The sequence below is a fragment of the Corylus avellana genome, chromosome 11, assembly GCF_965113065.1.
Source record: "Corylus avellana chromosome 11, dhCorAvel1.hap1.2, whole genome shotgun sequence".
In the NCBI taxonomy this organism is placed as follows: Eukaryota; Viridiplantae; Streptophyta; class Magnoliopsida; order Fagales; family Betulaceae; genus Corylus; species Corylus avellana.
Window position 1 is genome coordinate 17703074 of NC_142500.1, and position 119459 is coordinate 17822532.

Sequence of the window (119459 nt, forward strand, 5' to 3'; positions counted from 1 at the left end):
TGCTACACAAGTAGGTCTTGGACCACCCTATACGTAAGATAATTGTTTACTAAATATGCTCATTTCAGTTAATTTCCCATTTTATTTCTTTCCACTTTTGTAGCTTAGTGCAATGTTCAATCCATTATTTAATCATTTTTAATTATAATTAAACATAGTGAATGTCTTTACATGCACCATTAAAAACTAATAAATCCTTTCAAACAGCTACTCATGAACTAGGAATTTAACTTTCGGGGGGTGGGTTAGATTGTATTACAATTTCTTTTGAGGGGTCAAACTAAAAAAAGAAATATATATATATATATATATATATATATATATATATATATATATATATATTTGTTTTAAAGCAATTGTGAAAATTTTAAAACAAATATATATATATATATATTTGCCTCCAGCCCATATTAAAATATATATATTTCCAAAGCAATTGCGTGAAATTATTGTACTCTTTCTGCCCATATCTTGACATTGAGATGACTATATTTATTAATAGTTTTTGGATGGTGTTATTTTTTTTTTAAAACAAAAAACGTTTTGATGTGACATACTGTAAAAACAGTTTTTAGTGTTCTGTATTTGTTAAAATTTTTGTTTAAAAAAGATAAAATTAAGTGAGAAAGAAGAAAATGAAAAAAAAAAATTGCTTTCACATAACAAATATTTGATATATATATATATATATATATATATATATATTAATATGTTTTACCAAACGCCTTTGCAATTTTAAAAACAAAATTTTTAAAATCGCACTTATTAAAACAATAACACCAAATAGACCTAAATCTATGAATGTTTTCCATATATAGTGAGAAAGTCCATTTCTTCCTTGTATTTAGTTGTTTCTTTTTCGTTGTACTTACATATACAAAAAAAAAAAAAAAAAGGATAAATGCAAAGTTGGTTTTTTGTGGTTGGCCTAAATGACAAATCACTCCATGTGGTATACAAAATAATTTATAGGTCCTTATAGTTGGCCTAAATTACAAATCATTTCTTGTGGTATAAAAAATAATTTACAGGTCCTCAGTGTAGGCCAAAATAGCAATTTACTCCATAAAATCAATTTTCGTTAAGTAACTTAACATAATCCGTTATTTTGTCACATTATATTGCTACTATAAATTAACATAATTTTTTCTATCCCCAAAATTTTACTCTGTGCGTAACCCTTCCTCGTTTTCGTATTCCTCGTCACGATTTATGAGAATTTTGCAAGAATTTGATGGACACATTTTGTGAAGTGGTAGAGGAAAATGAAGATAAGGGAGAGTTATGCACGGGGTAAAATTTTGGAGAAATAAGAGATTATGTTAATTTAATGTAGCAATATGACGTTAAGTGAAGGCTGATATGTAATCTTAGATGGCAAAATGACAAATTTTGTTAAGTTCCTTAACGGAAATTGATTTCATGGAGTAAACTGTTATTTTGGCATACCTTGAGAACCTATAAATGATTTTTTTATACCACGTGGAGTAATTTATAATTTATGCCAACTACATGGACTTATAAATTATTTTTTATACTACATGGAGTGATTTCTCATTTACGCCAACCGCAATGACCAATTTTGTATTTATCAAAAAAAAAAAAAAAATTATGAATGTTTTAAAAGAATAAAAAAATGAATATTTAAATGGATATATGTAATTAATATATAATATTATTAGCTTCAAACTAATAAATTCAAGTTCTTAACAGAAACTTCCATTCCACAACCAAGTTTAGATATATTCAGCATCGTTCGGTAATGCTTTTTAGGGTAATTTTTTTTTTCTTAGGACAAAAATAAAAGCATTAACAAATAATTCTTAACATAGAAAGCTAATAAAATATTCAAAATTATTTATACTTTTATATTACATCACAACTAAAAATTGAAAGAAAAAAAAAATACCCTCTAAAAAATTTAGTCCAAAAAAAAATTGAAAGCACAAAATTACGCCGTTGAGTTTTAGAGTGTGAAAGCTTGATGCATCAACATCAAATGTGAAGTCTAGGGCTTGTTTTCCACTCGAGGGATGATAGAAACCCAATTATTTTGTCCGACTTGTGTTCAACTTTTGTCTTTCTTTTTAATATTTTTTTTTTTAAAAAAAAAAATTGAAAATAAAAAATGTCTGTAGTAATAATATTCGTTTTCAGTCATTTTTTTATTTGATATTTTTAAAAAATAAAAAATAAAAAATAGTATTTTTCTTTATAATAATATCAATTTTTTTAAAGCAATTAAAGCCCAATCCTTGTCAGTCTATCGGCAAAGCTACGTACCACGAGGAGGATGGGTTTGACAAGGAAACAAGGAAACAAAAGATAATGGATGAGGTCTAACGTGAGTTACTGGCTAATTCATCATGTGTCCACTTCTTGCCTCCAAACTGTACCGTGTTTATGGCACCCTCTCAAATTAGGACCCTTTTTGTTTTGTTTTTTAATTTAGCAAAGTTTAGTTATTAGTTTTTAATAGATTTTAGAAAGAAAATCAACTCAAATCTTCGTATAGATTGAGATTTTTTTTGCGCAATTTTTCAATAATTTGTAATAATCTTTTAATATGCACGTGCCAATAAGATATTTAAAGACAGATAAATGAATGTGCTATACAATGTGTGTAAGAGTACTTGTATGATTGAAATTCAATTTAGACATTGTAGAAATTAATGGCAAGTGGTGTCCTGAATTGCCACCAACTGCTCTCTCAAGTCTAGTTAAATTATAGTTTGATTCGGACCGTCAGAACATTAATGAAATCTAAAAAAATTTACACTAATCAATATATATATTAAAAATAAAATCCATCACATTTTTGTCTATACCTAATAGGTTTAATGTAATAAAATGCATAAATTAGACAGTAAATTTCGTTATCATGTCGTCATGACGAGTTGACGAGAAAATTGCACCATCGACCCGGCTAGCTCCACCTTCTTTATTTATTATTATTATTATTCTTTTCTAGGAATCTATATCTAATCTGCTATTCTAAATCTCTTCTTTGTATTTTTTTGTCAATATATGTTATTTTCCATAAAGAGTACCACCCTAACTAAGACTTATTGAAACAGAAACTTTGAAGTCAAACCCCAAAATTAACATGAAAAAAAAATTGGAAAATTATTAAATTGGTTCATGAAGTTTAACCTTTTTAACACGTTTATTTGTGATTTCAAAATGAACTTCTCAGTAACTAAACGATTTATTCGTACAAATTCCAACAATTTTGCTTACATAATTCTTATGAAATTATGTTCTATTTCAAATAAAAAGTTATATAAACAAAAAAAACTAAAGAAAAAATAATTTGAGGGTGATCAACTACCTGGTCTATCTTTGAAGGCCTTTTAAGGATTGTCCTACTATCTTGGAGGCCAGTTTTGAGGTGACCGAACCACCCCCTATAAACCTATCCTATAGGTGGTCAGCAACCTACAAAATCAAAGAGTGGTCGACCACCACCCCCACTTCTGAACTATTTTTTTTAATTATTGTGACTTTAGAGTAAGCTTTTAATTTGATAGGGGCTTTATTAAAAACAAAAACGGAATAAAATTTTTATAAACGGATTATTTTGTTACATAAACATACAACATAAATTTATAGTTTCATTTGAAAAAAAAAAAAGAAGAAAAAAAAAGAGTTTATTTTGAAACCACAATTATTTATTTGGTATAAGGTCAAATCACATGACCCAATTGAATAATTTTCTTAAAAATTAATAAAGATGTGATTAGTAGAAACTAGAAATCAAATCAAGTAGAGGGGTGGGAGTAGAGAAGGTATAATTAGGGATAATATATAGGAGAGCTTGTGTGTGTGTATTGCATGTTTTGGGAAGATTATAAGTGGTTCCAAAATGAAACAAAATAAGGCAATAATTTAAGTGATTAAAAAAATGTGGAGATTCATTAGGCTTTCCCTTTCAACTTTATGAAAATTGAATTTGGTACACGTCCTATATCCCTAGTGGGGTCATGGCATTGAAAAGCTATACAAACAAAATGCTAAATTAATCAACCTACATTGGAAATTTAATTATACTGATTTCTAAAGGATTAAACAAAGAATCACTAAGGTCTCCATCCAAGCTGTCATACATCAACCTAGCCACCTCCCTAATTACAACCCGGCTTACCGGCTCATTAAGCTAAGCTTTTGTTTTGTTTTTTTTTTTTTGAGCTGATATGATACATGTCATTTTTGTCCTTACGGGATAGTTCAATCGATTATAGATCATGTCTCATGAAGTAAAGGTCATTAGTTCAAATTATTCTTTCCCACATATCAAAAAGAAAAAAAAAAGAAAAAAAAAAAGAAGCCTGTGTTTGGTTTAATGGTTTCAAAACGCACAAATTGAAAAAACAATATATCGGTTTTGTTTGTTAATGCTTTTTAGACCGTGCTTTCTATTCTGTTTTTTGAAGTAAAATTTTTGTTTTTGATTGTTTGTTAATTTTTTTTTTAAAAAAAAAAAAAATTTTAAAAGCAAAAGATGAAAGAAAAAACATTTACAAACAAAGCCAACAATTTCAAAATACAGGTAATGAAAACGCGATTTTAAAAACGTAGTTAAATATTTAATAAAATTACAATCCGGCCCGAAATGTGAACTTTTCTACATTTTAAAACATTATTTTTTTACATTAATCTAAAAATATATGTCAATTTAATAGAATGAATTAAAATATATATATATATATATATATATATATATATATATATATATATATATATATATATAAAATTCAATCTATCTAGAGGGAAAAACCTTAATTTGTCAAATTCAATCTATCTAGAGGGAAAAACCTTAATTTGTCAAATTCAATCTCTCTAGAGGGAAAAACCTTAATTTGTCGGGTCTAAATAGACGAATCGCTATTAGCTCGTTAGTTAATTTCCCCTTTTAGTCGGGTGCCCCCCATCACACGACGGTAAATTCGAAGCCAATCTATTTTTGCCGGTCAGGCTAAATTTGTACAATTGCCTAATTAAACATATATCACATTGTACTATTTTATTTATTTATTTATTTCTGCAAGTCCACATCCAGCCTTTTTTATTTTTATTTTTTGAAATAATCTGATTTAATTTGTAAAAATAAGATGTCTTTGTATATCTATTTATTATTAAATTATTTTGTTTAACAATTGGATATGGTTACGGGGTCAAATTGTTACTTGTGTGAACATATTAATTATCACCAAGATTAATAATCAATTAGCTAGGTCATTTATTTTGTCACATATTGCAAGGTTGACATCAATCACATTCGCGACTATTATGCTACTCTATCTTCACGGGTCTTCTTCCACTTCCTACGTAGGGTTTTTTTTTGTACTTTTATTGGTTTCTTGTTGAGACTCCATGTGATGATGCAATTTCTCAAAGTAAAATGTTACACATTCTCATTTTACTCCTTAATATTTATGCTTTTTCCACGATAGCAGTGCGAAGTGGCTTGTCATGTCCGTTCAAAAAAAATTGGCGACCTCTTTTTTCGGTGGCCAACTATTCCCCGAACCTTCGAAGGTGGTACAAGAAGAAGGGGAGAATTTTTTACCTTTTTTTCTTACTGTGCAAAATGGAATAAATACTAGCCTCACTAGTGGACTGATTACTAATGGGTCGACCGGCCCTCGGTCCAAGTCCAACCAACTCGAACCCCTAGTTGGTCAGTGGGCTGTTGTTGGCCCATTTGGCCCTTAGACCATGACCCGAAGCCAATGACCCCTCGGACACTCCTAACAAGTATGTCATAAGAGATTTACGCTCTCCACCACTTTTACGCAGGGAAGTTCAAAAGAGGACCCCTATGAAAAATGTGGTCAGAAATTCATAATAAAGTCAGATTATAAGGATCAAATTGATTATCTTCATGGGTTGACCAGCCCTCGGTCCAAGTCCAACCAACTCGAACGCCTTGTTGGTCAGTGGGTTGTTGTTGGCCCATTTGGCCCTTAGACCATGACTCGAAGCCCAATGACCCCTCGGACACTCCTAACGAGTATGTCACAGGAGATTTACGCTCTCTACCACTTTTACGCAGGGAAGTCCAAAAGAGGGCCCCTATGAAAAATGTGGTCATAAATTCATAATAAATTCAGATTATAAGGATCAAATTGATTATCTTCATGCATAAAGATACTAGATTACCTAGCATAAAATATTTAAAAATCATCACAAACCTCTCTTTTCCTTTTCTATTGACCAAGAGGCTAACCAATCGACCAATGCCACGTGTTTTATGAGCTATTCTACAAAAGGCCTTGGTGGGCTAAGGCACCTCCAAAGCTTTTCAAACAAATGGTGAATGAACTTCTATCATCGGATTCTAGCCACTCCAATTCAAGAGATTAATTGAACGGAGAGATTTTCATGAAACTACACTTATAACTCCCGTTCATCTTCTTTTAGCTTAGTTTCATAGCAGGCCATTGAGAGGTAACATCTATATATGATCAGTAGCGTTAACTGGGGTTCGTTATCCCGCATATAATTTGATCACATTGAGCAGTGACATCTATGATTAGTAACGTTAATTAGGGTTCATTAACCCCAATCGAGTGCCTTCAGATACTATCTCTTCTGTTACATAACATTATTTACACCGTTATATACAACATCGTAACACAAATCTTTGGCCCGCATCAATTTATTTAAGAATGTTTGGTTACCTTTATGAGTTTTGTTTATATAAATTCAATATGTGCTAGGACACAAGTGGCAAAATATAGCTCATTGGTTAACGCACCGGATCCTAGGTTAATTGTTTTTTCTCTTTTTCCACGCACTTGCTATGAATTCAAAGATTAAGACACTAAATAATGAACCACTTTTTTTGGGGTAATTATAAAATGCACCCACTTGTGAATAATTAATGCTTCATATTTTGTCTGATTAGTGTCAAAATATTCTGAATTTGGCTTGATTTTCGGTACAAGAGACTTTAGGATCGTTTAAATATTAATAATGCCCCCATTCTCTTACCTTTTTCTCCTTGGAATTGTGTTAATTTCTTTTTGCTCCCCTAGCCGGGAACAACCCCAGATCCGATCATTTTTGTTCTTTTCTGATGACCAATTACAAAGAAAATGAACCCCTAGTGCTGCTCTCAGAATCCACTACCGTCATCATCCCCATATATTATGATTTTTTTTTTTTATTATATTTTTTTTTTTAACTTGATAAGCTAAAATATTGTACTAAGTCATCTGATCTGGGGATTATATGATTGTAGAATAAAGGGGAGTTGTATACAAAAGTATATATCAATCAAACACCTCTTTTTCTTTCTTTCTTTCATTTTTCTCTTTCTCTCTTGATTAATCTTTAGGGAAAAGTTCACATACCCCTCAAACTATCACTTAATTGACAATATTTCTCAAACTTTCAATTATAATAATATTTTTCCTCAATTATCAATGTTCTCCTAATAACAAAACTGCCCTTAGTTATTGTAGATTGCATTAATAATCCGACTCTCTAGGATTTCTCTTTGAGGAAGCTCAGGGTGACGGCACTAGTCTTCCACTGGTGAGCGGTGGAGGAGGTATATTACGTAGAAGGAAGGAGAGGGATCGTGATGGCGGAAGCCGGAAGAGCCAGAGGCTTTGTGTGAAAGAATTTCTCACTTAGGGTAGTTTTTTCTTATTTATTAAGTTTGTAAATAACTTATAGGAAAATTTATAGTACCCCTATCAACACTATTATTTTAAAACACTTCAACTTTATGCCGGCCATGTCATTTTTATTAGTATACGGCATGTCCCATATAATTAATTTTCATTTGTTTGAATTAGATTACTTGTCAACTCAACGGTCTCCTTATCACTTGAATATGTCCATTTACCAAAATATAAGATTGTCAATTTTTACACACCCATACCCAAAACAAATCCAACATGAAATTAACGTAACAGGTTTAAGTTAATGAGTTTGGTCCGTTGAATTAAATAAGTCGGGTTATGCTTAAACCTATATAATCTTATACTCATACCTCAATACGCCTCGAACCCGACACGCGACATAAAGTCTAACAATTTTGATTAAAAAATTTGATATAATTAACTTAAATTGTCTTATAATCATGTCTCACATAATTTTAACCCAACATGACACACCTACCAAAAACATGTGAACCACCTCTAAACTGTCCGTGAAATTTCAGACATTTTTTTATATTATAGGTTGGACATTAAAAAACTTGGTGAAATGGTTTTAATATTATTAAGATAAAAAAAATAGTGTTGCCCACGAAAAAAACATCACACCTGATAATTTTTATAATATTTATTGTTTAGTAGTACACGCATATTATGCGGCACAAAATCTATTTGGGAAGAATAAGATCATGTGTTTTGTATTAATCTCAATATATTAAAGTCATAATTAAACAGATTAATTTTTTTCTTCTCCTTTCCCAATATAATAGATTTATTAATTAATATTCTCAGACAAACACATCTCGATGTTTCGTAGCAGGCAGTTCTAGGTTTATTCTCTAACAAATATACCATGTGAACTCCAAATTTGAAACACACAATTTCATTCTAATAAACAGCTCAGTGCTAATATAAAAACCTTATTGGATTCGTTAATGTGAGGACATAAATTGATTCTGTTTGCACAAGAGTCAAGGATAATATGATAATACTAAAGTTTAGTTTAGTGCTTTATCTTTTTTCTTCATCTTCTATTTATGTAATTTTAATTTTTTTGCGGATTTGGTAACCCGTTCAAAGCAGCACGGGTTTAACCGATTGCACTAAGAGCATTATTAGTAGCCTCACTAAAAATATTTTTTGGTCATTTTGGTGAGCCAATTTGATGAAAAAGCTTTAAATCCCTCCCCAGCAGCCTCATTATTCTGCTAAAGAAAAAATATATATATATAGTGAGTGAATTGTTCCCTCTCCTCCTCTTCTTTTCCTTTGCCCACCCATGCCTCTCTTTACCATTTTCTTTGCCTTTTCTCACCCATTTTGCTTAGCACCATTTTCTCTCCACAAGGGCATCTATTTATTTCGAGTCTTGCCATCACCGTCCATTGGGTTCCATGTCGTCAAAAAATTCAAAAATATGACTGTTATGAAAAATACAAATTTTAAAAAATATTGCCATTAGAAAAAAAAAATTAAAAAATATGGCCGTTGAAAATATATTAATATTCAAAAATATAAAAGTTAGAGAAAGAATAAAGAAATCTTTAAAAAATAATATTAAAATAAAATAATTATTAAAATAATGAAACGACCGGATGCGCTTTAAAAAATAAATAATTAAAATAGAAAAAATTGTTCGATAAAACTACTTATAATGCTTTTACCTATTATTTTTAGGCATTGAAAAGTATTTTATAGTCTAGATTAAATTAACCCATAAAAAAAAAAGTAATGTTGGAGACAGAAAAAGAGGTGAGATGACAGCAATCCTGTCAAAAGGAGATCCTATTGAAAAGAGTTATGGAGAAAATAAGTGACGTTAAAAGGGGGGAGACAAAAAATGACTTCCAATAGTAAAGTCATGGCTTATTTTCCACCACAATTGAGCATATCACAACTTTTTCATACTGTTTCCACCATAAAGTAATTGCCATGGCAATATGTAAAAGTTGTAAGAGAGTATCTATCATGAAGAAAAAAAAACAGCACTTTCTGAAGAATCAGGCAGCCCTATATAAATATCAGCCTTCTTGTTGGTGTTTGTAGTTTGTGTTATGACCCAAGTCTAGAATAAGGCCAAATGAGAAAAGAGACATGGGATCATCTCCTAAGTGATCACAGATCTAGTGGAGACGCAGTGGGGCATGTAGGTTAGAGGATTAGGGCATGAGGCTATGAACTACGTTGTCACAGGTTCGAATCCCTCCTCGCCCACAACCGACCAAAAAGAGAAGGGCATTTTCATGTGGGGGTAGGAAAATCATGATCGGGAGGATCCAAGAATTTTTTGATACATACAAAATGACATGACAAATGAAGACTTGGATACTTCATCATGATGAAAAAGAGTAATGCTATATACTTACACCTCCTGTCTCACTAGATTGAACTAGTCTTTGTTAAACAAAAAGAAAATTTAAAGGCTGATAAATACTGACACATCAATCCAATAGGATGAGATTAAGATAATGACGAAAATTTTCTACAAATGGAATTGTAGGAGTTTGTTTCATTTTCTCACGTGCCATATGAAATGACGTTTTTATCTTGCTACCTATTTCACTCTGCTAATGCGACAGTGTCAACTAACTTTTGGCTCGTAGTAGTTAAAAAAAAAAAAAAAATTTTTTTTTTTTTGGGGTGTGGGTCAACGAGAGTTGAAGGTGTAATAAGATGGCAGCCAGTAGACGTGTGGTTGGGACGACAAGAGACGCTGCAATTCCACGGGTTGGGCCAGGTCTGGGCTCACAGCAAAAACCCAGCACAAAATGAGGACCGAAGAGGGGCCTACGAAGAAAGCACTTTCAATAGGTGGAGCCATGATATGGGCCCCACGCGCCCTAGGAACCCCACCAGGACAAATGGGCCCACTGAATGGAACTGGTTGCAAGTCTTCTTGGGCCACGAGAGATGCTACGAGTCTACGGCTACCTGCTTGCTTTATGAGGAGCGCGTACGGCTACGCTCCCGCTCACAGTTTTTTTTTTAAAAATATTATTTATGTATTTATTTAGATATCACTTTAGATAAGAAGAAGAGATAAATAAGGTGTGTAATGCCCACATAGAGCCATGTGAAACAAGCACGAAAGTATTATTTATAATTTTTTTTTTTTTAATAGCAGAATTTCAGAAGAATAAGTAAGTAGTATTTTAAGGTTTCTATGACTTTTGATTATGAAATTTCAATTAGAGTAAATATAAAAATTACTAATGAATAAAATATTAAAAAAATTTGCATTTATAAATTGCTAATTTAGTGGTGTTAAAGAAAACATATTGCTATTACAAATTGCCCATTCTCATATTTTGCCAAACAGGAAAAAAAGAAAAAGGTGAACATACAACCTCCTCTATGAACATTCATATGTGATAATCCATAGTTGTAGACCACAAGGTCACATGAGAGAAGCAATAGAAATGGTAAATATAAGGCAAATGCAAAAAAGCAAATTTTTGGATGACCGAACGCCTTCGGTCACCTGCAAGACAAGAAAAAAATAAAAATAAAAATAAAAAAAGTGTGGGGGTGCCAACGTCGGAAAACCCGCAATGCTTAGTCGGTAAATTTTTTGAGAAAACAAAATAAAAAGAGTTTTAAAGTAAAAGAAACTCTTAAATCTTATTTGAGAATGGTAACTCTCTTTTATATTAGACTTTTTATATGATATGATGAACAAATAAATTGTAACACTAAATATTATATATAGAGAGAGAGAGAGAGAGAGAGAGAGAGAGCATAGAGCTAGAGAAGTTGGGTGTCTTGGCTCGCCGGCTCAAGCCAAGTCCCAAATCCTCCAAATGGGCTAAATGCAACTTGCTGAAGCCTATCAATCCAAATAACTATTTTGGACCAACAAAATCCAAAAAATGCACAGAACTTTAGGACAATCTCATATGCTTCTAGGGATCTGTGCAAAGAAAAAAAGAAAGAAAGAAAATAGGGTCATAGGGTGTGTGCGTGACAGATCTTAGCCATAGGGGAGTGGCGAGAGAGTCAAACGTGGGTGACGGGAGAAAAAAATTTCAAAAAAAGGAGATGAGAGAGAGAGAGAGAGAGAGAGTTGAAAGGGGTCCCACACATTCTGAAAGTAGAAAAAAGAAGGGTCTCTCCATATATGTACACACGGCTCTCTGTCAAATCTGTCCTCACTTTTCCTCTTGTTTACGTATGAAGGTCGCTTACTTTCCAAGGAGAAAAGCGTCAGGTTTTGTTTTTGTGTGTGCGTATGTGTGGGTGGGAAAGAGAAAAGAGAAAGAGAAAGAGAGAAAATGGGTGGAGGCCCATTTGTTGTTTGTATTGATGTGACCTGATACGTGGGGAGGGGTCTTGGGTCTACTTCCCACCAACCACTCTCGCAGTCGCTGACACGGCTACTAGGCCTCTAGGGCCCCCCCCCCCTCCTACCCTCCTATTTATTCCACGGATTCAGATTATATAAACATGCAATTTGGCCTACTTGTTCCATTTACTGCATGCCTCTCAAATATTTTCAATCATTTTTCTAACAAATATATATATATATATATATATATATATAGGGGGTGTTTGTTAAACCCCTTGCATTTCCCCACATCTACCACACTATTCACTTTTATATATATATATATATATATATATATATATATATAAAATCATTCACTTTTTATATTACATTATTTACTTTTTATTATCATTTAAATAAAAAAATCACTATAAAATAAAATTTTTTACTTTTCAATACCACATTTTCATTTTCTCATACCAATCATTTTTTTTTATTTATTCTTTTTATTCATGAACAGTGTGGTGTGGTCCATAAACAAGTGCTGTGTGGTTTAACAAACACCCCCCTAATAACTTCACTTTTGACTCTTCAACTATTACGTATTTTGAAAAAAATTTCATAAATTTTGAAAATTCTCAATTTCATCTCCTTGAACTTTCAATTTAATGCAATTGACTCAATTTGTCAATTTTTATTGTTAAACCCTAATGAAAAAAATACCAAATTACCCTTCAATTTATGTTTTGTTTTGTTTTTTCAATTTGAAAATTTTATAAAAGTTTCAAGGGTATATGCCATTCCATCACTTTTTACGTCAAAAAACTAAAGGGGGAGGTAGATTGCATCAAATTGAAAGTTCAGGAGTAAAATTCAAAGATTTTGAAATTTGAATGGTATTTTCAAATCGCGTGCATGGTAATCCAGGACTTTTTTATGAAGTTTCAAAAAATAAAAATAATAATTTTCTTGTACTTTTTTTTACAAAAAAATAAAAATAAAAAAAATTCAAAACTTATTAATACGTTATAACACACCAATCAATTTTTTCGAGTTCAAACACACTCCAACACTCATTGTCACAATATTTTTAGAACGCATTATCTTTTTATTTTTTTATGTTAAAGGAATTTGACAAAATGGTTCACATAGTACACAATGAAAGACCAAATGTACCTCTAGACTCGATTGGTTGATTGAGCTTCTCATAAGCCTTCTATCAATCGTTTTAAGTATTTTTCATGGAGCAATGATGCATCAAGCTCGAATTAAGGCTTGGTTGATTAAGACTAGTCTTAGTCAATTTTAATATTTATATAGCATTGCTCATTTAGATTATTGGGGTCTTGAAGGAATTAGATCGGGATAATCAATTCGGGCAAGAAATGAGAAAAGTGTTCAAGCAATCTAAAGTGCATCATGGACAATCTCGAACAAATAAGCCCTACACTTGCCCTTTTTATCGTCGCTTTCTGGATGGACAATAATTTGACCAGTGAATTGTAGCACATTCCCATCCTAGAGGAGTGGCACGGACATTGTTAAATTGAAGGAGTAGCTAAATATTGAGATCAATTTACGTTGATCTAAGTAAACGAGTTTAAATTAGCATCTAAAAATATGGCCCGTGTGTATATATATATATATCCATTCTATGTAATATTCAAATGAAATGGATAGTGTTAATTTTATAGTCCGACTTTAAAGTTAGTACATCTAATATTGTATAAAACTATATACATTATTAAATGCACAAAATCATGAACATTATTAATTTCAAATAAAATGAAAAAGATTATAGGTTTTTTCGGGGCCAATAACGAGTGTTTGGCGGAGAAGGGCATCTATCGCTATATAAGATCGTTATCCATCATTTCGTAATCTAAAAAATTAAAGCTTAACGGCATATAACATCATCTGCATTATTAAATACTAACCCTCCATTAGATGCTTGTGGTGAAAAGACACAATAGATCTTTTTTACTACGAGTAAATGTCAAAAAATAAAAAAATAAAAAAATAAAGAATAAGAAAAGGAATAAGAAATACAAGTTTGTAGCAGGAAGACCGGCATACAGAGCTCACCGAGTGGGTAAAGTCAGGCCATATGGCTAGGACCATAGGACCTAGCCAGTAGCATCTCATATCATATTGTTTTCTGTGCAATATGTAGACTGTAGGGTGAGGTACAACCCACTGTTCAACTCTGTAGCTACTGCATGCATGGCTGAAGAAGAAGTTGAACTACCTGTACTACCATAGCAATCAAAGTTGCCACCCTCCTTAAATTTCTGACACTACCTTCAGACGCCATTGCAAACCCGTGACAAACACACACACACAAAACTTTTTGCTTTCATTATTGGAATACAGTAAGATAAACATAGTGAATAATTCAATGGAGAAAGAAAAAGGGTGTCGCCGCAAAACAGAGCATGACTTTGATGTACATGGTAAGTCTAGTGAAGAAACTCTGTTCACAGACAAAAAAATGAATGGCTAAGAAAAAACAGAGCTTCGCTTCTGATAGTCGTTTTCCTTGGTGTCGTAAGCAGCGGATTGACGAAACTTATCCACTTCCTTAAGATGGAAAGCTCCGTGGGCGGAAAATTAGGAGATTAGAGGGAGTAAGTCGTCAGCACAACTTGGTTTTGGTTGCTTTCTTGATTGGACAATCCATCTAACTCATCAATGCTTGCCTCATAAACACACCAAGTACTAACCCTTTCTCCATTGGGCCTTGTTTGGTAGAATATGGGGGGGTGTTTGTTAAGCCCCACTGTACTGTTTATTATCCCCATTCAACTGTTTACGAATAAACAGAATAAAAAAAAAGTAATAATTGGTATAAAAAAATGAAAAAAGTGGTATTGAAAAGTAAAAAATTTTGTTTTGTAGTAATTTTTTTATTTAAATAGTAATAAAAAGTGAATAATTTAATATAAAAGTAAGAATGTTTTTTTTTTTTTTAAAATGAAGTAAATAGTGTGGTAGGTAATGAACAGTGCAATAGGATTTAACAAACACCCCATGATTCTTTTTGGTAGGGGTGAAATAGCGGTTGCGGTTAGCGGTTAGTGGCTAAAACCGCTAACCGCAACCGCCTAGGCGGTTAGTAAATTTTACTAACCGCTTCCGCTAACCGGGTAGCGGTTAACCGCCCGGTTAGCGGTTAACCGCTTTGGAATAACCGCTTTTTTTCTAACCGCTTTTTTGGGCTTTTTTCTTTGGACCGATTTTGGGCCGGGTTTGGGCTCACTTTAAACATTTTTTTTTTTCTCATTTTAAACATTTGTTTTTTCCCTTTTCATAGCCATTTTAGCATTAAAAATTGATATATACCAAAATCTTGTTGGCCACCTTCTACAAATCTACACATCATATAATATACAAATAAAATTACAACAAAATCATCACTTCACTTGTAGTCTTATACATAAACTCACAAGCAAGTTCATAAACTCACACATAGAAATAAAATAAAACACAAACAAATTCATAAACTCACAAGCAACAAAAAAACCAACATATATGGTTAAACTTGAAGCTTGAGGCCCATTTTAATCAATCAAAAAAAAGTCATAAACTCACAACTTATTGTTATTATATATATATATATATATATATATATATAATATTTAAAAAAAAGCGGTTAGCGGGTAGCGGTTAGCGGATTTTCAAAACCCACTAACCGCTAACCGCTAACCGCAACCGCCTAGGCGGTTAGCGGTTTTTACTAACCGCTTTCAAAGCGGTTAGGCGGTTAGCGGTTAACGGTTATAGCGGTTAGCGGTTAGCGATTGCGGTTAGGCAGTTTTAAATTTCACCCCTACTTTTTGGTTCAAATGAATTGGATAATATTCCGTTAATTATAGTGTAAGGATAATTTTGTCTTTTTACTTTTTGAAGAGACAAAAATACATTTCCACTATAATTAAGTGAATATTTTTCAGTTCAAATGAAATGAAGAGGAGCCTAATTCTTGTTTGGTAGTAGCTATGAATATCAGAGTTTTTGTTTGGAGGTGATTGATGTGATATCAAATAGATTAACGTTTTCAAAAAAAAAAAAAAAAAGATTAACGTTTTGATTTTTTTTTAATAAAAAAATGAATTTTTTTTGTTTAAATAATAATAAAAAGTGATTGATGTGATATAAAAAATAAGAACGTAGAAAAGTGAATTGGGATTTGTGAAGTCTTTTGCCAAACAATTCTTTGCCACACATTTAACCAAAATTTAGTTAAATTCTACAAAAAGCAAGCTCCATCAAACTCTATTTTCATCTCCATTTTAGGGCTTGTCGGACCTCTACCCATATTTGGAGAACAAAATCATTTCTCTACTCTTTTATGTTTTTATATTTTTCCTCACACTTTTTCTCTCCCTCACATTTATGGGTTTGTAATTTTGTAGGGTGATTTTGAGAATAAAAAATATATTTAAATAATAAATAGAATAGAGCAAAATTTAGAGAATTTATTATTTAGTACTTTTGCATAGCTGCTAGCTAAACCAGAAAAAACAGTGATTTTTTAAGCAAAATTTTAGTTAAATAATAGAGAGTTCATTGGGAATGCTCTACAAAAAAGAGAGCAAGGTTAATTAAATGTTCAACTCTAATCCTATTTTTATAAAAAAATGATTGATTTTTATTTTTTGTCAATCTCCGTGCAATAGAAGGGCAAATCCATTAGATCCTACAGATTCAATAGTAAATTTGCAAAAAAGATTGATAAGAGATGGATGTGTAACACTTATCTATTTTTAAACAATTGAATTGATGTGTCAGTGTCCATCAGCCTTTATATATATATATATATATATATATATATATATATATAAAGGCTTATGAGTACCACCACATTAGCCAAGGTATATGAGAGTCGAATATAAATTGAATATGCAGCATTACTCTTAATGAAATCATTAACCACAAAATCATAGTTTTAACACAAACTATCATAATGAAGCCCATCACTCTCTCTCCACTTCTGCACTTTCTCTTTCATATTATTTTCCAACCATATATTTCTACATGCATAATCAAATGGAGGTGTTTTTGGTCTTTTCAGTAGCCATCTTAGCTAAAAATACAAAAAAAAAAAAATGTATAAGCTATTGGAGATGCACATAGGGTTTGGTTTGGTAACCTAAAAGTCTCAGAAACACAAAGGTCGTACACATGATACAAAGACCATTAACTAGAACATTAAACACATGGGTTTAAAGTGTCTTTATTAATCATGAATTCGGAAACGTAAAAGTCTTAAATAGAATATTATAGTATAAATGAGTCCAGCAATATTCTTGAAACTACCTTAACATGTCTCATGTCCCTTGTGGGATTTTGTAATTTTAAACATCCTTGTTATAACTCCTTATATTCTCTCTAACAACGACGTTTCTCCTCAACCCGCTAGCCAGGAATATTCTTGTAAACTTTTGCGGTTTGAAAGTACTCTGTTCAAACAAAAATATTCATTCATCCGAAAAAACATGAAGATTTTCCATTATAATTTCATTTTATATGTGATATCGATGCAAATAAGAAAGCTGGAAAATAAAAATAAAAATACAGGGTAAGCAAGTGGCCTGGAGAGAATAATGTTTCCAACTAAAATGGTAGAGAATCATTGATTACCCAGAAAAGGAAAAAAAGGAAGATGATAATTGATATCTAGATAAATCAGAATATTCTTGAACAAGATGGCTCAAATTTTGGTATAAACAAATCCAATCAAGAAGATTTTTAACATGTGTACCCTACTCATAAAAATGGGGTGTTAGTTTTGGAATTGAAGGCTCGTATTGTACATTAAACTCACAGGCAAGTAATTGTACAGTTGACTAACTAATTGCGTCATTTGGAATAGAATTGCCAAAAAATGGCGATCCCAGCCACTATTACCACTTTAAGTATAAGTTTTGAACTGCTGAAAGAAGATGAAGCTGAGGACGACTGGGGAGATTCACATTCTTTTCCCCTAAGCTTGGCAGACAACTTGGATAGCAGCTGAGGAAGCTGACCGGCTTTTCTGGCAGCTGCAAGCAAAATAATGAAAAGCAAACATTAGAAGCTGGGAAGCAACAAGCCAGTTACATTGTAGAATAAATAACAAGGGTAATGTACATCTTCTCAAGAGCAAAAAAGGAAGTAGAATTTTCACATCATTTTCAGGTTAGCTTTTCTTAAAAGAAAAAGAAAAACCACCAAATGGGATTCTATTTGGGATTTCAGAAATGCATGGTTGCATTTATGGAAAATCGAAGGTAGATATGCCTTAAATAAATAGTTAAAATGACAAGCATATATTCCCCCATAGCCAGCCCACAGGAAATTAATTGCATAACAAAAATCTTAGATGCTTCCCAAAGAAAATGAATTTTCGGAATACTTATTCTTTATCAACTCGCACAGGAAAAAAAAACCCCACACAAGATTTCATTGCATAAAGTTCTTCAAAGAATTGACGGAGTGACTGAAGAAAAAGAGAAGCATTTCTTGCTATATTAATGTTATGAGGAATGCTACACTTACTCCCATTTTGTTACACAATTTTTCCACACCCAATGGTGGCTTTTAAAACCACCATTCGATATGAGATGGATCTTTATTAGATTTTGATCCCAATATTAATAATGTGGTTTTGGACAATTTATTGATTACTGGACTGCTCAAATTCAACTGAGGTTTTTTTTTCTTCTATCTTTTGAATTTTTATTTTTTTTGTCTTTGCCAACATTAGTGGGACTAATAATGGAGCGAAGCTTCCTTTGAATATGCTGAAAGATTTAATCTTGAGTAGTGTGGTAATGGATGACTATCTTGAGCACTCTTCCATCTTCTCTTTTGGATTATGTTGATTAGTGTATACACTTGGAGGTCCTCTCATATACCCTTTTTTTTGGTTGGCTTACTGCTGTTTGTTGAGATTAAGGCTTCAATGAATTGAGTCGAGTTTATTGACAACTGTTGCTATGATTATTACTATGACCAGCTCAAACAAAGACAAGCACACAGAGATATAAATATACATACAAAAACTCAGAAGTTCTGACATAATAGTTTTTTTCTTTTTGATAAGTAGAAGTTCTGACATAATAGTGCTAATTAATCTAAGTGTAAAAATTCTTCAATAATTGCATCTAACCTAACAAAATGGAGTTGTGTGGTTTTCACCAACACCAAATGATGACTGTTATTATGACCAGCACTCTGATCTAAAACCATGAAAAATGGTTGCTTACTCATTGTTCTACACACTAGTATTATAATGAATGAGTCAAAATGACCTAAATCAAGAGAAAGAGTTACCTCTGTTTTTTAAAAGTCTTTCCTCCTCACCAACACGTCTTCGAAGTACATTGACCAAAGATCCAAAATATAATGCAAATACCGTGCATGTAATTGTGATGACATTGTAAGGCATGCTAAAATCAGGAGTTGTCAATGGTACAAGTAATACTTCAGTGTAAGATAGAACAAGACTCTTTTCCTGCACCATAAATTCAGACAGTCGATCAGATGAGTCATGGAAATCCAAAGCATTTATTACCAATGACATACAGGGAGTACATAATTACCTGAAATTTAGACAACATGGGTGTCTTGGTCAAAGAGTTCTCTTCAAGATAATGTGTGCTTGCAAGGAAGTTAGGAAAGCTTATTACAGCTGATGGAATGTCAAACCCTTGATTAGCATCTGGAGGATATTCATCGATGTGCAAAAATCCCTATGGAGACAGCATAGACATTACAACGCAGTACCAAGAATATCAACAATTTATAATAGAGAAACCAAATGAACATTCAACTTTTGGCCCAGAGAAGTCTCAAAGTAAGAAACATAATTAGGTAAATCCCAGAAAGATGCACTGGCAATGGTTAGGATTCCTAATAATCTTAAATAACTCTCCCATACTGACATCTAGACTCAAAGTGAAATTGAGGCACTAAAGTTGGGAGTGGGGTTTAGTTGAGCCGGTTTAGTTTGAGCATCGAGGAAAGAATGTCTATGATGTCCACAAGTTATCCTAGAGAACATTTAAATTACTTTTTTCCCTTTTTTTTCTATTGGTGGGGGTGGGGGAGTTGGGGTTTGAGTAAAGTTCAAACTACTGAATTTTACAACCTATATGTATACCTAATATTATTAGCTGTGTCTGTGTTCAAGTTATGAAGTGATTTCAATGAACCAGCAAGATTCACTATCATTAGGTATTCAAGTTACTTTATTGATGCCCTATGTAAAACATGACATTTAGTGTTATTTATGTACAAGACTTAGAAAATATTATTATGTGCTGACCAAAGAAAATATATGTGATTCAATCATACAACACGTATGAAAATGCTTATCAAAGAATGACTCAATTTGAAGAAAAAAAAGTTGAAGAATTGCCAGATCATGCAATTCATACCTTATCAAACTCTAAAGTTAAAGTGGCTGATTTCACACCACAAGGAAATTTTAGAACCAGCTCCATTACCCCAGGCGATACCTTGTCTTCAGAAGGTGAAACATGCATCTTCTCTACAACATCTGTGAGTCCCTGAGGTTGTCCATCAACAAAAACTTGTAGAGTATGAAAATACACCTTAATATACCAAGGCACAACTTGGAAAATGTCAACTTGCAACTTACACCTATCTTCAACAGTATTAGCACCAAGGAAACCCTCATTTAATTCTGTGGACGTTAAGGATATTGCAATGGCACCTCTTTCATTCCCACTACCCATTAAGAACCTGCTAGCATGTAATGGTGCTTGTTGACATGACCAAACTACAGGAAGCTTCCATGTAAGGCCTAAATCAAACGGCTCAGAGTCACTGTACTTCACAATTGAATATTCACAAAGAACAGATGAGCTCTTGCTATAAATGCTATTCACTTCTTTAAACACCCTGTCAGGCTTAACAGACAACTCAAAGCCAGGGTTACTCCTTAACCCTTCAGAGCCCATATTATCAGCCCTGGATATCACATTTTCCATCTGTAGATTCTCCAATTCAGTGACCAGACCTCTCTCAAGTTGAAGGTAAACATTACTAGACTTGGCAAGAACACATCTTCCAGTAACTTTCCTTCCAAAAATCGAACTCAAAGACCAGCTTGGTTGTAATTTTGTTTCAATGGAATAAGTTTTACTAGTGCTCTGACTATTAGGCTGAAGAACGACTGTAAGTGTTTGTTCTAGTACAATTCCTGATTCCAACCCGCCTGAATCAAATTGAGATGACTTAAAGTGCAACCGTTGAGAATGATAAAATCCTCTATATATAGAAGGTCTGTGCATTAATACAGAAAGCCCAGCTTTGTCACGGCATGGAAGGAGCTTCAACCAGGGAGTTAGGTTCTCGGTGCAAACAGCTTCACGGGGCAATGTGCCATACCTCAGACTGCCAGAAGATGGTTGAAAGCTCCATTCAGGAGCAGAATAAGTGGTAGAAGACTCTAGGAAGTTGATTGAAGCACAGAAGAGACCTGAAAGAGTATGGGTTAGATTCTTCCAGTAAGCATCAACCTGATCCTGGGGGACATCAAAGACAGCCCATAACTCCACCCCAGGAGGCTTTGCATTGCTGCTTGGGATGGGGTCAAATCCACCCCACTGATCATAGTTCCATCGACCTTGTGTAAAAGATAATTCCATTTCCATAACTCGGAATTTCTGAACCTGTCCAAGTAATAGAATTTGATGAGTTATTTAGTATACTCAAAACATTAAAAAGGATTCACCTTAATTTTAGGTTATGTACAACGGTCATATTGTTGATTCCATTAAGAAAAAAAGAAAAGAAGAGCGTCATTAGTATTGCCATGTCCTGGCTAGCCAATCCAAGGTGCCTGTAAGGGAGGGGTGTATTTTCATAAAAATGAATTTAACAAAGAAGCAAATTATGAATGCAGCCTCATTCCTCATTGCAATTAACTTGAATTTCAAAACAGCATATGATCACATTTCCTACGAGATAAAATAACATAAGGCTTGAAGTTCAGTGGAGGACTTTAGTCACATAGCATAAAAACTAAGTTGTTTCCACCTATCCAAAGGTTCTCAAATCTTACTTATCTAATTCAACACATACAAGGGCAGATTATTGTCACTATGGTAAACCCCAATAAACACAGATACCCATTCTTCTTCTCGTATAAATAAATACCTTTCCTTTTTAGTGCAATATCAAATCTTTGATTGAATTTGTTACTTAGTCGGGCTTTTACAAACCAAAAGCAAAAGACCAAGAACTACAAGATCCAAGAAATTTACTTTGCGTTTCTTCTTATATCCCACTATCCAAAATTTTCTCAGAAACCAAACAGAGGTCTATAACTTACCAGCTGAGCAATTGCTTTGGGGAAGAGGTGGTGGTGGCGGCCATAGGAGTCGGAAAGAGAAGACGGAGCTCTGGTTTCGAAATGGAAATGCGCCAATACTTTCCGATCAGGCAAGGGTCTCAGCAGCAACTCCTCCGAGAACTCTTCTTCACCTGCTTCTCGGAGAACCGATCCAAAGGCGATTGCGGAGAAGAGAATTTGGAAGAGAAGTAAGAGAAAGGGATAGACAGTCCGCCTAGGAAGATGGGTCATTGGGAAGGGTTCGGATTGCGGACTCTGTGTGAGTGAGCTTGAGCTACGGAGGGTCCGGCAAGAGCACCGAAGGAGCTCTGGGATTGGGTCAAAGAAGAAGAAGAAAGAGTGAGATGGTGAGCTTTGCAGAGGCTCAGGCGATGGTGTTCAGGGCTTGGGCTCTTGGAGAAGTGAGATTCGGCTTTATGGGTAGCCCACAAAATTGAGTTACGATTCAAAACTATAACCAGCCCACAAAATTGCCTTAATTTTTTATTTTATTATTGTTTTATTTTTTTAAAAAAGGCAAATTACACTAACAAAATTGCCACAAAATTATTAGTTTTTTTTTTTAGCAAGATAAATCCATAAAATTAAATTAAAATAAAAATACAGTAGGAGGGGGTGTAAAATTTCAACAAACACCCCAAAATAGTCATTACGTGAATTAAATTAAAACAGGAAATGGTTCCAAACCGATCAAATTCCAAAATTCTTTGATCAAAAGGCTTAGGAGAGGGCCGCCTTGACGGAGGCTTGTGTTGTAGTATTTAGACCATTAAAAATAAGGGTGCACTAAATGATATGGTCAACAAAAATTATGTTTCTCACATTTTCAAACAAATGAACATATTTCGCGACAACTTCAATCAAAAGAGAGAACCGTTCACACTTTATTGAGAAAAGAAGTGAGGATGCGCTAGTGAAGGGGAGTGTGCACAATGGAGATAGATGGACGTTAATAGATCTAGCTTGCAACTTCCCACAAATAAAGAGGTGAGAAAGAGCGCCAAAAAAAAAAAAAAAAAAAATCAACCTTAGTCTCAAATATATCTTATATCGGTTTTCGACATCAAATAAGGAATATTTTTATAGCTAAAAAATGTAAAATGAGTATGCTTATCAAGGACATGCATATGCATTTTCATCCAACTTAATTGGGTGGAGAGAACAAACTGAAACTAAACATTAAAATATGGTCTAAATTGCATCGAGTTAAAGTTGAGTAAATGATACACAAATGGTAGTTTATGTTGATATGGGATCAGAATTTTTTAGGCCGCTCGATCCACACACGTAAGTCCTACAGCCCCTTCTACTTGGGGTTATTTGAATTACATGCAATTCGACCAACCAATTGTAAGAGTCTGTATTTTTAAACGAAAAGTTAATATAGATGCTATTTATTTGTTTTCTTCATTAAAAATACAACTTTATTGTCTTATAGTTGAGGGTCTTCATTGATCATCAAGGCACTCTGGGGGAGGGATCGGGTATCTGTGCCTATCAGAACAATAATCATAGTTAATGTACTTGTTCCTCACATTCTCGTACTCACTTTGTTGTCCGGGATCCAGTTTCCAGTACTTTTCCGTATTCCACCAATAGTTGGGAGAATAACACTGTTGAATGCTTGAGTTGTCAAGTGCTGCGCAGCCACCGATCTCAAATCCTTGAAAATGTGCTTGAAATGGTGCATAAGTCCAGTTAGTTTTTGTTTGGCCTCCATCGGTTGCCCAGCTATCTCCATCCCACAAGCTGCCTTCTATTTGCATTGGTTGTAGTGATGGGTACTCAACTCCAACGTTCCTCTTGTTCTTGAATACTCTAATGGGAATATTGTCCACATAAAATCTGCAACAAATTAAGCATCATATTAGGTTATATATATATATAGTGTTAATTAAGAGCATATTCAAGATTGCGTTTAAGAAATAGAGTTTTTAAGTCAAAAAAACACTTTTTGGCAAAACTTTATTTTTAAGCTTTTGCTAAAAATGCGTTTTGGCTATTTTTTAGCTTTTTGAATCTTTAAAAATACTTTCAATTTTTTTTACCAAATGGGATTTTTTTTTTCTTCTTCAAATTGACTTTTTAAGTTTTAAACGCATTTTTAAGCATCTCAAACGCACACCCAAACAACCCATAAGTAATTAAATTTACATCTTTCTATCCGCTTAAACTTTTGGAAAAAAGGGTTTTTAATTCCTACACAATTTGATGTTGGTTCCAAAGAATCCCATAAGTATGAAAATTTGCTGTGGGATCAAACCAAAGAAGCATTCTTTCCTCTCTATTTCCTTGACCATTTGCAAACACATTTGTTTGTAATGTGTATGGCTTCCCTTCTCTATTGCCCATGAACTCGAAATCCAGCTCATCATGATTATTGCTATGAGAAGTTAGCTGCATGTATATTGATCATCAGCCACCTCCATTTTGTCCGCATTAAGAAAAAAGATGGCAATATATATATATACACATAAAAGGATAAACTTTGATAAATAGAACATGTTTTGCTTGGGTGATCAACGGATCTATTTTATCTACTGAGACTCAAATTGATGCAGCATGGGTGTGGTGGGGGTCGCAAAACCAAACATTATAGGATTAACAATTTTCCCCAAAACCAAAAACAAAAGAGAAATGCTAAAGATACTAAATTTTTTACCAAGAGATGTGTACCAAGGTGATGTAGAGCATATTCATTGGAAATGATCAAAACAATTAATAAATAAAAATGCTACAGGTACCAATGAATATGCTTCACATCATCTTGGTATTAATCTCATTGGTAAAAGATTTGATACCCCTGGTATTTCTCAAAACAAAATTAAAGAATTGAGGAAAAATAAAAGAAAACTTAACCTTCGAGTATTTCTTAGTGAAAACTGATAAAAATGCCACATAATTAAACTACGACCTAGCTAAGCTGTTCTTATTAGGCTTAAATAGATAAAAGAGCCATAACCCTACTAAAAAATGAAATAAAAAACGATTAGCCGCAATCTTCATAGATGCGGGAAATACTTAAATCTAGCGCGAGGGAGGCGGGAACAAAACTTATATAAGGAAAGGAAGTTTTAGGTATATATATAACATATATAATTTTCTTTGCTTACTCCTTCTATCCAATTTTTCTCCCTCAAAGTGAACCTTAATTACTAACTTGGACGTCGGAGTGCCTCAAGTCTTCCGAGACGGATAGTTTTCTAACGACTCCTCCCTTATTTTGTAAAAACTCCATTGTTGATCCGACCGTCCGAAAAAAAAAAAAAAAAAAAAAAACAAAACAAAAACAAAATAAAAACAAAAGCTTTAACATATAACAAAACCAATAATAATAAAAGAAAGGGCATGGAACTCACATAGAAAGTAGAAACAACTCCAGCCGAATCCTTGTCTGGTAGCTTCATACTCATATTAAAGAATCCAGAACCATAGCTTAGCTTGGATGCGAAGCCAGCCCCTATACAAGAAGCAAAAATATATTATTATCATGTTTTAATATCTATATATATATGATAGTTGTGATATATATATGATTGATATATACCTGTTCATAAAATAATAATAATAGTGATTAATACATTAATATATTGGTGAGAGAAGGCATGCATGCATTATAATAATTGAGAAGGGATGATCCTTGAACCATAATTTTGAGAAAAAAAAAAAAGAATAAAAAAAAAATAGGTAGAGAGATATAATTAATAACCCGAAGAAATATCCATTGAGAGCTGAATTTCTCTTCCTTGATTTAGAGACAAGACATGATCAAAACCCCATGTGACTTTATAGTTTTGATCAAAGCTAATGTCACTGCCTTCACTTGCAATCACCCAATTTGCTAGTAGAAGGGACACAAGTACTATTGATAAACCCATTAATTTTAAAGCCACCTTCTTAATTTTGTTCTTTTGGCGAAGCCTATTTATATACATAAAGAGAGAGAATAAGGCAAAAAGGGTGTGAGTCATCATTTCCTCTTCAACGTTACCCAGACGCTATTCACTTCTCCATTAATTATATCCTGCATAACTAGTCACATCATTTTAGTACGTAGTGTTTGGAAGCAACTCTTCAAATCTTAATTAAATTATTAATTTTCTTCTTCTTCTTCTTCTTCTTATTTTTATTAAATTAAGCTTTTGGTGAAAATGGTTAGTGATTTAACAACTTTACTCCAAGAAAATGCATACCAAATAAATGCACCGAGCTATTCAGGCTATGAGAAATAACTCATTACACCTAATTATTCATTCTCGCTCATGAAGGCAAATCAAGAGAGAAAAAACATCTTATTCAAAACAAACAACCAGCAAGTAGCGACCGGGGAGGAAATGAACGGCACAACACGGTGAAAATTTTTGATGTGGCATGTTCACAACGTCAATAATTTTTTTTACGTGGTGAAATTTATAACGTCAAAATTTTTTTTGACATGGTGAAATTTACCACGTCATGTAAAAAAAAAATTGACATGGTAAATTTCACCACGTCAAAAAAATTATTGACGTGTCACACAGTTTGACACGTCAAAAATCTTCTCTTTTTTTCATTTATATATTTTATGAATTATTCGGGTTTATACCCAAATTTACGTATTAACCTAATATTCAATATAATACATTCAATCCAATACATTCAATATCCAATATCCAATACATTCAATTCAATTTAATCCAATATCTACATTTACATTATCCAATACATTCAATTCAATCCAATATCTACATTTACATCCAATATCCAATTAATCCAATACATCAAACATATCCAATACATCAAATATCTCCAATACATCCAATTAATCCAATGCATCAAACATATTCAATACATCCAATTAATCCAATACATCAAACATATCTAATACATCCAATTAATCAAATACATCTAATTAATTCAATACATCAAACATATCCAATACATCAAACATCTACAATACAAGATGATGCAAACCAATCTGATTCCATAATTCTTTGATCAAAACAGACATTACGTGAATTAAATTAAAACAGGAAATGGTTCCAAACCGATCCGATTCCATAATTCTTTGATCAAAAGGCTTAGGAGAGAGCCACCTTGACGGAGGCGTGTGTTGTAGGATGATGATTAGACCATTAAAAATAACGGTGCACTGAATGATATAGTTAATAAAAATTATGTTTCTCACATTTTCAAACAAAGGAACATACTTCGCGACAGCTTCAGTCAAAAGAGAGAATTATTCCCGCTTTATTGAGAAAAGAAGTGAGGATGGGCTAGTGAAGGGGTGTGTGCATGATGAAGATAGACGGACGTTAATAGATCTAGCTTGCAACTTCCGACAAATAAAGAGGTGAGAGAGAGCAAAAAGAAAAGAAAAAAAATCAGCCTTAGTCTCAAATATATCTTATATCGGTTTTCGACATCAGATAAGGAATATTTTTATAGCTAAAAAATGTAAAATGAGTATGCTTGTCAAGGACATGCATATGCATTTTCATCCAACTTAATTGGGTGGAGAGAACAAATTGACACTAAACTTTAAAATATGGTCTAAATTGCATTGAGTTAAAGTTGAGTAAATGATACACAAATGGTATAGTTTATGTTGATATGGGATCAGAATTCTTTAGGCCGCTCGATCCGCACACGTAAGTCCGAAAGCCCCGTCTATGTAGAATTATTTAAATTACATGCAATTCGGCCAACCAATTGTAAGAGTCTGTATTTTTAAATGAAAAGTTAATATCCGAATAAGATGCTATTTATTTATTTTCTTTATTAAAAGTACAACTTTATTGACTTATAGTTGAGGGTCTTCATTGATCATCAAGGCACTCTGGGGGAGGGATTGGGTATCTGTGCCTATCAGAACAATAATCATAGTTAATGTACTTGTTCCTAACATTCTCGTACTCTCTTTGTTGTTTGGAATCCAGTTTCCAGTACTTTTCCGTATTCCACCAATAGTTGGGAGAATAACACTGTTGAATGCTTGAGTTGTCAAGTGCTGCGCAGCCACCGATCTCAAATCCTTGAAAATGTGCTTGAAATGGTGCATAAGTCCAGTTAATTTTTGTTTGGCCTCCATCGGTTGCCCAGCTATCTCCATCCCACAAGCTGCCTTCTATTTGCATTGGCTGTGATGGGTACTCAACTCCAATGTTCCTCTTGTTCTTGAATACTCTAATGGGAATATTGTCCACATAAAATCTGCAACAAATTAAGCATCATATTAGGTTATATATATATATATATATATATATATTAAAGTGTTGATTTATAACATATTTGTGATTACGTTTGAGAAATAGAGTTTTTAAGTTAAAAAACACTTTTTGACAAAAACTTTATTTTTAAACTTTTGCTAAAAATACGTTTTGACTATTTTTGAGCTTTTTGAATTCTTAAAAGTACTTTCAATTTCTTTTTATCAAACATGCATTTTTTTTCTTCTTCAAATTGACTTTTTGAGTATTAAACGCACTTTTAGGCTTCTTAAATGCATACCCAAAGAAAAAAAGGTTAATTTATATCTTTCTATCCGGTTAAACTTTTGGAAAAAAAGGTTTTTAATTCCTACACAATTTGATGTTGGTTCCAGAGAATCCCGTAAGTATGAAAATTTGCTGTGGGATCAAACCAAAGATGCATTCTTTGCTCTCTATTCCCTCGACCATTTGCAAACACATTTGTTTGTAATGTGTATGGCTTCCCTTCCCTATTGCCCAAGAACTCGAAATCCAGCTCATCATGATTATTGCTATGAGAAGTTAGCTGCATATATATTGATCATCACCTTGAATCAATTACCTCCTCCATTTCATATGCATAAAAGACATAAACTTGGATAAATAGAACATGTTTTCCTTGGTTGATCAAAGGATATATTTTAACTACTGAGAATCAAATTGATGCAACATGGGTGTGGTGGGTCCCAAAACCAAACAATATAGAATTAACAATTCTCCCCAAAAATCAAAAACAAAAGAAAAATGCTAAAGGTACCAAATCTTTTATTAAGAGGTGGGTAACAAGATGATGCAAAACTTTTTCATTGAAAATTATCAAAATAATTAATAAAGAGAAACGTTATGGCCTATGGATACCAATGAATAAACTCCACATCATCTTTGTAAAAGATTTGGTACCCTCAACATTTCTCAAAACAAAATTAATGAATTGAGGCAAAATAAAAGAAAACTCAACCTTCAAGTATTTCTTAGTGAAAACTGATGAAAATACCACATAAACTGCGACCTAAGCCGTCCTTATTAGGCTTAAATAGATAAAAGAGTTGTAACCTTACTAAAAAATGAAATAAAAAAACGATTAGCCGTAATCTTCATAGATGCGGAAAAATACTAAAATCTAGTCCGAGGGAGGCGGGAACAAAAACTTATATAAGGAAAGGAGGTTTCAGGTATATAACATATATAATTTTCTCTGGTTACTACTCCTCCTATCCAATTTTTCTCCCTCAAAGAGAACCTTAATTACTAACTTGGACGTTGGAGTGCCTCAACTCTTCCGAGACAACTAGTTTTCTAACGACTCCTCCCTTATTTTGTAAAAACTCCATCGTTGATCCGACCGTCAAAAAAAGAATGCTTTAACATATAACAAAACCAATTATAATAAAAGAAAGGGCATGGAACTCACATAGAAAGTAGTAACAACTCCAGCCGAATCCTTGTCTGGTAGCTTCATACTCATATGAAAGAATCCAGAACCATAGCTTAGCTTGGATGCGAGGCCAGCCCCTATACAAAAAGCAAAAATATATTATTATCATGTTTTAATATATATATATATATATATATATATATATATATATGATTGATATATACCTGTTCAGAAAATAATAATAATAATAATGATTAATACATTAATATATTGGTGAGAGAAGGCATGCATGCATTATAATAATTGAGAAGGGATGATCCTTGAACCATAATTTTGAGAAGAAAAAAAAAAAGGGGGTAGAGAGATATAATTAATAACCCGAAGAAATATCCATTGAGAGCTGAATTTCTCTTCCTTGATTTAGAGACAAGACATGATCAAAACCCCATGTGACTTTATAGTTTTGATCAAAGCTAATGTCACTGCCTTCACTTGCAATCACCCAATTTGCTAGCAGAAGGGACACAAGTACTATTGAAAAACCCATTAATTTTAAAGCCACCTTCTTACTTTAGTTCTATTGGTGAAGCCTACTTATATATATAAAGAGAGAGAATAAGGCAAAAAGGGTGTGAGCCATCATTTCCTCTTCGACGTTACCCGCACGCTATTCACTTCTCCATTATATCCTCCATAACTAGCCACATCATTTTAGTACGTAGTGTTTGGAAGCAACTCTTCAAATCTTTATTAAATTATTAATTTTATTCTTCTTCTTCTTCTTACTATTATTAAATTAAGCTTTTGGTGAAAATTGTTAGTGATTTAACAACTTTACTCCAAGAAAATGCCTACCAAATAAATGCACCAAACTATTCTGGCTGTAAGAAATAACCTATCACACTTAATTATTCTTCCTTGCTCATATGGGCAGATCAAGAGAGAAAAAACATCTTATTCAAAACAAAAAACTAGCAAGCAGCAGCAACAAAGGAAGAAATGAACGGTACAACACGGTGGAAGGTGGATGGACGCATTACGGAGAAATCGAAGTTGCTGATCTAGTCAGAGAATACCTACAAACATAAAGAAAAAAAACAGAATGAGAGGGAGAAGGTATGAGCGAGGAGTACAAGGAGAAGGAGAGAGGAGGAGGGAGCATATCTCAAAACTGTTGTATTATTTTCCACGCTAGAACAAAACCATTATCATTATTGAAGAAGAACCATATGAGGATTCTCCTTTAACAATGTATTTGTGCAGACGATTTTGGCCTAAGTAATACTTCCGTTTGTTAATGTTTTAAGATAATATTTTTTATTTATAAAGGTGTTTTAAGTATTTTGTATTGTTTGTGATGTTTTTTCTTTTGAAAATTACAAAAGAAAAACAGAAAAACAAAAAAAACTGCAAAGCCCTTTTAAAAAAATAATATTATAAAAAAACAAATCTCAGCAATGAAGTGCAAAAAAGAAACTCCTCTTCATTGTTGTCAAGTTGTTCGTCTGAAAATACAAAAGTTTATTTATTATTATTATTTTAAAAAATAAATAAATAAGTAGAAAAGTTATCTGAAGGAGATATATACAACATAGAAGGCACGAAACTGTTCCTACGTGTACTGCAGATCTTTTGGTGATCTGTTTTTGACAAATCATCAACGGTGAGGCCGGGATAGGATGGGCTTGACATCACTAACCTTCGGGCTTGGGCTGTCTTACGCGTCTTATTAGGCTAAAAAGTCTTGGGTCCTACATCACCCAAAATAGGGCCCCTTGTTTATTATTTGATTTTTACTTGTAGATTTGATCAACCCATTTTATGCCAATGATTCAAACCTAACATGATCTACATTTAATGCGAAAAGGAATTAGCTACAATTGGTTGACTGAATTGTAATGTGTACAACTCGTGCATGACATAGGGTTTTGATGAGATTTATTTGTCCAGATAGGTGTTCTGTGCTCAAAATTGCACTATATGAACAAATTACGACATTTCACTCTCAGATTGATGGATTGTTGAAAAAGATAATCCAGATTTTGGAGGATATATTAAGAGCATATGTTTTGGACTTTAAGGGCAGTTGGGTGCAATATATTGTATTGATAGAGTCCACCAAAAATAATAGTTATTAGACAAGTATGGTACTATATGAGGCTCTTTGTAGACGAAAGTGTTGATCACCCTTACAATAGGATGAAGTTAGTGCAAGATAGTTAATTGGACCATAAATAATTCAAGACACACGGAAAAAGTGCACTCATTAGACAAAGACTTTCCATGGCTCAAAGCATACATAAAAGTTATGCGAATAATTAATGTTGAGATTTGGAGTTTGTTTGTGAGTGCCAAGGCATTCCTTAAGGTTACACCGATGAAAGAAGTTACTTGTTTCGGCAAGATGAGTAAGTTGAACCCTTGTTTTACTAATCCTTTTAAGATTTAAGAGCGAATTGGTCTAATGGCATATTGTTTGGCGCAACGGCCAAACTTATTTGGGATTTAAAACGTATTTCACGTGTCGATGCTTCAAAAGTATGTTATCAGCCAGCTACACATGATAGAGAGCGAACCACTCTAAGTCTAACAAGATTTGACGTATGAAGAGTAACTTTTTAAAACATTAACACTAAAAACCAAAAAATACCTTTTAAAATACATTTAACACACATACTTTGCATAACATCACCTTGAATATGAACCAACACCCTACATATTCAAGATTTGACAACCACTCTTTTTTTTTTTTTTTTTTTTTTTTTTTTTTTTATGGAGTTTGAAATTTTTGCTATCACGAAAGTACATGCATGCAATTCAACATTTTGGCATGTGTTGGGCAATAAGCTGAGGAAGCTAGAACGGGATCCCAAACAAATTTATGGGTTCTCAAGTTACAGAATTTAAGTGGTTTTTAAAGATTAAATATATAAAAATGTAACATATTTTTAATATGATATTATATTTAAAAATATTTTTTTTATTAAGTCTTTATTCGCTATATATATTGTCAAGAGAGCTTTAAGCAAAAATGTGATGAAAAAGTTTTTTTATCTTTTACATTGATGTGACATGTAATTGATGGTTCATCTAAAAAAAAAAAAAAAAAAGTTAGGTATTTTTTTAGTGTTATCTTAGTATTTTCTTAACTGTGATGTGATTTTTAAAATCACAAATAGATTAAAAGTTAATAATAATAATTTTAAATTTAACGATAATTTTAAAAGTCATATCACAATTAAAAAAACATTAAAAGAATATTTAGCATTTTCCTAAAATGAACGACCAATTAAAAAAAAAATGCAATAAAAATATTATAAAAAATATATATTTATATTTATTCGAGTAATTAAGGGAGTGGTGACCACAGGAATAGGCAATGGATAAGGAAGAACAAGAATCCAATTAAAATTCAAAAAAGGAGTCCAAACTCAAAAAGTACACATCGTACTCACCAATCAAAATCCCGCAAAAGAAACTTTGCGAAAAAAAGCAAACAAAGGCGACCTCAGAATCCCATCCTCCGTCGTCCGATTTCTCTCCAGTTCATTTCCAGCTGTCCATTCCCCAACATCACCTTTTCCTCTCCCTCTTTATTGATTCCCTCCCCCACCGGAATCCAAATTCCTCTGAATTCCAGTTTATTCTGTTCCCAAACACCCCAACCATCCTACTCGCCCCCTATAACGGACACATTAGCAAATCACGACAATAAAGTAAATTCACTTGCCCTTAAATCACAATAACACCACTTCCGCGAGTGGGGGTAACGCTCGCAAGTTTAGCGTGTGTGTGACGCTTAGTATATTGTGCTCTTTTGGTGGTGACTTGGACTCCATCTCCATCTCTCTCTCAATTGGTGTTTCTATTTCTATTGACAGAGAAAACCCTAAAAGCCACAAAGACACAGCTTCAGAGAGAGAAAGGGAGAGGGAGAGAGAATTCCTAGTATTTAAAGGGAGTGGTGGGTGAAGATGTCTGCAACAGCTGCTGGTGGTGGTGGTGGCGGTAGTGGTGGTCAAGAGGAGGAAAAGAAGCCAATGGACCAGCACATTAACCTCAAAGTCAAGGGCCAGGTATATCTGTAAGGAAATGATGAGTACTTTTGTGCTATGAAAATTTCTGGGTGTTCATTGTTTTGACTTCTTGTGGTTTTATTTGATAGATTTAGTGGAATTATTGCTGTTGTTTTGACCGTCTGTTTGGTTGGGATATGCTTGAGTTAGTGGTTGATTCATGTCAATGGATTGATGAATTCATGTGGGTGTGTCATGCAATTGGATAAACTGTAAAAATCAGATGGCGGTGTGATAAATATTGTGCGTGTGTTTGCGCGCTTCAGAATTTGTCTGGGTTTGTTTGAATGTGCTGTTCTTGTAGTTGACCTGTGTTAAGTATGTGAGAGAGGGACATGGGCGGGTGATATTCATTAACTGAATTTATTGGATTTAATAACAGTTATTGGTGATAAGATGAGAGAGAAATTTGGCTGTGCGGATGAGATGTTTCGGATGAGGAATGGAATGCCACTTTTGCAAGGAAAAGATGGTTTTAGATTATGTCAAAATGCTAATATGGCATGTTGAGTCGTTGACAATATCAGTTATTGTTAATACATGTTAGTTTTAGATTAGTAGCTTTTTAGTTAAAAATATTTGTATGCCTTTATGCCTTGTGAAATTGAATTGGCTCTTATCAGATACATTCCAATTATATGCTGTAGGAGTAATGCTTTTATACCCTTTTTTTCTAGTGAAAAATATCTGGCTCTTATCATATGTATTGAATTTTATGCTATACCAGTAGCATGATGTATTTCTTTGTTTTTTGATGAACTCCAAATCAGATTTTTTGTCCTTTTTTTCAACTGAAGTACCAATATAAGTGCAGGTCATCATTGCTTGAACACATTTTTCTTAGTATAAGCATTGTACTTAAATCTTTATGAAAAATGCATTTATAATAGTTGAATGAGCTGGTGTTTTATGTGAGCTAAATAGCTCTCTGCTATTAGACTACAGTTGACCACCTCTAAAATAACCCCTTTTGAACCACCAAATCCAAACTTTTCTGAAATTTGTTGTACATGGCCTAACTATCTTTGAAGGGGCCAGTTACTTGACTGACAAATTAGAGCACTAGCAGCAGCTTTCCAACCATTTTCCCTCAATTTAGAGAATAAAACTACTTTTTGGTTCCCTATAAAAAAAACACTTCAGATTCCCTTATTTTTCCCTATATGAATTAAATACTATTTCTTTTTATCATTGCAACCAATGAGAGAGGAGATATGAGAGAGAATTGTTGGGACATGTGAATGAGAGAGAAGAGAGAATCAGTTTTTGATAATTAAATAATGCATTAGGCATCTACAGTGTTTCCCAATGCATTGGGAAACACTATAGATTCCCTTTGATGTTGGTTATATTTAAGGCTTTCGATGTGGGTGCTTTTTTGTGGTTTTTTTTTAAGATTTTCCCTAAACATAGGGAAGTTAATGGGCTATAGGGAGTTTGCTGCTAGTGCTCTTAGTTGCTGTAAATCATATGAGCTAAGTTTGTATTTTTTAACCTTGTAAGAATAGTCATCTAATTTGAAATGCTGGAAGCCTAATCAAATGAACTTTATCAAACTGCTACCAGTTTCATGAATTTAGCCTTATTGATTTTTTAGTTTGGCATTTATTATATTTATAACAAGTATCAAAGTGGGTTAAAAAAATCCAAATTTAACTTAATGAGAGCCTGTATGGGATTGCGCTAGGAAACTTAAAAAGTATTTTTAGTACCTAAAAAGCTATACCATATAAAAAGCTGACATGTTTAGTAAAAACTTTCAAAAGCACTTTTGACTTTTTCACTCTAAAAATGGCTAAAACCCACTTTTTTAAAAAAAGCTTTTTTTTAAGGGAAAGTAAACATACGCCTCTGAAATTACCACCTAATTGACAATGTCTCCCCAAACTTTCAATTGCGACAATGTCTGCCCTAAACTATCAAAAATTGACAAAGTAAATAAATAAAACAAAATTTTAAAAAAATATATAGTTTTTTTTTTTCTTAAAGAAGAAAAAAGTTATTATTATTATTATTTTTGAATTTATTGAAGTATTTTTGTCTTATTGAAAAAAATTTAAAGTTACTTTTGTCTTTTTGCTGACATTGGGGGGACATTTTCAATTGTTTGGTAGTTTAGGAGGGACATTGTTGCAATTGAAAGTCTTGAGAGACATTGTCAATTGTTTGGTAGTTTAGGAGGGACATTGTTGCAATTGAAAGTCTGGAGAGACACTGTCAATTGAGTGGTAGTTTAAGTTTTTTTTTTTTTAAAGCTTTATTTCTCAACGTAATTTCAAACATGCTCTTAGTAGTGGCCTGCTTACCTTGTTGGTTGGATTCTTGTGAACCAAAAATTGACAATTCTTGATCAAACCATGTTGTATGTTTTGCAGAATCTTATTATTTGTGTATATGCATTCAGTTGAATACTTTTTTTTTTGATAAGTAATCCAATCAGTTGACTACTTTCCAAGATAAATTTTTGGTTGATATTAACTGTGGAATTGGTAAACCAAACATCAAAATCCTTATCCCATAAAATCCATATCTGCTAAACTTTTGTTCCTAACATCTGATCCCATAAATGATGCATGGGTTGTGATCAGTCCTTTATAACAGATGCCTATCAATCTTGTTTTTCCATTCCAGTTGCCCTTTTTTTTTCATTAATTCTGGTATGTGTCAAAAAAATATCATGCATCCTTCTCCATTTTTGACCCCTTATAAATATCTTTGTCGCTTTTATTTGGTTGTAGGATGGTAATGAGGTGTTCTTTAGGATCAAACGAAGCACCCAGTTGCGGAAACTCATGAATGCGTACTGTGATCGTCAATCTGTGGAGTTCAACTCTATCGCATTCTTGTTTGACGGGCGCAGACTCCGAGGAGAACAGACTCCAGATGAGGTAGATATTTATTATTTCCAAATTTTAGAAACTCTTTGATTACGGTAAAATTTTTTGGAAGGTGTTATCTGTGTTGTAACCACATTCAGCAATTATGTTTCTTTATAATTGGCTTCCAACTGCAATGTAAACTCCATAATTGGCTTCCAACCATCTGAAATGTAAACTCCATTAACCCTTCATTTTAGACATTGATTGAATGTGTTATTCTTTTCTTTGCTGGTCCTGTCAAGAGATTACATGATTGAGCTGATAAGATAAATTAGAACTCATGGTTTAGTCTTTGAGTCATTTCAGTTTTAAGTTATCTGGAGATATATTTTTGTGCCAATGATTTACTTTGAGCATCCCAAATTGTATTTGCATCTCACTTGCTGCTTTGCTGTTTTGTTTGGATTATGCACAAAACTTCGACTTGGGGTTAGCTTGAGATGGAGGACGGTGATGAGATTGATGCTATGCTTCACCAAACTGGAGGTGGGAATGGCTGCCCTTAGCTTCAAACTGTGCTTACACAGATATGCATGGATAATCCATGTCAGGGAGAGTTTATGTGAAGTGCAAAGTTTCTTATTTTGCTTTATGTAATTAGAAATGGATCTTATGCCATTTGAAAAGTTAAGTTGAGGTTGTGTACCGATGATACTTTGGACTTTTAATGTCTGGTTATCGTCTTTTGAGTGCTATAATATGCCCTGAGCCTATTTTGATATTCAAACAGTTTCCAATAGTACCATTAGTACAATATGCTCTGAGCCTATTTTGATATTCATTGTGTGTGTGTATATCCTTTCCATATTTCTCCCTCCAAAGGTTTTCAATTCAAATGAAATGGAGTTGTTGACCCTGCAAAGCTAATCTATATGAGAGGGATTTCTGTGGTAAGAAATTACTTCTTGATAGAAACTAACTAGAATTAGCCTGCTCGTTAAGTCAGCAACATTCCTTTCAACAAATTCCCAAAGTTGAAGGAAAATAATAGTATATAGACCGTAGGTGTGACTCAAGATAAAAAGTGTGAATGAGACTGTCGTATCAGTAGCAGCAAGGTGGATAGTAGTAAAATCACAAAATGAAGGCGTTTCTATTAGTACTAATGGATAAGGTTAGAAGCTACACTTCTATTTCATAACTAATTCATCATATGATGTGATAATGCTAATCAGTACCATAATCTGATATGACAATGACAATCGGTGTTCATTAAAATAAAATAAAAAATAAAAAACAATTAATGGTTTATTTGCACTTACAGATTATTTGGGTGGGATATTGGTGAAATAAAAATGTTGTTTCTAGCATAAATTACTCTTTTATACCACCATAATCTCACCGTACTGACGTGACAGTGTTAATCTACTCTTCAATTAGCATTTGTTAAAAAATAAAAAATAAAAAAATTCAAAGATAAATTGACATTGTCACTTCAGTAAGGTAGAATAATAGTTGAATAAAAGTACCTTGCATTACTTTGCCTCTAATGAATAATAAGTGAAGCAATCAATTTACTTTTTTCCTTTCTCATTTTCTGTGTGTTACTATAAGTGACTTATGTTTTTAATTATTCGGTTAGTGAACTAACCGAAATTCCAATAGCATCTCCCTGATCAATGACTTTCTATTTATGTTATGAACATATACCCTTTTTTCTTTCATCTGCATCAAATATAATTCAGAATATATATATATATATATATATATATATATATATATATATATATATAAGGCACATTTGATGCAAACCCTGAATGGCAATGAATGTCAGCCACATAACATCTTTGGGATAATCTTGTATCGTCTATTACAATTATCTTGTTTTGGGACATTTTGTAGAGCGTACAAGTTACAACAGAGATTTTGAACAATTCACAATCCATAGTTTCTTCAAGTGCGTGATTGTTGAGATGCAGGATCAAGCCCAAATGTGTGGATGCACGTCGCTAGTGGGTGACCGTGCACTTAACATTATCCCAAAAGAATTAGTACTAGTTTCAGCCGAAAAGAATTGACACATACTATCTTTGTGCATTACATGACATCTTTAGTTCCCAACAAAGGGGGAACTAGGGGAGGATGAACTCAAGCTGGTAATTCAAGCTTTTTGTTGTTCTTCCAGCTGCAATCCAAATGTCAAATTACACCAAAGATTAGAAGACTAAAGATGAAATATGAATTATTAACATCAATTAAAAAAAATACATAAATTGAAAAGACAGGACCATTTATTTACCTATGAAAATAATAATAAAAGAAATCGGCATAGAGCAATGTTTGAACAAGCCCGGCAATCCAAGCTGCAGTAGCCAAACAATAGAAATGAGATTAATCAACACTGAAATATAAAATAAAATTATATTTCGAAACGGGGAAATTTCGGATGTTAGCTACCTTCCAATACATACATACGGTTATCAGTTTCAAACATCAAAATTCAAGGAAAAATATCAAAATTAGCCCTACAAATAAAAGAGGTGTAAAGTAAGGGGACTCTTGGCATTAGGCTTAATGTTCATCACACAGCCACTTCAAAAAAAAGATATTGGCAAAAGAAAATTGCAAGACTGTAATGAAACATGTTAACATAATATATTAAATTACAGAACACAGGCAAGAAGGGTGGGAATTTAAACCTATAAAATCTGTGTGATGTTCATATATTGACTCGTATACCATATCAGAATCAAAATGAGTCACAGGCACCACTTTGCAGAAATTATTTAATATGAAATAGAAACTTGATCAAATGGCAGTGTCAACAATCCACTACATGAGTGTTAGACACCATGTATACATTTTTTATGTGAAGTTGAATAAGTTGCAGAGTCTGCGTTCAGGCAAATGCCTCTAAAAACTAGAACCAGTAATTTTATTGGGAAAATGTAAAAACATCTATGGAAGCACCAATATGCATGCCATCATTAAATACACCAGATATGGATGTGTCACTTTGTGACTATGTTGTCAACGTTTATACACATATAGGCATACTCTTTTTCTATACAAAACTTTTACCATAAAAGCAAGAAACTCAAGTACACTTGAAGACCATGAAGTGTACTGCATACATATAAATACAGAGATCATGTGTAGGACCATGAATGCACGACACCCATACACAGAAAGCACAAGCAAACCAGCACCAAGAGACAGCACCAGAGAGAGAGAGAGAGAGAGAGAGAGAGAGTCATACTTATCCAGTGAACATAGTGTGGCTCAGTGAAATACCGGTAAATCCAGTTGAGAATGTATAATCCTCGATAAGCACTGCATTAAGACAGGCAGAAATTGAATAAAGTAAAAGTAAATTTCTACTGTAAGCACAACTTAGTCAAATAAGCACATAAAATCAAGGATACAGCAACTTGTCAAATTAGCACATAAACACAAACATTGATAACTGAGCCAATCTAAAGGCAGTCGAATGAGGGTTAAAAATTTTTAGTTTTGGAATTCAAGCATTATAGGTGACTAAGAAGAGACAACTCTTATTCCCAGAGAGAGTTGGTGGGGGGTGGTTAGGAGGAAGGAAATAACATTAAATGACAATGCTGCAGAAAAAGTTTGTGAAACCAATTGTTCATTCCCTTCTTAAACATCTGCCCTTCATTATAACATCTCTCATAGATGCTCAGGAAAACCATTACTTACACAATGAAAATTAAGCCCAAAGAAATTACTGATATCGTATCATTTGGTGGAAATAGAAAGATCACAACTTTGAATCTTCACTGGAATTAAAATCTGAATATGGTGGATAAATGTAGTGTAAGCAGAGTTTTCTTTTGGTGTTCCAGTATCTACTGGCAACCCAATCTCAGGTTAACATAAAGCTTGAGATGCTACCCATTACAGTAAAGTTGTGTCATTATATTCATCAAAAAAAAAAAATTGTGTCATTATATATATAATCTTCCAAGCAAGCTCAAGAACTCATCATAACATGAGATCCAAAATACTTTAGCAGAACTATGGAATCACATTTGAAATTCACAACTGTGAGGATTGCTATTGAATATATGAGATCTTCTCCAAGGGTATATGGAAATGATTTACGATAGTTGTCTTTTTCCACCAATCTTAGCACATATCAAGTTAGAAATGTACTCATACAACGGATTAGTTCTGTTCCACCAGTGAAATATTGGAAATTTTACAAGAAAATAATAGGTATATCATCTAATTTTACGAAGAGTGTAGTTAAAACTGGAAGGTACCCTAAAGGCACTGGGATTCTATACACCTGAGGTGATAGGCATCATCCTATGCCCTTGTGACTTGAGTAATATAACCATTAAAATTCACTTGGAATCATAACTAGCAGGAAAGAGAATTCTATTTTGGATTGCATAAAGTACATCAGAGATTAGTAATACTGAAAAAAAAAAAAAAAAAAAATTAAGCACAACTGTGCAATTGTCGCCCAATGATTAACCAGCACTGATATTTACATGGTTCTAACATAAGAAGATACAAGTTTGAGAGGAAAACACACTATATTACAACAAAGAAAAATTAATAAGCCAGAAATCTAAACTATCTTTACTGTTCAATTAATGTGGTTAAAGAATTAGCATACCCAAGAAGAAATACATATTGCCCTGTCAAGTTGTCAATATTTCTCGTTCTCTGCAACAGTATGAGCTGAGGAAGGATGGCCACGGCTTCTAAATATAAGGAGAATGTCCACATGACCTGGTCCATTATGTTGTGAAGCATGTGAGATAGAAAATAAGGGAAAAGAAGAGACAAGCATCTTCTGGCAAAAAACTCTGTAAAAGATGTGAATGGTCAAGTAGCTTGAAATTATCCCCTCGCACTTCACATGTTTGTAATATTATAACTAACATAGATAAAAACAGACCTCCTTAAATGTGAACTTCTCATTGATAAGTAGGGCCAAGAGTAAGCAAGGCAGTGCAAGGAAATAATGGCGGAAGGTATCTTGGTCTTTATCATAGGACCGACGAACAATCTTGTGGCGCCTTATGTACCAAACAATTGAAAACGAGCTCCCCAAGAATATTAACTTCATGACGGTATTATAAAGAGAGATAAAGTTGGTAAACATATCCATGTAGCGGGCAAGGAAAACAATAGCAAAGAGTTCTTGTGTCTTCAAAGAAATACCTATATATCATGACGCATATCAAAGGTCAAAGACTTTAGCAAGTTTGAAATACAAAAGTTTATTTTTTAACAAATCATCCTAAATAAAAACATTAAGTAATGAAGCTAAATAATATTATATAAAACAAAGATGAAGCCTCTAACATGAATCTAATGACACGAAAAATTGAAAATTATGGAAGTAATACAGAGGAGGTCTCCTTCACACACGCGTGCACTTAAATACACAAAAAGAGAGAAGGTAAGTTACACAAAAAGAAAAACATCAACACATTAGAAAGCCAACTGGGAATGGATGAAGTGTATCTGAGTTGTAGATTTTTCTTAGCCATAAAGCAAGAAACTTAAAATGTAAAGGTCTAACAACCTCCAATAGGTCTCCCAAAAACAAACGCAAAGATTCTCCATGCAGACCACTAGGATATTAGTGTATCATGGTAAACCTAATCCATATAGCCTTGCAATTTTAAAAAATGGGACCACTGTTGATCTCCAATAACCAGAGGTGGCAGTTGATGGTGTGTGGCAATGTCCAACAACTGTAGAGATGATCAGTGATGTGTGGGGGTCGGTCAGCAAACCTCAAAATAAAATCTCATATATTTAGGCACAGAGTGTTTTTCCAATAATATATTTTTGTTGAAAAAAAAAAAAAACAATTTCATCTTCTCAATGAAATTTTTAGGAGTGTTCGCCAAATTCTAGGGGTACGATGCAAGGACTAAAAGTGCATTCTGATAGAGATGAAACTTCAATGATTCCTCATCTCTATGACAGAGGAAGGATTTGAAATTTTAAGCAATGCCATTATTAGAAGAAATAGCGACCAAACTACCAATAGAAGCTTTAAAATAAATGATGAATATGGAATTATGCAACTTAAAAGTTTCATACCACATTTTTCAAAGAAAATACTAATTATCAGATTAAACAGAGCATCGGATGAACCAATACACAAAAGAGTAATTGAGTGGCATCTGTTATTCTCCTAATGGCCTCATCACAACCCCAACCAGTGGCATGATTACCACATTTTCTCAGCATGAAAGCATGCCAAAGACAATCAGATTCCTTGAAATGCCTCTAAAATCTAAGAACAAGAAAGAGGGTTGTCTCAGATGAACCTTTGAAAGGACCCACAAAGTCCCATTGACACATTCATTTTCTTCCGTCACTCGAACTACAACCCAAAAACATTTCTGAACGATATTTCTAAAACATGTGCAACGACGTCCACAAAATCACAGTGAACCTCTCTTCTCTTTCAAAAGGCTAAAATGCTTCTTCACTTGCTCCATTACAAAAGCAAAAGAGGATTCCCATTTCCTTCCTAATTATAGTAGAATTGTCTTAAACCTTGTTATCCTCAAAACTATAAATTTCTACTCTCACGTATTACTTAATCAATTAATTCACCACCCTGTGTTTCATTCTAGCTATCTACCGTTAGAAGCCTAAAAAACCTCTTAATCTTCAAGAATCCTCAACATTCAACAAGATTCGCATTAGCAATATAAACCCAGAAACGAACATTTCAAGAAGATGTGAATTGAATAAATGTACCAGCACAGGATTTGATGGTGTGGATCTTGAGGAGCAAGACGAGGACGCTGGCCAAATGGGTCATGTCACCCGCTAATCTGAAAATATTCATCTTCGATTCCACAGATCGACCCCAAAATGTTCCACACAGTTCTTACGCTTCGTTTCTTTTTGCTCAAATAAATTCTCGCTCGCTCTGTGTGATTGTGTGTGTCAGAGAGCGCTTGGTTAGAGCTCTTCGGTAGTGAGAGCTAGATCTGGAAAACAGGTCGGTCCATCGTGTCACGACGTTAATACGTAAGCCTATCAATTTTCTTATGGAAGACGTGATTTTTTTTTTTTTTTTTTAAATTAAATTTCTTATTTTCTCATTTATATCACAAGCTAAAAATAAATAACACCTCATAAAATATATTAACAAACATAATGAGAAATTTCTGTTAAGGAAAGGTTAAAAAAAAAAAAGGAAAAAATCTATAAGAAGAATGGGAGAATTTCCTGACACAATGGTAATCATAAAGATTAATGATATACATGAACCATAAAAGTCTTAAATTTAATCTCATGACAAACGTAGAATAATCACTCAAAAACTAAGTGTCCGTTTGGGAATGCGATTTTAATAAACGCGATTTTAAAAATTGTGTTTTTGAAATCGCATAGGCGTTTGGTAAAACATGTTAATAAGTACTTTTTTTTTTTTTTTATCAATTGAGTGCTTGGATAATATTAACATATAATTGCGGTTTCATGGCCAAATAGGTAAATATTGCGCCAAATATTGTTTTAAGCGAAATCGTGATTTTGGTTTAAATTCGCACTTTTTCAAATAAGCACCTCTAGTTAGCTTATAGAAATTACAGATTTTTTCACGATTTTAAAATTGCAATCTCAAACACTCCAAAATTGCGATTTGGTTTAAAAACACAGATTATTTATAAAAAAAAAAAACACTCCCAAACGGACCCTAAATAAAAAACAGATATTTTCATCATATTCCACATTTTTGCACCAAAAATACACAAATAAATAAATAAATGCAAGGAAAAACGAGAGGTGGGAAAGATGGCTAAGAAAAAAAAATACAAATGGAATAATGCATAATATGTTAATTTTGAGGGGATGAATTCGTAAAATATGTGTATAAAGAATTTAAACATTTTGAGGAGAGAACCTAACATTCTCATATCTTTAAATAATTGTGAAATAAAAATATAATATATATTATTAGGGGTGGATCCATGTGTTAGGGTGAGGGGACAATGTTTCCTCAAAATATATAAATTCTTTATATACATATTTTATGGGCAAATGTTAGTTCTCTCCTGGTATTCTTAAAGTGTTATTCTCGTCCTATGTTGATATTATTTTTTAAAAACAAAGTACGAGAAATAAGAATTTTTTGTTTTTTTTTTTTTGTTTTTTTAGAAAATAATATTTATAAGGGACTAAAATAACATCTAGCATTTCCCTTTAAGATATTGATGTGACAATCTTAACCAATTTTACAAATCCTTAAATCAGTCATAATTAAAAAAAATTAAAAATTAAAATTAGTTGGTAGTGAGACTACCACATTAATAATATAATAATTATAAAATAAAAATGTAATATGTAACATAACTCGATGATAATTCATCGTGAACCTAATTGCCCCTTGCACATTTACGAAACCCTGCCAACCAACTAAAAGTCTTCTACATGATGGGATTGGTGAGATTGTGATGTGAATTGATAGTAATGTGTTTAAATAGAAGCTTTTCGTCTATATTTTTTTAAAGTTTTGAGTGATTTTTACTATTATTATTTCTACTCTATTTTTCCAGTTATTTTTGCCTGTAAATGTAAGTTTATTAAGCCAAACTACATAGATGTATTTTTTACGTTATTGGCTTGTTTAATTTTTGTCTTTCACTTGTCACATACAAAATCCTTTTAACAATTCAAGGAATGTGATTACTCTTTGAACTAATGAAGTGATGAACCAGAACCACCCGCATCATAATGGTCCCAAATGTCCCCATTTAATCGTTCGGTGTTCAATCATCCCAGATTGCTAGGTAGGAGAAATTAAATCTACCTTCTTTTTTTTTTTTTTTTTTAGATCAATATTTGTTTGTCCGTAAATAAATGAAAAATTAAAATATGGTATTAAGGCGACTTAGGGCCTGATTGACTGAAAGTGAAGTTCGACCTGTCCTTCACTCAGTCTATGAAATGCATATAATTCTTATGTCAGTTTGATAGATCGAATTGGAGAAATTTTGCCCAACCCGATTTATTAGCAAACATATATCTAAAATGTATGTATAGATTGAATTGAAAGAATTTTCTTTCATTCTAAAATATATGTATATATCACATCACTATTCTACTATGCTGACGTAGTATTGTCAATCCACAGAATCAGTCATTGTTAAAAGAAAAAAAAAAACAATTCAATGGTGTATAATGAGATAATAGTGTGGTATATAACATTACTCTTTTTAATATGGCAATCAGTTAAACTATCAGTAAAGCATGTAATTCTCACCTAGTGGGAGGAAAAATTTATTCATGCTTGAGTACCTCTTTTTTCTTTTCTTTTTTGTTCTTTTTCTTTTTGAGCTGCCATGACTTTTTATTGAGAAGTAAAAGACAATACAAAAGAGAGATCCGCACTAGGCACTTCAAACAGCAACAAGGAGAAACAACACCAGCAACCATTCAAGCCTGCAAAGCAAACCCACAAAGCCAACACAAACTTGTAGATAGCAACCAAAGCCAGAAAGGCACAATACGATTATAGAACCAATAAATTTTTTAATTCTTTTTTCTAAAAAAAAAAAGGAATAATTGGTTCTATTGAATTACAACACTGTTGACTTTGGAAAAGTAAATAAAACATAATACTACTAATAACCCAATAAAAAACCTAAATTAAAGTAAAACTCTTAAGCTACTAAAACAAGAGACAGAGCAAACAAGTAGATACTAAAGAACAGTGACACAAATAACGCAAACAAGAAGAGACAAACCAACCAACCAAAGCAAATACCAACTGAAAGATGTCCTAATGGGAAATAGAAATGTTATCAAACTTATCTTCCCTGTTTCCTTTTATGTGTCTATGCACTCCAAATTTTAGTTTTTGTTGAATGGTCCTTGCTTGGCCATCATGACTTTGACAAACTCCTCATAGTTGATCTACCCATCCACATCAGCCTCACGAATCATCTCGTAAACTTCCTCATCTGTCAGCTTCTCACCTGCAGAAATGAAGAAACGAAGCCATTCTAAACCTTGCCATAACATGTTGGAGCTCATCTGCAGAGATGAAGCCATTTCTATACCTTGTCATAGGCACGAAAAGTCTCCTTGAGCTCCTCCTCTGCATCAGCATCCAGCTTACAGGCCATCAGGTTGAGGAACTCCAACCAGTCAATGGTACCATTCACATCCGCATGAACCTCATTTATCGTGTCCTACAGCTCTGCTTCAGTTGGGTTCTGCCCAATGATCGCATATAAAAACAGTTGGGTTCCAAGCTCCTTAGTAGTGATAGCCTGTGGCAAAAGTTAGGACACATACAATGGCATATAAAAACAGTTTCATCATTACATTTAACCCAGAAATATTGAAGCCTTGGATGCAGACAAATGGAAGAAGGGATAACAATTAAAAGTTAACAATAAAATTGTTAGTGTGGACTTCAAACTTTTTTAAATGCTTCATCAGTCTTATTAAGCAAAAGCGCCAACCAAAGAACAAAACATGATACCAAAAATGCACAAAACAATGAACCCAAAAAAACACAGCCCAAAAAAAAACCCCTAAGAAGATGTAAAGGTGCATTCTACAAACTCCTCATCTCTAGGATCCTTCATGAGAGTGAACAAAAGATAATGACAAGATGCTGCCTTGTGATCAATGCAAACGCTTAAGATATGAGGAATTAACCACTTGCAGAAATTCTCCAAATTCAACAAACCTGAAGTAATTTGAATTTAACATTATGAATTATATAAATTAAAAGGAAAAGAACATGTTGTACTTCTTGTTCTATTATTGTTTAACTATAGAATTAATAGTTTATATACAAACTCCAAAACTGTTTCCAATAAAGCCTCAGAACCATTGCAATCATGTCTTAAAGATGCTAGCCAAAATAAATGAATTTTTCTTAATCAACCCAATTTGCAGTTTGTTGGAAACTTCTACTGAAAATTAGGTGTGACAAGCACTTGAAATAAAACTGGTGTCAACCTTTCTCGAACACTCATTTGGACACAATCAAATATATTTTCCTTCAGTTACTTAAGAGGAGAAGCAATTATAAGATTTTCCATTTTTTCAAGAAACTGATTCATATTTTTTATTTTAACTATCATTCACAAAAGTTAACTACCCCAAACCCAGCCCCACTTCATGCTCTGAAAGGATTTGTTATATAAACTTGAAATACTGAAACTGATAAGAAGAATGTCCAAGGATGAAATATTTGTATACAAGGCAAGAGCAATGAGAACATTTATACTTAAAGCCATCTTGGTTTTAAATTCCAAATCCAATTTATGAAACCCAACACATGAAAATGAAAAGAGCAGGTTACTCGATCAACCCTGGGTGCTGCATCTATAGCATAGACCTGAACATCCTGTGAAGCCTAAGAATAAGGCAAAACCAAGAAAGAATCTTTTTTGCTCCAAGAACAAGTTCCTGACCATTGTTTACTAGACAAAGTAAGAGTTTTAGTCCTATTAGAAAAGTTGAGATCTAGAGTCTACATAAATTTGACTTTGTGCTGAAACAAATTAAAGATGAATAACAAAAATCTCAATGCTTTGGTTTATGAAAGGCTTGTCTGCCTAATTTGTTTTAGTTTTCTTCTTCTTCTTCTTTACACTATTCAAGTTATAGCCCTGTTTTCAAGTCTTTGCAACCCTAAATCGAATCCTTTTCTTTACCATAACTGCTACATACTGAAAACTCCTCTCTCAGTCCTCACCATCAGAGACTTCTAGATACATGACATACTATCAACCACTAATTGATTGCCACTCACATTCCTCAACTAGAATACTTAGAACCAAAGTGGTATGAATGGAGAAATTAGCAGGAGAAATAAACACCAACACATAAAAAAATAATATTAAAAAATTAATGACAACCCCTGGTTAAAACATAAGAACCATGCGCCAAGAAAAGGATACTTCAATGGAAGTGGTGAAAAAATGCAACCAAAGATATCAATGGCTCCTGCTGAAAAATCCACTAGATGTAACTGCATGTTGTCAATCATTAGTTGCAAGGCTCCCTCATATGCATAAAAGAAAGCACATCATCAAAGCCACATAGGCAATTACGCGGAAAAAAAACAATTAAAAGAAAAGAAAAAAAGAAGGTGAAAATGGACGGTAAGAGGTGGAGATTCGCCTCCATCGCCACCCGCTGCACCTTACGAGGCTGGGGTGGGCGGCAGTGGAGCCATGCCCAACTCTATTCCCAAAATTTGACTTTTTAAATCGAATTGTGTAACTCCATAACTTTTAGCAGATGTTCCAATTTATACTAAAAATATATATATATGACAGAAACTGTGAGCATGTTAGTAATTTTCCTATGCTTCTACTTCTGTGTAAACATTCTAATTTTATTAAATAATCTAATAAGAATAGAACAGAAGCAAAAACAATGAGACATACCAAAGCAGAAATCTATATATAGTGTTCTTGATATAATCCAGTAAAAATAACGAAAAAAAGCAACCAAAGACATCAAAATCTAACACGAGAAGTCCCCAAGAGGTAGCTCAATTAGCTGGACTACGCTTAATGAAGCGAAGGTCACTAGTTCAAATCCCCCTCCCCCTCTTGTCCGGATATGTCAAAAAAAAAAAAAAAAAAATCTAACACGAGGAGATAGTTAACTGAAGAAACGCGATGCATTGAATTCAATCGACACTAACACCATCGAGGAGAAGGAGGCTTCCCATACAACTCACTGTCCAAATAATGTTGCCAATATTGTTGCAATTATACGTACGACGTGTCTTCTTCTTTATATCATACCAAAAGAGATTCTTACCCTCGAAGCCGTAATCCATCTCCATCAGAGCCTTTTGGCCGTCCGTTGAGAACACTACTCGCTGGAAAGTTATCGGCCGAGTACAAAGGCGACTCCAACTAGTCTCCTTCATCATCCAAAGGTTAATGGCTTTTCCCCCCACTACATATGCGGAAACACAAAGCGATCCTCCCAGAACCTCCAAACTTTTAACCAAATACGGTTTAACCGGAAGCGTAAGCGTATGGGCTTGAAATTTCTCGGCGGTGATATGGAATGCGAGAAGGCGGATCCCTCCAGCCGCCCTCTTAACCAACCAGCGAAAAACACCGTTCAAAAAAACTGGCCTCGAAGAAATACGCGACTCCTTGTAAGGCCATTCGTCTTCTACTATTCTCCAAGAATTCGCTTTCAAACTATATACCATAACCTCAAAGGCCCCTGCAAGATCTTCTTCATCGGAATCATCGCCAACCCTTTCATGGCTTTTAAAGTATTCCACAATCCTCAAAACCTTGTAATCGTCGTTGACGGGGTCATACCCAAATGCAAACTTGTCTCTCCCAGGGTGACCAAGAGCGTATACGGTTGGCTAAGAGGGTAATTTCTTGTATTTTCTGATTGATGGGTTCCAAATCGCAGTTATATTATCATCAGTGCCGATGCAAACCAAGCCATTGCAACAGCCTATGATCTTTAGTCTGAAGGGTATATGTGGCTGAAAGAAAGGCGGGACGACCTCCACGGGCTAATCCTCGTTGGAAAATTCCACCAAATAGCAATGTGCGTTACGAAACAGTAACTTAGCTGCTTTGTCTGCACAAAGAGATTGTGTTCTCTACTGTTCTCGAGATGCATCTTCAGGAAATTTGGGCCGTTGATTAAGGCGAACCATTCCTTCAAAACGCACTGGAAACGCAGTCTTGACGGGTAATCGGGAAAGAATTTCGGGGATTAGGTCTTGTGGAATCATCGCCATCTTTTCCCGCTGAGTAGGTCTCTTTCTTTTGAGATTTGAATTTCGTCGGTGTGTGGGTTTTGCAGGTTTAAGGAATTGAGATGAAGGAATGGCGGGTGCGGTATATATAGGAACTCCATTAGTCGGTGCGTTTTGGGTCTGATATGGGCCGAGGGTTTCCTACGATTTGGGCTCGGGCCTTGGGAGTCATACGTCTGAGTTAATTAGTTTTTTTTTTTTTTTTAAATAAAAATAATATTCATAGTCACACTTATTTATTAATTAATCACTATTTGATTAAAATTTAATAATAATTAATTACAAGCTTAATGGTGATTTTAAGAACCACATCATTTTTGAAGAGACACAATAGTGATTTGTAGCATTACTCTCTCATATAAAAATATTATGAGAGCTCTTTGTAGTATGCAAAAATAACAAATAGGTCATTGTATCCAACTTTCGTCTAATTTTTGTACAAGTCAACACCAATAAGATTATGACATATGTTACCCATAATAAAAATAACAATAAATATATAAGAAGATAAATATTTTTTATTTTTTATTTTTTAAAAAAAGGAATTATGAGTGGTCAAGCCACCTCTTAAGCCAAAATAGAGGTAGGGGTGGTTCGGCCACCCCCATGCCAGATAGTTTTTGAATCTATATCCAAACACTGATTTTGGAGCATTGTTTGGCCACCTGTGTCAATTTGTCAAAAGCGCTAAAATTTTAGTGGAGTTTCATCACGCAATACATAGCTCGATGAAAAATAAAATAAAAAATAAAACTAGTTGGAGTGGTTATAGTAAATTGAGATGGAATATAAATAAACAAGAAAATAAAATGGGTGTGGGCATTATAGCTAGAGATTTTTAGATAAATGTATTGGCAACTATGTGTACCAATGTCTTTTATCATTGATTCAACTGTAACACAACATAGAAAGCATCAAAATTATGTAGAGACTTGAGGATCCAAAGTGTAATAATTGAGAGAGATGCATTGAAAATTGTGCATTGTGGCAAGAAGGTTGTTGTTGTTTAGCCAATTGAGTGATGACATAAAAACTATGTTAGTAGTTTCTGTGTGACATATTAAAAGGGAATCTAATGAAGGAGTTCATTGCTTAGCGAAAAGTGAAAACAACTCTTCACCAATATCCATAGCAATTAAGTATGGATGTCATGTATTTATTTAAAATATTGTACTTGCATAGCAAGATGTCTTCTTTTGATTTAAATGAAAGCCCGAAAATCTTTCTTTATAAAAAAAATCTTAACAAAAACTATACATTTAGGAATTTTGGCGGATTAAGAAGTGGAATCCACGGGCTTTGCTCAAATATGACGGCCTAAATAGGGTCCGTTGGTAAATTTTGAAAAGTGTTTTGAGTTTTGCTTTTTGAAAAGAGTAAAAGTTGAAATTGATTGGTGAAAATGAGGTTTGAGAAAAGTTGAAAATAGGTTGGTAAAATATTTAACCGAAATGTACTGTAAAGTCAGTGTTTGAATTCACGATGTCTACTCTAATAAAGCATTAACCCGCCAATTATTTCAAAAAGCTTAAATATAGTAGTTTAATTTTTACTTTAACAATTACATATAACAATAAGATTTGTTGGACTAAAGTTGGATAATACATCAACTTTTCTAATTTTGCTTTCATACCACTCTTTCAACGACTTGAAATTAGCAAAAAAGAAATGGTTGATGGTAGGTGATAGCCTCATAGGTCCCTACTAAATTTACGGCTTAGTAGGGATAAAATTGTTTGCTTAGCCTTAATCTCATTATTATAAGGCTTTCACCTGTCCTCCCTTTGAATAGAAAAAATAAAAATAAAAAACTATATGTTATAAGGATAAGGATTAATGGCTCGTATTATTCAAAATAAATGCAACAACCAAAACGATTGTGACATGTGAACATGGTACAAAGGTATCTTTCTCATAAGCCATAACTATGAGTGATATGTGATTTTAATATGGTCGGGGCCCATCATTAAATTCAAATGACTTGCATCCCGTGACCATTGAGTATACTTGTTTAACTCTTATCATGTCATTTTCGAATGAATATCATTATAGTTTGATTGTTATCTATAACATCCTAAGCCAATCTGGGCCAAGAAACGATTGGGATCCCGTACAGTATTTATTTTGTTTTTTTTAAAAAAAAAACTTCACTTTAACTCCTTGAACTTCTACTCGATTTTACAAATCTTCTTGAACTTCCAAATCTCTCATTTTGGATTCCTAAACTTTCAATTACTCTCAATGTGAACCCATCCGTCAGATTTTAAATGTTACATAACGTATACCCCTGACTTTTGTATAAAATTCAAACTTTCAAAATGTTTTTTTATTAAAAAAAAAAATGAAAATCAAGAACATTTTGGTTTTTTTTTTTTTTTTTGTATTTTTAACGACTAAAATTAACGGAAGGGTTCTAATTGAGAGTAATTGAGAGTTCAGGGGTCTAAAATGAGAGATTTGGAAGTTCAGGGGGGGTTTGCAAAATCAGGTGAAAATTCATGGGGTCAAAGTGAAGTTTCTCCTTTTTTTTTTTTAATTGAATGAGAAAAAGAGATTACACGAGAGATGATAATGAAAAAGAGAGCCCCTACTATCAGGTTCATCCTGATAACACTTATTTTGCAGCCTCTAATTATTATGTGACACGTCATCAATTTAAGAAAAATGCAAAAACTAAAAGTGAGAACAATCACACCAATCAGAGAAGAAGAAAAAACCCATAGTCGGCAAGACCTAGGCCAGACCCACGGACCCACGCTGTGGGTCTCGCCGGACCCACGAGTCTGGCCGGCGGGTGAACGCCTCAAACCCCACCGGCCGTGACCTGCTTTAAGACCCGTTTCGAATGTCTCAAAACCCGTTTCTAATGCCCCAAAACCCTTTTTCTAATGTTTCAAAACTCGTTTTTTGATTCAAAACTAAAACCTAAAGGTGGAAAGTTAACATTTTTAAGGATTTTATCACTCTAAAATCTAGTGTATTTTGGTCTAACTTATTTTTGTATACTTTTTATGTTTTTACTTTATGTGTCAATTATTAATTATGAGTTTTAAAATGAAGGTTATCAGGATAGTCCTGATAAAAAGTTTTCTCAACGAAAAAAATCTTATTAAAATGCTTTCAAAAGTAAGATAAAAAACCACGTATTTACCTTCTTGATATAGAGAATAGGGTTGTAGAAAATTGTTGTTTGGTTGTTATCTGTAACATTTTAAGCCTCCCGAGCCAGGGACTAGGAATTGAAATCTTGTTGCACGAGATGCAATAAACCTAAAATCGAGTGTCTCATTTTTTTCGGCTGGTTCACATTTCTGTCTATCGCCACCTTACTCGGAAACCATCTAGTTAAGAAGTTCAACCTCCTTGAGCGTCGTTGTTCCCCTAATTCTCACAGTTGCTCGCCGGCTGACGTGTCGCATGGTCGGTCAAAATAAAATAAGTAGCATTATAAATAAAAACATTTTTTTTTTTAAGTGTAATTTTCAATACTTTTTCTGATGCCTAACCACTCTTTCGTTTGTCGTTGTAGCGCCTAATCTGATGCGCACAGTATTGACTAAAGGAGGCAGCCCAAAGAAAAGCATGTCCCAGCTTTTCCAGCCAATGACCACCTCCACACAATCAAAAGACACGTCACCCATCGAGATATGCTACAATTTAATAAAAATTTCATATGGTAAGATGTCACGTCATTTATATGATGTGGCATTTTATCATAAGGATTTTTATAGACAATATATGCAATTTTTAAGAAATGTGATACAGTCACAACTTAAACTCAATTTTGGTCTAACTTTCAGATAAAATTTCTCTTTCTCTCTCTAGTTTAAGGCTTTCTCTCTCCTTTACAAGCAGTTTTTATTTAAACTTTAAAAAAAAATTAAGTCAAAATTAAGTTTAAATTATGCCTTTATCATTTTTCAATTTTTATTAGATTGAAACATTTCTCAAAAACTTATTGTACACGTGACATGGTCCGGTCCCTTTTTCTTATTGGATACTCAAATTTACGCACTAAAAGCAACACGTCAACAGCTGACTTTTGGAAAAGTTGCATCTTAATTCTGGTGGTGGGAAACAAATCAAAGCCAAAGGAGCGGCATTAGGCAGATTTTGAAGTGTTTATTTTTTTATTTTTATATAAATTATTATTAGATAATAAGAAAAAAGTGTAGCATCAAATAATATATATATATATATATTGTCATGTTAAGGAGTGAACATTTGAAAATATGTGTAGTATTTTTTATAGCTTTTGTTAGAATAGTTGAATGTGTGCCTAAAGAGTATTCACATTCGGCTCAACAAATATTTAACTAAAAAACATATTTTTCTAGTTATTCCTGTTTTTTCAAATAACTTACATTTGACTCAACATTTTAGCTATTCACTTTCACTTTTCTATTTAAAATATAATTTATTTGTCGACATTTTTTTTATTATTATTTTTTTTATTTCCAATGAAGAGATAGAGCAAGATTACTTTTATTATTAATATAAATAAAGATTTGTTGAGCTATAGTGCTCAGCAAATTTGTTGAGCACTGTAGCAGCTCAACAAATCCGTAGTCATTTTATTGAGTTGGATGTTGAGCATTTTTTGTTACATTGCTAGTTAAAATAGCCAAAAAGTCAATTTGTTTAGGCCAATGTGAATGCGCTTAACAAAAGAGTTTGCAAGAATGGACGGGGAAGATAACTTTGATGTTTAAGTTAGTATGAATTAGGGAGAACAACTCAAAAAAAAAAAAAGAAAAAAAAAAGAAGCAAAAGTAGTGTGCAAAGAAAATAGACGAAAGTTCTCTTTTACCTAATTTTTTCCCCCTTTTATAGTATAATTTTCTTGTAATTGTCTCCCACGTGTTGCGTCTCCATTGAAGAGACTCCCCGAGTGATGATAGAGAGCACGCCCGGTGTAATTTTATTTTTTCTTTATAATTAAAATAAAATAATAATAATAATAATAATAAGAAATTGTTACACCCGAGGCTCTCCTATTGTAATGTTCCCTATATCCCACAATTCCTATATGTGATCGCCTCATGCCGGAAAATCGTATGACAATTTACTAACGTGTTAAAGGTGGGGATTTGGTGTGGTACCATGCAACTATTTTTGGGTCGGTTGATTGATGGACTGGATATTGAGTGCTCATGCCCGACAATTTTTATTATAAATTGATGTGCCAGTTTATATGATAATTATCACGCCTATCATTAAAATATTAATTGTCACATGACAGTCTACATAACATTTAGGGTTAAATACTAAATTAGTCCCTGGGGTTTCACAACTTTATTTTTTCCCCCTTGGGGTTTCATTTTTATCACAGGAAGTCCCTGTGGTTTTAATAAGTGACCAAATTAGTCCATCCGTTAGTTGACCGTTAGTTGACTGTACGGACTGACACGTGGACCAATCAGACGTCGACACGTGGCACATATATTAATTTTTTTATTTTTTTTTAATTAAAAAAATGTTTTTTTTTTAAATTAAAAAAAAAAAAAAAAAAAAAACAGAAAAATCGGACGAAACTCGGCCACCCCCTTGGCAATTTGGGGGTGGCTCGGCCCCCCCTTTGGCCATGGGGGTGGCCAGGCCACCCCCATCTGGCCGGATGGGGGTGGCCGAGCCACCCCCTGGGCACCAGGGGGTGGCTCGGCCACCCCCTTGGGCTCCAAGGGGGTGGCCGAAACCACTCCCAACGGTGGTTGGGGGTGGTTTCGGCCACCCCCAAGGCTCCATGGGGGTGGCCGAGCCACCCCCAGTGGGTACCGGGGCCACCCCCTTGGAGCCCAAGGGGGTGGCCTGGCCACCCCCATGGCCAAAGGGGGTGGCTCGGCCACCCCCTGTTTCGTCCGATTTTTCTGTTTTTTTTTTTTTTTTTTTTTTTATATTTTTTTTTAATTTAAAAAAAAAAACATTTTTTTTAATTAAAAAAAAATTAATATATGTGCTACGTGTCGACGTCTGATTGGTCCACGTGTCAGTCTAACGGTCAACTAACGGTCAACTAACGGATGGACTAATTTGGTCACTTATCAAAACCACAGGGACCTCCTGTGATAAAAATGAAACCCCAGAGGGGGAAAAAATAAAGTTGGAAAACCCTAGGGGGTTTTGGAGTATTTAACCCTAACATTTATTATATATACAAATTAATTTAACAAATTACATAATACTCACCAAGTAAGCCACTAAAATGTATTAACAATCTAGGGAGCACCTATTTTTATAAAATAAAGACTTTCACATGAGTTTATAATAAATTATAATAAAAAATGTAAGCTGTTTATGTATAGTAAACGGAACAGTCCAGAACAGCCACATGTTAAGTTCACATTGATTTACTTTAAACTAAAACAAAGACTTTGTTATTTATTATTATTATTTGTTATTTTATTTTATTTTTGACAATAGGACTTTGTTATTTGCTAACATATCAAACAAAGACCCGATTAGAAGAAAAAAAAATATCAAACAAAGACCCGATTAGAAAAAAAAATATATAAAACAAAGACCCAGAGTAACCATGATTCTCTTATAAAAATAAAATAATAATAAAAAAAAGGGCAAAGCTGAGATTTGAATGAATAAAATTGCGGAAATGAGGGGTCAAGCCGTCAATTCCAATTTAATCCGTAGATTTGTCTCGAGGGAAAATTAAGAATAATGTCATATATATATATATATATATATATATATATATATATTGGTTATTCTACAATTTAAAATCATTTTTATCATACCACTTCATACTGATTGATGTTGCATGAGCTAAATGGAGGTAAAAATATCTGATTTTTTTTTTAAGTGACCGCGTAATCCATGTCACGTCAAGTAGTATTACAAAGTGAGTGCGATAAAATGGGGCTGGAAAATAAATTTATTATTCTTTTTTACTTAAGAGTAATGTTAGGTACTATATTTTTATTTTCTTAAATTTTTTTTAAAGCTGATGTGGCTTTTAAAATCACTATTAAATGCTAGATGAATTATATTTGATTTTTGATGTAATGGTGATTTTGAAAGCTATATCAACTTTAGGAGGATAAAAATATGGTACCTAGCATTACTTTTTACTTAAAGACAAAATTTAGGAAATATAGCATTTCTCTTAGTCATAAAACACGCGTAATCAATGCTACACATATAGCTGTTAAGTGAGCGAAGCGTCTCGCAAGCAAGCTCGGACTCGGCTCGCATAAGCTCGGCTCGTGCTCGACTCTAATATTAAATGAAGCACTTCATGAACACAAATCCTGGCTCGAATATTAAACGAAGCAAACTCGGCTCGACTCGGCTAAGCTCATGAACAGCTCGTATAAGCTCGAGTGTGTGTGTATATATATATATATAAACTAAGTAATAGATAATTAATTATAAATCTCATAATTATTAAAACCTTAAAATTGCATTTATATTTAAGCGTTAGAGAATGAAAAATTCTAGACTCTTCGTGATGAAAGAGAGAGAGAGCAATCATTAAAAAAACATCTATTCAATTAGAGCAGATCCAAACGAAAGGAAGAAGAATCAAGCAGAAACTATTGAAGGAGATTGCGAAAGGCATAAACTATTGATGAATCAAACAGACCCAAACACTATCACTACATGTTTGGTGAGTGAGAGTGAGAGAGTGGGAAATGAGAGTTCATGTGGAAGATCCGTTGTGACTGGTGAGGGGGATTGAGAGAGAGACGTTAAAAAAATATTTTTTTGTCGGGAGCGTTGGCCCAATGCAGTTTGAATGCAACCTGTTAACTTGTCCCACATTGTTAAGAAAACATCAATCTCCAAGTTTGCTTATCTATAAAAGGATGCATATCCTCTCTCTTTGAAACCAAATGCCTTGCTGTATTGACTCAGGCTCCATACTCGACTAGCCAGGCTAAGCAAATACTCATATGCAAACTAACTTCTTAAGCTGTTTAAGAGTACTTGAAGTTAAAAAAATTTTTAAAACAAAAACATTAAATATAAGAGCCAGCTCGCGAGCTGGCTTGGCTCGACTTATTATTAGCTTGAGCTCGATTTTTTTGGCTCGCCCTTGAGCTCGAGCTCGAGTAAAATTTAAACGAGCCAAGCTTGAACAAGGGAAGCTCGCTCAAGCTCGGCTCGTTTACACCACTCTCGCCTACACACAACAAACAATTAGTGTTTAGGGAAATAGAAGAAATGTAGGGGATTTGAAATAGAGATGATCATTTTTTGGTGTTTAGGGGTATTGCATTTATTACTACAAACTCTTTTCTAAATTGATGTGACAATATATTGTCATTTACCATGTTACTACTCTATAAGTGCTGCTACATGGTATTTATGTGAACTGTCGCGTAAATTTATAAAAAAAACTATAAGAAATGATAAAAATAATTATATCAATCATCTTTTAATTGTCTCTATAAAGTGAATGAGTGAATTTACTATTAAATTTTTGTGGGATCCATACGAGTCCACAAATTCAATAGTAGATCTATTACATTTACAAAAAAAAAATGATTGAAAGATGATCGAGAGAACGTCTCAAAAATTATAATTAAAATACGAGATGATTATCAAGTCTCATAGAGTTTGTTGCATTTTTTTTTTTTTTTTTTAAAAAAAAACCTCTCTTGATATTTTAAATGTGTCGTTTGATAACACTTATCTCTTTTCTCTTTTATTTTGTATTTTCAAAACAAAGATATTAAATAAATCAAAAAATATAAAACAAAAAACACAATATAAAAAGCATAAACAAATGGAGGAGACTTTATAAGATTGCATTTATAATATAATATATCTGCATGTTTGTAGGGTGTATATATACAATAAAGGATCCCATAAGCTTTAATAAGAAATGTCACCTTATTTTGTTATAGAAAATATGTAAAATTGATCGGCAGAGGAAACATTTCCTAAAATAAAAAATAATTAAGGTAGGGATTATTATTAATAATGAGGATAATCCCACGAGTAACGGACTCGGTGGGTCCCCCGCAGTAAATACGTGCTCTGTAATGGTCGTGGTCCTGGACCGCTATGTCCCTTTTCCATTTTCTTGGTGCGGGTCGGCGCTTTCGTCCGGGTCATCACCAAAAAAGCACGCATCTCAAGCAGCAGGGAGAGCAGAGTGAGACTACAAAGTGTTGTATTTATAGAGAGTGTGTGTGAGAGAGAGATACAGAGTGAGCAAATCGATCTCTCAATAACGGCTAGTTTGATGGTAGTGAAATAGGAAAGACTGGTTTTTGATTTGGTTTGGTTGCTGGTTCAGGAATGGACTACAACAATGAAAAGTAAATCTCTATTTTCCTCTCTGTGTGTGGGTGTGTGTGGTTGGTCGCTGTGTCGGGTTGGAAATGTAGATGTTTTTTTTTGTGAAATGTGTTTCTGGGTTTGTTCTGAAAATGTAGGCTCTTACGCTGTTTTAATTTTATTTTTGTTTAATTTTTTCTGGGATGGATTGCTGGCTTTCTTAGATGGGTTTGCTTTTTTATTTTTTTAATATTAGCATTTTTTTTGGGGGGGGATTCTTTGGTTTATTTTGAAGGGTATAATGAGGATGAGGAGGTGGGCTCTGATTTTACCGGTGTGTCATTATTATTTTCCCCTTTTTTCCTTTTGCTTTTTTTATTTGCTAATCTGCTGGATAAATGTTACCTGATTATGATTCGCTTTTAATGTTGCTCTGCGTTTGTGGGTGTGGGGCTGTTTAGATCCAAATCACATAAGCATCCCTTTATTCTTTATTTGATGCTATTTCTTGATTCTAGAATTTGACCCCATATTCCCATTTTAGTTTTTCTGTTTGGTACAAGTGTTTGCTGTTAAATTGTTTTTCTGCTGAACGATTTTCCAATTTAGCTTTAGCCTCTGCGTGATTTTCTTATCGCATTGCTCTTTAAGTTCTTGAATTTTGTTTAATTTTCACCTTAATAGATAATAAACATTAGCAATGTAGATATTACAACTAGTAATATAGGAAGTTTGGAGGCTGAGCTTCTCAATCCCATTATGAATTTCTTCCGCTGGCACTGGCATGAGCTTGAAATTTTGTGGTTTTGCTTTCACTTTTTTTTTTTCTTTTTTTTTTTTTAGTTTTAGAAATGTTTATTTATGAAATGGGGTTGCTTTCTTCTTTATGTGAAATGGTAGTAGTGAGTCATGGGATTGGCGCAGGGAGAATTACGGTCTCCAAAAGGATCCCAATCGTGGTAAGTTTTCTGGTTCTTAAGTTACCTATTGGTTTGTAAACTCGAATAAAGCGAGTGATGTCTGCTCTGCGTGTTTATTGTTTTGAGCAGACATATCTGAGTGCCTGTGGAATGGAGTGCCTCAGAACAAAGAAGATCTTTCCTACATGTATGATGAAACGACCCCCATCAAGGCATGTGGAGATTTGGCTTACCATGTTGCTCCTAGTGGTATTTTTTCCCCTCCAACTCTTGTTCCCAGTATTCTTTGACACAATCTTGCTTGCATTTGCGATTCTGTGGATGGTGCCTTGGTTTTAATGATTTGAAGGTGTGATTTTCAGAGAATATGAACAAGGAACCAGAAGAATGTAGAGAAACTTCTTCCCAAGTAAAGAGGCGCCGGATGCTGCAGTTCAACAATCATCCTCTGGATCCTTCCCTTTCTAGTGAAGAGAGGTCATCTGCATTCCTAAAATCAAATGTGAGTGCAGGGTAACTCTTTACTTTTCTGTATTGCCACATCAACATCAATTAACATGTTCTGAGACCTATATGTCAAATCTGTTTCAAATGAAAGAAGGGGAATACATTTTTGTTTCTGGGATTTGCAATAAATGCACATAATAGACCTCATCGGTGATTGATAAAAACGTTTGCATATTTGTAAATTCTACTTCTAGACAATCTTTTTATTGTTAATAAGGAAAAGCCTGTTAACATAATGTAATCTCCATCTACGTGCAATTCATTTTTGGTATATATGTCATACTGCTGTGTTGATTATATACTTTGTTAAACCGAGCTTAAACAATCAACATTTTTGGTGAGTATATCCCCTACTTTGACTCTAGGCTTGAGTCCGTCATCCCTTTGTGTCTCCTCCTATGCTTGGTTTTGTTTTCTTTTCTCAGGGAATTTCAAGTTTGGGTATTTTTGTGATCAAAATGAGTTTTGGAACTAAAATTAGTTCTATATAAGTGTCATGGCACTCAAGTACACAAACATCACTTTATATTTTTATGAGCACTCTTCTGAATTATCATCATCATCATCATCATCATCATCATCATCGTTGTTTTCATTGTTGTTGTTATCATTAGTTCTTTTCATGTCTAGGAGAGGGAGGATTCAGTCGAAGAGGTTTTCCCTGAATCACCATATTGGCCTTCTTTGCATCCAGGTTTGTATTTTGCAATATTCTTTGCCGATTATGTATCATTTTTTTTCCCTAGTTATATTCTAATCATAATGCAATATATCTTAGGAAATGTGTCTGCCTCCGATCATGAGAACCTGGATCAGTCATATGAAGAGTGGTTTGCAGAGTGCTTAAATGAGACTGAGATGAATTTCAACCCTGATGATATGTATGCTTCTTTGGACTATAGCTTTTTAGTGCGACCATTCATTTGCTTCAATCTGATTCCTTTATTATGTGAGGCTCAGGAATTTATCTGGGACATCTGATATTCAGTTTGATATTTCAGGTACATGAGATTGTTTTCGCTTTAAATACTGTGCACTATTGTTTCTTTGGTCTTTTCTTTCTGTTGTTCTTCTATGCAACATTGTTAATATAATTGAATTAGTTCTCTTGTAGATGTTTATGATTTGACACCCGAGTATGAAGCTAATGTGGCTCAACAGCGTGTTGCTCGAACTCCCCAAAAAATTGTTTTTAAAGGTTTTTCTCAGTTCTCAATCTTCTGTTTGTTGCTTATGTTTATTGTGCTCAAAAGATCTATGAATACTCTTATAACAGTTATCCCCATGACAATGTGAGAACATTCGTTGGAGCCACTTCGACGTAGTAAAGTTCTCATGTACTGACAAAGGTTATGAGAGCCAAGACAGAAAAGGGCAAAAAGAAAAGAAAAAAAACAAATCATAAAAAAAAAAATTTATGGGAAATGTTAGGAATTTGTGCTCTTGAAATTAATGTTCTGTTTCATGTACTTGAGCTTGAGGTTACAACAATGTCAGGTGCAGCTAGATTCTTATGCCTGGGATCAACGTAGATATCTACTATGAAATAAAATATCTATATATATAAACTAACTGGTTTAGACTCTCTGCTTTGCCTGCATAGGTAGGAAGTCTTATATACGGACTCCAACTAAGTTGGCTACTTCTGTTGCCTATCCATTTGCCTTCATTAAACCCAGTGGGGCCCATGGAGATGTTACTCTGAAGGAGATAAACCAGCGGATCCGTACTCCGCCTCCTTCAAAATCGAAGCAAGATAATGAAGACCCTGTTGTTCCTTACCCCACTTCAGCTTTCTCTGGGAAGCCTGTGGTTGGGAAAACAAAAATTCGCACTGAAGGAGGAAAAGGCAGCATCACAATTATGAGAACTAAAGGTTGAACGAGTAGACGAGTGTTCTTCTGGACTTCACCTTTTCTGGCCCCCTGGGGTTGAGTTTTGCTGTAATATTCCAGGGCCATCAAGTATAGAAATTGATACTTGGTTTTTGTTGGACTGGTTCTCGGAATTGATAGATTATGTCGTCATCGAAGTGCTTATGTTTCCTAGTGGTGTTCAAGGTGTCAAGTAGCTGTTGTCTCATAATGTTGACTTTGAGCTAAGATTGTAATTAGAATCTTGATATCTAATCATCCTGTTAATGCTTCATAAACACTATGTTCAATCTTTCACTGAATTTCTTATAATGCAGAAAGCTTGGATACTAGAATTTTACATTTATGTAGTGCATTTTAGATGAGATGGAAAGCAGCTCAAACTTGTGTCTCATTTATGCATGCACTTTAGAGTACCAACATCTGGATTGTTTACAAACCTTGCTTTTGTTAATTTGTTCTTGGATCTGTTTCTATGTTTTACACAATGTTGTGCCGAGCGTGTGAACAATTTTTTATATAATAATTTTTCTTATAAATTTTACTTTATTCTTTGAAATTAGTCAATCACATATTTCATGGACAGATACATGTTGCAGGTTGTTTTTTTATTTTAAATTTGCAGGTTGTTTCTTTTATGTCTCTGTAAACATAGAAGAAAAACATTTTGATGTAGTGCTGTTTGATAAACATTTTGATGATCTTAAAGTTAGATTACAACTTGGTTGTACGATTTTAGTGTTAATTGCTGCAGCTATTCATCTTAAACTATTGAGAATCATTTGCTTTTTTAGCCTGGATGTCCTTTATAAACTTTGAGAACCAAATTTGTTTAGAATAAGGTAGACAAGCCCCGGCGTGCTGTGGCATGCTTTGCAGGAAAGAAGAAAAGCAAAAGAGGTTCAAAGTTCCAAGGCCTATATTTTTATCAAGTTCACATGCTTTCATTTTTCTCTGCCTTCATGCTTTGGAACATAAAGGCTGTTTTTGACATGATGAAGCGATATGGCACTTATTCTTCCAATGCTATCTGTAGTATTGGGCTTCGTATTCTGTTCATGTGATGAGTACAAACAGGCCAAGAGCCAAGTTGTCTGTATTGCTGCTTTTGTGGAAGGTAAAAATGTTCCTGCAGTCGTCAAATCGTTTATCAAGGTTTAAAAGTTATTAAATCACTCTTTAAGGTTTGCATCAATATCAAATAACTCTCTTTATTCTCTTTCCGTTAACTTTTTAATGGTAAACGGTAATCATTTGGCTACAGGCCGTGTCATGTCCAATAAAAATGAGATAAGTGTTAGACCATTCACTCAGCTAGCTTACATCAGACACATTACTCAAAATGAGTTTCATCGACGTCATTGACATGTAGCTAGGACAAAAAAAAAAAAAAAAAAAAAACACGTGGTTTCTTTTTGCTATGGTTAAAGTGACAAAATTTTAAAGTTTTGAAATGATTCGTCAGTAGCGTGATGTATCCAAAGTGACGTGTTTGATGTAAGCTAGCTGACAAGATGGTCTTGACACATATATTCCTTTTATTGGACATGATATGACCTAATGGTCATGTGTCACTCATCATTGTTAAAACGTTAATAGAAGGTTAATGTAAGGTACATTTATAGTGACTTAAAACTATTTCTAGGGAGGAGTTTCACTTGCAAAATATGGGAGATGGTAGTTAGAAGGCCACATGTCTGGAGATCGGAAGAACTTTGACATCCAAGTCAATTCAACTCCTGAGAGGGAGAGGAAAGCTAGTAAAAGCTACGTAAAAAATGGTCGATCAAGGGTTAGAGAGTGAGAGTATGTATAGGTGAGTCCTTGAAACCCTAGGCTAGAGAGATGATAACTTGTGGTGCATTCCATGAAGATGGAAGAGCATCCACTTGTTGGTCTTGGGCCTCGTATGAGCTTACTCACTGGGTTTGGCCCTAACATGGTCTTGAACTTTCTCTATTGTCGGGCCTTATAGGCCTGTTGATGTGTATTATGGTCATTTAGAAAGAAAATAAAAAAAGTTATTTAATAACGGTGTGAACCTAAAGAAGTAATTTCATAATTTTTAAATCTCAAGAATAATTTAATAAGATGAAGCCTCAGCGTCCTTCATCCTTTTTACCATTTCCTGAAGTTATTCAAATTCCATTTTCTATAACATTTTGACATGACCACATAAGGGAAGGGGAAGGGAGAATTCGAACTCGTGACTTCCGCTTCATAAAGCGTGATCCATAGTCAATTGAGTTACCCCTTGAAAGCGTTATATCATTCCCACTTGCCATGTCAATTCCACCGAGAGGACCATCTGGCCTCCCTACCAACACTTTGTTCCTTTCCTTTATATAGTAAAATTTAAAAACATAAACAATAAACTAAAAATATATTTTATAAAAATTAATAATAAGCACAAAAGTTTATAATATGACCATAGTTTTATGTTAATCTGGGTTGGAGAAAATTATTACAACCCAATTTATTAAATTGACATATGTTCTTATATAGTATATGATTATCACATACCATATGGATATATATCAATTTAATAGACTAAGTTGAATGACTTTCTTAGAGCCAAAATTGAAGAAAAACTTTGTCCTTAAAACATATTTATTCACAGTTAAATTAGTGGATTAAAATTTATACCAAAAATAATTTTACCTTCAAAACTACCCCCCATTTGGCATTTGGATCACTAAGCTTTAAAAAGTGACACTTAACTCCCTCAAACTATCAATTTATTACAAATAAACCCATCCATTAAAAGTAAGTATTAAAATAGATGGAATTAATAGTGATATGGGCCAATAAATGGGTGTAAATGAGTCGAGCTTGAGTGAGCTTATCTTGTTCAGGCTTGACCTGTTTAAATTTTATTTGAGCCAAGCTCAAGGTCGAGCCAAAAAAATCAAGCTCGAGCTCATAATAAGTCGAGCCGAGGCAGCTCGCGAGTTGGCTCTTATATTTAATGTTTTATATATATATATATAAACTTCAAGTACTCTTAAATAGCTTAAGAAGCCAACTTGCATATGATTTGTTTAGCCTGGCTAGTCGAGTATGGAGTCTGAGTCAATATAACAAGGCACTTGGTTTCAAAGAGAAAGGATATGCATCATTTTAGAGACAAGCAAACTTGGGGTTTGGTGTTTTCTTAGTAATGTGGAATAAGTTAAGAGGTTGTATTCAAACTGCATTGAGACAACGCCTCTTACAAAAAAATATTTTTTCAACGTCTCTCTCAATCTCACTCACCAGTTATAGCACATCTTTCACCTGACCTCTCATTTCTCACTCTCTCACTCTCGCTCACCAGACAGGTAGTGATAGTATTTGGGTCTGTTTGATTCTTTAATAATTTCTACATTTTGCAATCTCCTACAATAGTTTTTACTTGATTATTTTTCATTTTGTTTGGGTCTGCTCTAATTGAGTCGGAGTCTTTTTAATAATTGCTCTCTCTCTCTCTCTCTCTCTCTTTGATCACGAAGGGTCTAAAAATTTTCATTTTCTAACGCTTAAATATAAATGCAATTTTAAGATTTTAATAATTATGAGATTTATAATTAATTATGCGTTACTTAGTTTATATATATATATACGAGCTTGTTCACGAGCCTAACCGAGTCGAGCTGAGCTTGCTTCGTTTAATATTTGAATCAGAATTTGTGTTCACGAAGCGTTTCATTTAATAATCGAGTCGAGCTTATATGAGCCGATCCCGAGCGAGTGGCTTACTCACGTATCACCCCTATGCGCCATACATTACTTTTTTTTTTTTTTTTTTTTAATTTAACTTTTCAAAATACTCTTAAATTTATTTATGAAAAAAAAAAAAAAAAAACTAAAATTAGGGTGGTTATTTATTTTTTTATATAATTTAATTTATTTATTATTTCAATTTTTTAAATTTTAGTTTTATTTATTTTCTAATGATTTTGTTTTTGTTTTTAAGAAGAAAAATTGAAAAAGAGGTGAAGTGGGTAAAATGGAACCAGATAGAATAAGCCACGAGAGAGACGTCCCGCTCCAGAGACACGGGGAAGTGATTAGAATAGCCCACGAATAATTCTCTTTTATCTCCGGTTCCGTAGTCCGTAGATGCGTCAGCGTCGCTGTCAGAAGCGGAGCCTCTAGGAAGCAACTCTTTGTAGGCTCCAAAGGGAAATAGTGAGCAAAAAAGGACACACACAAATTCGGTAATCCCAACGGTTAACAACTGTTCACGAAGGTGGTGTCGAAGCTCGCTCTGGCAGTCTGTCTCCTTCCCTTCATGCTTGAAAACAAAACAAAAAGGATAACATAAATATATATATATATATAATATATTATAATAAAATATTTCCCAAACCCTCGCTCTCTCTCTCTCTCTCTCTCTCTCTCTGTGTTTCAATGGAAATTCACTAGTAGTAATATATATGGCTTTTCGGAGGCCTTGTGTTCTCGCACTCGTCGCGATTACGGGGTTCATTTTGAACGCCGTGGACGGCGAGGCAAAGATTCCGTCGACTCTGGACGGCCCGTTCGAGCCCGTGACGGTGCCGTTTGATGCCGCTCTGCGTGGAAGCGCGGTGGATTTGCCGGACTCGGACCCCAGGGTTCAGCGCCGTGTCAAAGGCTTCCAGCCCGAGCAGATTTCCGTCTCGCTCTCCGCCAATTACGACTCCGTTTGGATCTCCTGGATCACAGGTTCTTCCGATTACGCAATTGAACTTTTACTGCTAAAGTTTAATTTAGCTTACGATTTATTATTATTATTATTTTTATTTATTTATTTATTTATTTTAAAAAAATGATCATTTTTTTTTTCTTGGACTCGATAGGTTTTCTTGAATCTGCTTATGTTGAATTTTTTATGTGCATTTCTTTTTCTTTTTAGAATTTCTATTTTGGTTCATGAATTGTTTGGTTACCAAGGAAAAAAACAGAGGGAATTTTGAAAAGTGGTTGTTAACTCGTACTACTTTTCCTTATAATCTTCCTGTTATTGAGGAAATGAAATCAAAGAGAAAATTGTGGTTATTTATTTTGAGGAACAGCTTTTTAGTCATTGTCGTTAAGGATGTAAAATGGGGTATCTTCAAAATTGTTTCTTGTTTAGCTGTCCATATGAAGAACTATTCTCAATTGTAATCTCGTTATTCGGTTGCTTAATTTGAGCAAATTGTTATGTGAGTTTGCAGGTGAATCACAAATTGGTTACCACATAAAGCCATTAGACCCGAAAACTGTCTCGAGTGTTGTTCGTTATGGCAAGATAAGGTATCCTTTGATGCATGAAGCCAAGGGCTATTCTCTTGTTTACAGTCAGCTTTATCCTTTTGAAGGTCTCCAAAATTACACTTCTGGAATCATCCATCATGTTCGTCTCACTGGTATAATATTATTTTCACTGAATAACTTGGATTTGATATTCCAAAGTTCCATTCATTTTGGACAACATATCTTTTAGTAAATAAGTGCTTTTCTTTTCCTAGCTCTTTGTTCAAGTCTGAAATTTGCTAGGGCTTGCTCCAATTTGGAGTAAAACTTGTAAGATCATTCGCTTAATTTCTTAGCAATTTCTAATATTGAGTTTTTGTATAAATTCTGATAATAAACTGATAAAGCTCACAATGTTCTCAGATAAATACTATACAAAGGACACCAACAGTTACACTGAAATAAAGGAAACATATGGTGTATAGATTGTAATAATGATAGGTGGTCGTAAATTTTTTATGAATTAAGTCAGGATCTTCTTTCCCTTGGTGGCTTTGCATTTGTTAGTGAATTAAATGACTAAACGCTAAAAAATGTCTGCATCTTATAGTGTATTATCTTCATATCTACTAATAATATGTTCATTCTTTTGAATGAGTTACAAAATGGATCAACGACAAAGATCTAGGCATTTTTAATTCAAATTTATTAACAAATTGATGTTTCATAAAAATGTCCTCTTTTTTTTTTTTTCTTCAACTTTTACTTAAGTCTTTTTTTTAAAAATAATATAAAATTAAGCATGCAGACAACAAAGACGAAAACTATCCTAACCCCCACTGTGAAAATGAATTTATACAGAGGTCGTAAAAGTTAACTCAAAAGCTCTCCTCTCTCCCCATTTTTAGCCAGCACCATGAACCCCATTTTCCACCTTGAATTGGTTGGTACTTATTCTCGAAGGTGATAATATTAGCTAAGTTTTGGCTATGGAAAAGTATGGTTCTTTTTTCTTTTTTTGAAGGTTAAACTATACTTTTGGTCCACGAAATATGGGATAGGTTTTATTCCTTAAACTTCAAAAAGTTCCAATTTCATCTTTTTTTCCTTTTTAAAATTTTGAGGAATGTAGTCCTTCCATCCATATTGGTGTCAGCATTACAAAAACTGATGATGCATGTGGCAAACATTGAGATGAGCCACATCATCAATTTATTTGAGGGTGTTGTTATCAATTTTGATGGAAGGACTATATTTCTCCAGGTACAAGTTTTCAAGGATGAAATTGAACTTTATAAAATCTAAACTATACTTTTGATCCTTGAAATTTTTAAGTGATCAATGAGCCGAAGAAAACTTGTCTGTTTCAATAATGCCAAACATTTCCTCTAGTAAAAGAAAATTTTCTTGTTTCTTTATTTGCAGAAGGATGACAATATATTTTCTAGAACGGTTAACAGGAAATGACATTACAGTGGTACTTGGGTAATTTGATCCTGTACAAGTGTGGAAAACATGAAGTAGGAAATTAGTGGAGTTGAATAGAGTGTTTCCTGGCCTATTAGCTTTTGCTGAAGAAGCATTTAACTGAACCCAAGAAATATGTTTGTGATGGTGAAACAGATCAACCAATGGAATGTTATATTTCAATTCATTTTGACCTTGTCGAATTTTTTGTGTATAATTTGCTTCCTTAATGTACCCATTCAGGGTTGAACCCAAAAACACAGTACTATTATCGATGTGGAGATCCCTCTATACCAGCCATGAGTAAAATCTTCTCCTTCAAGACTATGCCAATTTCCAGTCCAAAGAACTATCCAGACAGAATAGCAGTTTTTGGAGATCTTGGTCTTACATATAATACAACTACCACCGTCGGTCACTTGATTAGTAATAAGCCTGATCTTGTTTTATTGGTTGGCGACGTTACTTATGCAAATCTATACCTCACAAATGGAACCGGGTCTGACTGTTACTCTTGCTCATTTCCACATACTCCAATTCATGAGACCTATCAGCCTCGTTGGGATTACTGGGGAAGGTGAAACTTCCAACATTTTTTTCCTATCTCTTTTTTTCTTTATGTGAAAAGGATATTATTTCATAATATACGTTTGCTGCTTATCTCACTGTCACCTGATATTTCTTTACAGGTTTATGCAGAATTTAGTGTCTAAAGTTCCAATAATGGTGGTAGAAGGGAACCATGAGATAGAAGAACAGGCTAGAAACTTGACATTTGCAGCGTATAGTTCTCGGTTTGCATTCCCATCTGAAGAAAGTGGATCTTCATCCACATTCTATTACTCCTTTAATGCAGGTGGGATACATTTTATCATGCTTGGGGCCTATATTGCGTACAATAAAACAGGTAATATGTCCTCCTCTACTCCCCCCCCCCCCCCCCCCCCCCCCTTTTTTTTTAACCAATCATGTTGTTGTTGCCTTAAGCTCTTGGATGTATTTGGATATCCATCCCGGTGCCAATGCAAAGATGTGTCCTGAAAAAAACTAAATAATAGGGAAGAACAATGGTGTAGGGACTTGAGGATTTTTATAAGTGTAACATTGTGGGGGAGGTTGAAATAATATTATGCCACGCTGCCATCAATAAAGAGTTTGTTTACCGAATAGGTGTTCCATAAAATTATGGAAAGTAGCAGGTTGCTATTAGTAGCAATTAAAAGTACAACTTATTTTCTATAATCTTGTTATGAAATTAAAAGGAAAATTTGCTAAATTGGTCCCTTGGAATTTGATCCTTTGACAAATAACTCCCTAGGGTTTAAAAGTGACAAATCATTCCTTGTGATGCGCCTACGTGACAATAACTCCCTTTGTACAAATCCCAGTCATTTTTCCGTTGGGGTCATTAAGAAATTTTTCATCTACCCAAAAAAAAATTATGAAAAAAAAGAAAAGAAAATGGGCACTGGCCTTGGGGGTGGCTGAACCACCCCTGTGGCCTTGGGGGTTGTTTATTTCTATGCTATGGAGAAAAGAATGGAATGACTTTATTTATAGGGGAGGTAAAACTCCTTTTTATGTGCACAAAATAAAAGGATATGTGAATGGGCATTGCATGGGTGACACAAGCTTGTTCCACGTTACTGTTTTAGGATATGATGCAGCAGGTATCTTCCGGCATGGTTGGTATTCCATCATTTTAAGAAACCTGAAGAGGTCATCTATTACAGTTTGACTATATTTGGAAAATAAATCTAATTAAGGAGTCACATTGTTTTGAATTTCTTGTGTATTTGTTGTTCCTATATGAAGCTTGTGATCATTTCACATTACAACTTTTCTCTTTTTGGTTTGAGCATTTTCTTGATTAGGCCTGATGTCTATTGACAGCGGATCAATACAAGTGGCTAGAGAGAGACTTGGCTAATGTCGATAGATCGATAACTCCATGGCTAGTAGCTGCCTGGCACCCACCTTGGTACAATTCTTATACAGCTCATTATAGAGAGGTAGAATGTATGAGGGTGGCAATGGAAGACTTGCTTTACTCTAATGGTGTTGACATAGTCTTTAATGGACATGTAAGTGATGATGACCATCCTTCTTATATTCCCTTTTTAAAGTTTAAAAAGGAATTTATATTTAGTCATGCCTATAAAAGTGGGTGGAAGGGTTTTTTTTAAAAAAATTTTAAAATTTTTTTATTATCATAATATTTCTAGGGATAACACAACTGTCACGTAGAATGGATCTTTGCCGACATTGATAGTATGTAATAAAAAGGCATCAGATTCTTAAATGCTAAAATGGCACTACACATGCGATGAAATAGGCCATCTTTTAAATTGCCATGAATAAGTAATGATGATTGCATATCTTTTTGGTATCCCAGTGTCTCTTGAATTGTATTGGACCAAACATTTCCACGCTAACTGGTTCTTCATACTATGCATGTTTGTCACAGTATGGTCATTATTATTGATGAAGAATGAATTAGGCCGCGAGTGAGCCAAGCCGTTCAAGTGCAGCTTGAAACTCGGCTTATAATTGTTTGTTTATTAACTAAACATAAACTAGCTTAAGTCCTATTTTAAGGCTTGTTTACCAAACGAGTCAAGCTTGAGCAACAAAAACCTCAGCTTATTGAGTCTTGAAAACAAAGTTTGTGAGCTAGTCCAGAAGCAAGACCTGTGAAAAAGCTCTCAAACAAGCTTGATGCTAGTTCCAACTTTTGATGTGTAGGCTAGTGGTTTCCTTTCCTTTTTGGTTCAAGGGCTTGTTACTATATCAGGACTTTTTGATGATCAAGTCGTTATAACTTTTGGACTTTTAAAAGTTTATGCAATTGTTAAGATCTCTGGAGCTCGACAAGCTAACATCAAGCTAAACTCACTCAGGTTTTGAAGCTTGAAATGAGCTCGATTTGAACTCGAGCTTGTATAATTTTTAGCAAGCCAAGCTTGAGTAATGGCAGAACTTGGTTTAATTTTTAGCAAGCCAACCTAATTGAATGAATTCATATCATGATTTTTTTTATTTTTATAAGTAATTCATATAATGAATTTGACTTGAAGATTTATTGTTTCCTAGTGTACTGAAAATTACTTGCATAAAATAATTACCAGGTCCATGCTTACGAGAGGTCAAATCGAGTTTATAACTACAAATTAGATCCATGTGGTCCTGTATATATTACAGTTGGAGATGGGGGTAATCGAGAAAAGATGGCAATTGAACATGCTGACGATCCCGGCAACTGTCCAGACCCATTGACTACTCCAGACGAGTACATGGGCGGCTTTTGCGCTACAAATTTTACATCAGGCCCGGCAGCCGGCAAGTTCTGTTGGAACCGGCAACCTGAATTCAGTGCCTTAAGAGAAAGTAGCTTTGGCCATGGGATCCTAGAGGTACTCTCTTTCTCTCTAAGCTTCACAACCATCTTCAAACTATACCGCAGAGTCACCCTTGAAAGTAGAATCTGACCAATTAGGGTGTTAACGTTCGAGTTGCAGGTGAAGAATGAAACTTGGGCCTTGTGGACATGGCACCGAAATCAGGACTCTTACAGTGAAGTTGGGGATCAAATCTACATAGTAAGGCAGCCTAATTTATGTCATGCTCCTCAAAAGACAACTACTCATTGGTTTGCAGCTGCTTAACTGCATTGCTAGCAAATTCCCCATCGATGAAAATATTACAACCGACTTCTGATTTTGTAACCTTGTGTGTAAATTATGGAAAAGCCAAGAACTAAAAGATATAGATTGGTAAAAAAGTATAGGATGGGGCGGCATCTTGTCCCTTATACAAGTGATTACACTTGAAAGATGTTTACAATGCTTCGCTGTGTTTTAAACAGTAAATATATAAGTTGTTAGCAAGCTACTGTTGTTATAAACTATGAGGGGAAATTACACTTGCTCTACTTCATAGCCCATTTGCAGATTGTCCTCTAAACTACAATTTCCTTTCAATTGGCACTCTTTGTTAGTGTTTGACAACATACTTAAAACCTCCAAATTACCCTTCAAAAAGAAAACAAATGGGTAGAGGTACCAAGGCATTGTTTGTTAAACGCTTTCAACTCATTCCCTTCTGACAAGCTGATGTATACAATGTTTGAATTTTTTATAGTAAAAGGTAGAAAAGTTTTGTTTTGTAGTGATTTTTTTTTATTTGAATAGTAGTAAAAAATAAATTTTATAATATAAAAAGTGTAATGTGATATAAAAAGTGAAAAAAAAAAGAAAAGAAAAGTAAGAATGTTTTTATGTTGATTCTTTTGAAAAAATGAAGTGAATAATATTGAGGAGAGGAAAAGTATTTAAAAATGAGGAATTTCAAAAATCCTTAAGAAAGTGGTCAAACAACCCTTACAAGAATGAGCGGTTTGGCCATCCACAATTGATTTTTGAAGTGGCCAAACCACCTACTCAATTCCTATCTTGTTATTAGAATTATTATTTTTTGTTGCATTTTTTACTTCGTTATTTTATTATTATTATTATTTTGGTTTAAATCTGTTTTTAGGAGGTCAAATAGACAAATACAACATTTTGACTCCAAAAATTGGAGTATTTTGAGTAACTTTTTTTTTTGGTTAAAAAAAAAAGAAGAAAAAAGAAAAAGCATGTGGGTCACACGCGGCATTTTTCATCCTTTCTTATAAAACGCCAAATGCTAATGGGGTATTGGGTAACAACTGCAAGAAAATGGTAGTGATTGAAGCGTCACAAATGGTAGTTTGAGAATTATGCAAATGATTTTTCAGTTCATGGGGATAAGTATAATTTTTTCAATTATAATAATATATACGTGTCTAGTGGTTAGTGTATTGTACATACTACATAGGACTGAAGGAGGGGAAAAGGGAAGAGAAATGTTGATTGATGACTCTAAATTAATCCCATTTAATTACGATTAAGGTGTAGTTTGATGATATGAAAATAAATTTCTTGATGTAATTTTTAATGCCCCGCTTGCAATTTTCTCAATTAAAGGCAAAATCGCCGATGTATGTTTTGTGGTAACGGAAGTCCACATCGATAGGAGGTGCATTACTTGTGCTTTGATTGGATCGCATCTTACATTTGAACTATCCCATTTGAACCAATCGAAACAAACCCACTTGAACCAATCGAAACAAACAAATTCTAAATCATATATCAAAAATAGAAAGAAATTCGAGATTTGCACTTCACTAGCTGAGCAATCTAAAAAATTCTGTAAGCAAAATGTGGAATTATGAATATATTTAGAAGGATGTCCAAAAAAGGAAAGATTAGAAAATGTCAAGGATTTCCAAGATGAAACGGTTGCAGAGAGGGCAGTTACCCCTACAGACCATGAGCTCCCGGGAACACAGCCTGCAGAAAGTGTGGCCACACGGGATAAACGCCGCACCTTTATGCCGCACCATGCACACGCAGCAGTTGTGCTCCGCTCCTCCTCCTCCTCCTCCTCCTTCTCCGACCTCCACCACCTCCTCCTCCTCCTCTTCTTCAGCCTCCTCGTCTTCATCCTCGTCCGCCATGTTATAGTCCATTAGGTCCATCAACGACATCCTCACCACCGGCACCGGCGCCGGAGCCGATCCCTCCGTTTCCGCCATTTCTTCCGCCGTACCTTCTCTCTCCGCTGCCGCTGCCGCCTCAGCCGCTTCCTGTGCGGCCACGGCTTCACGCGCCGAGAGCGCTCTCTCCTCCGCCAATACTGCCGCGAGTAGGCGTGTAGGCGCATGCGGAGATCTTACTTCCTCCCCGTCTTCGTCTTCGTCGTCGTCATCAATGGCGTCCCTGTTGTACATTGAGTTCTGGCGCTGAGTCGACAGGAAGCGCGTGGAGTTGTGGCGCGAGATTTGTGGTCTGAGACTAGGAACCCGCGAAGGAGCCGCGTCTGAGTTGTCAGAATCGCCGTCCTGAGTTGACTCGGACGGAATCGAAGCCAATAACTGCCCGAACCGGGTTGAGCTCCGGCGCGTGATCTGCGGCCTGAAACCCGGACCGGATGACGACGAGGAACAACTCGGATCCTCCTCCGACTGAGTCGGCTCGGCCGAGTACTGGAACCGGACCGAGTTGCACCTAGAAAGCGAAAGCAACCTACAATTATTGTCCCTAATATTACTATTCTGGATAGGGATATCCGAGGCCGGGATAGGGACGGACGAGGTCCAAGCAGCCCCGGCGCGCTTGAGACGGAGCTTTTCCTTGAAGCTCTTCCAAGCCTTCTTGTCCCTGCCATTGTGGTGGTGGTCATTGTGACTCTCAAGGAGATTTTTGAAGGACGACCTGGTGTTCTGGTCCTGCTCTCGGATCACGTCCAGGAGGGTCCGATTGCTCAGCCGAGGCGCTGGAGGCGCTGGTGAAGCCGCGGCGGCGGCGGCAGCTCGCTTCTCGGCCGTGCTTCTCAGCACGTCGTTCAGAGTCAAGCCGGATAGCCCCTCCCGCGCGCCACCGCCGTCCACCGCGGACATCTGATCCCACAGCGTTAGCCTCCGCGCACCTCCTTCCATGCTCGCAGACAAATTTCAATAAAATATTAAAATCCAATAAATGAGAGAAATAATAAGAATAACAATAAATAACAAACTGGTGAGCACATATGGATCTGAATTTTCTCGGGAAAAAGAAAACCAAGAATCGTCCAAATTCTTCTCTGTTCAACAAAATGAACAGAGAAGAACTATTTCGGCTATTGAGAAGGTGAAATTAAGGCGAGAGGAATGGTGATCGTAATGAATCAGATCTACGAGAGTAAATGCGATTCCTTCGGCATGAATTTTGTTCTTTTTGAAAATATCAAAAGTAGTCCTCCGAGAGAATTGAGAAAATACGTTTTTTTGTGTCCGTGTTTGTTATTACCGAGAAAGCGGAAATGAAAGGAAAGAAGGTAAAAAAAAAAAAAAAAATAGCATAGGATACCTCACGGTCTGCGAAGGCTGTTTATAACGTCCAGAGGGAGAGGGACAGATTTGACATTTTGCCAGCCTTCAATAATTATTAATTTACTCGTAATAACTGTAATAAGCAGATGTTGGTAGTTCCCACAACGAGAGACAAAGAACCATTCTTCAATCTTCACAGCCGATTATGAAAGCGATAAAAATTAAAGAAATTAATTAATAATTAAAATAAATAAATGAGAGAGCAAAACAAATATAAAGGGACAAGAGAGATCAGGCGCACCAAAAGGTCAAAGTAAGAAACTTTTTTTTTTTTTTTTTTTGAATCTCTCTTTCTCTGTCTCTCCTATTTGTTGTGGGATCTGTTTTCACTTTGTATTATTTTCTCTCTAAAAATGTTGTTTGGTGTTTGATGAGTTTCTTTTTCCGGTGGAGGGAGAGAAATAATGGGCGGATAGGAGGGCCTAGACAGGGGAACGAGTCTTATGGATAAACATATAGCCACCCTTTCCTTTAAATTTGTTCTTGTTTTTTTTAAAAAAAAAAAAAGGAAAAAAGAAAAAATTGGTCGAAATTGCCACATTAACATTATAAAAAATCACATTTTTTTTATCTGACAATGCTAATATAATAGTTCCAATCGGTCTTGAAATTACTCATTGTTTAAAACAAAATACTTTAAAATTAGTTAAAAACGTCATGTCAATATTATAAGATAAAAATATAATTTATAGCATTGCTCCTTAAAAACTCACCCATTTTGTTTTTGCTTTTATTTTTTGGTTGTTTCCTTTTGAAGCTCAATCACTTTCATCATTGCCTAGTCCAGCCATATACAAAATTCATAAACAAAATACTTTAAAATTAGTTAAAAACGTCACGTCAATATTATAAGATAAAAATATAATTTATAGCATTGCTCGTTAAAAACTCACCCATTTTGTTTTTGTTTTTGTTTTTGTTTTTTTATTGTTTCATAAACAAAATAATTTAAAATTAGTTAAAAACGTCACGTCAATATTATAAGATAAAAATATAATTTATAGCATTGCTCGTTAAAAGATCACCCATTTTGTTTTTGTTTTTGTTTTTTTTTTTTTGTTTCCTTTTGAAGCTCCATCACTTTCATCATTGTCTCGTCCAGCCATATACAAAATTCGTGTGGCCGTGGCTTATCTTATCAGAGCCATCTAGTGTGTATGGATGGCCTGCTGATTAATCAAATATTGCTAAATTAGGCGACTGATGATCTTCCTAATCTTATATTAATCATTGGAATAATGAAGAGTGCGTTATATTAGGATTATAAGATTTAGTTAAACCAAAATTACAGCGGAAATTAAACAACATGCAATTTTTTTTTTAAATTTCACTGTTAAATTACACTACATTGAGGGGATCATGAATAAGACAAATACAGACTGCAAGTGCAAGACAATCATATGCTGGACCAAGAAAAACAATTATAACGTTAGAAGATGCCATGGTCCACCACGAACTATTGGATTTTATCCAATTTTTTATTAAAAAAAAAACAAACAAATGGATGTGATAATTAAATTAGAGTAACCCGATTGGCCCGATCATATCAACAAAGTGTAATAAAAATGTAATTTTTAATATTATTTATTTTGGATGGACAAAATTTTCTTTTAAATTGAGTTGAAAGACGTATTAATGTTTAAAATGCATTTAAAAATAACATATATTTGAAATACATATTAATTTAATAGATTGAATCGTGTCCTTAAATGAAAGCCACAAATCAAAGTTGATTAAGAGTCTGTTTGGGATTATGTTTGAAAAATAGAGCTTTTAAGTCAAAAAAAAGCTTTTCAACAAAAGCTTCATTTTTAATATTTTGCCAAAAATGATTTTTTGTCATTTTTAGGCTTTTTGGACCCTTAAAAACATTTTTAATTTTTTTACCAAACGAGTATGTTTTTCTTTAAATGGGCTTTTTAGTGTTAAAAGTACTTTTAGGCCCCTCAAACGCAATCTCACACAGACTCTAACTATATATTTATAAAAGAATAAAACCTAACTCAGAAAAGTCTTCCTAAAACAGATCACTTCCATTGTCTAGTTTAATATATAGTTGAGTAGTTGACCTGAAGATAAACTTAGAGATGGAATTTAATACCAACAAACAAAAAAATATAGAAAAAATGAATTTTTGGCATAGCTTTGGTTCCACCTCCCACCAGTTAGCTAAACTTCTCTCATAAGCACTATTTTTTTTTTCCTTCTAATACTATATTATATATGAATATAATTTTTAGGGGTGAAAGATTTTGGATGTTGCTTATGGATTCCAAGAATCTAATTATTGGTGTGGGTTGGTCAGAATAGGTTGAAGATGGATAATATTTTTTGTGTTTCCTTTTCATCTTGCATTGATTATCTCACATGTATGGCCATCATTATTTTATGCTCTCCATGGACCACAACAGCCCCCTTTTTTTTTCTTTTTTTTTTCTTTTTTTTAATTTAATTTAATTTGTTATAATAATGTTGTTATTTATAAACGCCATCTGAATTTTCAAGCGTCTTAAGAAGATCATTTCAAAGTTTAAAAGCTCTCAATTTTACTCATCAAACTTCTAATTTTATGTAATCTACCACCTCCATTAGAATTTGACGTTAAATCTTAACAGAGGCTATAAAAAAAATACTAAAATATCCTTAACTTTTTTGTTTTTTTTTTTAAAAAATTAATGTTAAATTAAGGGTACATTGGGAATTTTATAAACGTTTCATGGGTATTAAATGTCATTTCATCAATTTTAACGTCTGTTTAACACCAAACACTAACAGATGGGTAGATTACATCAAATTAAAAGTTCGAGGGAGTGAAATTAAGAGTTTTTAAACATTGAGAGGATCTTCTCAAAACACGTAGAAGTTCATAAGACTTTGTGAAGTTTTTACTAATTTTTTAATTCAATTTATTAAATAGATACGTGTCTTTAAAATGAGTTAAAACTCCATAATTTTTTTTTTAAAAAAAATGTTAATTAATAAATTAAATTGAAAGAATTTATTTCAATCCTTCAAATCAAGGGAATTATATAAGGGGGTCTACACTCGCAGCCCAAACATGTGGCACGCTTGAATGATGAAGTGGCAAAGGTATGGTGAACGGTAGAGACATGGACATGAGAGTCATGAGACCAACACACAGCTCATTTCTTGAATGCCTAATCTTATTGGGTGACAAAAAAAAGGGATCCTATGGCTACATTGAATACACCTTTAATTCAACTTATGACATTATTCTAACTCAATATCTCTTTCCAATTTTAGAAGAAATCATAATTGTGGATCTTATCTTTTGTTTCATTTAATGATGGATTACATAATTGATTCATAAATCAAGAGTGGTTGTATTTAATTTAAGAATATTATAATGTCGCACATATAATTAAGAATCCCTTTTATCTAAAGCGTGATCCATAACCTGTTTAACCGTTGCAGAATTAGCTTCTTCTTTTTTTGACGTTGTGAATCTGTCAATTTTGTAGCATATTCAAAACAACTCTTGTAACCTCCGCTAGCTGCCCAAATTTACTCTAATTTCAATTCGTTGCTTTCACAATTTGCACCACATCGCCCTCCATTATGATTTTTCTATAGTCCCAAGTCTTTACTTTGGCTTCAAAATTGCAAGTTTGGTTGTATTTTTAGCAGCAAGTACACATCTCTCTTGCTCCCACACAATGATGCCAATACTTAATCGTAAATATAAGGTATCAAGCGCTACATTCCAATTCACTTTTTGAACTCTTAGAGGGAGACACTTCCACACCATTTGTTCTGCACCTTTAATATCCTCCTAAATTCATCAAAATATTCTTCAACCTCTTTAACGTAGCTTACTCATAAATCTGAATAAATTACACACCATTTTTTTATTTTATTTTTTAATTTTTATAAGAAAACACCAAAACTGAAGCATAGTGACACACATGTCTAATCCACGACCAAAACTCCATAGCAAATCTTCATCCCATCCACAACTTAAAGGAGATGTGAATATATGATCTCTTTGCCTATGATATTCTCGAAAATTCAACTCCTATGCTGTATCTTATCTACATTTTCCCCATTTTAAATTTGGGCCCAAAATATATTCCAATGTCTAATCTTAGCATAAACCCCCTCGCAATCCGCTTAATACTACAAGTTTTTTATAAAGTGATGTCACAGTTTGCGTAATAATTATTACATTAATTACTTTAAATTTAATTGTTTAATTTGAGTTGTCCTGTAAATTTATAAGAAATTGTAATAAAAGATGGGCAAGGCTTAGGTGCGGTAGTCCTAAACTACCGCACCTTGCGGTAGCCAAAAACGTGGTCGTTTTGGGCATTAAACGACCACCTTTTGGGCTACCAAAATGAAATAAAAAGAAAAATAATAAAATATTAAAAGTAATAATATAAAATTAATTAAATATTAAAATATTCAATAATTAAAAAATAAAAACTATTAAAAAAATAAAAGAAAAAGAAAAGGATGGACATGGAAGATGATCTGTGGCTGCTTGTTTTCCAAACTTCTCTTCGACGGCCACGATTCGCCGATGGCGGTGGGGTCAGGGCGTGGATGTTCCGGATTTGTTCTTCTTGATCCTGATTGTCTTCTTCATGGCTAGTGCTTGTGAGTCTTTGATCATTCAACATGGCAACAGAGGTGGAAGTGAAGTGAAGAGAAGAGTTTTTTGGGTGAGTTTTTTGGGTATTTTTTATAGTATCAATCCGCTCACGGATACCACAATAAACTTGGGTCTTTTGCGAAGATTGAGAATGACTATGTGGGAGTGAGATATGAGGCAAACTGAGAAATGGGTTTTGGTGTGAATAAATAGAAAGCAAAGAAATGTTAGAAATTGAAGGTTTTGCAGAGACCCACATAGTTTTATCAAAGAAAGCAACAATTTTTGATGGGTTATATTAGTAAAGAGTTTGATTTAGTGGGTGTAGTTTGGGTCACTGCAAAACCAATGGGATGGGAAGGTTTTAGCAATTTAGATTGGGGTTTTTGAGCTTAGAAGATTTTAGGTTTTTGGAGTGTGTGGCTTTGTAAAGGAAATTTGAAGAGACTTACTTGGAGGAGATTTTGGAGGACTGGCTCTGTGTTTTCCGGCAAGGCAAACCAACCATTCTAGTGGAGGAGATTTTGCCGAAATGGTGGTTCGGCCACCATTTTGGCAAAGGAGCCACTCCTTTAATTTTTCAATTTTTCTTTTTCTGTAATTTTTTAAAAAATTTTAATAGCTTTTATTTTTTAATTATTGAATATTTTAATATTTAATGAATTTTATATTATTACTTTTAATATTTTATTTTTTTTTTTTTCTATTTCACTTTGGTAGCTTAAAACGTGGTCGTTTAATCCCCAAAACGACCACGTTTTGGGCTACCGCAGGGTGCGGTAGTTTTGGACCACCGCACCTAAGCCTTTCCCATAAAAGATATAGTTCTCCAAACATTTTCCTATTATTTTGGACAGCCATATTACCTTAACCTTGCAATAGGCTTGACATATTTTGTGCTCTAATTAATCCCTCATTTATTACACTAATTTCACATCGGTTGAAGTGACGTAAGTATTTCCTTAATTTATTTTTTTTTTTTTGAGTTTTTCCTATATTTTGGAGAAAAATGAGATTTAAAAGGTTATTGCTAATGCTGTAATATATATATAATCACTTGAAACATGTTAATTCATCATTGTTTAGTCTCCGAGAGGTAGCTCAATCGGCTGGGGGCACGCCACATGAAGCAGAGATCACTAATTCGAATCCTCTATCTCTCCCTCTTGCGTGAACATACCTTAAAAATTAAATAAATAAATAAATAAAAAATTCATCATTGTTTAAAGAAGCCTACAATAAAGTTTTGAACTTGGGACTTGTACCTTGGATGTTGTGGATCAATCTCATCCATTTAAAACAACCCCTCAGATCTCAGTTCGAAAACTCTGACTTCACAGGCCCAAACTTAGCCTGGCCCAACTCAAAAGCTCATATTGTATTTTTTGGACGGTCGGGAAAGAAGGGAATCCAGAGATCTTACGGTTGGCATCCAGCTAAGAATCATTATCAACAATATCAAGCCATGGCTTCTCGACTCTTCCATAGATAATAGTGGCGGAGTTGCGTACAACTAGTTTTCGCTTTAAAGTCACCCATTCCTGTCCAAATTTCCACCACATCTCTTCGCAAACCGCAAATCCATCTCTAATCACTTCCTTCGTCTTTGTTCTCAGGTAATCAACTTTCCCTCTCTTTTTCGGTTTTTATGGAATGTAATTGCATATTGATTTTGTATTTTGATTGTGTGAAGTTTCAGCAGCTTTATCTAATCCGATATTCTTTGGGTGTTTAATCTATCAACGATGACTCATATCCTTCCGTAGATCAGCTTTTTCTCTACGCTTCCGACGGTTTGTTGTTTCTTTCCTCCGTTTGGTTCCCGAGAAAACCTTTCCGATCTTGCACTGCAGAGCGAGAATTGAAGATTTTGAAGCTTTTTTTTTTAAAAAAAAAAAAATTTCTCGGGAAACAAACGGGTAGCGTATGTGGAATTTGATAACTAAAAGGAATGGTTTTGTTTCGTGATCATGTTTCCCTGTTTGTTTGGATTTAACTGAAGCGAACGCGGTAACCAGAGAGACCGAGACCGTGAGCGGGCCCAGGCCCGTTCCGGCGGCAAGGTCAAGCAGCCCAAAGGCGACGGTCTCACCCCGGAGCAACGCCGTGAAAGGTAGCTCCCAACGCCGTTATTGGTCTGGCATTGTGCTTTTAAGTGTTCAATTTTTTATTATTATTTTAATTTTGGGTTTTTTTTTATAGGGATGCGAAAGCTCTACAGGAAAAGGCGGCGAGGAAAGCCGCGCAATCTACGGGAGGGAACAATCCCGGTGGTAATAAAAAATGAGAGGAGCTAGAGATCGAGGATGTAGGTAGGTAGATATGGGAAAGCATGTACTGGATCAGATTTTGGGTTAGTGGTTTTGGGTTTCATGTGTTTAATGTCGTTTGAGCGTTTGCTTGGATGGCATTGAAAATCTTGTCTTCTGAACCTTCGATTTTTCTCTGATTTGGAATGGAATTCCTTTGTCGCTCTGTGCAATTGGTTGTCGTTTGGTGTTATTGTTGTTGTCTTTCGTTTTCTTCTGTCAATTAAACTGGGAGATGAAAACGTGAGAATTTCCAACAAAAGTTCTTCGAATTTCTCTCAAAAGTAGTGTTAAAATTGGAAGTGTATGAATACAATAACATTGAAGAAGAGATTTTATTTGAAGTTAAAAGTCTTGAATCAAAACTAAATGGTTGAAGAAGCAAACTTTGTTGTTTGTCTTTAGCATATCTAGTATCAAGATATTGTTAGAGTCTATAACTTGGGTTAACAATATTTTTTATTGAAAAATACAATTATAACAGCACTAGCAGCAGCTCTTTAACCATTTTCCTTCAATTTAAGGAATAAAACTACTATTTATTCCTTATAAAAAACACTTCACAAGAATGACATTGAGATGCATTGACAAATATTGTAGATGCTCTTTGACGTCAGATATATTTAGAGCTACGATTTGAATTTTTCCTAAATATAAGGAAAGAAATTGATTATAAGGAGTCTGCTGCTAGTGCTCTAAGCGATCTTTAAGTTTAAGACATCATCGGAAAGCTTTAATTTTACTCCAATATCTCACTAAAATCAAACACAAAAACCCAATACATAAGAATCATGAATACTTGTATCTTTCACCCAACAATTGCAGCACTCAAGTTGTTCTATTTAGTAGTACCAAGTCAGGTAAAAATAGTGTTTATAGATAGTCATAAGAACCGAATGATTAAACACATGATTGTTGTTCTAAATTTTATAGTTTATTTTTATTAGACATATATATTCATATACACTACTAATGCACACTCCTTCGGGTAGATCATGCACGACTTAAAAATATCATATTTGAATTAGGAGAAACAAAAGTAAAATACCATGAGAAAAAAAAAAAATGCAAAAATACATTTTATCCTCCTAAAGCATGAATACTTTTTGCATTTTAGCCTCTAAAATTTAAAAAGTAACATTCGACTCCACAAATTACCAAATTGTGACAATTTAGCCCATTCTTTAATTTTTTTTTTTTTTCTTCCTTTTGGATGGAAATGATGCATTGCATGTGACTTTTTAGTCCTTAAACTCCCAAAAAATGCCCGGAGGAATAAAGTCATTAAAAAAATAAAAATAAAAAAAACCTTAAAAGAGTCTAACTAATTATGTGCTTTTTGTGGTTAAGACATAAATATGGTGATTTTTTTTTTTTTTTTAAATTAACAAAATTCAATCAAGATGGTTTAGCCCCAGCTAGCTAGGTAATTCAATTACATGATACAAAGTAATAGCATGATCCTATTAGCATGCGAAGCTGAATTTTTCATGCTATATATATATATATATATATATATATATATATACATTCAAATTACAAAGTAATAAGCAAAGAAAAAAAAAATTACAAAGTGATAATAAGTAAATTCAAATTGGACATGATCTCTGTTATTCAAATCAGAGAATAGAAGACGCTCATAGTTCCATGTGCAGCAGCAGCAGCTCTTGATATCAGCGGAAATCTGCTTAAAATAGAAAACCATTGGGCTCTCTTAGAATGTGCAGCATATCAAGAAATGGATAATATTAGAGAGAAAAGTCAATAATAGAACAAAAATTGAATTTTTCATCGAGGAGAAACTATTAGTACCCAAATTTAATGTTTTTTTGTCCCAAGACAGCTAACCCAGAAACCTTAGGGGTTGTTTGGTAAAGGAGTTGAGGTCTCCTTTTTTACTATTCATCATCATTTTCCAAAAATCAAAACATTCTAACTTTTTTACTTTTTATATCATATCATTCACTTTTTATTATTATTCAAATAAAAAAAATTACTATAAAACAAAACTTTTTCACTTTTCCATACAACTTTTTCACTTTTTTTATATCAAACATTCCTACTTTTTTTTTTTTTTTTTTTTTTTTCACATCAATTACAGTGTCAACGCCAACTCCTTTACCAAACATCCTCTAGTGTTTCCCCAAATAAAATTAGTGCTAGAGAAATTCAAAATGGCCAAATTTATGTCAAGAATAATTATAGTTTTTAGTCTAGTAAACATGAACAATGCTGATAAGAGCCCCACAATTACATATATACATTATATGCAAGTGTGTGTATATATATGTGCGTAAAAGAAAAGTATAAAAAGTATAAAATATTTTTGTTATTTAATAGAGACAAGGCAAAAGTTCATAGATTTGGCAACATGATTATTTGTAATTAAGAATAAGGTCATGATTCAGAATGTATAACATGTTTACCTGGACTAAATATTTTCTTGATTGTGATGAGTCTTGGAAGTTTTCAATAATTTGGCCTTACTGATATCTTTTATCTTGTAGAGCCTATCTCTTATTCTCTCTAGATATCGGAAATAGGCATGCCTCCAAGAACTCTTCAATAACAACGGTCCACAAACACCCCAAAATCCAACAATGAATCCGAGTGCAATGGTAGCATAAAACCATAGATCTTCGTGGGAGTTTGCATGTTCTTCAATATTGCCATCTCCATATTTGGTACCAATTTGAGGATCTTGAGTTGCTTCATCTCCCAAACACCTTTTCGAAAGAGGCAAGCCACAAAGTTCTTGGTTACTTGCATATGCCGAAGCACTAAAGCTCTGAAGCTGGGTACCTGATGGGATTTTACCCGACAAGTTGTTGTTTGACAAGTTCAAATAGCTTAGGAAGCTTAAAGTAGTTAGGCTGGGGGAAATTATGCCTGAAAGGTGATTTTTCGACAAGTCCAAAGACTCCAATCTCTCCATGTCACCAATATTCTGAGGGATAATGCCAGTCAACAAGTTTCTAGATAGGTTTAAGCCAATTAATCCAGAGAGACTTGTTATTTCTTGCGGAATTTCTCCTTTTAATCTGTTGCTCGAAAGATCAATGACCTTTACTAGTCCAAGAGTTTTATCATACTTGACATATTTTTCTTTGAGAGTCACCAATAAATTGTCAATGTTGGTGGAAGTAAACTGGAAGGAGGTCCCAGAAGAAGAAGAAACATATGTATGAAGAATGCTTACATTTGAACTTTGTGTTTGAGCCATGACAGTGAAGTTATTGAGGCATTTTGGTATAGTCCCTGTAATATTGTTGTGAGAGAGGTCCAGGATTTGAAGAGATGTTAGATGGCATAATTGTAATGGTATGCGACCCATAAACAAGTTTGATGGAAGGCGAAGAACAATCAAATTTGGTAGGCTTGTGCCTATCCATGTTGGTATCCTCCCAGAGAGTCTGTTTTCTCCAAGATCTAGAAGCTTCAATGAAGAGCAAGTTACCAATGATTTGGGTAGTTCTCCAATAAAATTGTTGTTCTGCAAATGCAATGTTTGAAGCCCATATCCCTTAGAACTACAAATAGAATCAGGAATTCTTCCAGAGAAATTATTGTTTGCCAAATTAAACACGGTAAAAAACATCATATTTCCCCAACAAGAAGGGAGTTCTCCAGAGAACAAGTTATCTGAAAGATCAAGGAGACTCAAACGCTTATGACTGGCATTCACAGACCCATTTGTCTCACATATGGATGTAACAGATCCTTGGAACAGATTATTGGCGAGATTCAACACGACGGGATCAGAATTAAAACGTGGTAGTGAACCAGTGAGGCGGTTATAACTCAAATCTATTTGAGGATAACCAATAAACCTTGTTGAAAACCATTGAAGAGGTACATTGCCAGTGATCTGATTGTGGGAGAGATTTAAGATCATTATATTGGAAGAAAGGCCCCAAAACCAATTGGGGATGGTGTCTATAATTCCTACATCAGACATATCAAGCCGTGAAAAATTCTTTTGTGTTCGAAGCCATTCAGGGAAAAATGGCCCTAGTTTGCAAGAACTCAATCTTATGGTATCCAAATGAAATGGTGGAACCCAGGCTGGACTAAACTTCAAAGACAAAGAATTAGAAGATAAGTCCAACTGGTGTAAGGTGAAAAAATTTGACAAATGTGCTTCAGTAATGACACCTTCGAAGGAATTTGAAGACAAGTCAAGAATCTGGAGCTTATAAAATTTTCCTATGCTTTTGGCTAAACTCCCATTTAACCGATTGTTGGAAAGATACAACTTGGTCAAGAAAGAAAGTTTTGAAAGATCAGGTACCTCTCCGCTTATACTATTGTTTGATAAGTCTAATACTTGTAAACTATGAAGATTGTTCAAAGTTTGTGGTATCACCCCATTAAGGTTGTTGGAAGAGAGGAGAAGATGAGAAAGAGCTACCATATTCCCAAAACCTTTTGGAATTGAACCTTGTAACTTGTTATTAGTGAGGTCAAGATGGACAAGACTATTGTTATATCTATATAGCCAAGGGAATACAGAGGAGTTGAGATGATTGTGAGAGAGTTCAAGGAATGAAAGTGGGGAGGAAGAATTAGCATTGGAAGGCACAAGAGAAAATGGCATTGAGAGCTCACAATCACTTAGACGCAAGTATAATAAAGAAGGGAGCATATTAACCTTATCTGGCCAATTGATTGCCTTGCTAAGGTTCACATGGCTCATATCTAAGTGTCTTAAAGATGAGAGATGAAAGAGCCAATCAAGATTGGGGTCCTCAATCACCCCATAATTATAGTTCCAGCTGAGATCAAGAGAAATCAGCCTTGAGAGATTACCAAGCTGCCATGGGATGGTTCCAGAAATAGCATTGAAAGAAAGATTGAGATATTGTAAGTTAGTGAGTGAACCAATAAATCCTGGGAGGGTGGAAAAATCATTGCAACTCAAGTCAAGATAAGTCAAATGTTGCAATCCAAGTATTGAAGAGCTTATCTCACCTGATAGAAACTCAAAGGCTCCGAAGAAAATATTTTGCCGGAGATCAAGCCCGACAACATGACCCGTTCGATTGCTGCATTTGATTCCTTTCCATTTGCAACAATCTTCTTCCTCTTTACTGTCCCAAGAAGACAGCACATGGAAATCATCTTGAACACCTTGTTTGAATCCAACAAGTGCTTGTCTTTCTTCCTCTATGCATCTGCCCCAACCCAAACCACCCAAATTCAAACCGAACCCAATTGTGGCTCCATGGGTACAAAGGAGCCCAAGAACAAGTAGCAATTCTGCATAGCAGCCCCTCATTATTTCGAAGCTTTGTTTGGGATGGTGGCTAAGAGTAAGAGCTCAAGCTCCACGGCTGTTTTGATTATGTCCCAAGTGAATCAAATGGATTATTTTTATATTGTTCTTGGTTAGTCAAAGTCTAAATTAGGCAAAAGCAAGATATTTCCACCTAAAAGTTTCCACATGCACCAAAGTCGAGAATATTTGTAATTGCAAAAGATCATTCAAAGCAGCCAAAAAACTTTACAAGAAAGTCCCAAGGTTTATTGGAACGAGAGTTATATTGGGTGTGAAATCACTTCAAAAAAAAATTCAGTGTCAAATTCAAAAGCCCTAAAATCCAAATTCTTCATCTTTTGTCAAAAACTTTGATAGTTCAAAATGAAAGGAGGACCGGACAGAAACTCGGGAAGTCTTTGGGACTCAATTGTGTGGGAAATTAAGCTCTTTCTCATTTTTGTTTTCCTACCAGAATTGACTTATGTGACATGAAGATAAAAATTTATCAAGAAGCTAATTAATGTAGATCAACTACATGAATTGATTGATTTTTTAATTTTTTCTATTAAAAAAAAAATCAATGATATAGGGTCCGTTTGAATTTGCGATTTTAAAATGTATGATTTGAAAAAATAATTTTAAAAAACGTAGTTAAACATTGGCAAAGGTGTCTAAAATCCGAGTTTAGTCTTTAAAATTTTGCGTTTTTTAAAAAAGAAAAATGATAAAAGCACAACTTAAATCATATTTTGGCCCAACTTTTCTCTTAAGTTACAAAAAAAAAAAAGAAAAAAAAAAAAAAAGAACTGTGTAGAGAAGAGAGAAGCCTTAAACTAGAGAGAGAGAGAGAAATTTGGTGTAGAAGTTGAGCCAAAGTTGGGTTTAAGTTGTGGCTGTATCACACCTCTTAAAAAAATACATTCTTTTACATGTGATTTGAAAACACAAATTTTTTACGTTTTTAAATTACACTTTTTATCTATGAAATCGCAATCCGAAACATATCCATATAAATATCTTATTATGCCAGCTTTGTACAATATTTATAAAGAGAGATTATTGGTGTCAATAATTTCATTTCTCTTAAACCTTAGGCATATGACGAATATCGGACCACTCTGGATCATGGGTATGGTCCGAAGGTGATGGGCCTCTCTACAACATATGGGCTCCCTACATTTTCTACTGTCAAGCCGTTTTAAGATGCAAAACCGTCGTTTTGTGCAAAACTCCACAGGAAGTCTCCCTGTGCTTCACAGATAGAAAAATCCATGGCCTCGCTCTCCAGCCCCACCCACCCATTCCCACCGTCGTTTAATCGGCGACGCGTACTGTCACAACCCGTACACGAATCCAAACTCAAACCCAAACCGCCATCCTCTTCTTCTTCTTCTTCTTCTTCTAATGCTAACCCAGAGAACACAAATGCGCTAACAGTGCCTGAGAGAGGCCAAAGAACACTGATGAACATAGAGAAGCTAAAGCAGCTAGAATCGAGGGAGAGGAAAGAGGAGGTGAACAGGAAGATAGCGTCGAAGAAAGCAATCTCTGTGATACTAAGGAGAGAGGCCACCAAGGCCCTTATTGAGAAGAAGAAGGGCACCAACTCTAAGAGGTTGCTTCCAAGGACTGTGCTCGAAGCCCTTTACGAGAGGATCACCGCTTTGCGTTGGGAGTCTGCTCTCCAGGTCTGTCACGATGTTGTTGTTCTTTGTTTTTTTTTTTTTTTTTTTAACCGGGGTTTTTGGTGTTTTTGTCTGGGATAGAAGTTGTCCTGCGTTTGGTTGCTTAGAAAATGTAGGTTAAGGGGATAATTGGGATTTTGAATGTTGGGTTTTGCATTGTTTTGAGAGTATATATATATTTCTCAATTTGACTTGATTCTATTTGACTGAATTCAACATTGGCTTGCTTTTTGTTGATTTGGATTTGGGTTCTGTTTCGTTTGCTGAGAAAATGTGAGAGCAGCAAAGAAATTGAGGTTTCGAATATTAGATTTTGCTTCTTCTTTTTTTTGTTAGTTAAGGATATTTCATTTTCCTTAATTGCAACAATCTGAATTCTATTGAATAGAAAACTAAAATAGTCATACCAGCTTTTGTCTTTTGTATTTACAGGTTTTTGAATTACTACGTGAGCAGCTCTGGTACAGGCCCAACTCTGGAGTGTACATCAAGTTGATTGTGATGCTTGGAAAATGTAAGCAACCTGACAAAGCTCGTGAACTCTTCCAAGCCATGATTGATGAAGGGTGTGTCGTGAACCATGAATCCTACACTGCTCTGTTATCTGCCTACAGCAGGAGTGGTCTCTTTGACCAAGCATTTTCCCTCCTCGAGCATATGAAGAATACTCCTGATTGTCACCCTGATGTGCAGACTTACTCGATCCTCATAAAATCATGTCTACAGGATTTTGCTTTTGACAAAGTGCAGGCCCTGCTTTCTGACATGGTAGCTCATGGAATCAGACCAAACACTGTCACATACAATACCCTCATTGATGCCTATGGGAAGGCCAGAAAGTATCTTACCAATCTCTCATCCTTTTATGGATTTTGCATGTGCCATCTGGTTGCCATGAAAATGAGGGAACAGAGTTGTATCAATTTTATCTTATATCCTTGGCAACCAGATGGAGCATGATCTTATTATACTTCAATCTCAGAGTAGTAACTTATTCTCTCTATTTCGTATAAGGTTCGCTGAAATGGAATCAGTACTTGTGGAAATGCTCCGTGAGCGGGATTCCGAACCTGATGCTTGGACCATGAACTCCACAATCAGAGCCTTTGGCAGCAATGGGCAGATAGAAACAATGGAAACGTGTTATGAGAAATTTCAGAGTGCTGGGGTCCAACCAAACATTCAGACCTTCAACATTCTCCTAGATTCCTATGGAAAAGCTGGAGATTATGAGAAAATGGGGGCTGTGATGGAATACATGCAGAAGTACCATTACTCTTGGACCATTGTTACCTACAATGTGGTGATAGACGCATTCGGGAAGGCTGGGGATTTAAAACAGATGGAGTTTTTGTTCAGGCTAATGCGGTCAGAGAGGATCAAGCCAAGCTGTGTGACACTCTGCTCGCTTGTAAGGGCTTATGGGCTAGCAGGTAAACCTGAAAAGATCGGTGGTGTTTTGCGTTTTATTGAGAATTCGGATGTTGCACTGGATGTTGTGTTTTTCAATTGCTTGGTGGATGCATATGGGAGGATGGGATGCTTTGCAGAGATGAAGGGAGTTCTTGAGATGATGGAGGAGAAAGGATGTAAGCCTGATAAGATTACATATAGAACCATGATTAAAGCTTATTCAGTCAATGGGATGACTAGCCATGTGAAGGAGCTCCAAAATCTGATTAGATCTACTGAATGGACTCGACTGGAGATGGTGAAGCCTGACTTTCAATGAGGAAACTTTACAGGTCATTTCTCCCCAAGTTATATGTACATAATTTTTTGTCTAATAGTAATTCTTATTTACTAATGTGTATAGTTGGAAAATATTTTACATGCCTAAAAACTGAATTTTCCTATCCAGTAATTCTTTTGGTCATTGAGGTGTCTTGTCCCTGATGTTGTGATCTGGAAGGCATGAACCTATCTCCCATTTCCCTTTTCCCTTTTCATGTGCAACTTGTAAAAACCTTAACTTTCATTGATTCACAATATTTAAGAATTAGCAAATGGTGGATGTCTTTTGACAGAAGAACTAAAATTCATTGTGTAAAATGCTGAATAGTTCAGCAATGACAAAGCAAATATGATATGATAGAAATCTACATTTACTTGTGCTGAAGAAACTGCAGATTCGTGCAAAAACCCCACCAAGGAATACTGAGTCAGTAGGTAAAAATTGGCATTCCTAGACCGCTAACCCTTCCGATCTCTCCTTTTTTTAATTGGGCTTATTCAACTATGAATAGGGTTTTCTTGTACACAGTTTAAACATACAGAAATACATAATTCCTTTCAAGCTTTTTCATTCTTTAGCTTATTTTAACAATGTCAATTATATAAGTATCACTTTTTTTTCCCCCTGTAGACAGGAGATAGATGGGCATGATAGTTTCCATAGATCACCAATCTTTCTCATGGAATCCTTGTTATAATTATCTCATTGGACATCGGTTTCTATGACGTATAAATTATTTAGAACTTAAATAACTCTACCGGATGAGAGCCTTATACAAATTATGGATTTTTAGGAGTTGAGTTCCTCAAGTGGGATTAGGACAGAAAAAAAAATGTAGGACTCTTCGTTTTCTTTTCTTTTCCTCCATTTTCTAAAAAGCCAAACAAAATGCTGGTTACACCGTGATGCCGGAAAAGTACTCTATTATATATAAACGTTCAGCATGGAGATTTTAACCTATTATCTATCTAAACAAACAAAGAAAATAATGTGACTAAAAATGTATAGACATTCTTACAAGAAGATTAAATGAGTGATGATAAGTGATGCCTTGAACTTTGGACCTTGACTTTAGTGATTAAAAATAAGGGAAATTTTACAAATGATTCCTGAATTATCACGTGATTTGAAATGACTTCCAAAATTTTAAAACTTCTCAATTTCATCTCCTGAACTTTTAATTTGATGCAATGTACCTACCTCTATCAATTTTCGACGTTAACTTTAACAAAAGTTATGAAAAATACCAAAATGCCCTTAAATTTTGGTTTAAAAAACAAAAAAAACCAAGCGTGGGTCACCTTGTGACCCATTTGTTGACCCCCGATTGGGTTGCGGCCAAACCCAGGCATGGGTCAGGTCGTTACCCATGATGGGTCATGGCCAGATCTAGCCGAGGGTCAGGTTGTGACCCATGTTGGGTCACGGCCAAACCCGATGTGGGTCAACTGGGCTTGGTAACGGTTTTTTTTTTTACTTTAATTTTTAAAATTTTTAATTTGAAATTTTATAAAAATTTTAAGGATATAAAGGTTATTTCATCACTTTTAACATCTGTTTAACACAAGAAATTGACGAAGGGGGGAACATTGCATCAAATTGAAAGTTCAGGGAGTGAAATTGAGAAATTGTGAATTTTGAGGAGGTCATCTCAAATCGCATAATAGTTCAAGAGAATTTTGTGAAGTTTCCCCTTAAAAATAAATTAATAAATAAAGTGGGGTTTTGATAGGCCTTTAGGTTCAAATCAAACAAACAAGTATACGGATAGTGAATCCGCAAAGAAGTGCCCAAACTTTGTGCTAAACCTTCCAACAAGCATAAAGGTTTGATAAATTAATTCATAGATAACTATAATAACTTTTTAGATAACACATATGGCTAGGGCGTTGGTTCGACTCTCTGTAATAGAGAATCACTCACACAAGTCTGTTTGATATTAGCCGCCTAGGGAATTATTGATGTTTTGGTATAGTTGGGTCAGACTACGGCTCAATTAGTCTTGAGGGAGCACATGCGGTTCCCATCGTCTAAACCCCTCTTGAACAGTTCTCAACGGGCATGTACTATCATGATCATGCTTAGGTAGTGTAGCCACCATTAGTCGCCCATAAAAAATAATAATAACACATGTAAGATGACAACAAGAATTTTGTGACTGTCAAGTCATGCTTTCCGTATATCTCATTCACAAAAGGCTTGTGGCTGTTCAAGCAATTTGTATTTAAACTTCAAAGCACTCTTCTCTGTTTCACCCCTCATTTCGTTATATCTTTCTTTTGAGTAAAACCCGGCATTTTCCTACATTTCAAATATATCTTGATATTCGAAACCACCCGTTAGTAGTGCTTAATTAGCCTTTTAGTATTGTTTCATAAATTCAGAGTGAATGTTTAGTTTTGATGTTGTGCTGCATTGCTCACCTCAAATACCTTCAACTAATGTACTGGCTATTACTTTTCCCTGTTCTAATGAATTGGAATAGAGAGCCAAATGATATTTTGTATCAAGGGATTAGTGTTGTCAAAGGAATGAGCTGTTTTGGGAAACAGGTAATACTTTCTCCCATCTCTTCTTTGATTTGCTTAGTTATGTTTTTTTTTCCGCATATTAAATTATCAATTCATATTTTCTAACCTTTCCTTTTGCATTTTTCCTATCATGAATTCGATCTATTTTGTTTGCAGCTTATCATGAATTCTATATTACTTATCATGAATACTTTTTGTTGAAAATTGGACAGTTTGAAATTAACAAACAAATCAGATTCGGCTGGTAGACATACAATTCAATATAACATCACGGGGCAGCTAGAAAACAATTCCCAAAAACAAAATTCTAATAACAAAACACAAATCCATAAACTCATATCCAAAAATTGATAAACGAAAACAAATTAAAAAAGAACAAGAAGCAAACCGTGATATTTTGCATCCAAGAAGCAGTGTCTCCAAGGAAAAGAGGCAAGTGGGGTCATCGTCAACTGCGAGCAAACGCATACCAACGGAAAATTGATCTCTGGGGTCGTCCATTGTAGTCTCAACGGTCATTTTCTTCAAGCAGAATAATTAACAGAACTCAAAGAACAAGAACAATGGAAACAAACCATTTCAAAAATATAAGTATCTGTATTCTCAAAATAGCTACATAGATATTGGCAAAGATAATTGAACTGTAGAATATGGAACACACAGACAACTATGAGAGACATTGTCCCAAAGAGAAAGAGAGAAAGAAAGGGAATCTAAGAAAATTATCTATAAACTATGAAGTCTAAATTGAGAGAAGGAGAGTTGCGTGGACTTCACTGGAATTGAGTTTCTGATTTGTCAAATGTGTGGTGTAAAAATTTATTTTACGTTTTGGTACAAGAATATATTAAAGGACAACATAAGTCATAATTAACCTATTTTTAATTAAGATTTTATTTTTATCCGAAATATTGAGTTGAAAGTTGTAACGGTCAAAATCACATATGAACCAATTTAATACAAATGAGGTCCTTATATATTGATGAAAATCTCGAAAGAGAAAACTTCTGTCAGGATGGACTGGAAATCCCTTATTTTATGGCATCCAATAAAAAATTGACATATCATCTAAAAACACAAAATAGAATGGTGATGAAAATACTGAATCTTTAACACCAAACGTATTAACAAAAAATAGCTGCACCACATTTAGATGGGAATCGGATCCTCCATTTCATTTGAAATGGAGAAGAGCTTGTTCACGGCTCAGATCTTCCTAAAAGATCCAACAGTGAAAAGTTGCCACGTCCTTAAAAAGCTAGTTAACGGAGGAGAAGAAAAAAGTCGAAGTTAACTCGGTCGTCTTTTTGCCTTTGTTTTGCAGTAATAGTGGACATAATTTTCTTCTTCTTCATCTGTGTTTTCCGGACTTGAAGGTGAGAAACACTGTGATATTCACTAGCAATGACTCTCTCCCCTCCATGGCCGTACAAAATGGCAGGGTTGTCTGGTAGGTAACCGAAAAGTGATGTTTTTAAAATTTTCTTCTCTTTCCCATTCCAATGCTCAGTCGATTTTTTCCTGTTCAGAATGTAAATTTAATCGACGGTTTATAGATTTTGTGAAATGATGATGTTGGTTGACATGTGATCTTTGAAAATTATCTTATGAATTAGATTTCATAAACAACTAAAACAAATACACCAAAATCAGGAACCAACTGAACGCAAAACGACTCCAAAAAGTCTAATAAAAGGCGCTATTTGTTATTTTGTAGTCTTTCATCTTCGTTGTTACTTTTAAGCGTCTTAGAAGTTGACAGTGAAAACTTTAAAGCTTCGATGCTAAGGTGGTGAAAGAGATTGGGTCCTTTGGGAGGTATATAATTATGAAAGGACCTGATCATCTTTTGCCTGAAACTTACAAGTGAGCTTTGTATGAGTATGAGTGCGTGCGGGCGCAGAGGTGAAAATGTTCGGATTCGAGCTTATTTTAACTGAATAGTAATTAGTAGTGTTGCCCTTTCAGCACTAATGGTGGGTGGCTCGACGCAAATCTTTGAGCTCTGGGGTGTAGAGTAATACATAGTGTTGTCAAAGTGGGCAACCCCTCACTTATGCTCTGTTTGTGGGAGCTAAACCCCTCACATAAAGACTCTGCTTTCTTTCTCACCGAGAAGTTCCAGTGATTTTTTTATAGAATTTTCAGTCTGGTTCATATCAAATAATGTATCATAAGAAGTTCTCATATCCAGCTGGAAACATATGCAATTCAAGTATAGATTTCAAAGAGTACAATATCCCAAGTATAATGTGAACTTTTTAAGTCGATGGATTAGTTAGACTAAACAGCAACTGTTTGTTTCAATTAGATTACACCAGCTCTATAAAATCTCATTTTTGAGAGAGAGAGAGAGAGAGGAAAAAGACTAAACAGCACCTATTTGTTTCAATTGGAGGGAAGTATATGCACTTCCCTCCAAGTTCACCTCCTTGCTCCAAGCCCCTTTAACAAGACTGGGATTGAGAACCTTCAACCTTCTGCCAGCGATGCAGACATTGAACATCAGTTCTGCGAGGAACACATTCAGCTGCAAAATATATTGAATCAACATTTTTACTTTCTGATTAGTTCTATTACAGAGAAAGAAAGAAAAAAAACTATCAGAAAGAGATGAAAAAATAAGTAAAGTCATGCACACCAATCTTTTTCCAGTTTTTGCCACTGAATTGCTGGACAGCAAAGGTTAATATTTTATCCTGTTAACAAGAAAACAAATTAGGTGCTTGATGATGAACATTTGATAATAGACAGCATGCTATCCAAAAGAAGCAGCAAAAGATACATGCATGGGCTGGCACATGAATTAATGTATCATAATGTATGCAGACAGCTGACAAAAAAATGTTTAGGGCCGATTTGGGTATGCGTCTGAGAAGCTCAAAAGTGCATTTAACACTCAAAAAGTCAATTTGAAGAAAAAATACATGTTTGGTAAAAAAAAATTAAAAGCCTTTTAAAGGGTTAAAAAAGCCTAAAAATCGCTAAAAATGAAACTTCTGCCTAAAAAGTGTTTTTTTTTTTTTTTTTTTTGTTTAACTTAAAAGTTCTATTTCTTAAACACAATCCAAACACATGCTCTTTATCTGTGCAATTAACTTATCCAATATGCAATTATAAGACGCTATAAAGAATACAAAAATCTCTAGCTATTGACCTCCTCCTGTGTCCATCCCCCCTTGGTTGATCGTCTTGTTGGACCCGTTATCTGCCTAAAAGTACCATCGGGGCTATCATTGAAAACAGTTAACACAACAATTCATATTCAGAAATCAAAATGCAAAAATATAGGAGTATACAATTCAGGATTCATTGCTATCTGCTTCTCATACTCCATTGGAAGAGAGCAACAGCTATCTTTGGTTGCTCCTTTCACTCAATTGAGCCTGGTGCAGCTACATGCTTTGGTTGAGTAGAATTCCACACTATTTGGATAATAAAAACACATATAATGCTATTTCTTTTTCTTTTTCTAAGCATTCAAACAGAGTACTCAATGGGGTTCTAGCCAAGTTTTTATCTTCAAGTCAAAAAAAAAAAAAAAAAAAAATACAAACGATTAACAGCATAATACAAAAAAGATAAAGAAACACAAACCCTTGAAAAGAAATTGCCGTGGGAGCCCCATTATCAGAACCACCGAAGGACTTTTAGAAACCATACCCTTATTTTTCACATAACTATCACATTCTTTAATTCCTTCTATTATTTTAAGGACACTACATGTAGCCAAAAGAGTTTCTAATTTTTTCCCCCCTTTGAATCTACGCTTAAAATAGCATTTCTCTTTATAATTTTAATTGGTTAATGTTCCCTATCAATCTACGCACCAAAGGGATGCTCACACGAGGGACTTCTCAAAGAGGTTTACTTGGATTTCTCAAACTAATTAACATATATATGCAATTATGGGTATTACAGTTTTTATTACAAGTTTCTTACAAATTGATGTGACACTTTACATGGTGTTTATCAAGCTAATCACTAAAATGTAGACAGCCATATAACATTCATTGCCATAAAATCATGAATGGATTGTCATGTCTCAATTCTGTATTTTGGCCGTTCATTTTTATGCGTGGGAGATCGAGTCTATAACAATATAACTAAATTCAAACTTAATTAGTAATTTGGGTTAATTACCTTTTTAATACCTAGCTAGGTTTGCACATTTTTATTTTTTCCGCCTTGGACTTACAAATAATACTTATGAGAAAAGACAAACTTAGTACCTCCGTTAGGTTCCGTCACACGTGTCATCACATAGAAATCCCACGTGTCCTACAAATAAAAATATCACATGCATAATCATATGATTCATATGAACATGCGAAGAAAGGCACATATAAGTTCATGCAATTGGCTACCACGAAGAATATCGTGTATGTGTTATTCTTTCAAAACAAATTTGCAAGAATCAGTCAGTTGCATGAAATCATAAAGTTTAGAAACCAAAAAATCAAGAAATACTTACGAACAATGTGTGGCAAGAAAGAAGATGAGAGTTTTGCAAAAACTGCTTGGTGTAGAAGATGCAGTAGCTAGCCGTATGGATTCTTATTCAACTCCATCTTTTGCAAAAAGTTTATATTCTTTAATATTTTTAATTAATTCTTATTCAACTCCATCTTTTGGCGTAGAAGATGAAATAGCTCATACTTACAACCATATATGTTCTTGGTGAAGTGTGAATCCGAGTTACTGGATTCAACATTATCTTGTATGAAGTGTGGGAAATGATTCTCTCCTACTAATTAGGTGGACCCTGCTCAAACAAACTCTAATATTTCTTATCTTATAATTATTCTAACGTTGAGGGTGTTTGTTAAACCCCTCAACATCTCTTCGTTCATACTTTTTGATAATTTTTTTTTTTTTTTTTTTTAAATGAATAATGATTGGCATAAAAAAGTGAAAAAGTGATATTAAAAAAGTTGAAAAGTTTTGTTTTTTAGTTATTTTTTATTTAAATAATAGTAAAAAGTAAATGATGTGATATAAAATGTTAAAATATTTTTATGTTGATTTTTTTTGGAAAAATGAAGTAAATAATGTTTAGGACACCCTCTTACATTCATCCACAGCTATACATTCTTATCATTCTTTGGATGACAATATATGTTATTGTCGTGTGTGAATTTGAGAAAATAAGTGCTACACATACTCTTAAGTGCTTACTTTATTGCCACATCAAAAAGCGAGCACTCAAGAATAAACACTTAAAAGTACAAAGCATCTCCAGCAATAGTATGTATTTTAGCTATTCAAAATTTACTTGTTTTGTATTTTAGCTACTAGTTTTTCAATACAAACTCCAACAAATTATCTATTAAACTCTATACTTTCTTGAAATATTATTTTTTAACACTATTTTTATTGAGAATAAAAAGTAATTCTTGAGACTAAAATAATCATCTAGTGTGCTATAGCAAATAACAAAATTGTGTTGTTCACTGTAGCAAAATGTCTCATTTAACTACTTTGGAGCTAATCTGTTGGGGACAAAAAATGGCTCAAAATAGCTAAAGCTTCGTTTGATAAACGATTTTGTTTTGATTTTAGTTTGATACTGTAGCAGAAAGTGATTGATATGAAAAAAAGTAAGAATGTTTTTTTAAAAAAAGTGAAAAAGTAAGAATGTTTGGTATGAAAAAATGAAAAATTTTTGTTTTGTAGTGATTTTTTTATTTGAATAATAAAAAAAAATGATTAATATAATGTAAAAAGTAAGAGAATATTAAAAAAATAAAAAAGTGTGATGAATAGTGTAGAGCCAAAAAAGGCAAAATCGTTTATCAAACGATGCCTAAATGTAGCTATTATGAGCCCTTTAGCTAACTTGCTAGTCCCCAAGGAGTAACTCAATTGACAGTGGACCACGCCTTATGAAACAGATGTCATTAGTTCGAATCCTCTCTCCTCCTTCCCTCGTGTGAACATGTAAAAAAAAAAAAAAAAAAAAAAAAAAGCTAATCTGCTTGAGATGCTCCTCATTTGAAAAAGATTAATCAATCCCTTCATAACTTTTTTATAACTTGCTCACACTTGTACACATTTTATTTAATTTCATGGTCCAAAATAACCCTTTAGACATCCCGATATGTCCCTTGATTCAACTAATACCATTCCCTTTTTTTTTTTTTTTTTTTTTTTTTTTTTAAGGAAAAAAAAGGTTGAGGTAGCAGTTTTGGGTGAAAAGACAGTTACGGTTAGTGGTTATTGGCTAAAACCACTAACTGTAATCACCTAGATTGTTAGTAAAATTCACTAACCACCTTGTGGTTAACTAGCAGTTAGCCAGTTAGTGGTTATTGCTCAGTATCCTCGGTTCATATTTATTTGCTGAGGTCCCAAATCACAGAAAATCAGCACATCAACTTATCTGATGGTCTTTATACCAGGCTTCATCACAAGGAACAATATTATAACACACATGATCATGTCCTCAAGAAGGTGATTGTGTGTGTTTTGAAAAAAATTGAAGATGCACCTCGTTTTTTTGTGAATTCTCTCAAGTTGAATTCATCAATTCAGGTATTTTCAGTCGGGTTGAATAAGTCTGAAAAAATTGGATTTGGAGAAATTGTAATCAGACATTTTTTTTTTTTTAAAAAAAAAAAATGAGAGAAAAGAGTTGATTCAACATTCAAACAACCTAAAAACTATTTTTGGGTAAAAATTGAAACGACGAAGGAAAATGGTTGTTATCATAGTGGCTTTCGGCAGAGGAACGAGATGGTGGCGTCCGTTGGTGGCATACGGCATAGAAGATTGTCTTGAAGGAGAAATAGGAATTTGTGATGAGTTGAAGGAGAAATACGGAGTTTTAATATTTTATTAATATTTAGTATTCTACACTGATGTGTCATTTTTTTTTTTTAAATTTTTTTATTTGAAGGTACAAATAATATGGTTAATGCCAAATTCCTATAAAAATTATTATATTTTTAAAACTCAAAATCTAAAATACTTTCCAAAACTTTACCAAATGACCTAAATTTATCCTTCTAAAAAATTAGGCCAAGTAAGGAAAGTTATTTTTAAAAAAAGGGGAGAAAGTTTTATCTTTCACCACCACGGTCCACGAGGGATTATCGATTTCATAAATTCACGAGGGAAAAATTCTTGTACCGGGACTTTATTAGGTAATTTTGACTATACAGAAGTAATTTTTCATAGGCATGAAAGTAGAAATGAAATTCTGCAAGATTACCAAAACACCCATCATCAATATATATAAATATAGAATAATATTATATAATATATGATATTAAATAATAAATGTGAAAACCCAATGACGTGACAGAAATATTAATGGGAACAAATATTAATGTGGCATAATCGTCACTTCCCCTAACTAGCTAGCTAGTTTCATCTTCCTCATCAGCCCACCCTCCCACCATCAAAGTAAATCTCTAACACAAAAAAAAAAACAATATCAGAGTCGTATTAGAAAAATTAAAGGAAAGTTAGAAGCACCAATATTTATGGAGTAATAATAAAAAGCCCAAATTGAAACGTCCAATTTGATCAAAGCCCTCTTCTTCGTCGTCTTCTTCTTCATGCCCAGCCCACAACTCTCGCAGAGGTAGCATAGTCTCCCCCACACCCCCCCGAGCACAACCAAACCAAAACCAAAACCTGTACGCCATAGCGAGCGAGAAAACGAAACGAAACCCTAGAAATTAGAGAGAGGGATAGAGAGAAAGAGAGAGAGAGAGACTCAGCGACGTCTTTCATGGCTGACATTTGCGGGGACGTCTCGCGTTCTAGGGCAAATTCGTGTTAATTCGTTAGGGAATAGGGTTCGTCGTTCAAAACCCTAGGAGAGAGAAGGTGTTCCCAATTTCTCGACTCTGGTCCCAATTCAGGTACTTTTTGTTGCTATTTTGGCGTTAGGTTTTCTTCCTCGTGCTTATGAAACCCTAGAATTTTGAAATTTGTGCATTTCTGCTGGGGGTTGAATGGCATTAGGGGTTTTTTTTTAATCTTTTGCACGCAATTAGTGTGAATTCTCTTCTCTGTTGTGATTGTGTTGTGCATTGTGATTGAATGCTTGAAGGTTTATGCAGCTAGTCGTGTTTGTTCGTGAGCATTTTGCATTAATATTGTATTGAATGTCAGAACTTGGTGTTCCCATTTGGGGAAACGTAGTAGGGTGTATGTTTAAGTGGTACGCTAGTGATTTTGGTACTTTTTATGGATTTTTCTAAGGTGCCCGTATGTGAATTTGAAGGAAAGTCATTGGCGGGCAAGGCTGTTACATGCATTTGTTGCTCATATGCATGTAAGTTGGTGTAGTACAGAGTATTTATAATTGGAATAACTCTTGTTCCCAGTTATTCATTACCATGATTTGACATTGAGTTGATTGAACCTGTTAAATGCTTCTTGCTTGGGCTGACATTGGTTTGTGGTTAGCGGTGGATTATTAAGCCAGTGCTATATCTTGTTCTTTAAAATCATTTCTTTATTATGTGTAAACAAATAGTTAAAGAGTAAGCAGGGCATTTGTCATAGTTAGAAGCTCCAGCTCCGTAACACTTTTTTTTTTCTTCTCAAGTTTCTTTTAATATACCTATTGACTTCAATATGCTTGTCTTACTTCAAGTTCAACATAATAGGTTGCTAGGAGATATATGCATTACTGGTAGATTTGGTATGGTTGTGCTAGCTGTTACTTTTGAAGCATTTCATTTCTGCATGGTCACCATGACCATGTAGACAATTTTCATTTCATGATTTTCAAGTTGTGATAAAGGATTTTGAGCCAAAATGTTTTAGCCCTCTTGTATTGTAAATCATATTGAAAGAAATGCTTGTGTTTTGATGTTTAAGTGGAATCCTTCTATGAGTTCACTTCCTATTCTGAAGTGAAAATTTAGAAACTTTGTAAAAGCTGCTGACAGATGTTTGGACTTGTACAAATTTCTGATATTCATTCAACACTTACTATCTGGTTGAATATATTGATTAACACAGCTGATGTGAGATGATGCTAGGGGTTGGCATTGTATGATCTCCCAATATGTTGTTTTCTAAGTTCATGTCATTGTTTGTTAACTCCCAAACTTTTACATTTATTTTTAAAATTGTGTGATGGTTTTCTGTCTGCAAGTATTTATGTACAAATCCTAAGTGTCGAGTTCCAGTGGTTTTTAGAATAAATGGTATCTCCTCCCTTTAAAATTAGTGGAGCACTGTGATGTGGCAATAGGTTCAATTCCGCATGGGTGCGTGAGTTATGTTTATCTATATGTAAAAAATCCCATGCTTGAGTGACTACAATGGTGTAATATCAGTCAACATATGCCGTTTCCCACCCTGTGAATTTATGCAGACTTGAATCTTCACTTGATCCAGGATATCTATACCCAGGGCGCTTGATTTGATAACAACATTTTGTATTTGTTTTAGGAGAAAGAATTTATTTATTGCTGGTATGTTCACATTTTGCTTTTATTATTTAGCAGCTTCTTCATTCTCATATGAGTTTCTTACTCTTTTGCTATCACAAGCTTGTGGAGTATTGAATAGATGGGAGGGAAAGGATTGTAGATATTAAGGTAGGTATGCATGGATGTAGCTCTGGCTCTGGCCTCCTCGTAAATGCTGAGGTTGATTCCATGGGTGGAGTTGTTGACGGCGGGGTTGGTGTTGGTTTGAAAACCTCTCCACGCCGAGCAGCAATTGAGAGGGCTCAAGCAGCGCTTAGGTGATACTGGCGTGCTCCTTTGTGTCTAATTTCCTTATCTGGATTGATTTTCTGCTCTCCATTTTGTACTAAAAAAATATATTTTACTTGTTAATGACAGGCAGGAATATGATGTTCGCGAGGAAAGAAGAAGGGAGTTAGAATTTCTTGAGAAAGTATGGCAATTTGATCTTTCACTTGCTATTATTTGGAATCCTTTTTTTTGTGAATTATAGTCACCTTAAGTGTTTCTGACATTCAGGGTGGCAATCCTTTGGACTTTAAGTTTGGGAATGCAGCTTCAGTAAGCGTCCAGTCTACTTCGCTCACTGATCAGCATCCAGAACAAATTGTGACCAGGTAGATTCTTTTTGTCTTTGTGCATTTGTGGGTCATGGATTGGCATTATATCTGAATGAATAGGTTTGTTCTAATAATTTTTCATCTCTTTTTTTGTTTTTTTTGTTTTTGTGTTATTGTAGTGAAGCGAAAGGTAGTTTTGCGTTGGCTGCCTCACCTCATGGGGATTCTGTTGAGAGTAGTGGTAGACCAGGGGTTCCTGCAGTTTGCGAACCCAATAGTGCTGATAATCTGTTACTTTTTGATGGTGAAAATGAGTTACTTGAAGCTGAAAGGAGCTCTATACAACCTAGTAGAAGGAATAACATTGCTCCATCAGAACAGTCTTCCCAGATGGATGGGAGTCAAAACGCCAAGGAATCTGAAGATTCGGCAATTGTTCGCCCATATGCTCGAAGGAATAGGTCTAGACACCCAATCCGTGATGGTGCTCGCGGAAGGGATGGAAAGGGGATGATGTCCGAAACAAACAACGCAAAGGACCAGAATATACCTTCTGTTTCTAATCCCAAGTCTGCTAGTTCAAATGGTGATCTGGTTTCTAAAATTGTATCTTCCGATAATCAGTTGGATACGGACTTAGATGGTGTGCGGGCTCTAGGGACTCCTGGTCGTAGCCTGCCCGAAGGTAAGTTGGATATTAAGGCTCCGAAAAACTTGAGGGATAACCAACATGATCAACCTTCTCAAGTCAGTTCTCAGCAAACTACTATTGATATGGCTTCTGGGGTACCTGATCTTGTTGGAGAAAGGCATCAGGTAGTTTCAGCTGGTTTTGAACATTCGCCTTGTGCAACTACAACAAAAGATGAGAACGAAACTAGTTCTGGTCAGCTGAATGGCTTTAGCAGCATCAAAATAGATAGAAAAAGCATACTTAATGAAGGTCAAAATAGCAATGCAGCATTAGGCACAAAGGGTTTAGATCCAGAGTGCTCTTCCACCCAAGCTAGCCTAGGCTTAGATGTAAATAATGATAGTGACATGTGTACTAATACAAGAAAAGTTGTATCTAATGGGAACACTATGGAGCAAACTTCAAATTTTGAAGAGACAATAAATTTAGCAGGTTGTGAAGTGGTCAAAGAAAAGAACGAGTCCAACAGTGTTGACAAGAAGAATGATACTAAGGCTATTGACAAAACCAGTGAGACCAAGGCTGTTGATAGTGGTCCTATTATTGATGCCTGTCATGATTCTGTTTATCAAAATCACTCTGGCAATGGTAGTGTTGTTGAAGTTGAGGAAGATATGCACTTAAATAGATCTGAATTGCAAAATGAGGTAAAATATCCTTCCAACGTTGAGGGAGTGCAACAAAATGAACATACCGCATCAGAAACTGAGGGAAAAGTGGATGATGTGTTGGTTGATAATTCCAACCCCAGCAAGGAAAACATTGGCACTGGTGGACTTCAGGAACGCATGGATATCTCCAACCGTGAGCTTCCAGGGGCTGCTTTGTCGGGGATGGATGCTTCTGCTGCCCCTGAACCTCAAACATGTTCTGGTAACAGTCTAAAATTGGCAGACAAGGCACATGAAGATTCTATTCTGGAAGAGGCACGGATTATAGAGGTTCTTAATTTACCTTCTGTTATGGTGTATGACCTTTTATTGTCAAACTTTGTTGGAACTGTTTCTTTCTTCTTCTTTTTTTAATTTTTTTAATGAAGCTATAGAGGACTTACATAATGTAGTAAACAGGCTAAGCGTAAGAGAATTGCAGAGTTATCTGTTCGTACTTTATATTTGGAGCATCGGCGAAAATCTCAATGGGACTTTGTCCTTGAGGAAATGGCATGGTTGGCAAATGATTTTGCGCAGGTCTTATTTTCTGGAAACTCTATTCTGTCGATTTTTTTTCTGCTTGATGTTAACCTTTTTTTTCTCTCTAGAAGATTGTCTTCTCTGGTATTCATATATCTAGCACATTTTGAGTATAAGTTTTTTTTTTAAATCAAAACTTACTGTGATTTACCATATCCAGCTTTGTCCCTGCTGTAAACTTTCCTTTTTCTCTTATTATATCTTGTAGGAGCGTCTTTGGAAGATAAATGCTGCTGCTCAAATATGTTATCGGGCTGCTTTTACTTCACGGTTGAGATTTGAACAACAAAATCAATTTTGTGAGCTAAAAAGAGTTGCTCACACCTTAGCAAAGGCCGTCACACAGTTTTGGAGTTCAGCAGAGGTGCTTCTAAATAGGGATGATCCAAATGTTAGTCAAAAGAACTGCAAGTATAGTTTGGTTGGATCAAGGAGCGCTGATGGGAATGAAGTTTCTAAGGACAAGATTGGTGAATCTGATATGGTGCTGGTTATTTACTTGAGACCTTCTTTTCTGGTCAATACTTTGGTCTATGTGATGATTGTAATTCAACGTTATATAAATTGTTTTGCCTACTTGCGTGTTAAATATTCAGCAACTGTTCATTGTTGAGTGTATTGTTGGTAGGTGTGTCCTTTCTAATGTTCTGTTTATATTATCACATATTAATACTAAAATGTGGGGTCAGTGGTATGGTTCTATGTTTTCAGTTTTTAGGACCTCTTAAGATATCAAGTTATACATACTTGATGAATTTAAAGGGAGATAATATTTTACAAAATGGAGACGAGATGGTGGAGGGGAAAATGGAGGCATGTATTTATGACAGTATGCAGATAGCCTTTGCCATAAAAACACAGAATAGCGGTTTATTTTCTGTTAAGTGCTCATTTGGTTATTAGAGGTGAGGATAAATGTTGAGATATTTCTTTTGGACCTGCACAAAAAAAAAAAAATCTGCTTTTCTTGCATTTGGAACTACATAAACTTGCAAGAAGTAGTTGGGATGTACTGCAGCACATGTTCCTTATCCTTAAAAATCACTTGTTTTAGAGGCATATGAACCACCTAACCTTTTGGATATTTCATCCTTTAGTACTTGGATGAGATGTGTGCCTGGATGTTTGATTTTGAGTGTGTATTTTCTAGCTTTAGAACTGCTTGTTATCAGGAGCAGTGGCCTTATATATATATATATTTTTTTTTGTAACAGTGGCCTTATATTTTAAGATGAGCAGTCTTCTGTTTTTCCAATAGCTGTGTTCTTTTGTTGAAAAATGCTAATTTAAATGTCTTCGTCATTCCCCTTTCTCCACCTCCCCCCCCCCTACTTTGGAGCGGATATATTACTGTCTTAATTACAAATGTTTTCTCTTTGCCATTCTATTGATAACTGTGTGGTTCTGGGCAGGAAGCAAATTTCTTACCTTTGTGTATTATATGTATTTTTTTATTTTTTTTGGTGTGGGTTTGTGTACTATATGTTATTGATATCTATTTTGGTCCTGGGCAGGAGCGAAGCCAAGAATTAGGGACTCAGTATCCCAGAAAAAATCCTGCAACTGCTGTACTGGGATATGCAGTGAGATTTCTGAAATATAACAGCTCTGTTGGTCCTCTTCAAGCGGAAGCACCATCAACTCCTGACAGGATATCTGATTTAGGAACTGTGGAAATGTCGTGGGAGGATCATCTTACAGAAGTATGATCCAAGTTTCATTAACTATCGATTTTTCTTTTGCCAAGAGTCTCCCTCCTTCTGTACCTCTCTCTCTCTCTTGCTCTCTCTAACACACGCACACATGCACACACATACCCTGTTATTCACAAGTAGGTTAGTTATAGTTGAAAAGCCTTCTAGATGGCTTAACATGAACTTGCCATATGTTATACGGCATGACTCTTAAGCATTCACTTATTTTACACATCTTTCACATATTTAATCAATGATGCCTTTTGGATATATTACACTTTTAAGTTTCTGCCTTGGCAGGAAACCCTGTTCTATTCCGTTCCCTCTGGTGCAACGGAAATCTACAGAAAATCTATTGAGTCTCATCTGCTACAGTCAGAGGTAAATAATTTTCCGTCAAAATGATTGTTCAATGCATGCTTATATTGTGAGTTGGTTGCCTGTGTATGTTTATCTTTTGCAAAGAAAATTATTCATTTGTTTCCATATGTGTACGATGATTTTCATGTTTTAATTGATGCAAGACAGTATTATACTTGAGTAGAGTTTCTTTTGCAACCATTTCCTTTACATGAGTGAATTGAATTATCTCAGAAAACTGGGAGTAGCATGCAAGAAGAAGTTGACACATCAACATATGATGCTGTAGCAGGTATTGTTGAGACTATTGTAATACAGCAGTTCTTGTTGATCAATCTAGTGATCCTTACAAAGTTGATTTTTAAATTTAGATTATGGATATGAAGAGAATGCGTACGACGAGGATGAAGGAGAAACGAGCACGTTTTCTTTGCCTGGAGCCTTCGAAGGTAGCAAGTCATCAAAATTTGCCCAGAAGAAAAGGAAAATCTTGATGAAATCATACACTTCGAGATCATATGAAGTGGGAGCCGATATGCCATACTGCACAACTGGAAATCAGCAGTCAATGATGATAGGAAAAAGGCCTGCTAGTCTTAATGTTGGTTCAATTCCTACAAAACGCATGCGCACTGCTACAAGGCAAAGGGTTTTGAGTCCTTTCAGTACAGGAGCAACTGGGAATATGCAGGCTCAAGTTAAGACAGATGCTTCAAGTGGAGATACTAATTCCTGTCAGGATGACCAGAGTACTTTGCATGGTGGATCCCAGATCCAGAAAAGTGTGGAGGTTGAGTCAGTTGGGGACTTTGAAAAGCAGTTGCCATATGACTGTGCAGAAACATCAATAAAGCTTAAAAAGAAGAAGAAGGCAAAGCATCTGGTACATAAGAACTCCTACCAGCAGACACCAAGGGCTTTCTTATACCTGGGAAATTATGGATATATTTCTTTCTATTTTTGCTCCTTCTCTGTTAAGTTGCTTAAAGTCTATATTCTTGCAGGGTTCCACATATGAACTGGGATGGCAGATGGATTCTTCCATTCTTAATGAACAGGTGAATGAAGTAGTTTGATATTTTATCAATCTGATTCTTTTTTTTTTTAAATGAACAGGTGATCTTTGTTCTGTCCCTCGAATAAAGTAGCTGCATATGTTTGAATCTTCATTTTTCCTTTTAATTCATACTAAAGTGGACCTTCTGGCTTTAAATAATTTGGAATTCATGCTATGGGGAAGAATTGCATTTATGATCTGCTGAAGTCTGACTATGCCTGGGTCTTTGCCTACATAATTTCAATACTTGACGCCTTCCTTGGCCTATGAGAAGCTATTTTAGGGTTTGTTTGGTAATGGGGATGGGGATGGGCTAAACACTGTTCATCACCATTTCTCAAAAAAATCAACATCAAAACATTCTAACTTTTTCACTTTTAATATCAAATAATTCACTTTTTATTATTATTCAAATAAAAAAATCACTACAAAACAAAACTTTTTCACTTTTCCATACCACTTTTTCATTTTTTTTATACCAAACATTCTTACTTTTTTTCACATCAATCTACATCAACTACAGTGTTTAGGCCATCCCATTTGCCAAACACCCCCTTAGAGTCGCATTAATTTTCACACTTCATTTTCCACCTGTTTAGGTTCATCTTATGACACCTTTGTTTTAGTTAATTAGTTTTTCATTTTAGTAAGGTGTTCAAGTTTTGAGGTTTCATTATCCAGTGTCTAGGGTAAACTTTAGGACTTACTCCTCGTCATGGTAGATAAATGCCTTAAAACTCTCGGGACCCTAGTTTACTTGATTGTTCAATGTTTTTGGTCTTCTCTTTATTTTTCTTTGAATTAATACTGCATCTTGTGAACTCTTTTCTAGAGTAGTATTTAAATCCTTTTATGTGCCTTTTGATTTTTAGAGGGATCATTCTAAGAAGAGAATGGAAGGTCACCATTTTGAATCGAATGGAACAAGTGGTAAAGCTCTTTTTCCTTTCATAATAGCCTGGGTAATTTGTTTCACAACATACATATTACTTCATATTCATCAACCTTTTTTTCAAATGTTTCTCTGCAGGTTTGTATGGGCAACCAAATGCCAAGAAGCCGAAGATTTTGAAGCAATCACTAGATAATACTTTTGACAACATTACACCTATGAGTGGGTCCATTCCTTCCCCTGTAGCATCCCAAATGAGTAATATGCCCAACCCGAATAAATTCATTAAATTGATAGGTGGTCGGGATAGGGGCCGGAAAGTTAAAGCACTGAAGGTACTCTTTGTGATGCACTATTGGACTGTGTTCTCACAACTTCTTCACATTATTGCTAATTTACATGTACTTTCTTTTCCCCTATGAACTTGAGCAATAAACCTTCTATGCAGATGTCACCTGGGCAGTCTGGCTCTGGAAGTCCATGGTCGCTATTCGAAGATCAGGTTATTGTAGCTTTCTTCTATTGTTGGTTATTTCTAGAGTTTTTAGTACTAGTACTAGGTACCTGATTTTATTTTATTTATTTTTTTAATTTTTTTTTGTTTCATTAGGCACTTGTTGTCCTGGTTCATGATATGGGTCCTAACTGGGAGCTTGTAAGTGATGTTATCAACAGTACTCTGCAGTTTAAGGTAAGTTTTGGGTTTATTCCTCACTTATTTCGTCTTTGGGTCTGTCCTATCATGCACCGGAGCTTATTGAAACCATGGGGTGCTTTATGTTCTATTGGTAAATGCTTTTATTTTCCTGTGATTTGATAATGATTTTTTAGAGTTTTGGGCAATTTTATCTTTTTCTTGGTCACTAATCCCATTGACTTGTCCAACATATGCAGTGCATCTTTCGTAAGCCTAAAGAGTGCAAGGAGCGGCACAAACTTTTAATGGATAGGAATGCTGGGGATGGGGCTGACAGTGCTGAAGATTCAGGATCTTCTCAATCTTATCCATCTACATTACCAGGAATTCCAAAGGCAAGAATCTTGATACCCTTTCTGAGACTGACATCAAATTTATCTCTGCATTGGATGTCATTTGTGTACTGTTTTAGCTGATTTTATTGTCTTGTCTTGTGTCACTCATGCAGGGCAGTGCCAGACAATTGTTTCAACGTTTGCAGGGGCCAATGGAAGAGGATACTATCAAGGCTCATTTTGAGAAAATAATTATGATTGGGCAGAAGCAACATTACCGGAGGAGTCAGGTTTGTGATTTAAAGTACACATTAGTTGTTTCTGTAAAATCCAATCCTTACTGGTTGATAGAAGTATTTATTAAAAAAAAAACTGGTTGATAGAAGTCCGAAGTCAGTTACTATTACTGCTTCTGTAGCATGCCTATCCTTATCAGTACAACTTGATTTGTGTTTCCTTCAAAGGCAGAATCTTTTGTTTTTGGTATGCATTTTTATATTGGAGTCTTCCAGCTTCCAACATGTGTTAGACCAGAATGCATCTTAGGATGCACCATATGAGCTCTAAGGTTGAGGTGAATACTATATTTTAAGGAGTCATTTTTTGGTTAATCTCCTACTACAGGTTCCTAGTATAGGTATTATATAGCATATTCATTTTGCATTTCTTTCTGTTTGAATGTTTACTTGTTGCTGCTCTATGGAATGCCTGCATGCGTTGCACTTCTAATGGTAATGCTTTTCATGCACATTAAAATTTTTGCATGTGGAAGTTAGTATAGGTTTTGGTGGTTGTTGTGTCTGTCCTTGAGATTGAAATGAAATTCTTACTAAACCTTTATAGACCACGATGGTTTGCTAGCTAATAAAGTGAAATCATATCACAGATTGTGGAAATTACAGGCTTAAGACCTGAAAACAATCTAGTTGACCTTTATGCTTTAGTACTTTTAAATTCTTTCCTGACTATAAATTTGTCCTCGTGTATCTTGTGAAGAGTGATAACCAGGATCTAAAACAAACTGGCGCAGTTCACAATTCTCATGCAGTTGCTATTTCCCAAGTCTGCCCAAATCTCCTGAATGGAGGTGTTCTAACGTAAGTTTTGGTGCCTTTCTGCATATTAATGGTGTTGCCTGCAATTGTTTTATCCAACTTACTGCCTACTAACATCAGTACTTGTATTCTATATTTTCTCATATTCCTGACCCATATGTAATTGTAAATTGTCTTATGCAAGAAAGTGCAATGTTAGCTTTATTTTTGTTGTTTGCGTGAAGGCCCCTTGATCTCTGTGATGCAATTACATCAAGCCCGGATCATCCCCTTGGTTATCAAGGTTCTCATCCGAGTGGTTTAGCAATATCAAATCAGAGTGCTGTTGCAGCAGTACTTCCTACCTCTGGGGCAAATTCCGCACTACAAGGATCTTCCGGTGTGGTACATAGCAGTAACTTGTCATCGCCATCTGCTCCACTTAATGCTTCTGTCAGGTAGTATTCTGTTATATAGCTCGAGTTTACTGCCCTATTATTTATTATTTATTTTTAAACCATCATAAGTGGGTTGTTATGCGTACTTTCAGGGATGGCAGATATAATGTTCCAAGAACTTCATCTTTACCAGTTGATGAGCAGCAAAGATTGCAACAATACAATCAAATGTTATCTGGTAGAAACATTCAGCAGTCTAGCATGTCTGTTCCTGGGGCTCTTTCAGGGGCTGATCGTGGTGTACGTATGCTTCCTGGTGGAAATGGTATGGGCATGATGTGTGGGATGAATAGAAGCATGCCAATATCAAGGCCAGGGTTTCCAGGAGTGGCCTCATCATCTATGTTGAATTCTGGAACCATGCATTCTTCCGGTATGGGGGGCATGCCAAGCCCTGTAACTATGCACTCCGGGCCTGGTTCTGGTCAAGTGAACTCTATGTTAAGACCTCGTGACACTTTGCATATGATGCGGGTGAGTTTTAACTAGTACATTTTCTAGGCTACAATTGCTGCTTTTGATAGTAGCATTTAGTTTTGGTTTTTTATTGTGTGCATGCGGGTGCACACAAGAAAATTGATTTAAACGGTAAAGAGGAAGATTGAGAATTTTAAAGCCTATTAATGTACCAGCCTCCCCTAGGATTGAATGGGTGTAAATAGTTCAACATCAAATCCACAACACTCACCCCAAGGCTGCCCCACCAACAATTTTCCTCAATTTAGTTCTGCATTCAATGCACACCTACCGATTTGTAAAACTTCTTGGGACTAGTAAATGCAAACCCAATAATCCAAACTGTTGAAGATTCTATTTGCGAACTTGTTTAATATCTATGTTGTTCTTAGTTCTAGTAAGATGTGTTCTATTTTTCTCTTTAAAAATGAGATGTCCAGAATTAATAATGCCTCCTATTACTTTTATTAAGACATCATGAATGCAATAAAGCAATGCCTCGGTTTTTTATTTTTATTTTTTTTACCTTTTCCTCTGAGCATGCCAATGACTTTACTTGAACATATACTGTGGCTTGGGCTACTTCAGTACTTACTGCTCATTATTCCTCCTAGTGTTGACGTATGTCACTATCTCTCATCAGAATTTTGATAAATCACTTTGAAATTTCGATAATGCTGAATCCAGAATGAGTTAGGTTGGTGTGTTGAGGTCCACAGATAATAACGTACTCTAAATTTTTACATGTAAACAAGTCTGTAATGACTATTTTTCTATGTTTGTAAGCTTTGGAGAAATGTGAATTTCCAATTATGTTTGACCATAACATTTATTTACAATAGATGGTGGTGCACATGCAGTACTTGCGCATAAATTTAAAATTGGGGAAAATGTAAATTTTTTTTTTGATAAGTGATTGAGATATCATTAAAAGCATTAGACGCCCTCGGGTACGCAGGGAGTATACAAGATAAAATTATTGATATTTATTATAAATAAAAAAGGTTGGTAGTTATTTATAGGAAGAAAGACTGTTGAATGATAGAGAAATAGGAGTGTTGAAAGTGGGGGAGTTGGTTATAAGAAACTTTAATATTTAATGTAGATAGTAAAATTAGTCTAATAAGCTAGTTTAATTTATTTTAAGATTTTCCGAAGAAGAAGATTTAAGGAAGTTTCAAGACAATTTTGCACGGAGAATTACCTGAGGTTTTTCTGTAGTTGCGGTAATGATGTTTGAAAATAGTGGCATTTGATATTCTCGGGCCTCTTGGTTGTTTTTTTTTGGAAGTGTCCTTCGAGTGGTAAGAAATCTAAACCGATGCTAATGATGCCAAATCCTCTACCCTTGGCATAACTCTTGTTCTTACCAATATAGCAATAGATATAGTTCTTTGGCTTAGGTGTATGTGCGTTATTTGACATTTTCTTTTGGGGGGAAATAATGTGCCTCATGTCACTGAATCTGACATTTTTGAAACTTCAGCCTTGGAGATATAAGCCACAAATTTAAGGCATCTCTTGGGTCTCTAACCATGTTTTGGCTTTGTAATTTCACCTGGCTTTTAGAGATTTGAATTACTTATCTTGGATCAATTAGGTGAATGACCTTCTGTCATTACATAAATTTAAATCACTAATCCAACAATACCCCCCCCCCCCCCCCCCACCCCCAAAAAAAAAAGAAAAAGAAAAAGAAAAATCATCCCGTTCCTCCCATCTAATGTTTACCAACTTGTGTACTCTGTATTCTATTATTTCCACATATTTCAAATCAGTAGTCATTGAATGTGTATTTGTGTTATAGCCTGTTCATAACCCGGAGCATCAAAGGCAAATGATGGTTCCTGAGCTTCAGATGCAGGGAACGCAAGGGAACAGCCAAGTAATGCCCCATTTCAATGGGCTGAGCTCGGCGTTTTCTAATCAGACAACTTCACCACCTGTTCAGCCATATGCGGGCCACTCTCAGCAGCAACATCAGATGTCTCCACAGCAGTCCCATGCTCTCAGTCATCACCCTCATATTCAAGGCCCCAGTCATGGTACAGGTTCCCAGCATCAAGCCTATGCAATCCGAATTGCTAAAGACAGGCAGCAGCGGTATTTGCAGCAGCAGCAACAGCAACAGCAACAGCCACCGTTTGCTGCATCTAATGCTTTGATGACACATGTCCAGCCACAGCCACAACTTCCCATATCATCTTCGCTTCAAAATAGTTCCCAGATTCAATCCCAAATTTCATCTCAGCCAGTATCTCTGACACCTGTGACTTCATCTTCCCCAATGACTCCTTTATCGTCTCAACACCAGCAGAAACATCAACTTCCACAACATGGCCTCAGCCGGAATCCTGGTGCCAGTGGGTTGACGAATCAGATGGGGAAGCAACGGCAACGACAGCAGCAGCAGCAGCAGCAGCAATTTCAACAATCTGGCAGGCACCATCCTCAACAACGGCAACAAGCACAGTCCCAACAGCAGGCTAAACTTTTGAAGGGAATAGGAAGAGGGAACATGCTGGTACAACAGAACCTCCCCATTGATCCTTCTCATCTTAATGGCCTTTCAATGCCGCCAGGAAGTCAAGCTCCAGAGAAAGGGGAGCAGATCATGCATGTAATGCAAGGTCAAGGCGTATATTCTGGCTCTGGCCTAAACCCAGTTCAACCATCTAAACCATTGGTTCCTTCTCAATCTTCGAACCATTCCCAGCTGCAGCAAAAGCTACATTCGGCTCCAGCCCCCCCTTCATCGAAGCAACTGCAGCAGATGCCTACTCATTCTGATAATAGCACGCAAGGCCAGTCTCCATTGGTTCCTTCAGGTCATACGTTATCATCTTCCCATCAAACTATTTCTTCAGCCAATGTTGCTTCCAACCACCAGCAGATGCAGCTACAACCACAGCCACATCAAAAGCAGGTTAATCAAACTCAATCAAGTGTTCAGAGAATGCTCCAACAGAATCGTCAAGGGAATTCTGAGTTGCAGAACAAATCTCAAACTGATCTAGCTCAAGCTGACCAGCAGGCCGTGAATAATGCTTCTCAGGTGATTTGTAGCACGGCAATGCCTCAGGCCTGTATTGATTCAGCTGATGTGGTACCTGTTGTTTCTTCTGGCACTGCTTCTCCGTGGAAGGCATCAGAGCCAGCATATGATTCTAATCTGCCTGACTTGGCGACCCAAGTGAGTTCCGTTGGGAGCCCACCAATTCCAAATCCAGCAGGAAGTGAGCCATTGCCACCTATTAGTCCAGGTTTAGGCCCAAGGCAGTTATCAGGTAGCTTTCCGCCACATGGACATAATGTTGGAGCACAGTGGCAGCCTCAGCTACCACCGCAACAACCTCCAACACCACCACCCCCATCCCAACAACAGTATCAGCCACAAGAACAACAGAAACAAGAACAACAATCACCTCAACATATTCAGCCACAACAGCAGTCTCACCAGCAAACACAGCTTCTGCAAGCAGGGCAAGGCAGTTTGTACATGAGGCCCACTAGTTCTAAACTGGAATGAAGCAATCTAGTGGGTTGAGCATTCCAAGAGCAGTCGGCCTGCCAGGATTGTGTCCTGCATGCCCTTGTAACAGCAGTGTACAGGTAGTTATGGTTTTCAGTTCCATCTGCCACTGTAGCCTGATATATGCAAGTATGATCTTAAGCCAGTTGATTGTTAAGAAGAGATTTGATATGCCATTTGCATATAAATTGAAAGAGCAGGCAGGCACCATTTGAGCTTTGGTGGTCCAATTTTATTGCTTCTAGTTAAATTCCATATTTTATCACAAAGTCATCATTTTTTTTTCCGGCCTGAAACAAAGATCGTGATAGCTGGAAATTGTTTCGTAGACTTTGCTCAATTCTTTGAAATATCCAGAATATATATCATGATGATGCCTCTTTACTCTTGCTTGTATATATACCTGCTTTATTTTCACCTTTGTCAAATTGATTTGGGATTTTTTTTCGTGATCTTGTCCCAAATATAATTGATAGTTGGAATTGTTCTTGATGGATTACTCTCGAGTTGCTTGACTGCTTGACCACTTTGCAATAGTCTGCCCATTCATCTCTCTTTTTGTTTTGCTAATTGGTTATTTGTTGGGTAATGCTTTCTTAGTTTGCTGAAGAAAAAGCTGATTTGATGTGTTGTGTTTTGATGCAGATGAAGTGGGTTATTCCTTATTCGCATTGCGGGACAGAAGAGATGGTGATCGTCATTTGCAGGTTCTATCAAAAAGTTAATTGAAACAACATTGGCTGGCATTATCATCATTTTTTTTGGGGGGAAAATCTTGTATATTACCACTGGTTTAGAGTTTTGGGAAGATAGAGATAGATATAGAGGTATGTGTACAGGGTTCTTATCTCACCTTTTCTTGTACTTTCTTTTTTTTTTCCCCCTCTTTTCCTGGTTCCCTGCTCATGCAGAGGGGTCCTATTCCTTTTTGCCCCAGTAGATTAGTGCATGTATTATTACCCTTTCAGATTAATGGGGTAGCAATTATTGTTATGGCCAAAAAGCCTTTCAAAAATTTTGTGAATATAAGGTTTCTGGTGTACACAGTGGTCAGGGTGTTAAAACAATCAATCATTTGTCGCTGCCCAGTGCGCCTGTGGAATTATTGTAATTTGTAACTATTTTCAGTTTATATAATGCCACAAGCCTTAACAGGGTATCATTTTCCTGCCGTGTATATTGAGCAACGAGCCCTTGAAGCTTCAATATTTGTCTGTTTATAAATGTTATTAGGGTTTACACTTAGTGATTCATTGACACTTCTACATTGATGGGATACTTTGTTAGTGTGTTCCTACTGATAATGATGAGAATATGTAATTTTTATATGCCTTTGTAAGAATTATGGCCCTACTGATCAGCACTTTACCTTCATCTGGTACATCTTTGATACTATATTTAAAAGTTGGTTACAGTTGTCATTTGGTTTTGCAGTGTAATTGAAAAGGGAGGGGGATGTTATGGCTTGTAAGATTATTATTATTTTGGCAGGATTCTGTTCTGTAATGTTACTTGGGGTTGAATGTAATTCAGAATGATGGACACTAACTCTATTATTCAGAGTCCACAGATACCAATCAGACTTGTTACAGTGAAAAGTTATTGAAGTTGAGTGCTGAGCGAAGGAAACCATTGATGTGGTTTGAGGAGTTGTGTTGTTCACGTTTTTAAGTAATGATTGTCAAACAAAAGAAGCCTCAGCCTTTTGTTATAAGTTTGTCTTTGTTTGTAGTAAAAAGAAAAATTCTGTTAATTTAGTAAGTGGTACTCCTTTCGCTATATTTGCATTCATAATCAGCATTGCTCTATTTTTCCAGCTAGAATTATTACCCTACTTGTGATTACCCAACTGGATTTAAATTGACTTGATTAGCTCCCAATTTTGAAAGAATTGTGGCTGTCTTTCCTTTGTCTTAGTGATATGTTAAAGACTTGCTGTGCCGCCTGGAGTTGTGATCATTACATTGACAAAATACAATATGTTTACTCATGGATGATCTTCTGAATTGCCAGTGATCATTATATTGCACAAAGACATTGCAGATTAGGTAGGCAGTTTAAGAGGGGTAAATTTAATTTTTTCTTATTTAAATTAGTGATAGGCATAAGGGGAGGAGGATTTGAATTAGTTATGTGATTGTTAAATTGGTCAAGTTACCCGAATAAGAGTTATGTGATTATTATATAGGTCAAGTTATCAAAAAGCACACATTGAAGGTCTAATAATTAAGCCTAGCAATGTT

The 119459-nt window shown here is 34.8% G+C and overlaps 12 protein-coding genes, 1 long non-coding RNA gene and 2 pseudogenes across 16 annotated transcripts; 7 read left to right on the plus strand and 8 right to left on the minus strand.

Moving 5' to 3' along the window:
- Positions 1-17594: 17594 nt before the first annotated feature.
- Positions 17595-22662, minus strand: LOC132166627 (GPI transamidase component Gpi16 subunit family protein). The gene is made up of 5 exons (XM_059577474.2): positions 22280-22662; positions 20358-21617; positions 19521-19670; positions 19252-19432; positions 17595-17978 (listed from the first exon to the last, which is right to left on the minus strand). Exons 1-5 carry the CDS (start codon positions 22529-22531, stop codon positions 17797-17799), a joined length of 2025 nt encoding a protein of 674 aa, XP_059433457.2. The 5' UTR covers positions 22532-22662; the 3' UTR covers positions 17595-17796.
- Positions 22663-23748: 1086 nt separating this feature from the next.
- LOC132166779 (xyloglucan endotransglucosylase/hydrolase protein 2-like) lies at positions 23749-26178 on the minus strand. The gene is made up of 4 exons (XM_059577664.1): positions 26010-26178; positions 25660-25760; positions 24504-24697; positions 23749-24145 (listed from the first exon to the last, which is right to left on the minus strand). The coding sequence occupies exons 1-4, from the start codon at positions 26176-26178 to the stop codon at positions 23749-23751; spliced, it is 861 nt and encodes a 286-aa protein (XP_059433647.1).
- Positions 26179-28098: 1920 nt separating this feature from the next.
- LOC132166687 (xyloglucan endotransglucosylase/hydrolase protein 2-like) lies at positions 28099-30452 on the minus strand. Its single transcript, XM_059577550.2, has 4 exons — positions 30284-30452; positions 29942-30042; positions 28863-29056; positions 28099-28492 (listed from the first exon to the last, which is right to left on the minus strand). Exons 1-4 carry the CDS (start codon positions 30450-30452, stop codon positions 28099-28101), a joined length of 858 nt encoding a protein of 285 aa, XP_059433533.1.
- Positions 30453-33734: 3282 nt separating this feature from the next.
- LOC132165875 (small ubiquitin-related modifier 1) lies at positions 33735-37641 on the plus strand. Its single transcript, XM_059576566.2, has 3 exons — positions 33735-33981; positions 36720-36869; positions 37295-37641. Exons 1-3 carry the CDS (start codon positions 33880-33882, stop codon positions 37364-37366), a joined length of 324 nt encoding a protein of 107 aa, XP_059432549.1. The 5' UTR covers positions 33735-33879; the 3' UTR covers positions 37367-37641.
- Positions 37642-38600: 959 nt separating this feature from the next.
- Positions 38601-43807, minus strand: ERD2B (endoplasmic reticulum retention defective 2B). The gene is made up of 6 exons (XM_059576468.2): positions 43560-43807; positions 41731-41996; positions 41446-41561; positions 40060-40133; positions 39100-39163; positions 38601-38985 (listed from the first exon to the last, which is right to left on the minus strand). The coding sequence occupies exons 1-6, from the start codon at positions 43648-43650 to the stop codon at positions 38949-38951; spliced, it is 648 nt and encodes a 215-aa protein (XP_059432451.1). The 5' UTR covers positions 43651-43807; the 3' UTR covers positions 38601-38948.
- A 2854-nt stretch (positions 43808-46661) lies between these two features.
- On the minus strand, positions 46662-48064 carry LOC148583176 (putative calmodulin-3; annotated as a pseudogene).
- Positions 48065-49470: 1406 nt separating this feature from the next.
- LOC148583177 (F-box protein CPR1-like) lies at positions 49471-50562 on the minus strand (annotated as a pseudogene).
- A 9054-nt stretch (positions 50563-59616) lies between these two features.
- Positions 59617-63450, plus strand: XRI1 (x-ray induced transcript 1). 2 transcript variants are annotated; one of them, XM_059577495.2, is made up of 9 exons: positions 59617-59861; positions 60721-60779; positions 60870-60989; positions 61103-61242; positions 61878-61941; positions 62026-62128; positions 62208-62248; positions 62362-62445; positions 62851-63450. In XM_059577495.2, exons 1-9 carry the CDS (start codon positions 59842-59844, stop codon positions 63126-63128), a joined length of 909 nt encoding a protein of 302 aa, XP_059433478.1. In that variant the 5' UTR covers positions 59617-59841; the 3' UTR covers positions 63129-63450. The 2 variants fall into 2 exon arrangements, with proteins under 2 accessions (XP_059433478.1, XP_059433479.1); XM_059577496.2 differs by having other exon boundaries at positions 60724-60779.
- A 3711-nt stretch (positions 63451-67161) lies between these two features.
- Positions 67162-73733, plus strand: PAP15 (purple acid phosphatase 15). Its single transcript, XM_059577211.2, has 7 exons — positions 67162-67810; positions 68305-68496; positions 70034-70367; positions 70480-70697; positions 71684-71874; positions 72919-73203; positions 73309-73733. Exons 1-7 carry the CDS (start codon positions 67540-67542, stop codon positions 73453-73455), a joined length of 1638 nt encoding a protein of 545 aa, XP_059433194.2. The 5' UTR covers positions 67162-67539; the 3' UTR covers positions 73456-73733.
- A 1203-nt stretch (positions 73734-74936) lies between these two features.
- Positions 74937-76694, minus strand: LOC132166098 (RING/U-box superfamily protein). The gene has a single exon (XM_059576857.2). It carries the CDS (start codon positions 76308-76310, stop codon positions 75078-75080), a length of 1233 nt encoding a protein of 410 aa, XP_059432840.2. The 5' UTR covers positions 76311-76694; the 3' UTR covers positions 74937-75077.
- Positions 76695-82775: 6081 nt separating this feature from the next.
- LOC132166232 (uncharacterized) lies at positions 82776-83190 on the plus strand. Its single transcript, XR_009438554.2, has 2 exons — positions 82776-82973; positions 83051-83190. It is a non-coding gene; the product is annotated as an uncharacterized LOC132166232 (long non-coding RNA).
- A 118-nt stretch (positions 83191-83308) lies between these two features.
- On the plus strand, positions 83309-83832 carry LOC148583178 (uncharacterized). Its single transcript, XM_088511600.1, has 3 exons — positions 83309-83316; positions 83360-83470; positions 83560-83832. Exons 1-3 carry the CDS (start codon positions 83309-83311, stop codon positions 83642-83644), a joined length of 204 nt encoding a protein of 67 aa, XP_088367726.1. The 3' UTR covers positions 83645-83832.
- A 1464-nt stretch (positions 83833-85296) lies between these two features.
- LOC132166761 (receptor-like protein EIX2) lies at positions 85297-88944 on the minus strand. The gene is made up of 2 exons (XM_059577641.2): positions 86093-88944; positions 85297-85350 (listed from the first exon to the last, which is right to left on the minus strand). Exon 1 carries the CDS (start codon positions 88942-88944, stop codon positions 86098-86100), a length of 2847 nt encoding a protein of 948 aa, XP_059433624.2. The 3' UTR covers positions 85297-85350; positions 86093-86097.
- A 1212-nt stretch (positions 88945-90156) lies between these two features.
- LOC132166002 (Pentatricopeptide repeat (PPR) superfamily protein) lies at positions 90157-94850 on the plus strand. 2 transcript variants are annotated; one of them, XM_088511880.1, is made up of 4 exons: positions 90157-90614; positions 91044-91450; positions 91626-92356; positions 94832-94850. In XM_088511880.1, exons 1-3 carry the CDS (start codon positions 90198-90200, stop codon positions 92341-92343), a joined length of 1542 nt encoding a protein of 513 aa, XP_088368006.1. In that variant the 5' UTR covers positions 90157-90197; the 3' UTR covers positions 92344-92356; positions 94832-94850. The 2 variants fall into 2 exon arrangements, with proteins under 2 accessions (XP_088368006.1, XP_059432721.2); XM_059576738.2 differs by lacking the exon at positions 94832-94850 and having other exon boundaries at positions 91626-92487.
- A 7520-nt stretch (positions 94851-102370) lies between these two features.
- Positions 102371-118393, plus strand: LOC132165437 (chromatin modification-related protein EAF1 B). 2 transcript variants are annotated; one of them, XM_059576003.2, is made up of 23 exons: positions 102371-102748; positions 104396-104592; positions 104693-104747; positions 104834-104931; positions 105054-106509; positions 106639-106758; positions 106970-107251; positions 108276-108464; positions 108756-108836; positions 109050-109107; positions 109187-109698; positions 109820-109873; positions 110745-110802; positions 110903-111099; positions 111213-111266; positions 111375-111455; positions 111659-111796; positions 111910-112026; positions 112733-112833; positions 113016-113228; positions 113321-113702; positions 115492-117296; positions 117862-118393. In XM_059576003.2, exons 2-22 carry the CDS (start codon positions 104450-104452, stop codon positions 117211-117213), a joined length of 6111 nt encoding a protein of 2036 aa, XP_059431986.2. In that variant the 5' UTR covers positions 102371-102748; positions 104396-104449; the 3' UTR covers positions 117214-117296; positions 117862-118393. The 2 variants fall into 2 exon arrangements, with proteins under 2 accessions (XP_059431986.2, XP_059431988.2); XM_059576005.2 differs by having other exon boundaries at positions 106970-107245.
- The last annotated feature ends 1066 nt before the right edge of the window (positions 118394-119459 follow it).

Excerpts from the sequence above, each read along its gene's own strand:
- LOC132166627 (XM_059577474.2), bottom strand. The coding sequence starts at position 22,531 with ATGACCCATCTTCCTAGGCGGACTGTCTATCCCTTTCTCTTACTTCTC. Across the intron at positions 19,671-20,357 it reads TAACTTTAGAGTTTGATAAG|GGATTTTTGCACATCGATGA; the intron begins GTATGAATTGCA and ends CTGTCTCCATAG. Across the intron at positions 17,979-19,251 it reads AAGACTTTTAAAAAACAGAG|CTGCCAGAAAAGCCGGTCAG; the intron begins GTAACTCTTTCT and ends TTTTGCTTGCAG.
- LOC132166779 (XM_059577664.1), bottom strand. The coding sequence starts at position 26,178 with ATGGGTTTATCAATAGTACTTGTGTCCCTTCTACTAGCAAATTGGGTG. Across the intron at positions 25,761-26,009 it reads CTCAATGGATATTTCTTCGG|GGGCTGGCTTCGCATCCAAG; the intron begins GTTATTAATTAT and ends CTTCTTGTATAG. Across the intron at positions 24,698-25,659 it reads GAGTTGTTTCTACTTTCTAT|CTAACTTCTCATAGCAATAA; the intron begins GTGAGTTCCATG and ends ATATACATGCAG.
- LOC132166687 (XM_059577550.2), bottom strand. The coding sequence starts at position 30,452 with ATGGGTTTTTCAATAGTACTTGTGTCCCTTCTGCTAGCAAATTGGGTG. Across the intron at positions 30,043-30,283 it reads CTCAATGGATATTTCTTCGG|GGGCTGGCCTCGCATCCAAG; the intron begins GTTATTAATTAT and ends CTTTTTGTATAG. Across the intron at positions 28,493-28,862 it reads TGGAACCAACATCAAATTGT|ATTTTATGTGGACAATATTC; the intron begins GTAGGAATTAAA and ends AATTTGTTGCAG.
- LOC132165875 (XM_059576566.2), top strand. The coding sequence starts at position 33,880 with ATGTCTGCAACAGCTGCTGGTGGTGGTGGTGGCGGTAGTGGTGGTCAA. Across the intron at positions 33,982-36,719 it reads ACCTCAAAGTCAAGGGCCAG|GATGGTAATGAGGTGTTCTT; the intron begins GTATATCTGTAA and ends ATTTGGTTGTAG. Across the intron at positions 36,870-37,294 it reads GAGAACAGACTCCAGATGAG|CTTGAGATGGAGGACGGTGA; the intron begins GTAGATATTTAT and ends ACTTGGGGTTAG.
- ERD2B (XM_059576468.2), bottom strand. The coding sequence starts at position 43,650 with ATGAATATTTTCAGATTAGCGGGTGACATGACCCATTTGGCCAGCGTC. Across the intron at positions 41,562-41,730 it reads AGAAGTTCACATTTAAGGAG|GTCATGTGGACATTCTCCTT; the intron begins GTCTGTTTTTAT and ends ATAATGGACCAG. Across the intron at positions 38,986-39,099 it reads TTTTATTATTATTTTCATAG|CTGGAAGAACAACAAAAAGC; the intron begins GTAAATAAATGG and ends TTTGGATTGCAG.
- XRI1 (XM_059577495.2), top strand. The coding sequence starts at position 59,842 with ATGGACTACAACAATGAAAA. Across the intron at positions 60,780-60,869 it reads CCAAAAGGATCCCAATCGTG|ACATATCTGAGTGCCTGTGG; the intron begins GTAAGTTTTCTG and ends TGTTTTGAGCAG. Across the intron at positions 62,446-62,850 it reads CCAAAAAATTGTTTTTAAAG|GTAGGAAGTCTTATATACGG; the intron begins GTTTTTCTCAGT and ends TTGCCTGCATAG.
- PAP15 (XM_059577211.2), top strand. The coding sequence starts at position 67,540 with ATGGCTTTTCGGAGGCCTTGTGTTCTCGCACTCGTCGCGATTACGGGG. Across the intron at positions 68,497-70,033 it reads CCATCATGTTCGTCTCACTG|GGTTGAACCCAAAAACACAG; the intron begins GTATAATATTAT and ends GTACCCATTCAG. Across the intron at positions 71,875-72,918 it reads ACATAGTCTTTAATGGACAT|GTCCATGCTTACGAGAGGTC; the intron begins GTAAGTGATGAT and ends AATAATTACCAG.
- LOC132166098 (XM_059576857.2), bottom strand. The coding sequence starts at position 76,310 with ATGGAAGGAGGTGCGCGGAGGCTAACGCTGTGGGATCAGATGTCCGCG.
- LOC148583178 (XM_088511600.1), top strand. Across the intron at positions 83,471-83,559 it reads CCGGAGCAACGCCGTGAAAG|GGATGCGAAAGCTCTACAGG; the intron begins GTAGCTCCCAAC and ends TTTTTTTTATAG.
- LOC132166761 (XM_059577641.2), bottom strand. The coding sequence starts at position 88,944 with ATGAGGGGCTGCTATGCAGAATTGCTACTTGTTCTTGGGCTCCTTTGT.
- LOC132166002 (XM_088511880.1), top strand. The coding sequence starts at position 90,198 with ATGGCCTCGCTCTCCAGCCCCACCCACCCATTCCCACCGTCGTTTAAT. Across the intron at positions 90,615-91,043 it reads GTTGGGAGTCTGCTCTCCAG|GTTTTTGAATTACTACGTGA; the intron begins GTCTGTCACGAT and ends TTGTATTTACAG. Across the intron at positions 91,451-91,625 it reads GCCTATGGGAAGGCCAGAAA|GTTCGCTGAAATGGAATCAG; the intron begins GTATCTTACCAA and ends ATTTCGTATAAG.
- LOC132165437 (XM_059576003.2), top strand. The coding sequence starts at position 104,450 with ATGCATGGATGTAGCTCTGGCTCTGGCCTCCTCGTAAATGCTGAGGTT. Across the intron at positions 106,510-106,638 it reads AAGAGGCACGGATTATAGAG|GCTAAGCGTAAGAGAATTGC; the intron begins GTTCTTAATTTA and ends TGTAGTAAACAG. Across the intron at positions 111,267-111,374 it reads GGTCGCTATTCGAAGATCAG|GCACTTGTTGTCCTGGTTCA; the intron begins GTTATTGTAGCT and ends TTGTTTCATTAG.